Genomic DNA, 113,225 nt, shown 5'->3' with positions numbered 1-113,225 from the left:
TGTCCTGTCTGTACCTGATGATGATGGTTGGATAGAGCTCAATGTGTCCTGTCTGTACCTGATGATGGTTGGGCAGAATCACAGTGTCCTGTCTGTACCTGATGATGGTTGGATAGAGCTCAATGTGTCCTGTCTGTACCTGATGATGGTTGGATAGAGCTTAATGTGTCCTGTCTGTACCTGATGATGGTTGGATAGAGCTCACAGTGTACTTTCTGTACCTGATGATGGTTGGATAGAGCTCACAGTGTGTACTGTACCTGATGATGGTTGGGTAGAGCTCACAGTGTGTACTGTACCTGATGATGGTTGGGTAGAGCTCACAGTGTTTACTGTACCTGATGATGGTTGGGTAGAGCTCACAGTGTTTACTGTACCTGATGATTGTTGGGTAGAGCTCACAGTGTGTACTGTACCTGATGATTGTTGGGTGGAGCTCACAGTGTGTACTGTACCTGATGATTGTTGGGTGGAGCTCAGTGTGTACTGTACCTGATGATGGTTGGGTAGAGCTCACAGTGTCCTGTCTGTACCTGATGATGGTTGGATAGAGCTCAATGTGTCCTGTCTGTACCTGATGATGGTTGGATAGAGCTTAATGTGTCCTGTCTGTACTGATGATGGTTGGATAGAGCTCACAGTGTGTACTTTCTGTACCTGATGATGGTTGGATAGAGCTCACAGTGTGTACTGTACCTGATGATGGTTGGGTAGAGCTCACAGTGTTTACTGTACCTGATGATTGTTGGGTAGAGCTCACAGTGTGTACTGTACCTGATGATGGTTGGGTAGAGCTCACAGTGTGTACTGTACCTGATGATTGTTGGGTAGAGCTCATAGTGTGTACTGTACCTGATGATTGTTGGGTGGAGCTCAGTGTGTACTGTACCTGATGATGGTTGGGTAGAGCTCAGTGTGTACTGTACCTGATGATTGTTGGGTGGAGCTCACAGTGTTTACTGTACCTGATGATTGTTGGGTGGAGCTCATAGTGTGTACTGTACCTGATGATGGTTGGGTAGAGCCTACAGTGTGTACTGTACCTGTTGATGGTTGGGTAGAGCTCACAGTGTGTACTGTACCTGATGATTGTTGGGTGGAGCTCACAGTGTTTACTGTACCTGATGATTGTTGGGTGGAGCTCACAGTGTGTACTGTACCTGATGATGGTTTGGTAGAGCTCACAGTGTTTACTGTACCTGATGATGGTTGGGTAGGAGCCACAGTGTTTACTGTACCTGATGATGGTTAGGTAGAGCTCACAGTGTTTACTGTACCTGATGATGGTTTGGTAGAGCTCACAGTGTTTACTGTACCTGATGATGGTTTGGTAGAGCTCAGTGTTTACTGTACCTGATGATGGTTGGGTAGAGCTCACAGTGTTTACTGTACCTGATGATGGTTGGGGTAGGCTCACAGTGTGTACTGTACCTGATGATTGTTGGGTGGAGCTCACAGTGTACTGTACCTGATGATTGTTGGGTGGAGCTCACAGTGTACTGTACCTGATGATGGTTGGGTAGAGCTCAGTGTTTACTGTACCTGATGATGGTTGGGTGGAGCTCACAGTGTGTCCTGTCTGTACCTGATGATTGTTGGGTGGAGCTCACAGTGTGTACTGTACCTGATGATGGTTGGGTAGAGCTCAGTGTGTACTGTACCTGATGATGGTTGGGTAGATCTCACAGTGTGTACTGTACCTGATGATGGTTGGGTAGAGCTCAGTGTGTACTGTACCTGATGATGGTTGGGTAGAGCTCACAGTGTGTACTGTACCTGATGATGGCTGGGCAGATTTCACAGTGTGTCCCTGTCTGTACCTGATGATTGTTGGGTGGAGCTCACAGTGTGTACTGTACCTGATGCTGGTTGGGTAGAGCTCACAGTGTACTGTACCTGATGATGGTTGGGTAGAGCTCACAGTGTTTACTGTACCTGATGATGGTTGGGTAGGAGCTCACAGTGTGTACTGTACCTGATGATGGTTGGGTAGAGCTCACAGTGTACTGTACCTGATGATGGTTGGGTAGAGCTCACAGTGTTTACTGTACCTGATGATGGTTGGGCAGAGCTCACAGTGTTTACTGTACCTGATGATGGTTGGGTAGAGCTCACAGTGTTTACTGTACCTGATGATGGTTGGGTAGAGCTCACAGTGTTTACTGTACCTGATGATGGTTGGGTAGAGCTCACAGTGTTTACTGTACCTGATGATGGTTGGGTAGAGCTCACAGTGTTTACTGTACCTGATGATGGTTGGGTAGAGCTCACAGTGTTTACTGTACCTGATGATGGTTGGGTAGAGCTCACAGTGTGTACTGTACCTGATGATGATGGTTAGGTAGAGCTCACAGTGTTTACTGTACCTGATGATGGTTGGGTAGAGCTCACAGTGTTTACTGTACCTGATGATGGTTGGGTAGAGCTCACAGTGTTTACTGTACCTGATGATGGTTGGGTAGAGCTCACAGTGTGTACTGTACCTGATGATGGTTGGGTAGAGCTCACAGTGTTTACTGTACCTGATGATGGTTGGGTGGAGCTCACAGTGTGTACTGTACCTGATGATGGTTGAGTAGAGCGCACAGTGTGTACTGTACCTGATGGTTGGGTAGAGCTCAGTGTGTACTGTCTGTACCTGATGATGGTTAGGTAGAGCTCACAGTGTGTACTGTCTGTACCTGATGATGGTTGGGTAGAGCTCACAGTGTGTACTGTACCTGATGATGGTTGGGTAGAGCTCACAGTGTGTACTGTACCTGATGATTGTTGGGTGGAGCTCACAGTGTACTGTACCTGATGATGGTTGGGTAGAGCTCACAGTGTTTACTGTACCTGATGATGGTTGGGTAGAGCTCACAGTGTGTACTGTACCTGATGATTGTTGGGTGGAGCTCACAGTGTGTACTGCACCTGGTGATTGTTGGGTGGAGCTCACAGTGTGTACTGTACCTGATGATGGTTGGGTAGAGCTCACAGTGTTTACTGTACCTGATGATGGTTGGGTGGAGCTCACAGTGTGTCCTGTCTGTACCTGATGATTGTTGGGTGGAGCTCACAGTGTACTGTACCTGATGATGGTTGGGGTGTAGAGCTCAGTGTGTACTGTACCTGATGATGGTTGGGTAGATCTCACAGTGTACTGTACCTGATGATGGTTGGGTAGAGCTCAGTGTGTACTGTACCTGATGATGGTTGGGTAGAGCTCACAGTGTGTACTGTACCTGATGATGGTTAGGTAGAGCTCACAGTGTGTACTGTACCTGATGATGGTTAGGTAGAGCTCACAGTGTGTACTGTACCTGATGATGGTTGGGTAGAGCTCACAGTGTTTACTGTACCTGATGATGGTTGGGTAGAGCTCACAGTGTTTACTGTACCTGATGATGGTTAGGTAGAGCTCACAGTGTTTACTGTACCTGATGATGGTTGGGTGGAGCTCATAGTGTGTACTGTACCTGATGATGGTTGGGTAGGCTCACAGTGTGTACTGTACCTGTTGATGGTTGGGTAGAGCTCACAGTGTGTACTGTACCTGATGATTGTTGGGTGGAGCTCACAGTGTTTACTGTACCTGATGATTGTTGGGTGGAGCTCACAGTGTGTACTGTACCTGATGATGGTTTGGTAGAGCTCACAGTGTTTACTGTACCTGATGATGGTTGGGTAGAGCTCACAGTGTTTACTGTACCTGATGATGGTTAGGTAGAGCTCACAGTGTTTACTGTACCTGATGATGGTTTGGTAGAGCTCACAGTGTTTACTGTACCTGATGATGGTTTGGTAGAGCTCACAGTGTTTACTGTACCTGATGATGGTTGGGTAGAGCTCACAGTGTTTACTGTACCTGATGATGGTTGGGTAGAGCTCACAGTGTGTACTGTACCTGATGATTGTTGGGTGGAGCTCACAGTGTGTACTGTACCTGATGATTGTTGGGTGGAGCTCACAGTGTGTACTGTACCTGATGATGGTTGGGTAGAGCTCACAGTGTTTACTGTACCTGATGATGGTTGGGTGGAGCTCACAGTGTGTACTGTACCTGATGATTGTTGGGTGGAGCTCACAGTGTGTACTGTACCTGATGATGGTTGGGTGGAGCTCACAGTGTGTACTGTACCTGATGATGGTTGGGTAGATCTCACAGTGTGTACTGTACCTGATGATGGTTGGGTAGAGCTCAGTGTGTACTGTACCTGATGATGGTTGGAGTAGAGCTCACAGTGTGTACTGTACCTGATGATGGTTGGGTAGAGCTCACAGTGTGTCCTGTCTGTACCTGATGATTGTTGGGTGGAGCTCACAGTGTGTACTGTACCTGATGCTGGTTGGGTAGAGCTCACAGTGTGTACTGTACCTGATGATGGTTAGGTAGAGCTCACAGTGTTTACTGTACCTGATGATGGTTGGGTAGAGCTCACAGTGTGTACTGTACCTGATGATGGTTGGGTAGAGCTCACAGTGTGTACTGTACCTGATGATGGTTAGGTAGAGCTCACAGTGTTTACTGTACCTGATGATGGTTGGGTAGAGCTCACAGTGTTTACTGTACCTGATGATGGTTGGGTAGAGCTCACAGTGTTTACTGTACCTGATGATGGTTTGGGTAGAGCTCACAGTGTTTACTGTACCTGATGATGGTTGGGTAGAGCTCACAGTGTTTACTGTACCTGATGATGGTTGGGTAGAGCTCACAGTGTTTGTACCTGATGATGGTTGGGTAGAGCTCACAGTGTTTACTGTACCTGATGATGGTTGGGTAGAGCTCACAGTGTGTACTGTACCTGATGGTTAGGTAGAGCTCACAGTGTTTACTGTACCTGATGATGGTTGGGTAGAGCTCACAGTGTTTACTGTACCTGATGATGGTTGGGTAGAGCTCACGAGTGTTTACTGTACCTGATGATGGTTGGGTAGAGCTCACAGTGTGTACTGTACCTGATGATGGTTGGGTAGAGCTCAGTGTTTACTGTACCTGATGATGGTTGGGTAGAGCTCACAGTGTGTACTGTACCTGATGATGGTTGAGTAGAGCGCACAGTGTGTACTGTACCTGATGATGGTTGGGTAGAGCTCAGTGTGTACTGTCTGTACCTGATGATGGTTGGGTAGAGCTCACAGTGTGTACTGTCTGTACCTGATGATGGTTGGGTAGAGCTCACAGTGTGTACTGTACCTGATGATGGTTGGGTAGAGCTCACAGTGTGTACTGTACCTGATGATTGTTGGGTGGAGCTCACAGTGTGTACTGTACCTGATGATGGTTGGGTAGAGCTCACAGTGTTTACTGTACCTGATGATGGTTGGGTAGAGCTCACAGTGTACTGTACCTGATGATTGTTGGTGGAGCTCACAGTGTGTACTGCACCTGGTGATTGTTGGGTGGAGCTCACAGTGTGTACTGTACCTGATGATGGTTGGGTAGAGCTCACAGTGTTTACTGTACCTGATGATGGTTGGGTGGAGCTCACAGTGTGTCCTGTCTGTACCTGATGATTGTTGGGTGGAGCTCACTGTACCTGTGATGGTACTGTGTGTACCTGATGATGGTTGGGTAGATCTCACAGTGTGTACTCAGTGTGTACTGTACCTGATGATGGTTGGGTAGAGCTCACAGTGTGTACTGTACCTGATGATGGTTGGGTAGAGCTCAGTGTGTACTGTACCTGATGATGGTTGGGTAGAGCTCACAGTGTGTACTGTACCTGATGATGGTTGGGTAGAGCTCACAGTGTGTACTGTACCTGATGATGGTTGGGTAGAGCTCACAGTGTGTACTGTACCTGATGATGGTTGGGTAGAGCTCACAGTGTTTACTGTACCTGATGATGGTTGGGTAGAGCTCACAGTGTTTACTGTACCTGATGATGGTTGGGTAGAGCTCACAGTGTTTACTGTACCTGATGATGGTTGGGTAGAGCTCACAGTGTGTACTGTACCTGATGATTGTTGGGTAGAGCTCACAGTGTGTACTGTACCTGATGATGGTTGGGTAGAGCTCACAGTGTGTACTGTACCTGATGATGGTTGGTGGCTCACAGTGTTTACTGTACCTACTCACAGTGTGTACTGTACCTGATGGTTGGGTAGAGCTCACAGTGTTTACTGTACCTGATGATGATGGTTGGGTAGAGCTCACAGTGTTTACTGTACCTGATGATTGTTTGGCTGGAGCTCACAGTGTGTACTGTACCTGATGATGGTTGGGTGGAGCTCACAGTGTTTACTGTACCTGATGATGGTTGGGTAGAGCTCACAGTGTTTACTGTACCTGATGATGGTTGGGTGGAGCTCACAGTGTTTGTCTGTACCTGATGATTGTTGGGTGGAGCTCCTGTGTACTGTACCTGATGATTTGGGTAGTACTGTAGATGATGGTTGGGTAGATCTCACAGTGTGTACTGTACCTGATGATGGTTGGGTACTCAGTGTGTACTGTACCTGTGATGGTTGGGTACTCACGGTGTGTACTGATGATGGTTGGGTAGAGCTCACAGTGTGTTGGGTAGAGCTCTGTGTGTACCTGATGATTGTTGGGTAGTGGAGCTCACAGTGTGTACTGATGGATGATGGTTGGGTAGAGCTCACAGTGTGTACTGTACCTGATGATGGTTGGGTGGAGCTCACAGTGTGTACTGTACCTGATGATTGTTGGGTGGAGCTCACAGTGTGTACTGTACCTGATGATGGTTGGTAGAGCTCACAGTGTTTACTGTACCTGATGATGGTTGGGTGGAGCTCACAGTGTGTCCTGTCTGTACCTGATGATTGTTGGGTGGAGCTCACAGTGTGTACTGTACCTGATGATGGTTGGGTAGAGCTCAGTGTGTACTGTACCTGATGATGGTTGGGTAGATCTCACAGTGTGTACTGTACCTGATGATGGTTGGGTAGAGCTCAGTGTGTACTGTACCTGATGATGGTTGGGTAGAGCTCACAGTGTGTACTGTACCTGATGATGGTTGGGTAGAGCTCACAGTGTGTCCTGTCTGTACCTGATGATTGTTGGGTGGAGCTCACAGTGTGTACTGTACCTGATGCTGGTTGGGTAGAGCTCACAGTGTGTACTCTACCTGATGATGGTTGGGTAGAGCTCACAGTGTTTACTGTACCTGATGATGGTTGGGTAGAGCTCACAGTGTTTACTGTACCTGATGATGGTTGGGTAGAGCTCACAGTGTGTACTGTACCTGATGATGGTTGGGTAGAGCTCACAGTGTTTACTGTACCTGATGATGGTTGGGTAGAGCTCACAGTGTTTACTGTACCTGATGATGGTTGGGTAGAGCTCACAGTGTTTACTGTACCTGATGATGGTTGGGTAGAGCTCACAGTGTTTACTGTACCTGATGATGGTTGGGTAGAGCTCACAGTGTTTACTGTACCTGATGATGGTTGGGTAGAGCTCACAGTGTTTACTGTACCTGATGATGGTTGGGTAGAGCTCACAGTGTTTACTGTACCTGATGATGGTTGGGTAGAGCTCACAGTGTGTACTGTACCTGATGATGGTTGGGTAGAGCTCACAGTGTTTACTGTACCTGATGATGGTTGGGTAGAGCTCACAGTGTTTACTGTACCTGATGATGGTTGGGTAGAGCTCACAGTGTTTACTGTACCTGATGATGGTTGGGTAGAGCTCACAGTGTGTACTGTACCTGATGATGGTTGGGTAGAGCTCACAGTGTTTACTGTACCTGATGATGGTTGGGTAGAGCTCACAGTGTGTACTGTACCTGATGATGGTTGAGTAGAGCGCACAGTGTGTACTGTACCTGATGATGGTTGGGTAGAGCTCAGTGTGTACTGTCTGTACCTGATGATGGTTGGGTAGAGCTCACAGTGTGTACTGTCTGTACCTGATGATGGTTGGGTGGAGCTCACAGTGTGTACTGTACCTGATGATGGTTGGGTAGAGCTCACAGTGTGTACTGTACCTGATGATTGTTGGGTGGAGCTCACAGTGTGTACTGTACCTGATGATGGTTGGGTAGAGCTCACAGTGTTTACTGTACCTGATGATGGTTGGGTAGAGCTCACAGTGTGTACTGTACCTGATGATTGTTGGGTGGAGCTCACAGTGTGTACTGTACCTGATGATTGTTGGGTGGAGCTCACAGTGTGTACTGTACCTGATGATGGTTGGGTAGAGCTCACAGTGTTTACTGTACCTGATGATGGTTGGGTGGAGCTCACAGTGTGTCCTGTCTGTACCTGATGATTGTTGGGTGGAGCTCACAGTGTGTACTGTACCTGATGATGGTTGGGTAGAGCTCAGTGTGTACTGTACCTGATGATGGTTGGGTAGATCTCACAGTGTGTACTGTACCTGATGATGGTTGGATAGAGCTCACAGTGTGTACTGTACCTGATGATGGTTGGGTAGAGCTCACAGTGTGTACTGTACCTGATGATGGTTGGGTAGAGCTCACAGTGTGTACTGTACCTGATGATGGTTGGGTAGAGCTCACAGTGTGTACTGTACCTGATGATGGTTGGGTAGAGCTCACAGTGTTTACTGTACCTGATGATTGTTGGGTAGAGCTCACAGTGTTTACTGTACCTGATGATTGTTGGGTGGAGCTCACAGTGTTTACTGTACCTGATGATTGTTGGGTAGAGCTCACAGTGTGTACTGTACCTGATGATTGTTGGGTGGAGCTCACAGTGTGTACTGTACCTGATGATGGTTGGGTAGAGCTCACAGTGTTTACTGTACCTGATGATGGTTGGGTAGAGCTCACAGTGTGTACTGTACCTGATGATGGTTGGGTAGAGCTCACAGTGTGTACTGTACCTGATGATGGTTGGGTAGAGCTCACAGTGTTTACTGTACCTGATGATGGTTGGGTAGAGCTCACAGTGTGTACTGTACCTGATGATGGTTGGGTAGAGCTCACAGTGTTTACTCTACCTGATGATGGTTGGGTAGAGCTCACAGTGTTTACTGTACCTGATGATGGTTGGGTAGAGCTCACAGTGTGTACTGTACCTGATGATTGTTGGGTGGAGCTCACAGTGTGTACTGCACCTGGTGATTGTTGGGTGGAGCTCACAGTGTGTACTGTACCTGATGATGGTTGGGTAGAGCTCACAGTGTTTACTGTACCTGATGATGGTTGGGTGGAGCTCACAGTGTGTCCTGTCTGTACCTGATGATTGTTGGGTGGAGCTCACAGTGTGTACTGTACCTGATGATGGTTGGGTAGAGCTCAGTGTGTACTGTACCTGATGATGGTTGGGTAGATCTCACAGTGTGTACTGTACCTGATGATGGTTGGGTAGAGCTCAGTGTGTACTGTACCTGATGATGGTTGGGTAGAGCTCACAGTGTGTACTGTACCTGATGATGGTTGGGTAGAGCTCACAGTGTGTCCTGTCTGTACCTGATGATTGTTGGGTGGAGCTCACAGTGTGTACTGTACCTGATGATGGTTGGGTAGAGCTCACAGTGTGTACTGTACCTGATGATGGTTGGGTAGAGCTCACAGTGTGTACTGTACCTGATGATGGTTGGGTGGAGCTCACAGTGTGTACTGTACCTGATGATGGTTGGGTAGAGCTCACAGTGTTTACTGTACCTGATGATGGTTGGGTAGAGCTCACAGTGTTTACTGTACCTGATGATGGTTGGGTAGAGCTCACAGTGTTTACTGTACCTGATGATGGTTGGGTAGAGCTCACAGTGTTTACTGTACCTGATGATGGTTGGGTAGAGCTCACAGTGTTTACTGTACCTGATGATGGTTGGGTAGAGCTCACAGTGTTTACTGTACCTGATGATGGTTGGGTAGAGCTCACAGTGTTTACTGTACCTGATGATGGTTGGGTAGAGCTCACAGTGTTTACTGTACCTGATGATGGTTGGGTAGAGCTCACAGTGTGTACTGTACCTGATGATGGTTGGGTAGAGCTCACAGTGTTTACTGTACCTGATGATGGTTGGGTAGAGCTCACAGTGTTTACTGTACCTGATGATGGTTGGGTAGAGCTCACAGTGTTTACTGTACCTGATGATGGTTGGGTAGAGCTCACAGTGTGTACTGTACCTGAGGATGGTTGGGTAGAGCTCACAGTGTTTACTGTACCTGATGATGGTTGGGTAGAGCTCACAGTGTGTACTGTACCTGATGATGGTTGGGTAGAGCTCACAGTGTTTACTCTACCTGATGATGGTTGGGTAGAGCTCACAGTGTTTACTGTACCTGATGATGGTTGGGTAGAGCTCACAGTGTTTACTGTACCTGATGATGGTTGGGTAGAGCTCACAGTGTGTACTGTACCTGATGATGGTTGGGTAGAGCTCACAGTGTTTACTCTACCTGATGATGGTTGGGTAGAGCTCACAGTGTTTACTGTACCTGATGATGGTTGGGTAGAGCTCACAGTGTTTACTGTACCTGATGATGGTTGGGTAGAGCTCACAGTGTTTCCTGTACCTGATGATGGTTGGGTAGAGCTCACAGTGTTTACTGTACCTGATGATGGTTGGGTAGAGCTCACAGTGTTTACTGTACCTGATGATGGTTGGGTAGAGCTCACAGTGTGTACTGTACCTGATGATGGTTGGGTAGAGCTCACAGTGTTTACTCTACCTGATGATGGTTGGGTAGAGCTCACAGTGTTTACTGTACCTGATGATGGTTGGGTAGAGCTCACAGGTGTACAAGTAGATGAGGCCAAAGGCGATGGCAATAGCAAACTTCCCTGTCATACTGAGGAAGATGGCTAACACCTCGATGTCCTGAAGAACAAAAAGAAGGAGAACAAAGGAGATGGAGGGGAGACAGGAAGTACCAGAGAAAGAGAGGGGAAGAGGATAGACAGAGAGTGAGCAATAGAGAGCGAGAAGAGAGCAATCAATAAGACTGTAAACAATTCCAAACATCTGTTTCCTGATTACTCAGCCAATCACATCACAGACACTAACGCATTACCTTAGCCCTGAATCAGTTAACAACTAGTTAGAGCTGGAATACATCATTTCAACCCGAGGAAATAAGCTATGATCTTTAAACTGAGAAATAGTAGTGTGATCTTTAAAAAAAAAAAAGTTAGCTTTTCTCCCAGTGAAGGACGAAATTCAGTTTGTTCCCACCACCCCTCCCCTCTTTCTCCTCTCCTCTTCCTCAATCCTCTCGGTCTTTGGCTGGATGGATGCCAGTGCTCATGCACTGAAAGAGTATCATCGCAATATATCCACTATATATATATTTAAACTCAGTTTTTCCACAATTCCTGACATTTAATTATAGTAAAAATGACCTGTCTTAGTCAGTTAGGATCAGCACTGTATTTTAAGGATGTGAAATGTCAGAATAATATGTGCATTTCTTGTGTTACTTTCTGTTTGATTCAATTTCTTGAACTGCATTGTGGGTTAAGGGCTTGTAAGTAAGCATTTCACATTAAGGTCTACAACTGTTGTATTCGGAGCATGTGAAAATACATTCTTGATTTGATTTTAATGATAACACTTTTTTTGTTGCATTATCCCACTAAAGAGAACTGGGGAGACCATATCATGGGCTGGTGCCACCAACTGAAAGAGTGGTACAGGGGGAAATGTTAGAGCCCTGTCAAGGGGTGTGATTTTTAATCTGCTGCAGACTAATGTGTTCTTCTGGGAAGAGAATCATGCGATAGGATTTTATGCAGAAACATATGTTGGTAGGACAAGGCTATGTATGTTTGGGAACATGGAAGTCAGTGGTTCATTTGTTCTGTGGGTTAATGAGGCAATACAAATGTGATGTGTCTAAAATTATGACTAAAATTATGACTAAAAAGAAAGGGCATTAGTGACTAAAATGTTAGGTGACTAAAATGTTAGGTGACTAAAATGTTAGGTGACTAAAATAATTTTGACAATAACTAGACTAAATCATTATTCAAATTACAAAAATGTTACTAAGACTTTAATGGTTTTATAGTCAAAATGACTAAATAAAGAAATAGTACCAAGTGAACACTGGGCTGGAGTATGGCAGTATAACTCTCCTCCAGCTCAACCAATCTGACCTAGTGCACCTGCAGTACTATAACTCAGGCTGTTTCCATGACGCAGCAAATCCACAGTAGACTATACTATAACAGGCCTCTCTCTCTCTGGTGGCCTGCGGCTGCTGTGGACAGGGCGGTGTACTGGCGTTTGGAGGAGCAGGTTGATTTCTTGGCCCTTTGGCTAAAGATAGAGCCCATCTGTGTATGTGCCTGGCTATGGCCCATTAGTAACAGATATGGAGATCCCTCCCTGCTGAGGGCAGAAAACTATTGGCTGCTGCTGGAACAAACCTGTTGAATCCCACCACTTAAAAACACACACACGCACGTGCACATGCACACACATTGGCCAGTGTTGGTCAGGTTACTGTTAGAGATAGGTTTAAGGTGAAGGGTTTAGGTCCGGGCATGTAAACTCCTGTGCACAGGCCATTTGTACTAAAATGAATCCTGAATGGTTACACCCCATCCATCTGTTGCAGACGGCTCTCCAGGGTTAGGTTTGAAACGTTCTGCAGTGAGGATGTGTAGCATGTGTCAAAACACACAAGACTGACTTAAGACGGACGGGACAGATTGGATTAGCTCAATGGAGCAATTCATATCACTGTGCACTCTGGGTAAATAAGACCAGGTAGTCAGGGTAGGCTGACCCTGTGGTATAATCTTGGCTCCTTTCCTTGTTTTAATGATAGTGGCTTTAAGAGATTTGTCACACTTGCTCCTATCCTTTGATTTCTCTCTAGCTCACACACTCTCCCATACACCCACACACACATGGGATTACTTGTACATACGTTTGGCACCACAATGATGAGCATGCAGGCCATTCCTGCCAGCAGCAGAGCCGGGGCACATGTCCTCTTCCTGCCCACCCGGTCCATCGCATAACAGCCAATCAGGTAAGAGGGGAACTCCACCGCACCTGGAAACAGACCATCACAAAGGATGTCAGAGCAAGGCAGCGGACATGGCTGGCATTGTGACATTCTGTGAGGTGACATCTGGAACTGGGCCAGCAGTGCCCGTAATTTGACTGAAAAGTCCTGGTGACGAGACTGTTTAATCCTTGATACTTAAGAGCATAGAGAAAACAGCTAGATGGCACTTCCTCTGAGTTTCACAATTGATCTAAAGTGCAGCCAAAAAGAGGGCCACAGACAGCTAGGCTTTACTCTGAGCAGGAAGTGGGGTTTGTGGCTCTATCTTCCAAACACAATAAAGGCTTATTACATTAGTCTCATTGCCCTCATTACATCCCACAAATACCGAGCCTAGAAATCTACAGAAGTGAGATATTTTTGTGTCTAACAGAGTGAGTCATGGTTAAAGAAGACATAGTATCTTCCTGACCTGGGCAGGTCCCAAAAGCATTGTAATTCCACTGAAACTAAATGTACGAAAGATTATCTTAGTGCTTACGATGTTTTTGGGAAATGTCCCTGATCTGCCCTTAATGAAACCAGAACTGGAGAAAACTAGTTATGTTGCTCACAACACACACATTAGGTAATGACTTTAAAACTATGTGTATATCCAACGGCACATCCAGTTTGAAACAGTTGTCTGTTTACAGTAAAGGTGCCCAGACATTAACTTAAAGCCCAAAGCAGTATTCTGTCCAGTATCCTTCCTGTAAGATAGAAATAGTAAACACAGAATAGTCAACAGGCGGAGCCATGGGACAGACCAGGCACAGACCGTGTTTACAAGGCCAAAAGCAGCTGTGTCTGTATAAACACACCTTTGTCTGTCGCTGTAGGAGCCTGAATTAGCAACACCTACTAGCAGCAGCACCAGCTAACATCAGCACCACCAGCTAGCAGCAGCACCACCAGCTAGCAGCAGCAACACCAGCTAGCAGCAGCACCACACAACACTCCCTGTCTGTCTGTCTATAGCTACCTCAGCCAGCCTATACTGTCTCGGTATCAACATCAGCCACATATACAGTAGTAGAGTTCAGCAGCTGTAGTTCAGTGTATAGAATGCCCATCTGTCCATGACCATCTACATGTACTATATGTATACAGTTTTGCTTGATAGGGAAGTAAATATATACAGCTTGGTGGTCACTCCTATAATCACCCCTAACACAGTACATACACATCATATGCCCCACGCACACACACCCCCATCCCAGTCTCACCAGCCAGGAAGAGGTTGATGTACTGGTTGCCCCCCAGGTTAACAGAGCCCAGGGAGAAGACGTAGTAGCCCAGGCTGCTGATGAACCACACGGCCCCCACCGTCACTGTCCTCCACCCCATCCTCCATGTCCCAAACAGGTCCAGGATGCTTAGCTTCTTCTCGGGCTCTGCCGGCTGGGCTACCCCCCCTGCCACCTCCTTCTCCAGCAGAGCCTCCTCGGGTTCCAGGAGGTCCTCGGCCTTCAGGCGGCCAGGCTCCAGCCCGTTGAAGCGGGCAATGGAGTCCAGCAAGACCTGGGTCTCCTGGAGCCTCCCCTTAGCCATCAGGTAGAAGGGCGTCTCTGGGAACTTCCAGCAGAAGAAGAGGAAGGGGGAGGTGCAGGTGGAGAGGAGGATCTGATAGCTCCGCCAGGTCCGCACCAGGTAGCCCATGACTGCTACCATCATGACGCCCACGGCGAAGGCGGCGTGCACGTGCATGGAGGTCCACGTGCGCACCTTGTTGCCAGTGAACTCGGTCACGTACACAAACACCACCACAAGGTAGCCACTAGACACCTGCCGAGGGGGGACATTAGAACACAACACGGGGCCAGAGCCTCAAATCACATATAGGCTACACACAGAGAGACAGAGCGACACACACACACACACTTTAGTCTTGATGCATAAATCTAATGCCTGACGCAAGTCTCTGATGTGTGTTATCCTCTGATGTGTGTTTAGTAAAAAGATCATGAGAGCAGACTGTGGTTAGACCTTATCCTCAGGGAATGACCCAGATATTAGCCCACAGACATACAAGCATTGGCATAAACATGCACACACACGGTAACATATATACACAGGAAATAGTCTTGTTGGTTGTGCTTGTGGTTTCTAAAACGGCCTTTCAAATCTGTAACTCTTACAGGGTTTACAGACCACAATACAAACAACAGAATATGCCCAATGGTCAGAGAGAATGTACGGTTGAACAGACACCTGGCTGTAAGACTGAGAATGTGTGTATATGTGTTCTGTTATGAGCAGCACAGGGAGGGTTTGTGTCTGAGCACAACATTGGACCTACTATGTAAGCAACATTTTATAGCCTTGTGGCCTGCAAATATTAACGACCCTCTCCCTTTCCCTCCAGTACAGCCTGCCATTCCTTTTAGACACACAATCTAATACTGACATATACAAATACTGTATGAATACTAACTAATGTATTAAATAGAACTGCATTCCTGAACTTGACTTCTGCATATATCAAGAACTCACAGTATGTCTATGGGAGATTAGTTTGAAATGTCAAGTAAAGTTTCTCAATAAGATAATATTTTATTGAGTGTCTTCTTACTGCATGCCTTACACTACATTCCTCTCCACACACACACTCACCATGGCGAGCAGGAAGCGTATGAACATAAATAGGTAGTAGTTCCCCGTAAATGCCACGCTTATACCAAACACAAACTGGCACAGGCTGGTGATCATCAGGATCCTCCGCCTGCCAACCCTGAGAGACAAAGGAGAGAGAGAGACAGAGGAGAGAGAGGAGAGAGAGAGACAGAGGAGAGAGAGGAGAGAGAGAGACAGAGGAGAGAGAGGAGAGAGAGAGAGAGAGAGAGAATGTGAAAAGTTAGGATTACTTGTTAGGGTGTACAGTTAAATAGTTACACCAAGTCCTGTGTTGTGGCTGACTGTCATCCTGACTGAGCCATAAGTTCTAGAGCAGGGTTGTCAAACTAATTTTGCCATGGGGGCCACATTCTGTCAGAAAACAGTCCTTTTATCCATCATTTTAGGAATTTTCAATGCTCCCGGACTGTCATATCAGTTATTATTAGCGAGCTGGACACACTCAACACTGTGTGAATGTAGGTCAATTATCATTTCTACACAGTTTGGATTTAGTCATTTTGAGTACACTTTTACTCAAACCGCCCGCTTGGCCGTCTGTTTGACAGCCCTGTTGTAGAGGAAGAGACTTACTTCATGTATTTACAAAAAAGGCCCTCTGCTATCTACTGTATCTGACGACATCGGAAGAGTTGAGAGAAAACTATTCAACGTCACACAAGCTCATATGATGTGAGCGCAAAATAATAAGTATTGTATTGCTGACTGGGAATTGCACATCGCCACACAGTAGTTGTGATTGAGTCGGTTTGTTTGTTGTGATAGTACGTGACTTCATGTGACTCAAGGCATTGATCTAGAACAGAACAAATATTGGTTAAAATTTTGTTAGACAAAAAGTTGGAAGCAGCACAGGGTCAGCCACAGGGTCAGCCACAGGGTCAGCCACAGGGTCATCCACAGGGTCAGCCACAGAGTCATCCACAGGGTCAGCCACAGAGTCATCCACAGGGTCAGCCACAGAGTCATCCACAGGGTCAGCCACAGGGTCAGCCACAGGGTCAGCCACAGAGTCATCCACAGGGTCATCCACAGGGTCAGCCACAGAGTCATCCACAGGGTCAGCCACAGGGTCAGCCACAGGGTCAGCCACAGAGTCATCCACAGGGTCAGCCACAGAGTCATCCACAGGGTCAGCCACAGAGTCATCCACAGGGTCAGCCACAGAGTCATCCACAGGGTCAGCCACAGAGTCATCCACAGGGTCAGCCACAGTCATCCACAGGGTCAGCCACAGAGTCATCCACAGGGTCAGCCACAGGGTCAGCCACAGGGTCAGGGTCCACAGAGTCATCCACAGGGTCAGCCACAGAGTCATCCACAGGGTCAGCCACAGAGTCATCCACAGGGTCAGCCACAGAGTCATCCACAGGGTCAGCCACAGAGTCATCCACAGGGTCAGCCACAGGGTCAGCCACAGGGTCAGCCACAGAGTCATCCACAGGGTCAGCCACAGAGTCATCCACAGGGTCAGCCACAGAGTCATCCACAGGGTCAGCCACAGAGTCATCCACAGGGTCAGCCACAGAGTCATCCACAGGGTCAGCCACAGTCATCCACAGGGTCAGCCACAGAGTCATCCACAGGGTCAGCCACAGGGTCAGCCACAGAGTCATCCACAGGGTCAGCCACAGAGTCATCCACAGGGTCAGCCACAGGGTCAGCCACAGAGTCATCCACAGGGTCAGCCACAGAGTCATCCACAGGGTCAGCCACAGAGTCAGCCACAGGGTCAGCCACAGGGCCAGCCACAGGGTCAGCCACAGGGTCAGCCACAGGGTCAGCCACAGGGTCAGCCACAGGGTCAGCCACAGAGTCAGCCACAGAGTCAGCCACAGAGTCAGCCACAGAGTCAGCCACAGGGTCAGCCACAGAGTCAGCCACAGGGTCAGCCACATGGTCAGCCACAGGGTCAGCCACAGAGCAGCAGTTTGGGTTGAAATTCTACATCGCTATACAACAGTAGTGGCTGAGTTCATAGGTGTGTAGGTTGTGTGTTTGTTTGTGTGTGTACGTGCCTGCATGTGACTCAAGGCCGCCAGACTAGATGGAACAAAATCAATGAACAAGTTGGCTAATGACACATTCATACTGCCCCAGTGTATGAGCATGGAAGTAGTCTAGTAGTCTAACTACGAAACAATCTAACTCGTCATCTTCCCCTTCACTGAATAGGATGTGATCTCTTAATGCCATGCTGTCCTATACCCCACCATATTGACTGGTAGTGAACACACGATGGAACTTTGAACTGGTAATATATAGGTTCCAGTCCACAACACCACAGTTTCACAACACTACAGTTTCACAACACCACAGGCCACTCTTCTGCATGGGTCATCACTATCAGTCACAAATAAGAGGCTAAAATGCCTTTTTAGAATCTCAAAAACTATCCAACAGCCCATAACGATATAGCCCAGATAGGCACACCCTCACCCCTCAGTCCCAGCTCAGGGCTTGGGTTTGTGGGCATGAGGGTTCAACTGAGTGCCCCATTCTCTAAATAGTGGACACATAGACCATGACTCAGGCTAGGGACCTAGCTGTAGCTGGATCCAGGTGCCTCTTCTGGCTTTGGCAGTACTCTCCTGTCCTGTCTGGACAACTGGGCGTTATCCTGCCAGGGGTCTTGTATGTTCACACTGTACCAAGAGCCTTAAACTGTCTCTCTGGCTGTCGACTGGCAGTTACCCCGTAGTGTCAGGTTCACTCACGGAAAAGCCTCTCTGAACCCACACACACACTGTTACCCAAACACACACTTTCATACTGTTTTTCTGTTCTGGCCTGAGAAAGAAGTGACATGAAGACTGATGGGTTTGAGAGATGAGGAGGGTGGTTCTAAGGACCCTCTGAGAATAAACCCTCACACCAGGCCCATAAACCCTCACATCAGGCCCATAAACCCTCACATCAGGCCCATAAACCCTCACACCAGGCCCATAAACCCTCACACCAGGCCCATAAACCCTCACATCAGGCCCATAAACCCTCACACCAGGCCCATAAAACCTCACACCAGGCCCTTAAGCCCTCACACCAGGCCCATAAACCCTCACCCCTCACACCAGGCCCATAAACCCTCACACCAGGCCCATAAACCCTCACATCAGGCCCATAAACCCTCACCCCTAACACCAGGCCCATAAAACCTCACACCAGGCCCTTAAGCCCTCACACCAGGCCCATAAACCCTCACCCCTAACACCAGGCCCATAAACCCTCACCCCTAACATCAGGCCCATAAACCCTCACACCAGGCCCATAAACCCTCACCAGGCCCCACCAGGCCCATCACCCTCCTAACACCAGGCCCATAAACCCTCACCCCTCACACCTGGCCCATAAACCCTCACACCAGGCCCACAAACCCTCACACCAGGCCCATAAACCCTCACATCAGGCCCATAAACCCTCACATCAGGCCCATAAACCCTCACCCCTAACACCAGGCCCATAAACCCTCACACCCCAGGCCCACAAACCCTCACATCAGGCCCATAAACCCTCACCCCTAACACCAGGCCCATAAACCCTCACCCCTCACACCAGGCCCATAAACGCTCACACCATGCCCATAAACCCTCACACCATGCCCATAAACCCTCACACCAGGCCCATAAACCCTCACCCCTAACACCAGGCCCATAAACCCTCACACCCCAGGCCCACAAACCCTCACATCAGGCCCATAAACCCTCACCCATAACACCAGGCCCATTAACCCTCACCCCTAACACCAGTCCCATAAACCCTCACCCCTCACACCAGGCCCATAAACGCTCACACCATGCCCATAAACCCTCACACCATGCCCATAAACCCTCACACCAGGCCCATAAACCCTCACACCAGGCCCATAAACCCTCACATCAGGCCCATAAACCCTCACATCAGGCCCATAAACCCTCACCCCTAACACCAGGCCCATAAACCCTCACATCAGGCCCATAAACCCTCACCCATAACACCAGGCCCATAAACCCTCACACCTAACACCAGGCCCATAAACCATCATATCAGGCCCATAAACCCTCACATAAGGCCCATAAACCCTCACGCCTAACACCAGGCCCATAAACCCTCACCACTAACACCAGGCCCATAAACCCTCACCCCTCACACCAGGGCCATAAACCCTCACACCAGGCCCATAAACCCTCACCCCTAACACCAGGGAGGGACAGGGCCACAGCCAGGGAGGTACAGGGGCACAGCCAGGGAGGTACAGGGGCACAGCCAGGGAGGGACAGGGGCACAGACAGGGAGGGACAGGGCACAGGGGCACAGCCAGGGAGGGACAGGGTACAGGGGCACAGACAGGGAGGGACAGGGCACAGGGGCACAGCCAGGGAGGGACAGGGTACAGGGGCACAGACAGGGAGGGACAGGGCACAGGGGCACAGCTGGGGAGGGACAGGATACAAGGGCACAGCTGGGGAGGGACAGGATACAGGGGCACAGCGTGGGAGGGACAGGGTACAGGGGCACATCTGGGGAGTGGCACAGGGGCACAGCCAGGGAGGGACAGGGTACAGGGGCACAGCTGGGGAGGGACAGGGTACAGGGGCACAGCTGGGGAGGGACAGGATACAGGGGCACAGCTGGGGAGGGACAGGGTACAGGGGCACATCTGGGGAGTGGCACAGGGGCACCGCAGGGGCAGACACATTCCCCATATTTAGGAATAGGTTGGTGAGGAAAGCTCCTCTTACCTATCAGCGTGTCCCCGAACACCAGCGCTCCGACCAGCACACCCATCATAAAAGTGGGCTGACACAGCTTGGCCAGCCATTCCCTGTCACACACTAGGTCCCAGTCTGTCACGATGCTCTGATACACCTCGCTGTGGTCGTACACGTAATGGTAGTTGCTGTCACACTTCTCTGTCGTCCTGTTGACGAGCTGCTCGTAGGTAAAGTCTGTGGGGTTCATCCGCTGGGTTCGCTGGCAGGTGCTGAGCTCCCACTGTTTGCCCTCTGCCGTCCGCACCACCATGGGCCCGTTCGCCGGTTTAAAGAACGGTAGCACCTCCTCCAGGGAAGCACCTGTGTAGTTCCCATACAGGACGTCAGTTACGTTACCGGGCGGTGCACAGACAAAGCTTGGCCTCTCCACAAGGAACACAGAGGCCAGGTAGTGGATTCCACAGGCTATGGCCTGGAAGACAGCAGCAAAGTACAGACATGCCTGGAACCTAGGAGGAGGAGAAGAGATGAGGGGAGGGGAGATGGGGGGAGGAGAGATGAGGGGAGGGGAGATGAGGGGAGGAGAGATGAGATGAGGGGAGATTAGATGAGGGGAGATGAGATGAGGGGAGGGGAGATGAGGGGAGAGTTCTGTTCTGGAATCGAGGGGTTCAATAAAAGGACAACATGAGGAAGTTGCATCAAAGGAATGAAACCCTTTATTATCCAACACATATAAATAACTTCATTCTGAATGCACAATGAAGTAAAATGACACCCAATCATTTATGATGGCCTACTGTAATATAAAAACAATTAGTTATTTTTCTTTATAAAGTAGCTTAACAAAAACAGGATATTCTCCATGTACAAAAAAAGACAAACATTGAATATAGATCTACATCAAGTGTTTTGAACATGGTGAGAATGAAACAAAGAACTGTGGGATATTCTAATGGAGAATGTTTATCCGATTTTAATGCGCCAATGATGCAATGCACTACATATGTTTCTCTCCAAAATCAAGTTCAGACTAACTTGAAGAAAGCTGCTGTCTTTTGTTAACAGAGAGAAATAAAGAAACATTTACTATAATGGCTACAATACTTACTATGTAGGTTAACTAAACATCAATAGAACAATAATCACCGTATTTCTATAAAAATAACCATGTTGTCTACAAGAGGGGTAAGGTATGCCCAGGGAGGGTTGTCGAGTAAACATGAAAGAGTCTCTGGACAAATTAAGTTTCTGATATTAGTTATGTTAATTTAATGCAATTTAAGTGGAAATTACATTATTGTTCTGGGTACCTTTTGAAGTGTCCAAGCTCATCGAATAGACGATCCACGCTCATAATTCCTTGACAGGTATTTCGCGCGCCTCTCGCTCCAGTGTGTAGCGGATTCTGCATCGACTCGCCACTGACAATTTGTCAATGTTGGCTTTTACTGGACGCGGGTAGGAGGGGCACGCTTAGGGGAAATTTCCACTTAGTGCGACGAACAGGGGGGAAAAAATGTCAATTATGGTGAGAAGTGTGTCGGAGCCTGAATTTAACATCCCAACAATGTAATTGTAGGCTGGGCAACTACTGTAGAAGTTGATAAACGATTGTGCAAATTTGGATAAAGACTATTAGGCCTAGCCATCACTTTCCATTTGATCAGTCAAACAAGACCTATCGCCTCATCAATGCACTGCTTTCAGAGATCCAGTGATTGATTCATCCTTCTAGCTCTCCAAAACAATAGATGCTGTTTTCTCTGCTGAAAGACGTCACATCCACTAAATCTATTATCTTAACACAGGAAATCAATCAAAATGTGAAACGATTGTTGTCTCAGACATCACCATGTTAGGCATAACAATGCAATGTGAATATACTGTAATCCTACGATGGTGAGTCAGACAGACAGGGACAGTGATATCAGGTGTGGACAGACTCAGGTTCAGGTGGTGAGTCAGACAGACAGGGACAGTGATATCAGGTGTGGACAGACTCAGGTTCAGGTGGTGAGTCAGACAGACAGGGACAGTGATATCAGGTGTGGACAGACTCAGGTTCAGGTGGTGAGTCAGACAGACAAGGACAGTGATATCAGGTGTGGACAGACTCAGGTTCAGGTGGTGAGTCAGACAGACAGGGACAGTGATATCAGGTGTGGACAGACTCAGGTTCAGGTGGTGAGTCAGACAGACAGGGACAGTGATATCAGGTGTGGACAGACTCAGGTTCAGGTGGTGAGTCAGACAGACAAGGACAGTGATATCAGGTGTGGACAGACTCAGGTTCAGGTGGTGAGTCAGACAGACAAGGACAGTGATATCAGGTGTGGACAGACTCAGGTTCAGGTGGTGAGTCAGACAGACAGGGACAGTGATATCAGGTGTGGACAGACTCAGGTTCAGGTGGTGAGTCAGACAGACAAGGACAGTGATATCAGGTGTGGACAGACTCAGGTTCAGGTGGTGAGTCAGACAGACAAGGACAGTGATATCAGGTGTGGACAGACTCAGGTTCAGGTGGTGAGTCAGACAGACAAGGACAGTGATATCAGGTGTGGACAGACTCAGGTTCAGGTGGTGAGTCAGACAGACAGGGACAGTGATATCAGGTGTGGACAGACTCAGGTTCAGGTGGTGAGTCAGACAGACAGGGACAGTGATATCAGGTGTGGACAGACCCAGGTTCAGGTGGTGAGTCAGACAGACAGGGACAGTGATATCAGGTGTGGACAGACTCAGGTTCAGGTGGTGAGTCAGACAGACAAGGACAGTGATATCAGGTGTGGACAGACTCAGGTTCAGGTGGTGAGTCAGACAGACAAGGACAGTGATATCAGGTGTGGACAGACTCAGGTTCAGGTGGTGAGTCAGACAGACAAGGACAGTGATATCAGGTGTGGACAGACTCAGGTTCAGGTGGTGAGTCAGACAGACAGGGACAGTGATATCAGGTGTGGACAGACTCAGGTTCAGGTGGTGAGTCAGACAGACAGGGACAGTGATATCAGGTGTGGACAGACTCAGGTTCAGGTGGTGAGTCAGACAGACAAGGACAGTGATATCAGGTGTGGACAGACTCAGGTTCAGGTGGTGAGTCAGACAGACAAGGACAGTGATATCAGGTGTGGACAGACTCAGGTTCAGGTGGTGAGTCAGACAGACAAGGACAGTGATATCAGGTGTGGACAGACTCAGGTTCAGGTGGTGAGTCAGACAGACAAGGACAGTGATATCAGGTGTGGACAGACTCAGGTTCAGGTGGTGAGTCAGACAGACAAGGACAGTGATATCAGGTGTGGACAGACTCAGGTTCAGGTGGTGAGTCAGACAGACAGGGACAGTGATATCAGGTGTGGACAGACTCAGGTTCAGGTGGTGAGTCAGACAGACAAGGACAGTGATATCAGGTGTGGACAGACTCAGGTTCAGGTGGTGAGTCAGACAGACAGGGACAGTGATATCAGGTGTGGACAGACTCAGGTTCAGGTGGTGAGTCAGACAGACAAGGACAGTGATATCAGGTGTGGACAGACTCAGGTTCAGGTGGTGAGTCAGACAGACAAGGACAGTGATATCAGGTGTGGACAGACTCAGGTTCAGGTGGTGAGTCAGACAGACAAGGACAGTGATATCAGGTGTGGACAGACTCAGGTTCAGGTGGTGAGTCAGACAGACAGGGACAGTGATATCAGGTGTGGACAGACTCAGGTTCAGGTGGTGAGTCAGACAGACAGGGACAGTGATATCAGGTGTGGACAGACTCAGGTTCAGGTGGTGAGTCAGACAGACAAGGACAGTGATATCAGGTGTGGACAGACTCAGGTTCAGGTGGTGAGTCAGACAGACAAGGACAGTGATATCAGGTGTGGACAGACTCAGGTTCAGGTGGTGAGTCAGACAGACAAGGACAGTGATATCAGGTGTGGACAGACTCAGGTTCAGGTGGTGAGTCAGACAGACAGGGACAGTGATATCAGGTGTGGACAGACTCAGGTGGTGAGTCAGACAGACAGGGACAGTGATATCAGGTGTGGACAGACTCAGGTTCAGGTGGTGAGTCAGACAGACAAGGACAGTGATATCAGGTGTGGACAGACTCAGGTTCAGGTGGTGAGTCAGACAGACAAGGACAGTGATATCAGGTGTGGACAGACTCAGGTTCAGGTGGTGAGTCAGACAGACAGGGACAGTGATATCAGGTGTGGACAGACCCAGGTTCAGGTGGTGAGTCAGACAGACAGGGACAGTGATATCAGGTGTGGACAGACTCAGGTTCAGGTGGTGAGTCAGACAGACAGGGACAGTGATATCAGGTGTGGACAGACCCAGGTTCAGGTGGTGAGTCAGACAGACAGGGACAGTGATATCAGGTGTGGACAGACTCAGGTTCAGGTGGTGAGTCAGACAGACAAGGACAGTGATATCAGGTGTGGACAGACTCAGGTTCAGGTGGTGAGTCAGACAGACAAGGACAGTGATATCAGGTGTGGACAGACTCAGGTTCAGGTGGTGAGTCAGACAGACAAGGACAGTGATATCAGGTGTGGACAGACTCAGGTTCAGGTGGTGAGTCAGACAGACAGGGACAGTGATATCAGGTGTGGACAGACTCAGGTTCAGGTGGTGAGTCAGACAGACAGGGACAGTGATATCAGGTGTGGACAGACTCAGGTTCAGGTGGTGAGTCAGACAGACAAGGACAGTGATATCAGGTGTGGACAGACTCAGGTTCAGGTGGTGAGTCAGACAGACAAGGACAGTGATATCAGGTGTGGACAGACTCAGGTTCAGGTGGTGAGTCAGACAGACAGGGACAGTGATATCAGGTGTGGACAGACTCAGGTTCAGGTGGTGAGTCAGACAGACAAGGACAGTGATATCAGGTGTGGACAGACTCAGGTTCAGGTGGTGAGTCAGACAGACAAGGACAGTGATATCAGGTGTGGACAGACTCAGGTTCAGGTGGTGAGTCAGACAGACAAGGACAGTGATATCAGGTGTGGACAGACTCAGGTTCAGGTGGTGAGTCAGACAGACAAGGACAGTGATATCAGGTGTGGACAGACTCAGGTTCAGGTGGTGAGTCAGACAGACAAGGACAGTGATATCAGGTGTGGACAGACTCAGGTTCAGGTGGTGAGTCAGACAGACAGGGACAGTGATATCAGGTGTGGACAGACTCAGGTTCAGGTGGTGAGTCAGACAGACAAGGACAGTGATATCAGGTGTGGACAGACTCAGGTTCAGGTGGTGAGTCAGACAGACAGGGACAGTGATATCAGGTGTGGACAGACTCAGGTTCAGGTGGTGAGTCAGACAGACAAGGACAGTGATATCAGGTGTGGACAGACTCAGGTTCAGGTGGTGAGTCAGACAGACAAGGACAGTGATATCAGGTGTGGACAGACTCAGGTTCAGGTGGTGAGTCAGACAGACAAGGACAGTGATATCAGGTGTGGACAGACTCAGGTTCAGGTGGTGAGTCAGACAGACAGGGACAGTGATATCAGGTGTGGACAGACTCAGGTTCAGGTGGTGAGTCAGACAGACAGGGACAGTGATATCAGGTGTGGACAGACTCAGGTTCAGGTGGTGAGTCAGACAGACAAGGACAGTGATATCAGGTGTGGACAGACTCAGGTTCAGGTGGTGAGTCAGACAGACAAGGACAGTGATATCAGGTGTGGACAGACTCAGGTTCAGGTGGTGAGTCAGACAGACAAGGACAGTGATATCAGGTGTGGACAGACTCAGGTTCAGGTGGTGAGTCAGACAGACAGGGACAGTGATATCAGGTGTGGACAGACTCAGGTGGTGAGTCAGACAGACAGGGACAGTGATATCAGGTGTGGACAGACTCAGGTTCAGGTGGTGAGTCAGACAGACAAGGACAGTGATATCAGGTGTGGACAGACTCAGGTGGTGAGTCAGACAGACAGGGACAGTGATATCAGGTGTGGACAGACTCAGGTTCAGGTGGTGAGTCAGACAGACAAGGACAGTGATATCAGGTGTGGACAGACTCAGGTTCAGGTGGTGAGTCAGACAGACAGGGACAGTGATATCAGGTGTGGACAGACTCAGGTTCAGGTGGTGAGTCAGACAGACAGGGACAGTGATATCAGGTGTGGACAGACTCAGGTTCAGGTGGTGAGTCAGACAGACAGGGACAGTGATATCAGGTGTGGACAGACTCAGGTTCAGGTGGTGAGTCAGACAGACAGGGACAGTGATATCAGGTGTGGACCGTCTGACTCACCACTAGAACCTGAGTTCTGTCTATGACTTTAAAGCAACCCTGGAATATTCTCTCTCTCTCTCTCTCTCTCTCTCTCTCTCTCTCTCTCTCTCTCTCTCTCTCTCTCTCTCTCTCTCTCTCTCTCTCTCTCTCTCTCTCTCTCTCTCTCTCTCTCTCTCTCTCTCTCTCTCTCACACACACACACACACACACACAGTCACTCTTTCCAAGCTTGTGCTTTTTGTAACTGGCACAAACTTTCACTGGTTGTCCTATGTCTGTTTATTTATTTGTATATATTTAACCAGGTAAGCCAGTTGAGAACTAGTTCTTATTTACAACTCCTACCTGGCCAAGATAAAGCAAAGCAGTGTGACACAAGCAACAGCACAGAGTTACACATGGAGTAAACAAACATACAGTCAATAACACAATAGAAAAAATAAAGTCTATATACCGTGTGTGCAAATGGCGTGAGGAGGTAGGCAATAAATAGGCCAATAGTAGCGAAGTAATTACAGTTTAGCAGATTAACACTGGAGTGATAGATGAGCAGATGATGATGGGCAAGTAGAGATACTGGTGTGCAAAGAGCAGAAAAGTAAATAAAAACAATATGGGGATGAGGTAGGTAGATTGGATGGGCTATTTACAGATGGACTATGTACAGCTGCAGCGATTGGATAGCTGATGTTTAAAGTTAGTGAGGGAAATATAAGTCTCCAGCTTCAGCGATTTTTGCAATTCGTTCCAGTCATTGGCAGCAGAGAACTGGAAGGAAGGATGGCCAAAGGAGGTGTTGGCATTGGGGACGACCAGTGAGATATACCTGCTGGAGCGCATGCTACGAGTGGGTGTTGTTATCATGACCAGTGAGCTGAGATAAGGCGGAGCTTTACCTAGCAAAGACTTATGACCTGGAGCCAGATGACCTGGTGCCAGTGTGTGTGTGTGTGTGTGTGTGTGTGTGTGTGTGTGTGTGTGTGTGTGTGTGTGTGTGTGTAGATGACCTGTGTGGTGTGTGTGTGTGTGTGTGTGTGTGTGTGTGTGTGTGTGTGTGTGTGTGTGTGTGTGTGTGTGTGTGTGTGTGTGTGTGTGTGTGTGTGTGTGTGTGTGTGTGTGTGTGACCCCAGCAAGACACCTGTGGTGCATTTTTCAAGACTGTCAGACCTCCCCAGGAGACTCAGGAGGCATGTGTCACGGTACGCACACAGAGGGGATAGCTGAGGTGTTTGTACGTGCATGTGTGGGTGGGTGTACTGTATGCTTGTGTGTGTCTGCTACCTGTTTTTGGCCATTTCTCACTATAATATGTTATGAAAGTCGATAGCACCTATTAATGAATGATCGTCAGGTAGAGCATGGCTCTGTTGACTCTACCTGCCATAGTAAGGCAGCAGGGGGAAAGCAGAGGACAGAGGTATTGGTGGTTATGTTGACTTACTGTATCTCTCCAACCTGCCTTGACTGGCTACAACAGGTGCACCTGTTTGTGTTCCAAGTGAAATTCAACTGACTGACCACCTGCAGCTAAAGCATAGGACAAAAAAGGACCAAACAGATTCTAGAATCACACAAAATCTGTAAACTGTGTAGCCTTTCTGATAGGCACTTAACCTGATATACTGGACTACTGGTTTATGATGAAAATGTCTGAAAAGCATTCCCAACCAATTACTATAGACCTTTCTCTCCATATCCACAGCATGGATATTTCTTTAATTTATATCAACATGCCTCAATGTCACTTCCATAGGCTCTATGACTCCATGTGTTGCCTGGTTATTACCATCTATCTGCCTGACTGAAACAGTGTGCTTCTCATTACGAAGACCTTCAACAAGTAAATCATTCATCAATTCCACAGAAACAGACAGAAATCTGATGTGGAGATAGAAGGTTGGTAGTAACACAACAGTTCCCCAGCCAGCCAACCACACCCCCTCCAGTAGTCCCCTGAGCCAGCCAACCCCACCCCCTCCAGCAGTCCCCTGAGCCAGCCAACCACACCCCCTCCAGCAGTCCCCTGAGCCAGCCAACCACACCCCCTCCAGCAGTCCCCTGAACCAGCCAACCACACCCCCTCCAGCAGTCCCCTGAGCCAGCCAACCCCACCCCTCCAGCAGTCCCCTGAGCCAGCCAACCCCACCCCTCCAGCAGTCCCCTGAGCCAGCCAACCACACCCCCTCCAGCAGTCCCCTGAGCCAGCCAACCACACCCCCTCCAGCAGTCCCCTGAGCCAGCCAACCCCACCCCCTCCAGCAGTCCCCTGAGCCAGCCAACCACACCCCCTCCAGCAGTCCCCTGAGCCAGCCAACCACACCCCCTCCAGCAGTCCCCTGAACCAGCCAACCACACCCCCTCCAGCAGTCCCCTGAGCCAGCCAACCCCACCCCCTCCAGCAGTCCCCTGAGCCAGCCAACCCCACCCTCCAGCAGTCCCCTCCAACCACACCCCTCCAGCAGTCCCCTGAGCCAGCCAACCACACCCCTCCAGCAGTCCCCTGAGCCAGCCAACCACACCCCTCCAGCAGTCCCATGACCCAGCCAACCACACCCCCTCCAGCAGTCCCCTGAGCCAGCCAACCCCACCCCCTCCAGCAGTCCCCTGAGCCAGCCAACCCCACCCCCTCCAGCAGTCCCCTGAGCCAGCCAACCACACCCCTCCAGCAGTCCCCTGAGCCAGCCAACCCCACCCCTCCAGCAGTCCCCTGAGCCAGCCAACCCCACCCCTCCAGCAGTCCCCTGAGCCAGCCAACCCCACCCCTCCAGCAGTCCCCTGAGCCAGCCAACCACACCCCCTCCAGCAGTCCCCTGAGCCAGCCAACCCCACCCCTCCAGCAGTCCCCTGAGCCAGCCAGCCAACCCCCCCCGCCCCGTAGTCCCCGAGCCAGCCAACCACACCCCTCCAACAATCCCCCACCTGTTAGTGTCCTCCCAACTCTATGTCCAATCACAGCCAGAGAAATTCTGACCCTGCTGCGCATCTACATTCACGCACTCGCAAAGCCTCAAACACCAATCTAACCACACACACTGAGCTTGTACACATGTGCTCCTGTGCTATACACACATAAGCATACAAAAATGGCTGCATGCATGCACACACACACATCTACACACACACGCACACCCTGCTACTGGTTCCAGCCCAGACACTCATTATTGGGGCAAATCTCCCCTCTCTTCCTCTTTTCTCCCCTCTCATACTCACATGTGGAGTCAATTGACCATTTTCCTCTCCCTGTCAGTCCAGTTTTCTACCACACAAACACACTCACTCCATCTTCCTTTCCTTTTATTTTCTCACTGTGGCTTTCCCTGTTCTACTCCATGCACCCAACTTGATTTCTTCCACAAGATGACCAGGTTTTCATGGAGATGTGGACAGAACGATGGAGAGGGCTGAGATGTTCTTCTCACCTCTCCAGACCCTAGAACAGCTGAGAAAGTTCTGCCTTCTTCCACCGTGAGAACCCAAACATCTGTCACACAGTCACTCACTTCCCAGCTACCAAGGGCTTTCTCACCAAAAACAGGAGTAAAGCCTCTACCTTGTGAGAGTGCCAAATGAAGCATCATTATTGTGGTGAAGTTGTTCGACACTCAATCTCTCTGAAGCACTCTATGGTCATTATTGACTTCTGCTCTGCATGGCCAACTGGAGTGGATGTCACAGAACCCAGGGTGAAGCGTAGAGTCACTGTCTCCTTCATCAACTACATCTGATTCTTCCCTGTTACTTCATCAAGTCTCAAGCCGTCACACACAGTGCAGAGAGGGGAATGGAGACCTTCCTAGCTTTCCCTCTGCAAGCATGTCATTTTGCAATAGTATGGTGCCAATAATGTACAAGCAAAGCAAAATGTGGCATGTGAACTCCGTGGAGAAAGACTTCCACCCACAGTATGTTCCATCAGGTCCAGCTAGATCAGAAACATACTCCTTTTACAATTGGTCTGGTACTTGAATGAATGGGTGGTGGTAGCAGACAGTGACCGTAGGGTCACCAGTTTGAATCCTGGGGCTGACAGAGAAATCTCTCTCAGTCAGTCCAGCTAGACATGCTTCACAGTGTCCCTCATGGGGATTCCTTCTCCCCTTCCTTGTTCCCGTTCCCTCTCCTCACCCCAGTGAGCTGTATTCTGAATGTTGTACCACTGACTGACCATATGGTGGCGCCATAGAGTGCTACATCTGTTAGAGCTAATAGCTGGATGGTGTTGCTGTGAGGGTTTAATCCATCATGTCCCTGTATGGCTCTGTGCTTGTCTTCTACCATTACACACTTACATAACTGGGGTTTTCAGAGGTGGGCGGTGGGGGGGGACAACTGGAGGGATGAAGGAATGAAATATAGTTATCATTTCTCCACTTTCCTCTCCTTAGATGGTATACTATGAGATGTGTTCTAATGCAGTTGGGTGTATACTGTCTGGCTGGTTGTAGGCCTACACAAACAAACTTTATACAATACACAAGTACCTATAGACATGTACTCTGCGGTAAAGCAGGTATTACGCAGGCGTGTGCCATATGTCAACGTGAGGGTCACATTCATGGGGTGTAACGTGCAAACACACTGTGTACACACACATATGCACAAACAGATACACATAAAACTCTACCTTGACCGCCTCAGGATAGAAGCTAGCTGGCCCTGGAAACCACTTAGAATTGGAGTGAAACAGTCCAATAAAAACACAGCAGAAGAAGAATTCATCTCATTTGTAATTCATTGAAAGTAATTTCATCTTTAACTAACATCCTCCATATTGACTTGGGAAAATGACCCTGTGTAATTGCCTGTGTGTCTGTGTGCTACTTCTCTCTACATACAGGTGGCAGTAGAGCCCTGTGTCTCCAGACAATCACAGCCTGTTTTCATAAATAAAGAGTGCACTGTCTGATTGCCTCCATATTATTCTCTTCATAAAGCCTGTGTAAATCCTCAATCATTCCACCCACATCTTCACTGACATAAATTAATAACGTCCCCAAAAGTCGAATGGATAAAGTTTCCCCAGCAGGCTAAAAATCCACTGTTCTTACTCTGACATAATCTACAATTTCCTACATTTAGTTGCCCTCTGCAATGTCAATAACAGAGTTAATAGATGGGAGCTGCAGTAGGGGAATTGTAATTATTTTGTTTCTGAATAAAGGAGCGATTGGGATGCTTCAGGGGGGAATCAATGAAGGAGTAGGTTTTAGATAGAGGCAGGAGGTGGTATAGAGTGTTTCAAAGTGATTTCATAGGACTTCAGTACTAATGGTTTATAGATTAATCATGTTTATAGCCCGCGTTTTCAGATTGCAGCGAGCAGAAAGAGAGAGAGAGAGATGGAGTGAGAGAGAAAGAGAAAAAAAAAGAGAGAATGAGAAAGAGACAGAGAAAAGAGAGAGAGAGAATGAGAAGAGAGGGACAGAGAATGAGAGAGAGAGAGAGAGAGAGAGAGAGAGAGAGAGAGAGAGAGAGAGAGAGAGAGAGAGAGAGAGAAAGAGAGAGAGAGAGAGAGAGAGAGAGAGAAAGAAAGAAAGAAAGAGAAAGAAAGAAAGAGAGAGAGAAGAGAGAGCTAAGGTAGATGAAGAACACTCACTCAGCCCTTCATTTCAAACACTGAAACACTTTCTTCTGTATCCCTCTCTTCTCCATTCTTCATGTTTGTTTTCTTTTCCCTCTCTCCTCTCTTTCTGTGATAGACTGCACAAACACACAGGTCATACAGTTCTTCACTCTCCAAGACTGCACTTCCCTGTCTCCTTGTCCCTTTCTCTCTCTCTCTCACCTTCTCACCTTCCTTCTCTCTCTTTGTCTCTCTGTCTCTCTCCTTCCATCTCTCTATGATCTCCTGTGTGAAACCGTGTCTGTAGAGAGAGAATGGGAGGCCTTGGTGACAGCTAGCTGTGGATGTGTTGGCCCTGCCCGGTGTAGAGTTACACAGTAACCCAAGACACAGGGGAACGGAGCGAGGGAGAGAGGGAGGGGTCAGACGGAGTGAGAGGGGTGTGTGTGAGAAAGGGGTGTGAGGGCTAGGACAGGGAGGGGAGAAGTTCCAAAACTTTTCATAGAGAGCGGCACACTATTCCACCGAGTCAATGTGCAGAGGTTCACACACACTGACACATACAGAGAGAGAGAGAGAGACACACACACACACACACACATACTAAATCACACAGGCACACACACACACACTCACTCACACTGACGTAGTTGTTTTGTGATGAACAGGTGTCCTCCTGTCTCACAAACCTTCAGTAATGCTCTTACTTATCTTGATCCAACTGTGGACTTAGGAGGAAAGGAAGGAGAGAAGGAAGACAAGAGAGAGACACACCACTCAAAGGATCAGGAGAAAAAGAATGGGATAGAGAAAGAGAGCGAGATCAACAATCTCACTGTTCAGGAGGCGAGAAAGAGAGAAACAAGGGAAAAGTGAGATAGACAGTGTATCCAGGCATGTGGAGAGACAGACTGACTAGAGGACTGGCTCTGCGCCTGTGTCTTCTCCTCACTGCTCTCTGTGTCTGTCTACATGTTTACCTGGAACTGGGGGAAAGGAGGGGGGCACCTTCGCCCCTCACCTTGGGACGTCCCACACAGACCAGCCAGGTGCTACTGGACAGCGGGGAAAGGAAACTGGGGGCTGCAGACCCCACAGAGAGCCGGGTTGGGGACAGAGCTGTGAAGAGAAGGGTGTCCTACAGAAGCACGCCGAAGAAGGACTCTGTAGCAGGGAAGACAGTGGGCGGGGAGGACCCCTCCACATGCTGCCCACCTCTACGCCCGAACAGAAAGGTGAGTGAGAGCGATTATACCTGCCATAGGGTGATGTGACCACTAAGCACATATCTGATCAGACGTCAGTATCTGCCGTTGAATTGTTCATATTTGTGGAACTGTATAAGTATTATCGGATCCGAGAGCAGAGCTTAGTGGATGATACCCACCTGGAGCAGTGAGTCACTGAGGGAGAGTTGATAAGGGGACGTTCAGGAGCGCTCGTTCACTCACTGTTGGCACAAAGCTGCTTAATCCTTTGAGGCTGACAGATAGAAGAGGAGAAGGGTAGTGGGATCAATAGAGTGCGGTCTCTAAGAGCTGTAGGCTGAAGAGGGGAGAGAGATGAGCGGCAGAGGGACTGACGTTCCTTAGGTTACAGATAGGGAACGGACTCCTGTGTGGTCGAGCTGAGCTGTTTTACCGTACTAAAGGCAACAGACACACCAGTCAGGGGAAATACTTTATCTGATAGACTCTGAGACTGAGAAAGATACTCTCAAACTGAAAGAAACTTCTGACTGTGCAGAAAGACCTGAGAACACTGAAATGTGCATTGAGTGAAATAACCAGCATTACTTGGTTAAATAGTTGATATGCTATTAGATGTTAACGTGTGAAGGTGGGGGGCTATTAGATGTTAACAAAGATGACTCACATTAGTTGGTTAAATAGTTGATATGCTATTAGATGTTAACGACTCACATTAGTGAAGGTGGGTGGGGTGGGTGGGCTAAAGATGACTCACATTAGTTGGTTAAATAGTTGATATGCTATTAGATGTTAACGTGTGAAGGTGGGTGGGCTAAAGATGACTCACATTAGTTGGTTAAATAGTTGATATGCTATTAGATGTTAAATAGTTGATATGCTATTAGTGTGAAGGTGGGTGGGCCAAAGATGACTCACATTAGTTGGTTAAATAGTTGATATGCTATTAGATGTTAACGTGTGAAGGTGGGTGGGCTAAAGATGACTCACATTAGTTGGTTAAATAGTTGATATGCTATTAGATGTTAACGTGTGAAGGTGGGTGGGCTAAAGATGACTCACATTATTGGTTAAATAGTTGGTTAAATAAGTTGATATGCTAAAGATGACTCACATTAGTTAAATAGTTGATATGATGTTTAACGTGTGAAGGTGGGTGGGCTAAAGATGACTCACATTAGTTGGTTAAATAGTTGATATGCTATTAGATGTTAACGTGTGAAGGTGGGTGGGCTAAAGATGACTCACATTAGTTGGTTAAATAGTTGATATGCTATTAGATGTTAACGTGTGAAGGTGGGTGGGCCAAAGATGACTCACATTAGTTGGTTAAATAGTTGATATGCTATTAGATGTTAACGTGTGAAGGTGGGTGGGCCAAAGATGACTCACATTAGTTGGTTAAATAGTTGATATGCTATTAGATGTTAACGTGTGAAGGTGGGTGGGCTAAAGATGACTCACATTAGTTGGTTAAATAGTTGATATGCTATTAGATGTTAACGTGTGAAGGTGGGTGGGCCAAAGATGACTCACATTAGTTGGTTAAATAGTTGATATGCTATTAGATGTTAACGTGTTAAATAGAAGGTGGGGGGCCAAAGATGACTCACATTAGTTGGTTAAATAGTTGATATGCTATTAGATGTTAACGTGTGAAGGTGGGGGGCTAAAGATGACTCACATTAGTTGGTTAAATAGTTGATATGCTATTAGATGTTAACGTGTGAAGGTGGGGGGCTAAAGATGACTCACATTAGTTGGTTAAATAGTTGATATGCTATTAGATGTTAACGTGTGAAGGTGGGGGGCCAAAGATGACTCACATTAGTTGGTTAAATAGTTGATATGCTATTAGATGTTAACGTGTGAAGGTGGGGGGCCAAAGATGACTCACATTAGTTGGTTAAATAGTTGATATGCTATTAGATGTTAACGTGTGCAACAAAGTAACTTTAAGGCGGTAGTCCCAATGTCCAATGGAGAGACAAAGACTCACATATCTCCTTCCACTCCCCCATATTTCTCCTGTCTCAGTCTCTCTCCTGTCTCAGTCTTTCTCCTGTATCAGTCTCTCTCCTGTATCAGTCTCTCTCCTGTATCAGTCTCTCTCCTGTATCAGTCTCTCTCCTGTCTTCTTCTCTCTCCTGTCTCAGTCTCTCTCCTGTCTTCTTCTCTCTCCTGTCTGTCTCTATCCTGTCTCAGTCTCTGTCCTGTCTCAGTCTCTCTCCTTCTCTCTCCTGTATCAGTCTCTCTCCTGTCTTCTTCTTTCTCCTGTCTCAGTCTCTCTCCTGTCTCAGGTCTCAGTCTCTCTCCTGTCTTCTTCTCTCTCCTGTCTTCTTCTCTCTCCTGTCTTCTTCCCTCTCCTGTCTTCTTCCCTCTCCTGTCTTCTTCCCTCTCCTGTCTTCTTCTCTGTCCTTTCTCAGTCTCTCTCCTGTCTCAGCCTCTCTCCTGTCTTCTTCTCTGTCCTGTCTCAGTTTCTCTCCTGTCTTCTTCTCTCTCCTGTCTTCTTCTCTCTCCTGTCTTCTTCTCCTGTCTTAGTCTCTCTCCTGTCTTAGTCTCTCTCCTGTCTTCTTCTCTCTCCTGTCTTCTTCTCTCTACTGTCTCAGTCTCCCTCCTGTCTTCTCTCTCCTGTCTTCTTCTCTCTCCTGTCTTAGTCTCTCTCCTGTCTTCTCTCTGCTGTCTCAGTCTCTCTCCTGTCTTCTCTCTCCTGTCTTCTTCTCTCTCCTGTCTTCTTCTCTCTCCTGTCTTAGTCTCTCTCCTGTCTTCTTCCCTCTCCTGTCTTCTTCTCTGTCCTGTCTCAGCCTCTCTCCTGTCTTCTTCTCTCTCCTGTCTTCTTCTCTCTCCTGGCTTAGTCTCTCTCCTGTCTTAGTCTCTCTCCTGTCTTCTTCTCCTGTCTTAGTCCCTCTCCTGTCTTAGTATCTCTCCTCTATTCTTCTCTCTCCTGTCTCAGTCTCTCTCCTCTCTTCTTCTCTCTCCTGTCTTAGTCTCTCTCCTGTCTTAGTCTGTCTCCTGTCTCAGTCTCTCTCCTGTCTTCTCTCTCCTGTCTCAGTCTCTCTCCTGTCTCAGTCTCTCTCCTGTCTTAGTCTCTCTCCTGCCTTAGTCTCTCTCCTGTCTTCTTCTCTCTCCTGTCTTAGTCTCTCTCCTGTCTTCTTCTCTCTCCTGTCTTCTCCCTCCTGTCTTCTTCTCTCTCCTGTCTTAGTCTCATTCCTTTCTTAGTCTCTCTCCTGTCTTAGTCTCTCTCCTGTCTTCTTCTCTCTCCTGTCTCAGTCTCTCTCCTGTCTTCAGTCTCTCTCCTGTCTTAGTCTCTCTCCTGCCTTAGTCTCTCTCCTCAGGGAGCCATGCTGCTTCTCTCTCCTGTCTCAGTCTCTGTCTCATCTTTAAAGAGCGACAAAACTCCAATCACCCCAGCATGTCTCAACCTGTCTTCTTGAAAATCACTGCAGGCTTGTCTCATTCCTTTCTTAGCCTCACCAAGAGCTAGTTGGCTCCTGGTCTGACATCAATAATAGATGTCACCATATGTTGCCTGTCTTCTGGTTTCTCCTGTCATTTGTCACATCCTGTCCTAGTGTTTCCTATCTCAGTCCATGCTGCTCAATAGTCCCACCTATCTCAGTCCTCCATCTTTAAAGAGTGTTTCCCTAAAACTCCAATCACCCCAGCATGTTTCCTATCTCCAGTCCTCTGAAAATCACTGCAGGCTTGTTATGCCACATCAGTCCTCCAACAGTCCCAAGAGCTGTTTCCTGGTCCAGTCAATCCAACAGTCCCAACAGTGTTGCCTGGTGCTCTCTGGTCCTCCAACAGTCCCACATTTGTCACATAAGCTCCAGTCCTCCAGTAGTCCCAACAGTGTTTCCTATCTCCAGTCCTCCAACAGTCCCAACAGTGTTTCCTATCTCCAGTCCTCCAGCAGTCCCAACAGTGTTTCCTATCTCCAGTCCTCCAACAGTCCCAACAGTGTTTCCTATCTCCAGTCCTCCAACAGTCCCAACAGTGTTTCCTATCTCCAGTCCTCCAACAGTCCCAACAGTGTTTCCTATCTCAGTCCTCTGACACTCCCAACAGTGTTTCCTATCTCAGTCCTCCAACAGTGTTTCCTATCTCCAGTCCTCCAACAGTCCCAACAGTGTTTCCTATCTCCAGTCCTCCAGTAGTCCCAACAGTGTTTCCTATCTCCAGTCCTCCAACAGTCCCAACAGTGTTTCCTATCTCCAGTCCTCCAACAGTCCCAACAGTGTTTCCTATCTCCAGTCCTCCAACAGTCCCAACAGTGTTTCCTATCTCCAGTCCTCCAACAGTCCCAACAGTGTTTCCTATCTCCAGTCCTCCAGTAGTCCCAACAGTGTTTCCTATCTCCAGTCCTCCAACAGTCCCAACAGTGTTTCCTATCTCCAGTCCTCCAACAGTCCCAACAGTGTTTCCTATCTCCAGTCCTCCAACAGTCCCAACAGTGTTTCCTATCTCCAGTCCTCCAGTAGTCCCAACAGTGTTTCCTATCTCCAGTCCTCCAACAGTCCCAACAGTGTTTCCTATCTCCAGTCCTCCAGTAGTCCCAACAGTGTTTCCTATCTCCAGTCCTCCAACAGTCCCAACAGTGTTTCCTATCTCCAGTCCTCCAACAGTCCCAACAGTGTTTCCTATCTCCAGTCCTCCAACAGTCCCAACAGTGTTTCCTATCTCCAGTCCTCCAACAGTCCCAACAGTGTTTCCTATCTCCAGTCCTCCAACAGTCCCAACAGTGTTTCCTATCTCCAGTCCTCCAACAGTCCCAACAGTGTTTCCTATCTCCAGTCCTCCAGCAGTCCCAACAGTGTTTCCTATCTCCAGTCCTCCAACAGTCCCAACAGTGTTTCCTATCTCCAGTCCTCCAACAGTCCCAACAGTGTTTCCTATCTCCAGTCCTCCAGTCCCAACAGTGTTTCCTATCTCCAGTCCTCCAACAGTCCCAACAGTGTTTCCTATCTCCAGTCCTCCAACAGTCCCAACAGTGTTTCCTATCTCCAGTCCTCCAACAGTCCCAACAGTGTTTCCTATCTCCAGTCCTCCAACAGTCCCAACAGTGTTTCCTATCTCCAGTCCTCCAACAGTCCCAACAGTGTTTCCTATCTCTAGTCCTCCAACAGTCCCAACAGTGTTTCCTATCTCCAGTCCTCCAGTAGTCCCAACAGTGTTTCCTATCTCCAGTCCTCCAACAGTCCCAACAGTGTTTCCTATCTCCAGTCCTCCAACAGTCCCAACAGTGTTTCCTATCTCCAGTCCTCCAACAGTCCCAACAGTGTTTCCTATCTCCAGTCCTCCAACAGTCCCAACAGTGTTTCCTATCTCCAGTCCTCCAGTAGTCCCAACAGTGTTTCCTATCTCCAGTCCTCCAACAGTCCCAACAGTGTTTCCTATCTCCAGTCCTCCAGTAGTATCAACAGTGTTTCCTATCTCCAGTCCTCCAACAGTCCCAACAGTGCTTCCTATCTCCAGTCCTCCAGTAGTCCCAACAGTGTTTCCTATCTCCAGTCCTCCAACAGTCCCAACAGTGTTTCCTATCTCCAGTCCTCCAACAGTCCCAACAGTGTTTCCTATCTCAGTCCTCCAACAGTCCCAACAGTGTTTCCTATCTCAGTCCTCTCCAACAGTGTTTCCTATCTCCAGTCCTCCAACAGTCCCAACAGTGTTTCCTATCTCCAGTCCGCCAACAGTCCCAACAGTGTTTCCTATCTCCAGTCCTCCAACAGTCCCAACAGTGTTTCCTATCTCCAGTCCTCCAACAGTCCCAACAGTGTTTCCTATCTCCAGTCCTCCCAACATAACATATTTTTGTTGTAGCCCTGGACAAACTCCCCTGATTCAATTGAGGGCCTGTTGATTAGTTGACAAGTTGAATCAGGTGTGCTTGTACGGAACTACAACAAAAATGGGTACTGTTTGGGGTACTGAAGGACTGGAGTTGGGAAACACTGTTTGGGGGACTGGAGGACTGGAGTTGGGAAACATTGTTTGGAGGACTGGAGTTGGGAAACATTGTTTGTGGTACTGGAGGACTGGGGTTGCGAAACACTGTTTGAGGGACTGGAGTTGGGAAACATTGTTTGGGGTACTGGGGGACTAGAGTTGGGAAACACTGCTGGGGGTGCTGAAGGACTTGGGAAACACTGCTGGGGGTGCTGAAGGACTGGAGTGCTGGGAAACAATGCTGGGGGTGCTGAAAGGACTGGACTTGGGAAACACTGCACTGCTGAAGGACTGGACTTGGGAAACACTGCTGGGGGTGCTGAAGGACTGGACTTGGGAAACACTGCTGGAAGGACTGGAAACACTGCTGGGGTGCTGAAGGACTGGACTTGGGAAACACTGCTGGGGGTGCTGAAGGACTGGACTTGGGAAACACTGCTGGGGGTGCTGAAGACCTGGACTTGGGAAACACTGCTGGGGTGCTGAAGGACTGGACTTGGGAAACACTGCTGGGGTGCTGAAGGACTGGGTTGGGAAACACTGCTGGGGGTGCTGAAGGACTGGACTTGGGAAACACTGCTGGGGGTGCTGAAGGACTGGGGGGTGCTGAAGGACTGGACTTGGGAAACACTGCTGGGGGTGCTGAAGCTGAAGGACTGGAGTTGGGAAACACTGCTGGGGGTGCTGAAGGACTGGAGTTGGGAAACACTGCTGGGGGTGCTGAAGGACTGGACTTGGGAAACACTGCTGGGGGTGCTGAAGGACTGGACTTGGGAAACACTGCTGGGGGTGCTGAAGGACTGGACTTGGGAAACACTGCTGGGGGTGCTGAAGGACTGGACTTGGGAAACACTGCTGGGGGGTGCTGAAGGACTGGACTTGGGAAACACTGCTGGGGGTGCTGAAGGACTGGACTTGGGAAACACTGCTGGGGGTGCTGAAGGACTGGACTTGGGAAACACTGCTGGGGGTGCTGAAGGACTGGACTTGGGAAACACTGCTGGGGGTGCTGAAGGACTGGACTTGGGAAACACTGCTGGGGGTGCTGAAGGACTGGACTTGGGAAACACTGCTGGGGGTGCTGGGTTGGGAGGACTGGACTTGGGAAACACTGCTGGGGGTGCTGAAGGACTGGACTTGGGAAACACTGCTGGGGGTGCTGAAGGACTGGGTTGGGAAACACTGCTGGGGGTGCTGAAGGACTGGACTTGGGAAACACTGCTGGGGGTGCTGAAGGACTGGACTTGGGAAACACTGCTGGGGGTGCTGAAGGACTGGAGTTGGGAAACACTGCTGGGGGTGCTGAAGGACTGGACTTGGGAAACACTGCTGGGGTGCTGAAGGACTGGACTGACTGCTGGGAAACACTGCTGGGGGTGCTGAAGGACTGGACTTGGGAAACAATGCCTTAGAGGAGCAGAATACATTTTGTCGTGTGTTCTCTCTATACCTCCCTTACTTCCTCTTACATTGGCATGTGTTCATCTTTCTCTCAAAGTCTTTCCATCGCTTCCCCCTCTCTACCTCTCCCCCCTCTCTATCTCTCTCTCTCCCCTCTCTATCTCTCTCTCTCCCTCTCTATCTCTCTCTCTCCCCCTCTATCTCTCTCTCTCCCCTCTATCTCTCTCTCTCCCCTCTCCTCTCTCTCTCCCCCCTCTCTCTATCTCTCTCTCTCCCCCTCTCTCCCTTCTCTATCTCTCTCCCCCTCTCTCCTCTCTCTATCTCTCTCTCCCCTCTCTCTATCTCTCTCTCTCCCCTCTCTCTATCTCTCTCTCTCCCCGCTCTCTCATGGAGACTTGTTTTCACATAACAGATGAATGACATGGGTTTGGAAGGCAGACGAAGGCTCAGTGTTTCTGACAGAGATGTTGAGGATGAAGAGCCAAATGGGAAACAGATGACCTTCATGAGCAGTGAGAAGCACACAGGAACGCTCTGTGCTGTCGTGGCACACTTCACTCTTATCAGTATACACTTCTAAAAGGGATAAGGAGTTTGAAGCAGTGTGAAGTGGATTACCGAAAGCTGTATAGAGAAAAACACATAGCAGATCATAGCATGTGTGTCCAATGTAATGACAATCCATGAACCATGCCTGTTCTGTCTGTTTGACATGACGTACTGCTGAATGGATTGGAACATTGGCGCCTCCAATTTAATGAGCCCACAGGTTCTTATAGTGGTCTATAAATGTGTGTGTGTGTGTGTGTGTGTGTGTGTGTGTGTGTGTGTGTGTGTGTGTGTGTGTGTGTGTGTGTGTGTGTGTGTGTGTGTGTGTGTGTGTGTGTGTGTGTGTGTGTGTGTGTGTGTGTGTGTGTGTGTGTGTGTGTGTGTGTGTGTGTGTGTGTGTGTGTGTGTGTGTGTGTGTGTGTGTGTGTGTGTGTGTGTGTGTGTGTGTGTGTGTGTGTGTGTGTGTGTGGAGTAGACAGGACAGCCTGAGGGTTTGTTTGAGGTTTGTTTGGATAATTAACAAACCAAAGGAGATCTATCTCTCAGCTGTCAAGTCTCCTGCTTGTGCAAACACCCCATCTTTTATTTAATAATTTACCTTTTCAAGCCTTATTTTATTTCTTCTGCTTGACTTTTTCATTTCTAAGTAAAGGGATGGAAGTATGGAGGGGGTGGAGGAGGAGGCATTATCACAAATGATAGAGAAACAGAATGCATTAAACCACTTAGAAACATCAACTTAGACAAACAGCACCTAAGAGACAGAGATGGGGACTGGGACGGGGGGAGGCATGAGAACCAGTGATCTCTTGAGATAAGCAGGCCGTAGGCCCAACACTGGATTAGAATAGGCTAGGTTAAGACTAGAGTTATAACCCTACACACACAGGTACACACACACACACACACACACACACACACACACACACACACACACACACACACACACACACACACACACACACACACACACACACACACACACACACACACACACACACACACACACACACACTCACGCGCACACACACACGCGTAGACAAACACACATGTAGACAAACACACATGTACACACACACACATGTACACACACACACACACACACACACACAAACAATATCCTCCATTAATCTCTCCATCAAACTCCATAGTTCTCTCTCTATTTCCCTCTCCCTCAGTCTCTCTATCTCTTCTCTCAGAGGACATCAAGTGAGTTATCTATGAGCCACGGTGCTTATCTGAGGAATTCTGCACCACAGCCACAGATCCCTCATCACTGATGGACCAGCTGTCCCTAATCCGGCTCACAAACTCAGCAGAAAAAACACACTGGGGTGTATAACAAAACAACACTCACCCTTATCATGAGCAACTGAGTTGGTCATATACTGTTCATGTACACATAACAACTCATAATATACACGTGTCGACAAATAGCAGTGCACAGCACAGAACACAGCACAACATAGAGCTTTCACACAGAATGTCTGAGTTAGCTGATACGTTCACGATCCTGTCTTCTGGTGTGTACTTTTCCTTCAGCTTGCCTCGTTTTTAGTTTTTATTTAACCTTTATTTAACTAGGCAAGTCAGTTAAGAACAAATTCTTATTTACAATGACGGCCTAGCATGCATTGGTAATAAAAAAGAATCACAAATGTTGTCCCACATCAAAGCCTTTTCCTGCACTAAAATAACCCAGTGGCCTCATGGGTTGAATGTTATTAATTATTTTCTTAATTTCATAATAAATAATCATAATTTTTATGGAGTATATTTCAACTCTATATCTTCAACTGTTTTTGTAAGCCCATAACCATGTGTTTGAGGTGGATACTTAAGTTTTAAAGTAGATTTATTTAAGACCACTCCCCGATGTGACCCTGATTTAGCCCACTGCAGTCAATGGTTCATTCACTCTAGCAGTTTGCCTCGTCAGCCAGAATGGCCTGAATTTCAATTAGACAACCCTTTATTTAAATGAGTGGAAAGAGATAAATAAACACCTATTTCAATTAAGCTATTCTGTTCACCCAGAGAGCGATGACTTTAGTTGAAATTAGCATCAACATGACACTAAATGAACGCTGCCCTCACTCAATAACAATCCATTTGGTCTGGTTCATTTCTATTTGTGAGCTTAGTCACTGAGTTTAACAAAACTCAAACAGCAAGTGGGGTACAAATGGGTTTGGCAAAGAAACTAAAGTGACCCTGGTTCTCTAAGCAGTCTAGAAATGCGGGGAGAGGAGGACAGAGAGGGAGGACACAGAGAGAGAGAGAGAGGAGAGAAGAGAAGAAAGAAGAAGAAGAGAAGAAAGAAAGAATAGAAATATTCCAGAAAGAAAGAAAGAAAGAAAGAAAGAAAGAAGAGAAGGAGAAGTAGACTTTTTAATCCCATAGGTGTGACTGAGTTTCTCAGACAGCTTTAAACCCAGAGCTGAGGGAACCAGGGACAAGGGAGTCACAGCAGATAACTGAGTGAAAAGTGACATGTCACCTGGGGTCACACCATGTCTATTCTCCCCTCCCTGGAGTTGAGGCTGGAGCTACAGCTGGAATGCCCCATAGAGTCACAGACACACTACCATGACTGGCTTTACCAGTTGTTACTAAATTCATTTGACCTGTATGAAGTCAACATATTATTCTGAACAAAAATACAGTGGGGAGAACAAGTATTTGATACACTGCCGATTTTGCAGGTTTTCCTACTTCTAAAGCATGTAGAGGTCTGTCATTTTTTTTATCATAGGTACACTTAAACTGTGAGAGGCGGAATCTAAAACAAACATCCAGAAAATCACATTGCATGATTTTTAAGAAATTAATTTGCATTTTATTGCATGACATAAGTATTTGATACATCAGAAAAGCAGAACTTAATATTTGGTACAGAAACCTTTGTTTGGAATTACAGAGATCATACGTTTCCTGTAGTTCTTGACCAGGTTTGCACACACTGCAGCAGGGATTTTGGCCCACTCCTCCATACAGACCTTCTCCAGATCCTTCAGGTTTCTGGGCTGTCGCTGGGCAATACGAACTTTCAGCTCCCTCCAAAGATTTTCTATTGGGTTCAGGTCTGGAGACTGGCTAGACCACTCCAGGACCTTGAGATGCTTCTTACGGAGCCACTCCTCAGTTGCCCTGGCTGTGTGTTTCAGGTCGTTGTCATGCTGGAAGACCCAGCCACGACCCATCTTCAATGCTCTTACTGAGGGAAGGAGGTTGTTGGCCAAGATCTCACGATACATGGCCCCATCCATCCTCCCCTCAGTACGGTGCAGTCGTCCTGTCCCCTTTGCAGAAAAGCATCCCCAAAGAATGATGTTTCCACCTCCATGCTTCATGGTTGGGATGGTGTTCTTGGGGTTGTACTCATCCTTCTTCTTCCTCCAAATATGGAGAGTGGAGTTTAGACCAAAAATATCTATTTTTTGTCTCATCAGACCACATGACCTTCTCCATTCCTCCTCTGGATCATCCAGATGGTCATTGGCAAACTTCAGACGGGCCTTGACATGTGCTGGCTTGAGCAGGGGGACCTTGCGTGCGCTGCAGGATTTTAATCCATGACGGCGTAGTGTGTTACTAATGGTTTTCTTTGAGACTGTGGTCCCAGCTCTCTTCAGGTCATTGACCAGGTCCTGCCGTGTAGTTCTGGGCTGATCCCTCACCTTCCTCATGATCATTGACGCCCCACGAGGTGAGATCTTGCATGGAGCCCCAGACCGAGGGTGATTGACCGTCATCTTGAACTTCTTCCATTTTCTAATAATTGTGCCAACAGTTGTTGCCTTCTTACCAAGCTGCTTGCCTATTGTCCTGTAGCCCATCCCTGCCTTGTGCAGGTCTACAATGTTATCCCTGATGTCTTTACACAGCTCTCTAGTCTTGGCCATTGTGGAGAGGTTGGAGTCTGTTTGATTGAGTGTGTGGACAGGTGTCTTTTATACAGGTAACGAGTTCAAACAGGTGCAGTTAATACAGGTAATGAGTGGAGAACAGGAGGGCTTCTTATAGAAAAAACAAACAGGTCTGTGAGAGCTGGAATTCTTACTGGTTGGTAGGTGATCAAAAACTTATGTCATGCATTAAAATGCAAATGAATTACTTAAAAATCATACAATGTGATTTTCTGGATTTTTGTTATAGATTCCATCTCTCACAGTTGAAGTGTACCTATGATAAAAATTACAGACCTCTACATGCTTGGTAAGTAGGAAAACCAGCAAAATCGGCAGTGTATCAAATACTTGTTCTCCCCACTGTATATATGCAACATGTAAAGTGTTGGTCCCATGTTTCATGAGCTAAAATCCAAAATCCCAGAAATGTTCCATATGCACAAGAAGCTTATTTCTTTCAAATTTTGTGCACAAATTTGTTTAGAATCCCTGTTAGTAAGCATTTCTCCTTTGTCAAGATAATCCATCCACCTGACAGGTGTGGCATATCAAGAAGCTAATTAAATGGCATAATCATTACACAGGTGCACCTTGTGCAGGGGACAATAAAAGGCCACTCTAAAATGTGCAGTTTTGCCAATGCCACAGATGTCTCAAGTTTTGAGGGAGCAATTGGAATGCTGACTGCAGGAATGTCCACCAGAGCTGTTGCCAGAGAATGGAATGTTAATTTCTCTACCATAAGTTGCCTCCAACTTCGTTTTATAGAATTTGTCAGTACGCCCAACCGGCCTCACAACCGCAGACCACATGTAACCAGGCCACCTCAGAACCTCTACATCCGGCTTCTTCACCTGCGGGATTTTACTGTAACTCAGTAAAATATTTTAAATTGTTGCATGTTGCGTTTATATTTTTGTTCAGCATAGATAGAGAGTAAAATAAATGATAGGATGGAGGTTGATTTGGTAGCATATGGATTGCAGTAATGCAAAAGATAGTTAAGAATTTCCATAACATAACATCATGTGAGCAAATGGATTCCAGATGGACTTTTGAATAGAGGGCTATTCTATTAACGATGTCATCTCCAAAGTATTTTGCCCCAACCCATGTAATAGACTATGAAGAGGTTGATTATTGAACCAAATTCACTGTCTGTTGTACAGTGACTCTTATCAGACAAAGGCTCCCACTAAATGTCTAAAACTGCCACGTCCTGAGGGTTGGGGTTAGGGTTGGGGTTAAGGTTGGGGCTAGGGTTGAGGGCAGCTCTCACAATGGTCCCTCTCAGACATGCTCATTTTGTTTGGGACATTCCATTAGTTCTCAACCTCCTACAGAGAAAACTGAGGTGAATGGGCGCCATTGACCTACGAAAAAGCTAGCTGCCCCCCTGGCAACCAACCCCAACCCCCAGATACCTCCTCCACAGTGAACTGTGGGCTTTAAGTCCTCCACAGACACAGGAAGGCACACCAGGTCACCAAAGGTAATCTTTTACACCGGCAACATCACGCTACACTCTCAGAAAGAAAGGTGCTATCTAGGGTCTGAAATGGTTCTTCTGCTGTCCCCATAGGAGAACCCTTTGAATAACCATTTTTGATTCCAAGTAAAACCCTTTTTGGGTTCCATGTAGAATCCTTTCCACAGATGGTTCCACTTGGAACCCGAAAGGGTTCTACCTGGAACCAAAAAGAGTTCTCCTATGAGGACGGCCAAAGTGACTTAGTGACTGTAGAGTGTCGGGTCCTTTGTTGTAGAGGTGCCAGAATACAGCCACCACTTCTACGGTTGTGGTTAGGTTGTGGTTAGGTAGACACTATTAGAGACCTGAGTAGCACAGCAGACAAGGAGAGAGTTTTGTTGTTGGTATAAGCTCGCTGTGTTGAAACAGTCAGTCATTTTTACTTTGTTAGGAAGGCTTTCTTACTCTCTCTGTCTTCTGTGGGGTTTGTCTGCTTGAAGATTTGAAGAGGCAAGTGCTTGGCTGGTAGAGAAAAGAAAGGGATAGAGAGAAAATGAGAGGGAGAGAGAGCAGAGGTGTCATGCACAGAGAATCTAACAGGGCACTTGTCTTGTCTTGTAGTGTGAAGTAGAGGTGCGATGAAGAGAATTTAAAATGTCAAAGTGCATAGTAGAGTAGTGGTGAAGAAATTGAACAAGATGTTCATATATCTCAGATCTAACAAACCCTCTCTCTCTCTACACACAAACCCATCTATCCCTCTCTCACCATCTCTGTCTGTGTCATATGGCACTCAGCAGTACTGTCCATAAGAAATCCAACACAGATGTCATATCTGGGCTTAGGTCCAGGCAGACAGCCAGGGAGCTAGGCAGGGAGGGAGCCAGGCAGGTAGGAAGCCAGGGAGGCAGGAAGCCAGGGAGGCAGGGAGGTAGGAAGCCAGGGAGGCAGGGAGGGCGGCAGGCAGGCAGGTAAGAAGCAAAGGAGGCAGGGAGAGCGGCAGGCAGGCAGTCAGGGAGGCAGGCAGGGAGGAAGCCAGGGAGGCAGGCAGGCAGGTAGGAAGCCAGGGAGGTCGGCAGGCAGGCAGGGAGTCAGGTAGGGAGGCACGCAGGGAGGGAGGTAGGTAGGCAGCCAGGGAGGTGGCCAGGGATGCAAATAGTCAGGGAGCACGAGCACGAGCACACACTCACACACGCCCAGATGTTACTTAGGGAGAGTACAGTATGTTTTTTCTTTTAAATCCACTCTGCAGGGAACAGAAATGGAAACGGTGCCTCCCGCCATCCAACACTCCTACAGACCCTCCATTATCCCCCTTCTCCCTCACTCTCTCCTTCCCCCTGTCCCTGCCATACAGACTATCTCCTCTATCCCCCTTCTCCCTCTCTCCCTCTCTCCCTCTATCCCCTTCTCCCTCCCTCCCTCCCTCCCTCCCTCCCTCCTCCCTCCCTCCCTCACTCCCTCCCTCCTCCCTCCCTCCCTCCCTCTATCCCCTTCTCCCTCTCTCCCTCCCTCTATACCCTTCTCCCTCTCCCCTCCCTCTATACCCTTCTCCCTCTCTCCCTCCCCTCTATACCCTTCTCCCTCTCCCTCCCTCTATACCCTTCTCCCTCGCTCCCTTGCTCCCTCCCTCTATCCCCTTCTCCCTCCCTCTCTCCCTCCCTCTATCCCCTTCTCCCTCTCTCCCTCCCTCTATCCCCTTCTCCCTCTCTCCCTCCCTCTATCCCCTTCTCCCTCTCTCCCTCCCTCCCTCCCTCCCTCCCTCTATCCCCTTCTCCCTCTCTCCCTCCCTCTATCCCCTTCTCCCTCCCTCTATCCCCTTCTCCCTAACTCCCTCCCTCTATTCCCTGTCTCCCTCCCTCTATCCCCTTCTCCCTCGCTCCCTCCCTCTATCCCCTTCTCCCTCTCTCCCTCCCTCTATCCCCTTCTCCCTCGCTCCCTCCCTCTATCCCCTTCTCCCTCTCTCCCTCCATCCCCTTCTCCCTAACTCCCTCCCTCTATTCCCCGTCTCCCTCCCTCTATCCCCTTCTCCCTCTCTCCATCCCTCTATCCCCTTCTCCCTCTCTCCCTCCCTCTATCCCCTTGTCCGTCTCTCCCTCCCTCTATCCCCTTCTCCCTAACTCCCTCCCTCTATTACCTTCTCCCTCTCTCTATCCCCTTCTCCCTCTCCCTCCCTCCCTCCCTCCCTCCCTCCCTCCCTCCCCCCTCCCTCCCTCCCTCTATCCCCTTCTCCCTAACTCCCTCCCTCTATTACCTTCTCCCTCTCTCTATCCCCTTCTCCCCTCTCTCCCTCTCTCCCTCCTAACCCCTTCCCTCCCTCCCTCCCTCCCTCCCTCCCTCCCTCCCTCCCTCCCTCTATCCCCTTCTCCCTAACTCCCTCCCTCTATTACCTTCTCCCTCTCTCTATCCCCTTCTCCCTCTCTCCCTCTCTCCCTCCCTCTATCCCCTTCCCCTAACTCCCTCCCTCTATTACCTTCTCCCTCTCTCTATCCCCTTCTCCCTCTCTCCCTCTCTCCCTCTAACCCCTCCCTCCCTCTAACCCCCTCCCTCCCTCCCTCCCTCCCTCCCTCTCTCCCTCCCTCTATAACCCCTTCTCCCTCTCTCCCTCCCTCCCTCTATCCCCTTCTCCCTCCGTCACTTTTCCTTTAAACCTAGCTTAATCCCAGTCAGATTATGGTCTTTATTAAAAGGACTAGCGTAATCCTCCCACTTTAATTTGGTTATATTCTCCCTGTACACTGAGCTATACACCAGCTCTGAGCTGGGATTGTTGAGACGAAACCAGCCATACCTAAATTAAACCTCAAGGCTGTAATACATGGATTAAGTGTGGCTGGCATATTAATCATTCCTGCAGTTGGCCTATTACTGTATACATTTGCCTACCATTGTCTTACCATTATGAGCAGAACAATTCACCTCAATCCATTTTGATTTCTGAACCCATATTGGTTTTTTATGATATCTATGGAATTCCATTTTCTATGGGTGGGTCCTCAATAAGACCACCACTTTGGCTCTATTTTGCTCTAATCTTATAATAGCCTTAACCCCTTGACCTCCAAGGACCTAACATAAAGTCATGCTACCAGTAGTAGATTCCCATCGAGAGCAGAAGCCCCCTAGGGTTCCAAAATGTTTCTTCGGCTGTCCCCATAGGATAACTATTTTTGGTTCCAGGTAGAACCTTTTTGGTTCCAGGTAGAACCTTTTTGGTTACAGGTAGAACCTTTTTGGTTCCAGGTAGAACTCTTTTTGGTTCCATTTAGAGAGGATTCTACATGGAACCTAATAGGCTTCTACCTGGAACCAAAAGGGTTGTTTAAAGGGTTTGCCAATGGGGACAGCCGAAGAAACCTTTTAGGTTCTAGATAGCACCCTTTTTCCTAAGATTGTAGTCTTTTGGAGATTGGATTGGAGGGAGGGGGAAGGGAGGGAGGGGGAGGGAGGGAGGGAGGGGGGAAGGGAGGGAGGGAGGGGGAAGGGAAGGGAAGGGAAGGGAGGGGAAGGGAAGGGAGGGGGAAGGGAGGGGGGAGTGATCGAGATGGATGATCTCCTACTTGTAAAAAATAAAGAGGGATAAATCAACAGAAGATAATAACAGTGTGTGTGACATTGGCCCAGAACGCTAAGCAAGGCTAAATACTGTACTGAAAAACAACAGGCTGGGATGTGTTTGTAATAATATATTTCCTGAATTCAATTTCAACAGCAGCAGGCACCCCAAACTCATTTAAACCAAATGTTTTGTTGAAAAGAGACACCCGGTGAGTTGAAGTTTTAACAGGTGGATGGAGGCAGCTAATAGGCTGTGGGAGAGATGATGTCCCACACCGCATGTTTAGGATTGGCTATAATGCCCACCCAAAACCTCCCTCCGTACTAAACCAATTTGCACAACCCAAAGAGGAGGGGGGACTTGTTATCCCACCTGTTCTGTTGAAGATGCCAGGCAGTGTAACAGCAGGTACCAGACCTGGACCAGACCTGGACCATGTCCAGCAGACAGACAGAGCAGACTTGGCATCTCAGTGCCTGTATGTATCATGGTGTCTTCAGCTATGCAGACAGTTCACCTTTAGCTTTCACTTATACTGTACAGCAGACACAGACCTTCTGATTTCTGTTCAGTTCTACCCCTCTGGGCACAGACATCAGTTCAGAGTCTAGTTTGATTTACTTTTCAAGAACAAAATGTAACCATCTCATTGGATTTAGGGTCAAATGTGAGTGACACAAATGACCAAAAAAACACACACAAATGACCTAAACTCCTTTAAGTGTATGACTTTTTGCAAATCCAATCAGTTTTCCACATTGATTCAACATCATCACATAGATTTGTTTTTGTTCATATGATGTGGAAACAGTTCATTCAACCAGTTTGTGCCCAGTGGGACTTCACATTTCCAGAACTTGTAGATAAGGCCATATCAGATATGTAGAAACTTCTCCTTCTCTCTCTCTCAAATAAAATCAAACTTTATTTGTCACATGCGCCGAATACAACAAGTGTAGACCTTACCGTGAAATGCTTACTTACAAGCTTCCTTATTTACTAAATAAACTGAAGTACAAAATGATAAAAAGTAACACAATAAAATAACAACAACGAGTCTATATGCAGGGAGTACTGGTACTGAGTCAATGTGCGGGTGTACAGGTTAGAGGTCATTTGTACATGTAGGTAGGGGTGAAGTGACAATAAACAGTGAGTAGCAGCAGTGTAAAAACAAAGGGGGGGGGTGTTAATGTAAATATTTCAGCTGGTCATTTTATTCATTGTTCAGCAGTCTTATGGCTCGGGGGTGGAAGCTGTTAAGGAGCCTTTTGGTCCTAGACTTGGTGCTCCACTACCACTTGCCATGCGGTAAGCAGAGAGAACAGTCTATGACTTGGGTGACTGGAGACTCTGACAATATTTTGGGCTTTCCTCTGACACGCCTGGTATAGAGGTCCTGGATGGCAGGAAGCTTGGCCCCAGTGATGTACTGGGCCGTACACACTACCCTCTTTAGCGCCTTACGGTCAGATGCTGAGCAGTTGCCATACCAGGTGGTGATGCAACCGGTCAGGATGCTCTCGATGGTACAGCTGTTGAACTTTTTGAGGTTCTGGGAACCCATACCAAATCTTTTCAGTCTCCTGAGGGGGAAAAGGTGTTGTCTTGCCCTCTTCACAACTGTATTGATGTGTTTAGAGCATGATAATTCATTGGTGATGTGGACACCAAAGAACTTGAAACTCTCGACCCGCTCCACTACAGCCTTTTCCTGTAGTCCATGATCAGCTCATTTGTCTTGATCACATTGAGGGAGAGGTTGTTCTCCTGGCACCACACTGCCAGGTCTCTGACCTCCTCCCTATAGGCTGTCTCATCGTTGTCGGTGATCAGGCCTACCACTGTTGTGTTGTCAGCAAACTTAATGATGGTGTTGGAGTCGTGTTTGGCCACACAGTTGTGGGTGAACAGAGAGTACAGGAGGGGACTAAGCACACTCCCCTGAGGGGCCCCAGTGTTGAGGATCAGCGTGGCAGACATGTTGTTACCTACCTTTACCGCCTGGGGGTGACCCGTCAGGAAGTCCAGGATCCAGTTGCAGAGGGAGGGGTTTAGTCCCAGGGTCCTTATCTTAGTGATGAGCTTCGTGGGCACTATGGTGTTGAACACTGAGCTGTAGTCGATGAACAGCATTCTCACGTGTTCCTTTTGTCCAGGTGGGAAAGGGCATTGTGGAATAAGAGTAGATTACAATTATTGTTCCTCCACTCTCCACCTCCTCACTCTCTACCTCACCACCCTTCTACCCCTTCACTCCTCTACCCACCACCCCTCTACCCCTTCACCCCTCTACCTCACCACCCTTCTACCCCTTCACTCCTCTACCCCTTCACCCCTCTACCCACCCTACGTTCACCCCTCTATCAGTTCTAGGGATTATTTATGGTTAGCCCATCTGTCTCGCTGCTCAGTGCTCACACCTCTGAAGGGCAGGGCACTGAAAAAGGCATAACCTTTTCTCCCACTCTCCATGACTCACCAATTGTAAACCTGCCAAGACAACCTTGAGCTAACATGACTGTTGAAGTCTTTCACCACGTTACCTAACACACTGGCATAGAACTACCTCCCTGAGGAGGAACTGAGTGCCCAAACATTTCTTCAGTTACAGAGTGAATAGAAATCTGTGAGTAGTATAGTTTGACTGTCTTCATTTTCTTCCTGCAAACTACGCCTGCTAGCCTACCAGCACACATTTATACCACAGTAGTGGGTCTGGGAAAGATCTGATAGATAGAGATTAAGGACTGAGAGCAGAGAGAGAGAGAGCAGATGATACTCTGCCTCAGTCTGATTAACTGAGGTGTCCTGGAGGTGTTGATGGCTTGTTGCTGCTCCACTGATCAGCGGATCTAACAGTAATCCCATCACCACACAGCAGTCTCACACACACACACACACACACACACACACACACACACACACACACACACACACACACACACACACACACACACACACACACACACACACACACACACACACACACACACACACACACACACACACACACACACACACACACACACACACACACACACACACACACACGAGCCTGCAGGCAGAAACAAGTTGAGAACGTCAAGCCTGGGTAACATCACATTGAAGCCAGGATCTGATGCTGTGACCAGGTTTTTTACATTTTTTTATTATATCTTCTATTGTTACAGGAGCCCCTTCTGAAGAGACTGTAGGGACACATCTCAACGGAATCACTCTGTCTCTCTGTGTCTGTCTCTCTGTGTCTGTCTCTCTGTGTCTGTCTCTCTGTGTCTGTCTCTCTGTGTCTGTCTCTCTGTGTCTGTCAGGGGTATGTTCTGTCTGATTTAGAGCATCCAGGTGTGTGTGATGAGAAAACTCCCTGCCCAAGCAATTACATTTCCTCATCAAATAAGAACAAGGGAAAGAAGGAAATCAGAACACGACATTACTGGGGGGCTGGAATACATTACAGTGTTGGGTCCTCTAAGGTAATTCTTCTCAGAAGGGTAATTAAAACCGAAGGCAGATTCTCATTCTCTGAAAGCAGTCACACACCTCCACCCCTGGCCAAATGGCTCATAATCCACCCATCCCTGATCCCCAGTTAAATACCCAACCCAAATATTTCCCTGTTAATCTGTGGGTGTCAGGGCCTGATGTTCACTGATGTTCAGTCCACGACAGGTGGCTTTCACAGGGGCTTCAGGCTGAGGGAGGGGCTATAAACTGAGGGAGGGGCTATACACTGAGGGAGGGGCTATATCAATCAATCAAATGTATTTATAAAGCCCTTCTTACATCAGCTAATGTCACAAAGTGCTGTACAGAAACCCCGCCTAAAACCCAAAACAGCAAGCAATGCAGGTGTAGAAGCACAGTGGCTAGGAAAAACTCCTAGAAAGGCTGGAACCGAGGAAGAAACCTAGAGAGGAACCAGGCTCTGAGGGGTGTTGATGTATAGTGTAGTCTGGTCCCAGATCTCTGTGTTGATGTATAGTGTAGTCTGGTCCCAGATCACTGTGTTGATGTATAGTGTAGTCTGGTCCCAGATCTGTGTTGATGTATAGTGTAGTCTGGTCTCAGATTTCTGTGCTGTTTTTCTCCATGGTAATTGTCGTGCTTTCGAATGGTAGGCCTAGTAGTAGGAATGGCTTACTGCAGACAGAGCTAAAAGGCTTGCATGCTGAAAGCTTCATAGCACCAGCCCAGCATCACAAGTGAGGGATTTTCAGTAGAAAAGCTCAGGGGGTGAAGGCAATATGATTTGACAGAGATGAGAGGGTCTGCAATCTCCTGAGCCACTGTAACCCCCATCCTCCTCTTCTTCTCTCTCTTCTTCTTTCTGTCTCTCCCTCTTTCTCAATCTTCTTCTCCCCCCTCTCTCTCTCTCTCTCTGCCTCCCCCTCTACCTCCCTCCCTCCCTCTTCTACTCCTGTTCTGACTAATTGCCCAATTATGTTTTTGTGTCTTTTCTCCCCTCCGAGCTCTGCTTAATGAAACACTATCACACAGGGACAGAGGAAATCACAAGCAGAAAAACAAGAGAAACAGATATGAAAAACAAACAAAGAAAAACCTAGAAAAGGAATGGCGGCCACACCAATAATATCTGCTGGCCTGCATACATTATTTATGATCACACATCATTACTGAAATCATTTCAACCTGAGACGGGGGGCGGACAGACTGACATTCTGATGGTTTGACAGAGGAAATCGATGATTCGTTGAATTACTAACAGAGAAGAACAGCAGGGGTTAATAACCTCTATACTCAACATGAGCCTGTCCGCACAATTTGACTTGGTTAAACTAGCAGCAGGAATATCTAAGATGGCCTGTCATAGAGAAAGCTGTTGCTGAGCTGAGACAAATGAAATTGTCACAGAGGTGAGTTATAAACAACCTCTTGGTCTAGGTTGACAGGAGAAATGGCAGAAAACATTTCATTCTCATTCCCCGTTACAAATGTACAGCACTAGAGTGAAGGATTGGATTCCAGCGGGGTTGTTCTGTCTTTCTCTCTTTGTAGAAGGGACAAGGTTGAGGATTGTAAACAAATGTGTCTGGAACATGTTCTGTTGAAACCCTTTGAGAAGGGAAAAGGGTCAGGAAGGAAGAGAAAGATAGGAAGAAGGGGGAACAAGAGCGGAAAATATAAGGAGCGATGGGGAAAGTAGACACACATGGTTCTAGGCTAGGGCCATATGAGGGGTAGAGCAAAGGAAACAGAAAGAGAGACAGACAGGGAGAGAGAAAGTAAGAAGCAAACAGAAACGATTAGAAAGAGACAGAGCAAGAGCAAATGTATATGGATTGAAGAGAGAGGAGAAAAACACTGAACTGCATACTTTGATCTAAACACTCCCCTGACGTCATTGAGAGGTTCTGCACTGACAGTCTGACAGATGTGGCCTAAGCAGTGAGTCTAACCCAAATGGCACCCTATTCCCTTTATAGTGCACTACTTTTGTCCAAGGTCCATAACGTTCTGGTCAAAAGTAGTGCACTATGTAGGGTATAGGGTGCCATTTGGGACTAGCCCATAGTCCTGTGGTCCAGCTGCGCCTGAGAGGGGAGAACATCAACATCACCATGTATTAGTGTGCAGTTACCACACATGACAACACATGCACACTCTAATACTGTCCACATGAAAACACAGGAAGGGAACACAGACAATTGACAATGACATGATCCAGTTATCATCAGCCTATCATTATAGTTAAATAACCCAGCACCAGCAGTCATTAACAGTGGTCACAGTGTTTGACCCATGCAATTACAGTGCAAACACAACCACACTATAGGATGTACTTCTCTAGTTGTCCAATGTGGGGATTGATTGCTGGAACACAGCGATTCTCTCTCTCTCTCTCTCTCTCTCTCTCTCTGTGTCCCTGTTCCTTCTCTCAGTCTGCCAGGTGGCACATAGAACTGGAGCCGTGGGCCAGTGACAACCACTCCCTGGAGGAGGAAGCACGGAGGTTCCTCAGCTACATCACTACACCACAGGTGGGTCACACTCAGTCAATGCCTGTGTCTCAAATGGCACCCTACTTCCTATATAGTTCTCTACCTTGGACCAGGGCTCTAGTCAAAAGGACTACACTTTATAGGGAATGGGGTACCATTTGGGGCTCACACAATGTTATTACATGTCATATCTGTACAATATTCAGATATACACAGATACATGCAGTGTACATGTTAACATAATACAAGTGCAGTGAATGAATATTGTAGATACTGTATCTGATCTAGATTATAAAGCCAGATGGAGTGTCCTGTTTCTAGAACGTTGCACTGTTTAGAATCGGGGAGGGAGACCAAAGTGGCTGCAGGACCATGTGACTGTTCTCAAATTGCACCATAGTCACTGTAGTGCACTACTTAGTGGTGCACTGTGTTGGGAATAGGGTGCCATTTGGGACACTGAATGGTTATTCAAATTAGCTGCTGCTGTGGAGGCTGACTTGAACTAAAGCTTCTATAGATGATTCAGTACAGTACTTTGTCATGCCAGTCAGAGTTGCATAAAGGTCTAACTGGTAAATAAACAGAGAATAACCAACTCTAACTGCAAACAAAGCACCCTTTTCATATTATGCTCATTGAAAAAGATGTTGTCTTGCTTGACAGCTCACACATGGGTCATTACTCTAATGATTACCATAGAGATGGCATTCTGATTTGTCTGATTCGTCTGATTCGTCTGGTTCCTACTACATCAATGAGAGGATCTTGCCTTGTTAGATTGTCTGTGCCATAGGAAATAACAACCAATCGATTGAAACGTTGTTGTGTTGTGTGAGGATGAAGATTGAGAGAAAAAGACAAACTTGGCTTTTATGTCCTTGTGTCTTACAGTCAGCAAAATATGCTCTGTGTGATGGAGGCTTCAGCATCGGTGAAGGTGTTTAAATGGTACATCGGATCCTTGCTAACAGTCCAAGTATTTTCTGATAATGAAGGCATTCAAATTAAGTTAAGAAACATTGGCAACTTATTATCTTGTCTTTCATATACTGTGGGCCTACAGCCCTTCTAATAATAAAACATCTACTCTATATCTAGCATGGCAGGCATGCTGCTCATAATGAATAAGCCTATGGGGGAGTGTGTGTGTGTGTGTGTGTGTGCGCGGAGGGGGGTGTGTGTGGATGGAGGGGTGGTTGTTTGTGTGGGTGGAGGGAAGGGTGCGTGAAGGCGGGTAGTTGGGGGTGAGTCATCCATCATCTACACTGACAGGCGGAGAGGGAGTTGCCATGGAGATTACAGTGTACCTCAGCAGTAATTCTGACTGACGTCGTGGTTGGCAGAACTCAGCCTCTGAGAGAGACACACTGCACTGGGATTGTGCAATGAATAGAATTACACACACATACATACTGCATAAACACACACACATATACACTGAGTGTACAAAACATTAGGAACACCTTCTCTTTCCATGACATGACCAAGTTAATCCAGGTGAAAGCTAAGATCTCTTATTGATGTCACCTGTTAAATCCACTTCAATCAGTGTCGATGAAGAGGAGGAGACGGGTTAAAGAAGGATTTTTAAGCCTTGAGACAATTGAGACATGGATTGTGTATGTGCAAATCAGAGGGTGAATGGGCAAGACAAAATATCCCCTAGAACAGGGGATGGTAGTAGGTACCAGGCACACCGGTTTGAGTGTGTCAAGAACTGGAACGCTGCTGGGTTTTCACACTCAACAGTTTCCTATGTGTATCAAGAATGGTCCACCCACCCAAAGGACATCCAGACAACTTGACATAACTGTGAGAAGCATTGGAGTCAACAATTTTGGCACCTTGTAGAGTCCATGTCCTGACGAATGGAGGCTGTTCTGAGGGCAAAGTGGTGGGGTGCAACTTAATATTAGGAAGGTGTTCCTCATGTTTTGTTCACTCAGTATATATACACACACACACACACACACACACACACACACACACACACACACACACACACACACACACACACACACACACACACACACACACACACACACACACACACACACACACACACACACACACACACACACACACACACACACACACACACACACACACACACGCACACGAGCAAACAAACACACACACACACGATTGATAAATATAATATATTGCAGTGTTGCAGTGTATTCAAAATGACAACAAAGTGTCACAACCTCTCTGTACAGAGTAGATTCATCATAGCTCACGATATAGAAAGAATACTGATGCAGTAAAACACTTGTTCAGATGAACAACAATGATGGGCCAATACTGTTCAATACCCAAATCAAATCAAAGTTTATTTGTCAAGTGCGCTGGATACAACAGGTGTAGACCTTACAGTTAAATGCTTACTTCCAGGCTCTAACCAATAGTGCAAAAAAGGTATTAGGTGAACAATGGGTAGGTAAAGAAATAAAACAACAGTAAAAAGACAGGCTATATACAGTAGCGAGGCTATAAAAGTAGCGAGGCTACATACAGACACTGGTTAGTCAGGCTGATTGAGGTAGTATGTACATGTAGATATGGTTAAAGTGACTATGCACATATGATGAACAGAGAGTAGCAGTCATGTAAAAGAGGGGTTGGCGGGTGGTGGGACACAATGCAGATAGCCCGGTTAGTCAATGTGCGGGAGCACTGGTTGCTCGGCCCAATTGAGGGAGTATGTACATGAATGTATAGTTAAAGTGACTATGCATATATGATAAACAGAGAGTAGCAGCAGTGTAAAAGAGGGGTTGGGGGGCACACAATGCAAATAGTCCGGGTAGCCATTTGATTACCTGTTCAAGAGTCTTATGGCTTGGGGGTAAAACTGTTGAGAAGCCTTTTTGTCCTAGACTTAGCACTCCTGTACCGCTTGCCATGCGGTAGTAGAGAGAACAGTCTATGACTGGGGTGGCTGAGGTCTTTGACCATTTTTAGGGCCTTCCTCCGACACTGCCTGGTGTAGAGGTCCTGGATGGCAGGCAGCTTAGCACCAGTGATGTACTGGGCCGTACGCACTACCCTCTGTAGTTTCTTGCGGCCAGAGGCTGAGCAATTAATTTACCAGGCAGTGATGCAACCAGTCAGGATGTTCTCTATGTTACAGTTGTAGAACCTTTTGAGGATATTTTTAGTTTCCTGAGGGGGAATAGGCTTTGTTGTGCCCTCTCCATGACTGTCTTGGTGTGTTTGGACCATTCTAGTTCGTTGGTGATGTGGACACCAAGGAACTTGAAGCTCTCAAACTGCTCCACTACAGCCCCGTCGATGAGAATGGGGGTGTGCTCGGTCCTCCTTTTCCTGTAGTCCACAATCATGTCCTTAGTCTTGGTTACGTTGAGGGAAAGGTTGTTATTCAGGCACCACACGGCCAGGTCTCTAACTTCCTCCCTAAAGGCTGTCTCCTCGTTGTTGGTGATCAGGCCTACCACTGTTGTGTCGTCTGCAAACTTAATGATGGTGTTGGAGTCACTCTTGGCCATGCAGTTGTGGATGAACAGGGAGTACAGGAGGGGACTGAGCATGCACCCCTGGTGTTGAGGATCAGCGTGGCAGATGTGTTGCTACCTATACCACACACTTTTGCTGGTTATGCAATTATGAACCGCTACAGCACATAACCAACCACATTATGAACTTCAACAGCAAAGCAAAAATCTTCCAATACAACAGAATCATCACTACCACAGCCATACATGGATGGATAAAGGGCTGTTTAAAATTCTATTCCATTCGGTATTTTATGTTTTTGGTATGGCTCTTTTTTACAATGTCTTTGTTACGTCCTGCCTTCCTTTTATGTCATAAGCTCTGTTAGGAGAGGCCAAATGGCATATTCATCTCTATGGATAAATGTTTCTCTTCTAAAGATTGAAGCAGTCGGAAACAAGACATTCCAAAGCCTTATGACATCACAAAGAGAAAGAACGCCCCTAAAGATTCTAGACTCCTTACAGATAGGAAACATTTGTCCATTATTTTTTGTGGCATGGGAAAGAATGCAGAAATGTCAACAGACTTTGTAAAGGGCAGATGGAGTGGTTAATGAATGCTGTAAGAGACAAATAACAGACATGGATATGGGTCTAGCACAGGATCACTATGATACAATGCAGGAGAGATCAGAACACAGATCAAATCATGGTTTTAGTCAGACTGTTATTAACATGATGGTTCAATGAGGTTGAGAAAGAGAAGGATTAGTCACCGGTCTCTGCAGAGCAGTGGACTGGACAGTATCCCACACAGGGAGCCACACAGCCTAAGCTGCAGTCTGTAAGGGAAAGACATTGTGATTACAGCACATGATCAGTCTCAGTCTCTGTCAATGTCCGCTGGCCCAGTCAAGTTCAGACAGTCTCTGGAGACAGTAGAGATAAAGCAATCAGACAGCAAACAGTCATAAATCCTGTCTGTTTCAAAACCTCCCACCCACACACACTCAGACATTCAGGATACACACACACACACACACACACACACACACACACACACACACACACACACACACACACACACACACACACACACACACACACACACACACACACACACACACAATTGAATTGTTGACTGGCACTAGCTGAACCTGTCATTCACCTTGGGAAGCGTTTTCTTTCTCCTTTGTCAATGGAATCCTTGAACATTAAGACAAGATGAAGGTGCCCTGTCACTTGTTGTGGGATGGAGAATCATGTTAAGGATGGAGGATGCATTTCTTAACACTAAATCCAATCTTTTCTCCTTTACTGAAACCAAAAGGAAAAGAAGGCGAGGGGTAGAGGAGGAGAAATTGAGAGAGTGCTGCAAGATGAGAAAGAAAAACATGTTGAAATAGGAATAAGGCACCTGGTGAATGAATCTCAGAATGTGTGTACAGTATGTGGGTGTGTGTGGTGAACATGTGATGGGACAGGGGCAAGCATAACTATGGTATATGACGTGGATGATTATAACGATGGTGATACCAATTACGATAATGTTAACGATGGTGATGTTGATACCAATTACGATAATGTTAACGATGGTGATGTTGATACCAATTACGATAATGTTAACGATGGTGATGTTGATACCAATTACGATAATGTTAACGATGGTGATGTTGATACCAATTACGATAATGTTAACGATGGTGATGATGATACCAATTACGATAATGTTAAGGATGGTGATGATGATACCAATTACGATAATGTTAACAATGGTGATGTTGATACCAATTACGATAATGTTAACGACGGTGATGATGATACCAATTACGATAATGTTAAGGATGGTGATGATGATACCAATTACGATAATGTTAACGATGGTGATGTTGATACCAATTACGATAATGTTAACGATGGCGATGATGATACCAATTACGATAATGTTAAGGATGGTGATGATGATACCAATTACGATAATGTTAACGATGGTGATGTTGATACCAATTACGATAATGTTAAGGATGGTGATGATGATACCAATTACGATAATGTTAAGGATGGTGATGATGATACCAATTACGATAATGTTAACGATGGTGATGTTGATACCAATTACGATAATGTTAACGACGGTGATGATGATACCAATTACGATAATGTTAACGATGGTGATGTTGATACCAATTACGATAATGTTAAGGATGGTGATGATGATACCAATTACGATAATGTTAAGGATGGTGATGATGATACCAATTACGATAATGTTAACGATGGTGATGTTGATACCAATTACGATAATGTTAACGATGGTGATGTTGATACCAATTACGATAATGGAAATGATGGTGATGTTGATACCAATTACGATAATGTTAACGATGGTGATGTTGATACCAATTACGATAATGTTAACGATGGTGATGTTGATACCAATTACGATAATGGAAATGATGGTGATGTTGATACCAATTACGATAATGTTAACGATGGTGATGTTGATACCAATTACGATAATGTTAACGATGGTGATGTTGATACCAATTACGATAATGGAAATGATGGTGATGTTGATACCAATTACGATAATGGTAACGATGGTGATGTTGATACCAATTACGATAATGTTAAGGATGGTGATGATGATACCAATTACGATAATGTTAACGATGGTGATGTTGATACCAATTACGATAATGTTAAGGATGGTGATGATGATACCAATTACGATAATGTTAACGACGGTGATGTTGATACCAATTACGATAATGTTAAGGATGGTGATGATGATACCAATTACGATAATGTTAACGACGGTGATGTTGATACCAATTACGATAATGTTAAGGATGGTGATGATGATACCAATTACGATAATGTTAACGATGGTGATGTTGATACCAATTACGATAATGTTAAGGATGGTGATGATGATACCAATTACGATAATGTTAACGATGGTGATGATGATACCAATTACGATAATGTTAACGACGGTGATGTTGATACCAATTACGATAATGTTAAGGATGGTGATGATGATACCAATTACGATAATGTTAACGATGGTGATGTTGATACCAATTACGATAATGTTAACGATGGTGATGTTGATACCAATTACGATAATGTTAACGATGGTGATGTTGATACCAATTACGATAATGGAAATGATGGTGATGTTGATACCAATTACGATAATGTTAACGATGGTGATGTTGATACCAATTACGATAATGGAAATGATGGTGATGTTGATACCAATTACGATAATGTTAACGATGGTGATGTTGATACCAATTACGATAATGTTAACGATGGTGATGTTGATACCAATTACGATAATGTTAACGATGGCGATGTTGATACCAATTACGATAATGTTAACGATGGTGATGTTGATACCAATTACGATAATGTTAACGATGGTGATGTTGATACCAATTACGATAATGTTAACGATGGTGATGTTGATACCAATTACGATAATGTTAACGATGGTGATGATGATACCAATTACGATAATGTTAACGATGGTGATGATGATACCAATTACGATAATGGAAATGATGGTGATGATGATACCAATTACGATAATGGTAACGATGGCGATGATTATAACGATTACGCTAATGACAACGATGGTGATCACAATTACGATAATGATAACGATGGCAATGATAATAATGATGACAATTATATTTTTGGGGACAGGTGTATTAATGACCCCTGTCTACCTACAGGAGTTTTGTGCCCCCCCTTCCCCAGAGAGCCCCGTGGTACAGGGAGGTCAGGAGGGGCCAGAGGGGCGCTGGGCAGTGTGTTTGGACAGCAGGTTCAGCCTGGCACAACGGATACACATCCAACACTGCCGGGTCTACTCTCTAGGGTGAGTACACACACACACAGGCACGCACACACACACACAAACATGCACACGAACGCATACACACCTCCGCATGCACACACACACAGCACGGGCATACACACGCACGCACGCACACACATAGGAACAGCCTGGCCCAAACCAATCACATCATATCTCTGGAGTAAGTGTCAGGTAATCTGGTGGCTATATTGCAGGTTATAAAGGTATTTGACCTTCCAGGAGAGGCTGTGTCCCTGCTGTATTTCCAGGGCGGAGCTGGACTGGCTGGGCTTGGGAGTGGCAACATGGTAGAGTGGAGGGTTAAATAGATTAAACCCCTGGAGGGCCTATTAATGTGGGTGTTGAGAGACCGCACAGGTGTGCTGACAGCTGCAGGGTTGGCAGTAAAGCAGGCTCTGGACACTAAGAGGGAAAGTAAAGGACAGTATAGGAGGGAAGAGGATGGTAGAGGACGGTAGAGGACGGTAGAGGACGGTAGAGGACGGTAGAGGACGGTAGTGGACGGTAGTGGACGGTAGAGGACGGTAGAGGACGGTAGAGGACGGTAGAGGACGGTAGAGGACGGTAGAGGACGGTAGAGGACGGCAGAGGACGGCAGAGGACGGCAGAGGAGGGTAGAGGACGGCGGAGGACGGTAGTGGACGGCGGAGGACGGCGGAGGACGGCGGAGGACGGTGGAGGGACGGTAGAGGACGGTAGAGGACGGCAGAGGAGGGCAGAGGACGGTGGAGGATGGTAGAAGGCGGGTTGAAGGAGTGTAGAAGGTGGGTAGAAGGCGGAAGATGACTTTAGAGGACTATAGAGGAGGGTAGAGGACGTAGAGGAGGGTAGAGGAGTGTAGAGGACGGTAGAGGATGGCAGAGGAGTGTAGAGGACGGTAGAGGATGGCAGAGGAGGGTAGAGGACAGTGGAGGATGATAAAAGGCGGGTTGAAGGCGTGTAGAAGGCGGAAGATGACTTTAGAGGACTTTAGAGGAGGGTAGAGGACGTAGAGGAGGGTAGAGGACGGTACAGGAGCATAGACGAGGGTAGAGGAGCGTAGAGGACAGTGAGGTAGAGTACGTAGAGGAGGGTAGAGGAGGGTAGTGGACAGTAGAGGAGGGTAGAGCACGGTAGAGGATGGTAGAGGACGGTAGAGGACGGTAGAGGACGGTAGAGGACGGTAGTGGACGGTAGTGGACGGTAGAGGACCGTAGAGGACGGTAGAGGACGGTAGAGGACGGTAGAGGACCGTAGAGGACGGTAGAGGACGGTAGAGGACGGTGAAGGACGGTGAAGGACGGTGAAGGATGGTAGAGGACGGTAGATGACGGTAGATGACGGTAGAGGACGGTAGAGGATGGTAGAGGATGGTAGAGGATGGTAGAGGACGGTAGAGGACAGTAGAGGAGGGTAGAGGATGGCAGAGGAGGGTAGAGGATGGCGGAGGAGGGTAGAGGACGGTGGAGGACGGTAGTGGACGGTAGTGGACGGCAGAGGATGGTAGAGGATGGTAGAGGACGGTAGAGGACGGTAGAGGACGGTAGAGGACGGTAGTGGACGGTAGAGGACGGTAGAGGACGGTAGTGGACGGTAGAGGACGGTAGAGGACGGTAGAGGACGGTAGAGGAGGGTAGAGGACGGTGGAGGACGGTGGAGGACGGTGGAGGACGGTAGAGGACGGTAGAGGACGGTAGAGGATGGCAGAGGAGGGTAGAGGACGGTGGAGGATGGTAGAAGGCGGGTTGAAGGCATGTAGAAGGTGGGTAGAAGGCGGAACATGACTTTAGAGGACTTTAGAGGAGGGTAGAGGACGTAGAGGAGGGTAGAGGACGGTACAGGAGCATAGACGAGGGTAGAGGAGCGTAGAGGACGGTAGAGGATGGTAGAGGACGGTAGAGGACGGTAGAGGACGGTAGAGGACGGTAGAGGACGGTAGTGGACGGTAGAGGACGGTAGAGGACGGTAGAGGACGGTAGAGGACGGTAGAGGACGGTAGAGGACGGTAGAGGACCGTAGAGGATGGTAGAGGATGGTAGAGGACGGTAGAGGACGGTAGAGGACGGTAGAGGACGGTAGAGGACGGTAGAGGACGGTAGAGGACGGTAGTGGACGGTAGAGGACGGTAGAGGACGGTAGAGGATGGCGGAGGACGGTGGAGGACGGTAGAGGACGGTAGAGGAGGGTAGAGGATGGTAGAGGATGGTAGAGGATGGTAGTGGACGGTAGAGGACGGTAGAGGACGGTAGAGGACGGTAGTGGACGGTAGAGGACGGTAGTGGACGGTAGAGGACGGTAGTGGACGGTAGAGGACGGTAGAGGATGGTAGAGGATGGTTGAGGACGGTAGAGGACGGTAGAGGAGGGTAGAGGACGTTAGAGGACGGTAGAGGACGGCAGAGCAGGGTAGTGGACGGTAGAGGACGGCAGAGGAGGGTAGTGGACGGTAGAGGACGGTAGAGGACGGTAGAGGAGGGTAATGGATGGTAGAGGACGGTATAGGACGGTATAGGACGGTATAGGACGGTAGAGGACGGTAGAGGACGGTAGTGGATGGTAGATGACGGTAGAGGACGGTAGAGGATGGTAGTGGACGGTAGTGGACGGTAGAGGACGGTAGAGGACGGTAGAGGACGGTAGAGGACGGTAGGGGACTGTAGTGGACGGTAGAGGATGGTAGAGGATGGTAGAGGACGGTAGTGGACGGTAGTGGACGGTAGAGGACGGCAGAGGAGGGTAGAGGACGGCGGAGGACGGCAGAGGAGGGCAGAGGACGGTAGAGGACGGTAGAGGACGGTAGAGGACGGTAGAGGACGGTAGAGGACGGTAGAGGACGGCAGAGGACGGCAGAGGACGGCAGAGGACGGCAGAGGAGGGCAGAGGAGGGCAGAGGAGGGCAGAGGAGGGCAGAGGACGTTAGAGGACGGTAGAGGATGGTAGAGGACGGTAGAGGACAGTAGAGGATGGTAGAGGATGGCAGAGGAGGGTAGAGGACGGTGGAGGATGGTAGAAGGCGGGTTGAAGGCGTGTAGAAGGTGGGTAGAAGGCGGAAGATGACTTTAGAGGACTATAGAGGAGGGTAGAGGACGTAGAGGAGGGTAGAGGAGTGTAGAGGACGGTAGAGGATGGCAGAGGAGGGTAGAAGACAGTGGAGGATGATAAAAAGCGGGTTGAAGGCGTGTAGAAGGCGGGTAGAAGGCGGGTAGAAGGCGGAAGATGATTTTAGAGGACTATAGAGGAGGGTAGAGGACGTAGAGGAGGGTAGAGGAGTGTAGAGGACGGTAGTGGACGGTAGAGGACGGTAGAGGACGGTAGAGGACGGTAGTGGACGGTAGAGGACAGTAGAGGATGGTAGAGGATGGCAGAGGAGGGTAGAGGACGGTGGAGGATGGTAGAAGGCGGGTTGAAGGCGTGTAGAAGGTGGGTAGAAGGCGGAAGATGACTTTAGAGGACTATAGAGGAGGGTAGAGGACGTAGAGGAGGGTAGAGGAGTGTAGAGGACGATAGAGGATGGCAGAGGAGGGTAGAGGACAGTGGAGGATGATAAAAGGCGGGTTGAAGGGGTGTAGAAGGCGGGTAGAAGGCGGAAGATGACTTTAGAGGACTATAGAGGAGGGTAGAGGACGTAGAGGAGGGTAGAGGAGTGTAGAGGACGGTAGTGGACGGTAGAGGACGGTAGAGGACGGTAGAGGACGGTAGTGGACGGTAGAGGACAGTAGAGGATGGTAGAGGATGGCAGAGGAGGGTAGAGGACGGTGGAGGATGGTAGAAGGCGGGTTGAAGGCGTGTAGAAGGTGGGTAGAAGGCGGAAGATGACTTTAGAGGACTATAGAGGAGGGTAGAGGACGTAGAGGAGGGTAGAGGAGTGTAGAGGACGATAGAGGATGGCAGAGGAGGGTAGAGGACAGTGGAGGATGATAAAGGCGGGTTGAAGGGGTGTAGAAGGCGGGTAGAAGGCGGGTAGAAGGCGGAAGATGACTTTAGAGGACTATAGAGGAGGGTAGAGGACGTAGAGGAGGGTAGAGGAGTGTAGAGGACGGTAGTGGACGGTAGTGGACGGTAGTGGACGGTAGAGGACGGTAGAGGACAGTAGAGGATGGTAGAGGATGGCAGAGGAGGGTAGAGGACGGTGGAGGATGGTAGAAGGCGGGTTGAAGGCGTGTAGAAGGTGGGTAGAAGGCGGAAGATGACTTTAGAGGACTATAGAGGAGGGTAGAGGACGTAGAGGAGGGTAGAGGAGTGTAGAGGACGATAGAGGATGGCAGAGGAGGGTAGAGGACAGTGGAGGATGATAAAAGGCGGGTTGAAGGGGTGTAGAAGGTGGGTAGAAGGCGGAAGATGACTTTAGAGGACTTTAGAGGAGGTTAGAGGACGTAGAGGAGGGTAGAGGAGGGTAGAGGACGTAGAGGAGGGTAGAGGAGTGTAGAGGACGGTACAGGAGCATAGACGAGGGTAGAGGAGCGTAGAGGAGCGTAGAGGACAGTAGAGGACGGTAGAGGACGGTAGAGGACGGTAGAGGACGGTAGAGGACAGTAGAGGACGGTAGTGGACGGTAGAGGACGGTAGAGGACGGTAGTGGACGGCAGAGGAGGGTAGAGGACGGTAGAGGACGGTAGAGGACGGTAGAGGATGGTAGAGGATGGTAGTGGACGGTAGAGGATGGCAGAGGACGGTGGAGGATGGTAGAAGGCGGGTTGAAGGCGTGTAGAAGGCGGGTAGAAGGCGGAAGATGACTTTAGAGGACTGTAGAAGAGGGTAGAAGACGTAGAGGAGGGTAGAGGAGTGTAGAGGACAGTAGAGGATGGCAGAGGAGGGTAGAGGACGGTGGAGGATGGTAGAAGGCGGGTTGAAGGCGTGTAGAAGGCGGGTAGAAGGCGGAAGATGACTTTAGAGGACTTTAGAGGAGGGTAGAGGACGTAGAGGAGGGTAGAGGAGGGTAGAGGACGTAGAGGAGGGTAGAGGAGGGTAGAGGACAGGTACAGGAGCATAGACGAGGGTAGAAGAGCGTAGAGGACAGTAGAGGGTAGAGTACGTAGAGGAGGGTAGGAGGCTAGTGTTCAGTAGAGGAGGGTAGAGGAGAGAAAAGGATGGTAGAGGATGGTAGAGGACGGAAGACGACGGCAGAGGAGGGTAGTGGACGGTAGAGGACGGCAGAGGACGGCAGAGGAGGGTAGTGGACGGTAGAGGACGGTAGAGGACGGCAGAGGAGGGTAGTGGACGGTAGAGGACGGTAGAGGACGGCAGAGGAGGGTAGTGGACGGTAGAGGACGGTAGAGGACGGCAGAGGAGGGTAGTGGACGGTAGAGGACGGTAGAGGACGGCAGAGGAGGGTAGTGGACGGTAGAGGACGGTAGAGGACGGCAGAGGAGGGTAGTGGACGGTAGAGGACGTAGAGGATGGTAGAGGATGGTAGAGGATGGTAGTGGACGGTAGAGGACAGTAGTGGACGGTAGTGGACGGTAGTGGACGGTAGTGGACGGTAGAGGACGATAGAGGACGGTAGAGGACGGTAGAGGACGGCAGAGGAGGGTAGTGGACGGTAGAGGACGGCAGAGGACGGCAGAGGAGGGTAGTGGACGGTAGTGGACGGTAGAGGACGGTAGAGAACGGTAGTGGACGGTAGAGGACGGTAGTGGACGGTAGAGGACGGTAGAGGAGGGTAGAGGACGGCAGAGGAGGGCAGTGGACGGTAGAGGACGGTAGAGGACGGCAGAGGAGGGTAGTGGACGGTAGAGGACGGTAGAGGACGGTAGAGGAGGGTAATGGACGGTAGAGGACGGTATAGGATGGTAGTGGACGGTAGAGGACGGTAGAGGACGGTAGAGGACTGTAGTGGACGGTAGAGAACGGTAGAGGACGGTATTGGACGGTAGAGGACGGTAGAGGACGGTAGAGGACGTCAGAGGAGGGTAGTGGACGGTAGAGGACGGTAGAGGACGGTAGAGGACGGTAGTGGACGGTAGAGGACGGCAGAGGAGGGCAGTGGACGGTAGAGGACGGTAGAGGACGGTAGAGGACGGTAGAGGGACGGTAGAGGACTGTAGAGGACGGTAGAGGACGGTAGAGGACGGTAGAGGACGATAGAGGACGGTAGAGGACGGCAGAGGACGGCAGAGGACGGTAGAGGACGGTAGAGGACGGCAGGAGGGTAGTGGACGGTAGAGGACGGTAGAGGACGGTAGAGGAGGGTAGTGGACGGTAGAGGACGGTAGAGGACGGTAGAGGACGGTAGAGGACGGTAGAGGACGGTAGTGGACGGTAGAGGACGGTAGAGGACGATAGAGGACGGTAGAGGACGATAGAGGACGGTAGAGGACGGTAGAGGATGATAGAGGACGGTAGTGGACGGTAGAGGACGGTAGAGGACGGTAGTGGACGGTAGAGGACGGCAGAGGAGGGTAGTGGACGGTAGAGGGACGGTAGAGGACGGTAGAGGACGTTAGAGGACGGCAGAGGAGGGTAGAGGACGGTAGAGGACGGTAGAGGACGGTAGAGGACGGCAGAAGACGGCAGAGGACGGCAGAGGATGGCAGAGGAGGGTAGAGGACGGTGGAGGATGGTAGAAGGCGGGTTGAAGGTGTGTAGAAGGCGGGTAGAAGGCGGAAGATGACTTTAGAGAACTTTAGAGGAGGGTAGAGGAGGGTAGAGGAGCGTAGAGGAGGGTAGAGGATCTAGAGGAGGGTAGAGGAGGGTAGAGGACGGTACAGGAGCATAGACGAGGGTAGAGGAGCGTAGAGGACAGTAGAGGGTAGAGTACGTAGAGGAGGGTAGAGGAGCGTAGTGGACAGTAGAGGAGGGTAGAGGAGGGTAGTGGACGGTAGAGGACGGTAGAGGACGGCAGAGGAGGGTAGTGGACGGTAGAGGACGGTAGAGGACGGTAGAGGACGGTAGAGGACGGTAGAGGACGGCAGAGGACGGCAGAGGACGGCAGAGGAGGGCAGTGGACGGTAGAGGACGGTAGAGGAGGGTAGTGGACAGTGGAGGATGATAAAAGGCGGGTTAAAGGCGGAAGATGACTTTAGAGGACTTTAGAGGAGGGTAGAGGACGTAGAGGAGGGTAGAGGAGGGTAGAGGACGGTACAGGAGCATAGACGAGGGTAGAGGAGCGTAGAGGACAGTAGAGGGTAGAGTACGTAGAGGAGGGTAGAGGAGCGTAGTGGACAGTAGAGGAGGGTAGAGGAGGAAGAGGACGATAGAGGACGGTAGAGGACGTTAGAGGACGGTAGAGGACTGTAGTGGACGGTGGAGGACGGTAGAGAAGGGTAGTGGACGGTAGAGGACGGTAGAGGACGGCAGAGGAGGGTAGTGGACGGTAGAGGACGGTAGAGGATGGTAGAGGACGGTAGAGGACGGCAGAGGAGGGCAGTGGACGGTAGAGGACGGTAGAGGACGGTAGAGGAGGGTAGTGGACAGTGGAGGATGATAAAAGGCGGGTTGAAGGCGGAAGATGACTTTAGAGGACTTTAGAGGAGGGTAGAGGACGTAGAGGAGGGTAGATGAGGGTAGAGGACGGTACAGGAGCATAGACGAGGGTAGAGGAGCGTAGAGGACAGTAGAGGGTAGAGTACGAGAGGAGGGTAGTGGACCGTAGAAGACAGTAGAGGAGGTTAGAGGGACGGTGGAGGAGAGTAGAGGACGGTAGAGGAGAGTAGAGGATGGTAGAGGAGGGTTGAGGACGGTAGAGGAGAGTAGAGGACGGTAGAGGAGGGTTGAGGACGGTAGAGGAGGGTAGAGGAGGGTTGAGGACGGTAGAGGAGTGTTGAGGTCGGTAGAGGAGGGCAGAGGACGGTAGAGGAGAGTAGAGGAGAGTAGAGGACGGTAGAGGAGAGTTGAGGACGGTAGAGGAGGGTAGAGGAGGGTTGAGGACGGTAGAGGAGGGTTGAGGACGATAGAGGAGAGTAGAGGACGGTAGAGGACGTTAGAGGAGGGTAGAGGACAGTCGAGGAGGGTAGAGGAGTGTTGAGGTCGGTAGAGGACGGTAGCGGGGCGGGAGCAGGAATAAAGGGGTGGGAATGCGGCAGTAAACCTTTAGGGATTACCCCTCACTGTTGGCTGTCTGCCTGTTTATAGCAGGGTCAAAGGTCACATTAATTGGTTGGAGGGAAACGTATCGGATTTGTTATTGGTGACTGATGAACACACAGATACAAGTGAAATGCACACACATATACACACACATATACATACACACACATATACACACACACGCACAAACACACACATGACAAAGCTCCAAAGTAATACCGGTCCGTACCATATCTACTAAAGTAATGTATAATTTTGTCAAAAACTGACACTTTTCATAATGTTACTTTTAGTAATGCCCACTCATGTCAAAGTACGCTATAAAAGTACATCATATACTGTGTATATATATACCTGTCTGTATTGATCTAATGATCTGTGGGTTGGTTTTGTCTGCCACATTAGTTTGATGGACTCTTGTAATAGCCGATCAACAGGAGTATATCACCTCCCTTATCACTCACATCACAACTGTAGGGAGAGAGAGAGAGAGAGAGAGAGAGAGAGAGAGAGAGAGAGAGAGAGAGAGAGAGAGAGAGAGAGAGAGAGAGAGAGAGGGAGAGAGAGAGAGAGAGAGAGAGAGAGAGAGAGAGAGAGAGAGAGAGAGAGAGAGAGAGAGAGAGAGAGAGAGAGAGAGAGAGAGAGAGAGAGAGAGAGAGAGAGAGAGGAGAGAGAGAGAGAGAGAGATTAGAAACAGATTAGGGAAACAATATAAATAGGTTAATTTCACTAAGGGGGCATTTTGAAGATGCACCCAGGTGCATCTTCAACAGTTCTGAATATGTGACCTCACACAACATGCATCCTTCATAAAATAAGTCATAAATCATGACAATCCTTTTGAGCATGACCAAAATAATTCACCTGGTCATTCTGCGTCATGGAAATATCAGATGTTCCTCATGTTTTGTACACTCAAGTATGTGGACACCTGCTCATTGAACATCTCATTCCAAAATCATGGGTATTAATATGGAGTTGGTCCTCCACTTTACTGCTATAACAGCCTCCATTCTTCTGGGAAGGCTTTCCACTAGATGTTGGAACATTGCTGTGGGGACTTCCATTCAGCCACAAGAGCATTAGTGAAGTCGGGCACTGATGTTGGGCGATTAGGCCTGGCTCGCAGTCGGCGTTCCAATTCATCCCAAAGATGTTCATTGGGGTTGAGGTCAGGGCTCTTTGCAGGCCAGTCAAGTTCTTCCACACTGATCTCAAAAATCTATTTCTGTATGGACCTCCCTTTATGCACGGGGCATTGTCATGCTGAAACAAGAATGGGTCTTCCCCAAAGTGTTGGCACAAAGTTGGAAGAACAGAATTGTCTAGAATGTCATTGTATGCTGTAACGTTAAGATTTCCCTTCACTGGAACTAAACGGCCCGAACCATGAAAAACAACCCCAGACAATTATTCCTCCTCCACCAATCTTTATACCACTCCAGCCGACGCTTTGCACTTGGTGATTTTAGGCTTGGGTGCCGCTGCTCGGCCATGGAAACCCATTTCATGAAGCTCCCGACAAACAGTTATTGTGTTGACGCTGCTTCCAGAGGCAATTTGGAACATAGTAGTGAGTGTTGCAACCAAGGACAGGCGATTTTTACACGCTACAGCACCTGGCGATCCTGTTCTGTGAGCCTGTGTGGCCTACCACTTCGCGGTTGAGCCGTTGTTGCCTGGGGCAGTTGACCGGGACAGTTCTAGCAAGGCAGAAATTTGATGAACTGACTTGTTGGAAAGGTGGTATCCTATGACGGTGCCACATTGAAAGTCACTGAGCTCTATGGGCCATTATACTGCCAATGTTTGTCTATGGTGATTGCACGGCTGTGTGCTTGATTTTATACACCAGTCAGGTTATGGCTGAAATTGCCGAATCCACTAATTTGAATGGGTGTCCACATACCTTTGTTTATATACTGTATATTATCATCTGAAGACGAGCCAGGATCATATCTAAGCTCCTCCAACCAAGTTCTGACGAATACAATAATAACAAACAGCCCCCATCAGCAGAGGAAACTGCAGGTAATAAATACCTGCAACAGTAAATCAATCAGGGTCGTGTTCTGAAAAGAAATATTTCAGGAGAGGTCATTAAAATGACATTAGAAGTTATACCCCTGAGTATCTCTCCCTCTTTCCTGTCCCCTGTCCGTGGCCTAGATTTCTCTCTTTCCTGTCCCCTGTCCGTGGCCTAGATTTCTCTCTTTCCTGTCCCCTGTCCGTGGCCTAGATTTCTCTCTTTCCTGTCCCCTGTCCGTGGCCTCGATTTCTCTCTTTCCTGTCCCCTGTCCGTGGCCTAGATTTCTCTCTTTCCTGTCCCCTGTCCGTGGCCTAGATTTCTCTCTTTCCTGTCCCCTATCCGTGGCCTAGATTTCTATCTTTCCTTCTCTGTCTGTGTCTGTGTCTGTGTCTCTATCTATCTATCTATCTATCTATCACACACACACACACACACACACACACACACACACACACACACACACACACACACACACACACACACACACACACACACACACACACACACACACACACACACACACACACACACACACACACACACACACACACACACACACACGTCTGTAGATAGTTGGTTGTCATGCTGTAGCCAGGAATGTCTGGTATTTTATCTCCAGGAAAATTGTGTCCTTCTTTACCTAATAAAACCCCCACCCCACCCAACACTACACTCCACTGCTCAAATTAAGATCTGTAAAACACAAATGTAAAATATAATATTGTGTCTGTGCGTGCGCTACGTGCATGCTGTTAAATGAGGCGTGAGTGGCGGTGCCCAGGCAGGATGAGCAGATGTTCTTTCATTGGCCTGGCGCATCGCATGGGGACCATGGTGTGATTTCACACATGAAATACCAAGGACCCATACTTTACCCCCATCTCTACTTCCTTTTTCTCATTCTATCCATCCCTTTCCTCCCTCCCACCACTCTAGTTTTCTGTCTGTCTTTCACTCTCTTTCTGTTTCTCCCTCTCCTTTTCTCTCCCTCTATTCCTGCCCTGGAGGTGTCGCACACAGAGCAGAACTGCTGTGTGTTAATGGAGTCACTCATAAATTCCCCTAATGCAGTCCCCAGTCCCATAGCCCTCATCCCCAGTCCCATAGTCCTCATCCCCAGTCCCATAGCCTTCATCCCCAGTCCCATAGTCCTCATCCCCAGTCCCATAGCCTTCATCCCCAGTCCCATAGTCCTCATCCCCAGTCCCATAGTCCTCATCCCCAATTCCATAGCCCTCATCCCCAGTCCCATGGTCCTCATCCCCAGTCCCATAGCCTTCATCCCCAGTCCCATAGCCTTCATCCCCAGTTCCATAGCCCTCATCCCCAGTCCCATAGCCTTCATCCCCAGTCCCATAGCCTTCATCCCCAGTTCCATAGCCCTCATCTTCAGTCTCATAGTCTCCATATCTTAAGTAGTGCAGAAAGGAAGAAGTGTTCTTCTTTGACTTTCAGAGACCTCACTCACCATCACATTTGTGCTCCTTGTAACTGGATAGTGGATATGGTTTAACAGGTTGGAGGAGATATGTATGGTAGATGGAGAGAGAGAGGGGCAGAGAGAGAAGGGGGATAAGAGAGTGAGAGATGGATAGAGGATCACTTATTACCCAGAATATGTGATCATACATGGGATCAGGGATCATTAGAAGCAGTGATGGTGTTGATAAAGCTAAAATGACCATAGTCCACCCTTGTGTCAACCCCGACACACACACACAATAATAATAATAATAATATATATGCCATTTAGCTGACGCTTTTATCCAAAGCGACTTACAGTCATGTGTGCATACATTCTACGTATGGGTGGTCCCGGGAATCGAACCCACTACCCTGGCGTTACAAGCGCCATGCTCTACCAACTGAGCACACACACACACACACACACACACACACACACACACACACACACACACACACACACACACACACACACACACACACACACACACACACACACACACACACACACACACACACACACACACACACACACACACACACACACACACACACACACACACACACACACACACACACCTTTGTTGTTGTCATGACACCACGGTCAACAGGGAATCCGCTATAATCCCCATGTTTGAAGAACTGTTCGCTCTGACAGCAGCGGTTCTGTCTTTCCCCGCTTTCACCACACAGTCTTGTGGGACAGAGGATAACTACCTGCAGACACTGTGTGATTACCACCCTCTTCTATCAGACATGTACTCCAGGAAAGCAGACAGACAGACATGGGTTGCATCACAAATGGCACCCTATTCTCTGTATGGTGCACTACTTTTGACCATTGCCCTGAGGGACCTTAACCTGTCGTTGTGCCCCTGAACAAGGCAGTTAACCCACTGTTCCTAGGCCATCATTGAAAATAAGAATTTGTTCTTAACTGACTTGCTGAGTTAAATAAAGTTTTAAAAAATATAGATGATTATATATAAAAAGGGAATAGGGAGCCATTTGGGACGCACACAGTCACCATGAAGGTACTTGGTCTTTCCCCATCCTCTCATCAAAACAGCAAGCCCTGTCATCTGAAGTATCTTTTGACTAAAACGATAGCGAAGAACAAGCCATTCTTCTGGTAGGGCCAGCTATGATACCATTAGTGGTTGTGTTAACTGAATCATTTAGCAGAGAGAGTAACAGAGATGTCTGAAGGCAGCATTTCCCTCCCTGCCTTTACCTCTCTCATCTCATCCCTGCATCCCCCTCCTAAACGCATGATTGTCTACGGGGGACCAGAGTAGCTCATCCATGAGAAATTAGCTTTGAGAGATACTCCCTGAGCCACAATTACTGTACAGAGATACAGCGAGCCACATCATGAACAACACGCTCAGATACACAGACAGGGAGATGGAGATAGAGGCAGGGGGGAGAGAAAGAGAACCCTCTATGTAGGGTTCTTCAAAGAACCCCCTGTATATTGTTCTACCTGGAACCCTCTATGAAGGGTTCTGCCTAGAACACTCTGAAGGGTTCTACCAAGAACCATTTTATAATCTAACGGTTCTTCCTAGAACCCTCTATGAACGTTCCACCAGCCTTATTAGCCTTTAAAATTGTATTATTTATGACAATATATTACATATATCATAATGCCTTTATTTGATGGCCTAGTTATCTCCTGGTTACAAGCCACATCAGGCCTGCAAGTCCCATTATGCTGGTTTGCAAAGTGATGGGCAATTCCTATTGGAATCCACCCTGAGTTCCAGCCAGGATATCCAAAAGAGGAATTGTTAATCACCCGCAACTTCCATTCAGAATGACTGCCAGGGTAGTGGAAATTGAATACTGAGACGACCTCAATCATCTAAACTGGAACAACCATCTCAGTAACGGTTGCAATAAATCCAACAGATTGGATTAGTTTAGAAAAGTGTGTTATTTGTCTTTGTATAGCATTACAGTTATTAACCAATCAATGTAAATGCAAAAACACAGATATTAAAGTAAAACAAACAATTCTGAAAATCTCCCTGCAATAAAACATGCTGGGAAATATTATATATGGTTCTGTGAAGAACCCTTATTTCCTTCCAAAGAATCAACAAGGAACCCTTTCTTCCAAAAACGGTTCTTAGGATGTTAAAGGTTCTAGATAAAACCATTTGCCTTACAAAGAACCCTTGTCTTCCAAAAAGGGTTCTTCTGAGCAAAAGGGTTCTTGGTAGAACCCTATCCCTCCACAAATAACTATTTTGGCATAATTTTTCCTTAGAGTGAACCAGACAAGGTAAATGCTTTCTATGCTCACTTTGAGGCAAGCAACATTGAACCATGCATGAGAGCACCAGCTATCCCGGACGACTGTGTGATCACGCTCTCCGTAGCCAATGTAAGACCTTAAACAGGTTAACATTCACAAGGCCGCTGGGCCAGATGGATTATCAGAACGCATACTCCGGTATGCGCTGACCAACTGGCAAGTGTCTTCACTGACATTTTCAACCTCTCCCTGACTCAGTCTGTAGTACCTACATGTTTCAAGCAGACCACCATAGTCCCTGTACCCAAGAACACCAAGCACGCACTTCTGTAGCCATGAAATGCTTTGAAAGGCTGGTCATGGCTCACATCAACACCATCATCCCAGACACCCTGGACCCACTCCAATTCGCATACCACTCCAACAGATCCATAGATGATGCAATCTCCATTGCACTCCACACTTCTCTTTCCCACCTGGACAAAGGAACACCTATGTGAGAATGCTGTTCATTGACTACAGCTCCACGTTCAACATTATAGTGCCCTCCAAGCTCATCACTAAGCTCAGGACCTTGGGACTGAACACCAGCCTCTGCAACTGGATCCTGAACTTCCTGATGGGATGTGCATGTGTGTACTCCCTGTTCACCCATGACTGCGTGGCCACGCATGACTCCAACACCATCATTAAGTTTGCTGACGGTGATAGGCCTGATCACTGATGACAATGAGACAGCATAAAGGGAGGGGGTCAGAGACCTGGCAGTGTGGTGCTAGGACAACAACCTCTTCTTCAACGTCTGCAAGATAAAGGAGCTGATCGTGGACAACTGGAAACAGAGGACCAAGCACACCCCCATGCACGTCGACAGGTCTGTAGTGGAGCTAATCAAGAGCTTCAAGTTCCTTGGTGTCCACATCACTAAGGATCTGTCATGCTCCACACACACCAACACAATCGTGAAGAGGCCACGACAACACCTCTTCCCCCTCAGGAGGCTGAAAAGATTTGGCATGGGGCCTCAAATACTCAAATAATTCTACAGCTGCACCATTGAGAGCATATTGACTGTCTGCATCACCGCTTGGTATGGGGACTGCTTGGCATCCGACTGCAAGGCGCTACAGAGGGTAGTGTGTACTGCCCAGTGCATCGCCCGGGCCGAGCTCCCTGCCATCCAGGACCTCTATACCAGGCGGTGTCAGAGGAAGGCCCTAAACCTTTTCAAAGACTCCAGCCACCCAAGTCATAGCCAAGTTAACGTTACTTATTGTGTGTTTATTATTGCTTGTATTATTACGTGTCATTAGTTTTATATTGTTTCTCTATTTTCTTTCTCTCTGCATTGTTGGGAAGGGCCAGTAAGTAAGTATTTCATTGTTAGTCTACACCAATTTATTTTTCAAAGCACAAAGCACCTGACAAATAAAATTTGATTTGACACACACCAGTTGAATCAACGTTGTTTCCAAGGCATTTCAATGAAATTACATTGAACCAATGTGGAATGGACATTGAATTGATGTTTGTGCCCAGTTGGAAGAGAGGGAGGGGCAAAACAAGCCTTTGTCAGTCTTGAAAACAATCAAGAAGAAATCAAATATGTTTCTGCTCATATCCTCCCATACTTTCAGCCTTCCTCTGAATTATTAATTGAGCTGCTGAAGTGAGCAATACTTTTCAGCTCCATCAGATGTACAAACAGAAGTCCTTATACGATATGCCATATATAATTCTATCTGTAGCCATCCACTCAACCATACATCAAATATGCTGTATATAACCTTTTATCTCGGTCTCTCTCTCTTCCTCACTCCCCTCACTCTCTACCATAGGTTGGGTATGGAGGATAAGACTGTGGAGCGCTCTCTGGCCAGGGCGGGCTGTGAGGTGCACTGTTTTGACCCCAGCCTTAGGCAGGCCCACCTACAGGAGTCAGACATGTGGCTCCATCGTCTCTCCGTAGACTGGAGGGACCCCAACCCAGCCATCCCCGCCCAACGACAGCACAGCAACACCAAGAAACTGGCCACCATTCTCAATGACTTTGGACACAGACAGGTCAGAATGCACAGAGAGAGGAGAAGGGGTTTATGGGTAAAGGGAGATTACAAATGGGCCAATGTGGCCTGAGTCAGACATAAGGAATAACTCATGTATGGGATTATACCCAGAGAGTACACAGTGCCCTCCGTATTTATTGGGACAGTGAAGCATTTAAAAAAAAAATTGTCTCTATACTTCAAAAGTTTGGATTCAAACGATAGCCATAGGGTTAAAGTGTTGACTGTCTGCTTTCATTTGAGTGTATTTTCATATATTTTGAGTGAACCATTGAGATATTACAGCACTTTTTGTTCATTGTCTTTTTGTACATTATTCACGATTCATTCAGGATTATCCGTAATCATGGTAGCATCCACATTCATGTAGAAGTGTTCAGAAACATATTCTATTCTCATTTACAATAAAAGTGACTCCAAAATGGCACAATACATTATTTACCATTAATTTCTATTGGGCATAAATTAATCTGAAACACAAAATAAACAGAAAATAAATCCAACAAATTTGTAGAGTCATTTCGTGCTATCAATATCGGACTAAATACTTAACCTTTGTCTACTTTAATAGACATACAGTATATGTGAATTTGCTCAATACTTTTGCTCCCCTAAAATGTGGGGACTATGTACAAAAAGTGCTGTAAATTCTAAACCGTTCACCCATTATAGATTAAAAATAGCCTCAAGTTAAAGCTGCCAGTCTAATCTTTTGGAGTATAGAGTAATTATCCCAATAATGACAGACTGCACTCTATGTACATAATACAGTAACAACATACTCCACTACCAGCACCCAGCACACAATGTACAGGACCTGTCTATTACAGTAAATCCTATACTTGACCACAATACACACAACCCATGCAATAGTCACTACAAAAGTCACCATAAAAACAAACCAAAATTACTTATTTTTCTCACCTCAACCAGAAAAGGCTACAAGAAAATGGATCTGTTCTCTCCTTATGAGCTGAGAGGTTGAACTTTAGTATGGCTTGTTGACTCCTGAAACTCTACTGCTCATCATTCATTCCTCCAATGTCTCATCTTGCGCTGGAGGGCAGAAAACTCACTTATAGTTATGGCTTTCCTCCTTTAAACATTAGAATTCAGAATATTAAGTCCCCCAGGGCTCTGTGTTCTGCCTCATCAGATATGGATCTGCATACAAGATCAACGACACACACACACACACACACACACACACACACACACACACACACACACACACACACACACACACACACACACACACACACACACACACACACACACACACACACAAGCCAGCGGTGCGTGTGTAGAACGGGGGACCTTCCCTAAATACAGCAAAAGTATGCATAGCATTCGGGTGAGAATAGAAGCATTCAGACGAGGCCTACCGAGTGGCACGGTGGTCAAAAGCTGTGCCACTAGAGATACTGATTAGAGTCCAGGCTCTGTCGCAGCTGGCCGCAACCTGGAGACCCATGGGGAGGCACACAATTGGCCCAGCGTCGACCCGTTTAGGGAGGTTTGGCTGGCAGGGATGTTCTTGTCCGCTCTAGAGACTCCTGTGGCGGGCAGGGACCAATGAACGTTGACACGGTCGCCAGGTGTACGGTGTTTTCTCCAACAAATTGGTGCCGCTGGCTTCCGGGTTAAGTGGGCATTGTGTCAAGAAGCAGTGTGGCTCAGCTGGGTTGTGTTTCGGAGGTCACACTGCTCTCGACCTTCTCCTCTCCCGAGTCTGTATGGGAGTTTCAGTGATGGGACAAGACTAACTACCAATTGGATACCACAAAATTGGGGAGAAAAGGGGTAAAAAAATGTTTTATTATTTAATAAAAAATATTCGGGCGAGATCCCAGCTATACATCCTGTGGAAGGAGTTAGTCTTTGATGAGGACTTGAAGACGGTGATAATAGAAGTTTGTGGAAGTTGTATAGTGGAAAGGAGTTTACAGTTGATGTGAGATCAGTGCTGTAAAAAGGAGGTTTGGGTTGATACTCCCACACAGATAATCAATCTACCTCAACAGAATTCATCTGACTTCATTTATTTGTGCTGCTCTCGTTTTGTGAATTCTAACCTCTCACTGCATGTTCCAGAAGGCAGGGTACCTCAGTCTAATTCATCACTCTGTTTTTTCTCTCCTTTTTAGCATGAGCAACAGTTTAATCAGTGCAAATTTAAATCAGGCTCTTGAGCAGAATGCCAACAAGCCACGCACCGGCGCCTACCATTAGCAAGTCCATGCTTAGAGGCGTCAGCCATCAATTCCTCTTTTGGAACCAGAAACAAAGCTCACTATACCATACAAATTAGTGTGTGAGAAATAATTAAGACGTGTGGGTGCGTGTTCGTATGTGTCTGTGTGTGTGACAGATAAAGGACAGACCCCATCCCTGTACCTGCTTTAGATGCAAAGCAACACACACATCTCCATACTGTGTTTTTTTAATGTGAGTACACAGCTACAGAAACAACGGATTGTCTTTCTTCTCTCTGGCTTTGTGACAGAACAATAGCACGGAGAACTGATGAGTCGCTTCTAAAGGTCAAAATATGCATTAGTTTGTGTTCCTTATCGGTGATTACACAGCTCATAAATGAGTCATACCCGCTCTGGTCACCATCAGAGGCTGTCTCCATGGGGATGAACACACCAATTCAACAGTCCTTCAGATCTCATGCAAATTGATTTGCTTTCTCCTAATGCACAATAGAACAACAGTCAGAGACACTCTTTCTGACAATCAGGTCACTCACTTCTTAATGTCTCACATCCACACTGTCACAAGAGGGACACACAGCTTCCAACATGGCTTCCACTCCTCCACAATACAAGCCTTTCCTCACCATGGTTAGGGTTAGTGTTATCATGCAGGTGTCTCACATCAGTTTGGAAACAGAACAGACCCTGGACCAGTTGTTAGGGGAGGCTGTGAGAGTCTAAACAGAACCTCTCTCTCTCTCCTGATCTCATTGAAGTGTAATGAAATGTCTGCTCATTACGATGGTCTCTGGAGAGGCCTGTTTCAGATATGTTTCCCCTGCCTCTCATCCACTAATTAAAGAACACAAAATACTTCATCTCTGCTTGATACAATCATAGAGTCACACAGGCAGAAAAAACATCCCTGTAGCCCAGCTTACCTGTGTACTGTGTTGTATCAAAATTGTCATAAACACATGTAAGCATTGTGACATATTTGGGCTCAAACTTGTTATCTTGTGTTAATCAGCCAAACAGCTTTAAACCGTTATGCCAAGAGGTTCGAGCCTGTTGATGAACTTGCTGGTATTTTGGGCTATGAAGGACGCCACTAAGTTCTGCAAAAACTGCAATTAGCCGCTGAAAGAAATAATTATGGGCCTATTAGTTAGACTCAAGTGTCAGTTTCCATTTATAAAGGTTCATCAGAGGTCAGCTAACTTGTTTGTTCACACCAAACGATCAGCTTTCCTCAAAAGCGTTTAGAAATGAATTCATAAAAACAAATCGTTTTATCCCTAATCTGCTTCTGTTTGATGGCTGAATGGATTTCATTCCAGCAGAAGGCCGACTCAACTCATTGAATATTGTCTGCAGTGTCTCTCTGACTGGGATGTAAAGTTTCTCTCTTATCACAAAGAGATAACAGGGTATCTGGGTTCTCAGTGATTCTGTTGAGGACATTACCTTGGCGGTGGTTAAAAATAGTGTGTAGGTGGCTGTGCATTTATCGGCTTAAACCATTAGGGGTTAGGTAAACACACACACGTTGAGCCAGCAGGCTGTGAACAGTGAACATGCTCTCTGTTTTCCCTCATTAGAAAGATGGAGTGATTCTGACCTCCTCCCTGTTGAGCCCAAGGGACCACAATTACTTTACTGCCTGACAGATACTTCACAACTAAAAGTCTGGGCTGAGAGACACTTTACAACTAAAGGTCTGGGCTGAGAGAGACTTCACAACTAAAGGTCTGGAATGAGAGACACATCACAACTAAAGGTCTGGGCTGAGAGAAACTTCACAACTAAAGGTCTGGGCTGAGAGAAACTTCACAACTAAAGGTCTGGGCTGAGAGAAACTTCACAACTAAAGGTCTGGGCTGAGAGAAACTTCACAACTAAAGGTCTGGGCTGAGAGAGACTTCACAACTAAAGGTCTGGGCTGACAGAGACTTCACAACTGAAGGTCTTGGCTGAGAGACACTTCACAACTGAAGGTCTTGGCTGAGAGAAATTTCACAACTAAAGGTCTGGGCTGAGAGAAACCTCACAACTAAAGGTCTGGGCTGAGAGAAACTTCACAACTAAAGGTCTGGGCTGAGAGAGACTTCACAACTAAAGGTCTGGGCTGACAGAGACTTCACAACTAAAGGTCTGCGCTGAGAGAGACTTCACAATTAAAGGTCTGGCTGAGTGTGATTTCACAACTAAAGGTCTGCGCTGACGGAGACTTCACAATTAAAGGTTTGGCGGAGTGTGACTTCACAATTAAAGGTCTGGGCTGAGAGAAACTTCACAACTAAAGGTCTTGGCTGAGAGAAATTTCACAACTAAAGGTCTGGGCTGAGAGAGACTTCACAACTGAAGGTCTTGGCTGAGAGACACTTCACAACTGAAGGTCTTGGCTGAGAGAAATTTCACAACTAAAGGTCTGGGCTGAGAGAAACCTCACAACTAAAGGTCTGGGCTGAGAGAAACTTCACAACTAAAGGTCTGGGCTGAGAGAGACTTCACAACTAAAGGTCTGGGCTGACAGAGACTTCACAACTAAAGGTCTGCGCTGAGAGAGACTTCACAATTAAAGGTCTGGCTGAGTGTGATTTCACAACTAAAGGTCTGCGCTGACGGAGACTTCACAATTAAAGGTTTGGCGGAGTGTGACTTCACAATTAAAGGTCTGGCTGAGTGTGACTTCACAACTAGAAGTCTGGGCTGAGTGTGTGGCCCAAAAGTAAAAGGCGATGGTAGACATATTTTCTAGTTGCTTTATAGCAATGCTTTAAGACTACAGTGTTTAAGACACAACACTAGGAACAAGACAAGGCTACTGCTGACCTTGGGAGAAGGGGAGACTGAGGCATAGCCTCACTAAACAACTAAATAAAAGCTCCAACACCCATCGGCCTCACTGAACCTCCTCAGTAGACCACAATTCAGGCCAAATCACCATGCACCCACCTACCCTCCCTCCCCAAATCCATCAGTTATTGCCCTACTTCCAATCCTCCCTGTCAAAGTAGTTTCTGTCTGCATATCTCTATTCCTCTCTCTCACACACACACCACACACACACACTGCGGTGATCGGAAATCTCTTCAGAGATGTGTGGGGCCATATGGAGATGCTCACGCAAGACTGCAGCTTTTCGAGGGCTCACAATTTCTCATACTAGGGAAGCGAAGGGCAGATGAGCTTCAGGCGGTGTGGGCTTAGGGGACATCGAGAGGGATATGTTGTGAAGTCCTTGGGATTTGCCTTGCATGCCAGCTGATGACACATCAGGGAGAAGAAAACTGTCAAATAGAATGAAGTTATTGAAAGTAGCCCATTCAATACACACCCTGAGAAAAGTATATATTGAACAGAACCATTCTGGGATTTGTAAGACCTTCATAGCCTGGGGGTCATGGGTCATAACATTACTGTTGGTTAGGACAGTTCCCATTTTATGACATGTCTGTCCAATCAGAAACATTATATTGCCAAGGGGAGGGATCGTATCCATTGGGAGACCCAGAGACAGAAAGCACTTAATTTTGACTAGTTCTATATCTGGGGGAGCGCTGCTTTTAGGAAGGCTTGGAATGTGGGGAGAAAAGGGATTTCTGCAGTCACTAAAGACATATAAAGGTTGTGTAAAGTCTTGCTAGCCCTTTGTTTAGAGGAATGGAGTGGCTATGGGATATTGGATATGGGCTGTCAGAGAGCCAGCCAGCTAAAGTTGTTATTTTACTCTAGCCATTGAAGAAGTGTTTTTCTGTTCGACAGGTTAGATACTCAACACTTGAATTAACTTTAACACTAATGTGCTGGAAGATAAATATGATTGGTTTGTGGAAAGTTTGGGTCAACTATTGACAAATATTATTGGCAGCATTGGAATTTGCCAATGGTGAGGCCATGAGGCAATCTGCCAATGAGAGGGTAGTAAGTTACAGAGGAGAGAATAAATTGGTGAAATAAAATGTCAAAAGCAAAGAAAAGCTCTTTCATTAATAAGGCTGTGAAACAGTATGGGTTCAAGGAGTTGACATGAAACATTAAAGCACATTTAAAGGCCCAGTACAGTCCAAAACATGATTTCCTGTGTTTTATATATACAGTATTTCCACACTATGAGGTTGGAATAATACTGTGAAATTAAGACAATGCCATTTTAGTGTAATTGCTAATGAATGACCTGAAATGTCAGCTTCTTTTGGTGGGAGTTTTGGCCTTCCATGGTGACATCACCATACAGACCAATAAGAAAGAAAGTTCCAAACCTCTCTGCCAATAACATATCATTTTCACTTTTTCGCTCCCCACTCAAAACCACTTCCTGACAGTCCTATAAAAATATTGCTTGAGAAAATGCTCTGCTAAGAAGCTATTTTGGTTTATTTTTGAACATTTTAATTGAGAAATAAAAATCACACAGAAGTTATTTAATATTAAGATAAAAACAGCTGCATTAGACCTTTAAATGGCAGCCCAAGGCCTAATATACAGTATGTGCATTGAAAGTAGCCCATGCATATGATGACTCAGTAAGATCATATCCTGAGGCCATTATTAACATTAATGTTAATGGACTTCTCTTTCTCCTCTTCACAGACCTTATACCACATTCAACCTCTCCCCCGGCATATCCTCCCTCCTCCTCTACTCAGACACATCCTTTCTTCTACTTGTCCTTCAACCGACCTTCTCTCTCCCTCTTTGCACTGACTCTCCCTCACCTCCATCAAAAGGCCTTTTCCCCTCTCTCCATCTTATGTCTCTCCCTACTGCGAGATATTATCATTGTTGAGTCTCTCTCCCTCTCTGTTCCAGGTGGATGTTCTGAAGGCAGACATGGAGAGTGCGGAGTGGAAGATTCTAGAGAACCTGGTTCTAGAAGGGGTTCTGAGCTCTGTGGGTCAGCTACTACTAGAAATCCACCTCCACTGGGCGGGCTTCGAGGTGGGCGGGGACGACCCATCTGTGGTGCGCTATTGGTTCAGCCTACTGAAGGAGCTGGAGCGTGCTCACTTCCGCCTGTTCCATTACCATAGCGATCCAGCAAAGCCCCGCCTCTTCCTGCACCGGAACATTCTGAACGCCTCCAGTGCCTATACACTGGGCTGGGTCAATACCCAGTGGAGGCCCTGAGAGCTGACTGACTGATGGACAGGGCTCTGGCCAATGAGAAGGGGAGATCTGGGAAATATAGTTCAGCTACGATGGGAAAGTCAATCCCATGGGATGTTTCACTTTGGTTAGCGTGATGAATCTGGTATTGGTCAGAAATAAATATCCAAAGTACTGTACTCCAGAAAAGGATTGTCTCAATCTATGGAGGTTAATGTAATATTTTGTGAGCTATACTGTACTCCTAACAAGCTCCTATCATTTCAGCATTTTGAATCACTACTCCCCTACCCTTCCCTGATATGACCTTAGACATGGTGAGGTAATTGCCTCGAGGGCCCAAAGTCCATCTGTCGGCCAGAGCTGCTTTAAAGTGGCTGTGTTGGCTGGAGGTCAGCCGGCAAGCATTGCGGCAGCCATCTCTGTCATCATGGCCTCATCTGGGCTTGGCACTGAGCCAGCCACCCTAACAGATGCATCCACCCCTTCCTGGAGAATTATCCTCAGAGGCATGGATAATGAATAGTGAGGTAAGACCACAGCCCAAACTAATAGCCACAATTTGTCCTCAGGATCTTCTGCATTAAAAAGAGTACATAGGGCTGGGAAAGTAGCTGTCAGACTGAGGCTGAGCACACCTCATTTAGCCCAGGGATGAGTTTCTGTGGGAGGCTACTTACGAGGTGGGGGGGGCTGGAGGTAGTTAAGGTAAAGGCTCAAACGCTTGCCTGGGAGGACAGTCAATATGTCTTCTGAAGAGAGACAAAGACATGACCGTCTACCCAGAGAATGACCATACCTGGGTTTCAACAGACACCTACTCATTCAAGGGTTTATTTTTATTTTTACTATTTTATACATTGTAGAATAATAATGAAGACATCAAAACTATGAAATAACACATATGGAATCATGTAGTAACAAAAAAATGTGTTTTATATTCTTCAAAGTAGCCGCCTGTTTGCTTTGATGACAGCTTTGCACACTTGGCATTCTCTCAAACAGCTTCAGTACTCACCTGAAAAGCTTTTCCAACTGTCTTGAAGGAGCTCCCGCATATGCTGAGCACTTGTTGGCTGCTTTTCCTTCAATCCGTGGTCCAACTCATCCCAAACCATCTCAATTGGTTTGTGGTTGTGGAGGCTAGGTCATCTGATACAGCACTCCATCACTCTCCTTCTTGGTCAAATAGCCCTTACACAGCCTGGAGGTGTGTTGGGTCATTGTCGTTTTGAAAAACAAATGATAGTCCCACTAGGTACAAACCAGATCGCTGCAGAATGCTTTGGTAGCCTTGCTGGTTAAATGTGCCTTGAATTCTAAATAAATCAGTGTCACCAGCAAAGCATCCACACACCATCACACCTCCTCCTCCATGATTCATGGTGGGAACCACACATGCAGAGATCATCCGTTCACCTACTCTGCGTCTCACAAAGACAGTGATTGGAACCAATAATCTCACATTTCGACTCATCAGACTGCCTGAAATTTTCTGGATTGATTGACCTTCACGTATTAAAGTAACGATGGACTTGTTTCTCTTTGCTTATTTGAGCTGTTCTTGCCATAATATGCACTTGGTCTTTTATCAAATAGGACTATATTCTGTATACCAACCCTACCTTGTCACAACACAACTGCTTGGCTCAAAACTCCTCAAATGACATTTAAAAAGGCACACCTTAATTTTAATGCATTCCAGGTGACCATCTCATAAAGCTGGTTGAAACAATGCAAAGAGTATGCAAAGCTGTGAAGGCAAAAGGTGGCTACTTTGAAGAATCTCAAATATTTTGATCTAACACTTTTTTGGGTTACTACATGATTCCATGTGTTATTTCATAGTTTAGATTTTTTCACTATTTTACAATGCAGAATTATTTTTTGAATGTGTAGGTGTGTCCAAACTTTTTGCTAGTACTGTAGGGAAAACAACTATCAAGGATGTGAAGAATCGCCTCAATTGCCTCACTCACTCGTCTTAGGTCAATGCACATTTAACATGTATGACATTTCACATTAAACTGGGACTTTGAAAATACTTAAGGAAACAATGTACGCCAAGTTGTAAGGAGGCCGAGTTTGCCTGAGCAAATGTTGAATCAGGACGATTCGGATAGCGAATACCAAAGATGGTGAAATATGTTAGTGTGTAGCTATAATGAGCAGATTCCGAGGGAATAGTAGGGTCTCTCCCTCTTCACAATTTGAATAATAATAGAAAATGTCAATCTAGCCGTTATAACTTCTGCTGTTTGTTTTCCCACTCTCTCAAACCCTTTCCCGCTTATTCTCTTTAGTAACGGTTCTCTTCTCACTATTAAATCCACATAAACCCCTCTGAAAAGAGTAGTGTTGCCAAGTCGCTAGTGCCTTCATAGCAGCATCAAAAGCTCAGGGGTATTCATTTCTAATTGAAAGTTTTCAGAATGTATTAATCCTTAAAATGTAAGTCTGAACCCAGTTTAGAATTGTGTAATACATTTGGTGACAAAGTAGTTGGGAGAGCTGCAGAGAGAAAGAACGATTGAGTCAGAAAGGTTGAGATTAACTCAATCTCGGTCTCCCTTTACCTCTCTCGCCGTCTCCCTTTACCTCTCTCGCCGTCTCCCTTTACCTCTCTCGCCGTCTCCCTTTACCTCTCTCGCCGTCTCCCTTTACCTCTCTCGCCGTCTCCCTTTACCTCTCTCGCCGTCTCCCTTTACCTCTCTCGCCGTCTCCCTTTACCTCTCTCGCCGTCTCCCTTTACCTCTCTCGCCGTCTCCCTTTACCTCTCTCGCCGTCTCCCTTTACCTCTCTCGCCGTCTCCCTTTACCTCTCACTGCAGATCTAAAACTACTTTGTCACCAAATTTGTTACACAATTCTAGACTCGGTTCTGGCTTACATTTTAAGGATTGAAATAAAAAATGTATACCCCTGATTTTTTTATGTCTATAAAGACACTAAGGGAAATAGCAACTTGGCTACACTTCTTTCTTCAGAGGGGTTTGTGTGGATTTAATGGTGAGAAGGGAACCGTTACTAAAAATAAGAAATCCTAATAAACTTGACGAAATATCTGACCAACGGCAAAAGATGGAAGTACAAGACGACTTGACCAAAGGAAAGCAATTTGACAGGCAAAGTTTATAAAAAATTTAATTTCACAAAGGGACATACATTGGAAAACATAATATTTTCCAATATAAAAAATATTGTGTGAATGATACGGACATCACTGATTAAAACAGAAGCCAGAAAACATGAAATTAAGAGAGCGCATGTGAGGGATGAGAACCCTATAAACACAACACACGGAGAAAATGTTTATCTTTCTATGTATACATCGCTGTCCTCTCTTCAGATGGGATAGAAATATACACTGTTACAAAAGGACTAGATACCAGCCCTATGGCTTTTAGCCTGCCGCTAAATTAGGGAAAGTACATAACAGAAAGACCACCTCTCCCCCTAAAAAGAGGGAGTCCCTTTGCAGCCCCCACCCCATGTCTCTAGTCCCAGAGTTTGATCAGTCCGTCCCAGCCACAGGTGATGACCTTGGAGGTCTCGTGGGGGTGCCACAAGGCACTGATGCACACCTTATCGTGGGCCTTGATCCGGTGGTACAGCTTGGTTGTCTTCCAGTCCCAGATATTCAGCTTCCCATCCGCATCGCCAGACACCACATAGCTACAGGAGAGAGAGAGGGATGGAGAGATGGGAGGAGAGAGAGAGGGAGGTTAGGCTCCCTGCTAAAAATGACTCATGTTCCATTTCACATGAGATGGTGTGAATTTGGGTCTCTGCTCAAAGGAGGGGTTACTTGCTGTTGCCATGGTTACTAAGAGAGGAGAGAAGTGAAGGCACCTGCTGATAGGGGTGAGTGGGTTCTTAATTGGGGTATGTGCTAAAATTAGTGCCTGTAAATGGCCTGGTTAGCGCTTTACGTACAGGACGTCTTCAGAAACACTAACTGACTGAAGGACTTGTTTCAGAAGGAAGTAGAGATGAGTCAGTTTGTAGATAAACACAATATTACCTGCTAGGGGGATGCTACTTCTCGCTCCCCTTCTCTCTCCCGCTGAAGTTTCTAAAAGGTCTTCCTCAAAACCCTTTGCTAACATAAACCCCTGGGTTGAATCCAGTAAATAAATTAAATTAAAACATTTAAATTGGAAAACTAAAGAAAGGGTACATCTTCTGTTTGAAAGGCTTGTACAATTACTGTAGCATACATCCTATTCAGACAGGTGAACCCCTAGGGGGTCATATCCCTGAAGCCCTAGGTCGTATTCACTAGAAACCAAATGGAAGAAAACGGGGAGGGACGACCTGCATTTGTCCAATAAGAACATCTTGTTTGCGTTTCTATTCAAAACTTTGGAAGCCTTCAACTTTCCAGCGGAAATAATACACCATAAAAATACTATATAAATATCCTAAAGCAAAAATACACACAAATAATATATCCGATGAAATTGCATTAGAAATGGGCACAAGACAGGGATGTCTTCTCTCCCCCCTCCACTTTGCTCTGGCAATTGAACCTACTGCAGAAAGAATTAGACAGGACCCAAACTTATCATTGGGTATTGGTAAACACACACAAAAAAAAAAAACGTATTTGCCGACGATCTCCTGATCGTGCCTTCAGAAAGTATTCACACCCCAGAACATTTTCCACATTTTGTTGTGTTACAAGGTGGGATAAAAATTGATTTGCCTTTTTTTCATCAACAATCTACATAAAATACTGTGAAATGGAAAAGTGGAAGAAGAATTTGAATATTTGTATAAAATATATATATATATGGAATATATATGCAATATATGGAATAGACAACAGGTGGAAATTATAGGCAATTGGCAAGACACCCCAATAAAGGAGTGGTTCTGCAGGTGGTGACCACAGACCACTTCTCAGTTCCTATGCTTCCTGGCTGATGTTTTGGTCACTTTTGAATGCTGGCGGTGCTTTCACTAGTGGTAGCATGAGACGGAGTCTACAACCCACAAAATTGGCTCAGGTAGTGCAGCTCATCCAGGATGGCACATCAATGCGAGCTGTGGCAAGAAGGTTTGCTGTGTCTGTCAGCGTAGTGTCCAGAGCATGGAGGCGCTACCAGGAGACAGGCCAGTACATCAGGAGACGTGGAGGAGGCTATAGGAGGGCAACAATCCAGCAGCAGGACCGCTACCTCCGCCTTTGTGCAAGGAGGAGCACTGCCAGAGCCCTGCAAAATGACCTCCAGCAGGCCACAAATGTGCATGTGTCTGCTCAAACGGTCAGAAACAGACTCCATGAGGGTGGTATGAGGGCCCGACGTCCACAGGTGGGGGTTGTGCTTGCAGGACGTTTGGCATTTGCCAGAGAACACCAAGATTGGCAAATTCGCCACTGGCGCCCTGTGCTCTTCACAGATGAAAGCAGGTTCACACTGAGTACGTGACAGACGTGACAGTCTGGAGACGCCGTGGAGAACGTTCTGCTGCCTGCAACATCCTCCAGCATGACCGGTTTGGCGGTGGGTCAGTCATGGTGTGGGGTGGCATTTCTTTTCATGTGCTCGCCAGAAGTAGCCTGACTTCCATTAGGTACCGAGGTACCGAGATGAGATCCTCAGACTCCTTGTGAGACCATATGCTTGTGTGGTTGGCCCTGGGTTCCTCCTAATGCAAGACAATGCTAGACCTCATGTGGCTGGAGTGTGTCAGCAGTTCCTGCAAGAGGAAGGAATTGATGCTATGGACTGGCACGCCCGTTCCCCAGACCTGAATCCAATTGAGCACATCATGTCTCGCTCCATCCACCAACGCCACGTTGCACCACAGACTGTCCAGGAGTTGGATGCTTTAGTCCAGGTCTGGGAGGAGATCCCTCAGACCATCCGCCACCTCATCAGGAGCATGCCCAGGCATTGTAGGGAGGTCATACAGGCACATGGAGGCCACACACTACCTAGCCTAATTTTGACTTGTTTTAAGGACATCACATCAAAGTTGGATCAGCCTGTAGTGTGGTTTTCCACTTTAAATTTGAGTGTAACTCCAAATCCAGACCTCCATGGGTTGATAAATTTGATTTCCATTGATAATTTTTGTGTGATTTTGTTGTCAGCGCATTAAACTATGCAAAGAAAAACTATTTAATAAGAATATTTCATTCATTCTGATCTAGGATGTGTTATTTTAGTGTCCCCTTTATTTTTTTGAGCAGTGTATATACACACACACACTAGGTGGGATAGATATATATATATTTATGAAAACTAAACACTAAAATATCTTGATTACATAAGTAGACAGGCATTTTCTTGCCATAGATTTTCAAGCCCATTTAAGTCAAAATTGTAACTGGGACACTCAAGAACATTGTCATTTTGGTAAGCAACTCCAGTGTATATTGGAGTTTTAGGTTATTGTCCTGCTGAAAGGTGAATTTGTCTCTGTGTCTGTTGGAAAGCAGACAACCAGGTTTTCCTCTGGGATTTTGCCTGTGCTTAGCTTTATGCAATTTCTTCTTATTCCAAAAACTCCCTAGTCCTTGCAGATGACACGCATACCCATAACTTGGCGTAACCACCATGCTTGAAAATATGACGAGTGGTACACAGTGATGTGTTGGATTTGCCCCAAACATAATGCTTTGTACTCGGGACAAAGTTAATTTCTTTGCCACATGTTTTGCAATTTTACTTTAGTTCCTTATTGCAAAACAGGATGCATATTTTGGAATATTTGTATTATTTTCACTCTGTCATTTAGGTTAGTATTGTGGAGTAATTACAATGTTGTTGATCCACCCTCAGTTTTCTCTCCTATCACGGCCATTAAACTCTAACTATTTTAAAAGTCACCATTCGCCTCATGGTGAAGTCCCTGGGATTTTTCCTCTGTGGCAACTGAGTTAGGAAGGACGCTTGGTATCTTTGTCTTGGGTGTTAGGAAAATTATGATTAAATGACTGAACAAATGATTTTAAATGGAACTGTAACTAAGTAAACTTATACTCTGTTTTATCGTATCTGATTAAGAATATGAGTTCATAAGAGGGGATTGTGTGACACGGACAAGGAGTAATTCAAGTTAATGAACACCATTCCAACAAGGAAGAAAGAAATGGGTTGTGGATTAAGTAAACAGATAATGTAGTTAACCTATGGTTGAACTGACTAAACTTAGCTCTGGGGTGTTTTAGATAAGACAGTGAGTGCATTCCTAGGTTCTGTTAATTAGAACTGTCAGCTAAGTGGTGATCGATAATGTTGAGGGGTCAAAAGTTAATTCAGTTGTGTTGTGTGTCCTGTGTATGTGCTAGGGGGCAATGAAATGACATGTTACTGTATATAAACTGTTGCTCGTGGTAACGCTCTCTGAGAATAAATTCTGTTACCTATTATTGAAAAGACTCGTCTCCGTCTATTTTATGCAAACAAGAATCTTACAAATTATCATAAAATAGATTAAGGGAATTCAATTAATGAAAACATATTGGTATAATTGAATTACAGTAACAGGTGTATTGATACACAATTCAAAGTGTAATAACTGCACCAAAGGGATATGCAATGTCTTTTTTTTTTTTTTTTTACCCATCTACGAATTAGGTGCCCTTCTTTATGAGGCATCCCCCTGGTCTTTGTGGTTGAAATTCACTGCTTGACTGAGGGACCTAACAGATAAGTTGTACGTGTAGGGTACAGAGATGAGGGAGTTTGACCGTTGGTTTGAAAGAACTTCTACTTAACTGGAAATCAAATGATCCTCCATCGTTAAGACAGTGGATGAATCAAAGGCATTATTATTTAAATATTGAACAAATTTGGGCTAGAGAGAGAAATATAATAGCACAATGAGGCCATATGACAGTGTTACATGCACTGGAAATGCCCAAGTATGAAGAATGGGAGGAATGTTGGAGTGAGAAACGTAACAGGTATGAAGAATGAGAGGGAATGTTGGAGTGAGAAACGTAACAGGTATGAAGAATGAGAGGGAATGTTGGAGTGAGAAACGTAACAGGTATGAAGAATGAGAGGGAATGTTGGAGTGAGAAACGTAACAGGTATGAAGAATGAGAGGGAATGTTGGAGTGAGAAACGTAACAGGTATGAAGAATGAGAGGGAATGTTGGAGTGAGAAACGTAACAGGTATGAAGAATGAGAGGGAGTGAGAAACGTAACAGGTATGAAGAATGAGAGGGAATGTTGGAGTGAGAAACGTAACAGGTATGAAGAATGAGAGGGAGTGAGAAACGTAACAGGTATGAAGAATGAGAGGGAGTGAGAAACGTAACAGGTATGAAGAATGAGAGGGAATGTTGGAGTGAGAAACGTAACAGGTATGAAGAATGAGAGGGAGTGAGAAACGTAACAGGTATGAAGAATGAGAGGGAGTGAGAAACGTAACAGGTATGAAGAATGAGAGGGAGGAATGTTGGGTGAGAAACGTAACAGGTATGAAGAATGAGAGGGAATGTTGGAGTGAGAAATGTAACAGGTATGAAGAATGAGAGGGAATGTTGGAGTGAGAAACGTAACAGGTATGAAGAATGAGAGGAGTGAGAGAAATGTAACAGGTATGAAGAATGAGAGGGAGTGAGAAACGTAACAGGTATGAAGAATGAGAGGGAGTGAGAAACGTAACAGGTATGAAGAATGAGAGGGAGTGAGAAATGTAACAGGTATGAAGAATGAGAGGGAGTGAGAAAAACAGGTATGAAGAATGAGAGGGAGTGAGAAACGTAACAGGTATGAAGAATGAGAGGGAGTGAGAAACGTAACAGGTATGGATGTGGTGGAAACGTGCGTTTGAGCAGGTGTGATGTCATTGATGTTTGTTGGAATTTGTGTGCATCTATCTATTGCATTCTGTCTATGTATGGTTTCTGTGGTCATTTTTTAAAATGAATAACAAAAACACCTCGTTTCGTTTCAAACCATTTTGCTAGCGTTTGTACTGCATAGGATGGATTTGTCTTACCTCATGTCTGGGGAGAAGTCCACCTGGCAGGCGTAGCCAGCCACCATGTGGCCCTTGAAGATCTTCTTCTTGTTCAGACGGAAACGGTTCTGGGCTCCAAATATCAGGATCTGATTGTCCATGGACTGGCAGGCCAGCCACTTACCTAAAGTGGGAGAAAATACAATAACATTTGAGTTCTGCGTTTTAGTTAGAGCATGCTGATGTTAGGGGTTGACCCTGCAGGTACAGGACTTCTCCAGTGAGCAGTGGGCCTTGACCAAGTTACTTCAAACAACACCTTTCTGATCAACCTTTTTCACAGTGTGAAAAGCAGCCAATGCATCAAGGGGCTCGGGATAAAACTATAAAAATGTCTCGTAAAACAGATTGAGCGTGTGATACAAGACAGGTTGGTTGAGCTGAACGGGAAAGCTAGGTATTATGGTCTGTGTTATTCAGGCCCGTGGGAGTGGACCACCCCAGTAGACACTAGCAGCTCTTCTCTGTAACCGCCTGAGAGAGAAAGATGAAGACAATCACTTTGGAAAGAATGAAAATACTTTTGATGACCGTGTGCTGACTTGGGCTAGGTCCCAAGTGGCACCCTTTTCTCTGTATATAGTGCACTACTTTGGGCCCTGTTCAATAGGGTGCAATTTGGGACAACTTTGATGTCAGCTTCACAGACATTGTTAGCTAGCAACCCTCCTGTCTCTCTACACAGACACTAGGAATCAGTAACAGTGTGTGCTCCACTGCGTGTACACCCGCTCCACTGTTTGTGTGCATGTGTGTCCTCCCTTTCCAAGTGCCTCCCAAACAAACCCACATAAAGGGATGCCATTATCTCAAAATGCCAACCGCTGTAGGTGGATGAGAAACGGATAAATACAACTGGGCTCTCTTTTGTAAAACTGGAGCGAAAATAAGGAGTCGAGCAGAAGAAAAGCTCCATACGCAGCAGTCCCAGCTAGGGCTGCTGTGGGGGGACAGAGTGGAGTAGGCTGCTCTCCCAGTGAGAGTTCATCTGTTATTTAGACTAATGACAAACAATTCATGTCAGGACAAATATATGAACACAGCTCAGAGGGAGATATGGGGAAGAGAGAATGGGGGAGATGGAGGGGAAGGGTATGAAGGAGGGGAATGGGTAAAATAAAAAGCTGTGTGTGTGTGTGTTTTTTTTTTTAACCTTTATTTAACTAGGCAAGTCAGTTAACCTGTTGATCCTACCCCCTACCTTTTCGAACATTCTGTTAAAAATCGCGCAACATTTCAGCACCCTGCTACTCATGCCAGGAATATAGTATATGCATATGATTAGTATGTGTGGATAGAAAACACTCAGATGTTTCTAAAACTGGTTAAATCACAGCTGTGACTATAACAGAACGTGCGTTTCATCGAAAAGCGCAGGAAAATCTGATCACTGAAAACTGGAAAATATATCAATGCGCCACTTGAATGTATTGTTGAATAGAAACCACATTACCTGGAGCCGAGGTTGCAATACCTACAGCTTCCACACGATGTCAACAGTCTTGTCATTTGCCTAGGATTTGTTTCTTGGTCAAACGAACAAGAGACAGCCCATTTCTTCCGGTCTCCGACCGGATATTTTGGTTGAGATTTATCCGGACATTATTTCAAGACGTAGAGCTATAGAATATACATCGCCTCGTGATCAATTTGATCGATTATTAACGTTTACTAATACCTAAAGTTGCATTACAAAAGTATTTGAAGTGTTTTGTGAAAGTTTATCGTCAACTTTTTTAATTTAAAAAAATTACGTTGCGTTATAAATCGCTGTTTTTTTCCTTGATCACACAGTCTTCATAGATCGATATCTAGGCTATATATGGACCGATTTAATTTTAAAAAAAAGACCCAATAGTGATGTTTATGGGACATCTAGGAGTGCCAACAAAGAAGATGGTCAAAGGTAATGAATGTTTTATATTTTATTTCTGCATTTTGTGTAGCGCCGACTATGCTAATTGTTTTGTTTACGTCCCCTGCGGGTCTTTAGGGGTGTTACATGCTATCAGATAATAGCTTCTCATGCTTTCGCCGAAAAGCATTTTAAAAATCTGACTTGTTGGCTGGATTCACGAGTGTAGCTTTAATTCAGTACCCTGCATGTGTGTTTTAATGAACGTTTGAGTTTTAACGAGTGCTATTAGCATTTAGCGTAGCGCATTGCATTTCAGATGTCTAGATGGGACGCCTGCGTGTCGGGTCGACCTAAGAGGTTAAGAACAAATTCTTATTTTCAATGACGGCCTAGGAACAGTTCAACTGCCTGTTCAGGGGCAGAACGACAGATTTGTACCTTGTCAGCTCGGGGTTTGAACTTGCAACCTTCCGGTTACTAGTCCAACGCTCTAACCACTAGGCTACCCTGCCGCCCATGCATGCATGTATGCATGTATGTATGTATGTATGTATGTACAGTGCCTTGCGAAAGTATTCTGCGACCTTTTGCCACATTTCAGGCTTCAAACATAAAGATATAAAACTGTATTTTTTGTGAAGAATCAACAACAAGTGGGACACAATCATGAAGTGGAACGAAAAGGTCACAAAGTTCAAGGGGGCCGAATAGTTTCGCAAGGCAATGTATGTGTGTATGTATGTATGTGTGTATGTATGTATGTATGTATGTATGTATGTATGTATGTATGTATGTATGTATGTATGTATGTATGTATGTATGTATGTATGTATGTATGTATGTATGTATGTATGTATGTATGTATGTATGTATGTGTATGTGTCCACTCACCATTGGGTGAAAGCGTTACAGCAGGCATAGAGTGCATACTGGGCTCTGCGATGTATTTGAAGTCCACGGGAATGTCCCTGTAAAACACAAACGCAGCACGGTCACAAAACGGTTAGAGTACGGTCAGGGTACGGTCGAAATAGTCCAGAGGTCAGCCATGACACTACTGGCATCAGTATTGACAACTAGCATTAATGCTCTCACGTTGGAAACATTGAAAGTCACGCAATGCAGCTGGCGCCTGGAAAGACGTGATTCTAGCTGAGGATCAAAGCTATACTGTTGACGAAACAGTTCAGATCCAGACACTGTTGGCATTACAGATACAGTGCCTTCAGAAAGTATTCACACCCCCAGACTTTTTCCACATTGTGTTACAGCCTGAATTTCAAATGGGTTAAATGTAGACATTTTTGTCACTGATCTACACACAATATCCCATAATGTCAAAGTGGAATAATGTTTACAAATGAATTACAAATGAAATGTGAAATGTCTTGTAAGTATTAAAGCCCTTTGTTAGACATCCATTTTCTAAATAAGTCCAGGAGTAAAATGTGCTTGACACGTCACATAAATAATTTACACACTGTGTGCAATAAGTGTTAAACATGGTTTTTGAATGACTACCTCATCTCTGTACCCCACACATACAAACAATTTTAAGACCCCGCAGGCAAACACTGAATTTCAAACACAGATTCAACCACAAAGACCAGGGAGGTTTTTCAATGCCTCGCAAAAAAGGGCACCTATTTGTAGAGGGGTAAAACAAAAGGAGACATTGAATATCCCTTTGAGCATGGTGAAGTTATGAATTACACTTTGAATGGTGTATCAATAGACCCAGTTACTACAAAGATACAGGCGTCCTTCCTAACTCAGTATCCGGAGAGGAAGGAAACCGCTCAGGGATTTCACCATGAAGCCAATGGTGACTTTAAAACAGTTAGAGTTTAATGGCTGTAATAGGGGAAAACTGAGGATGGATCAACATTGTAGTTACTCCACAATACTAACCTAAATGACAGAGTGAAAAGAAGGAAGCCTGTACAGAATAAAAATATTCCAAAACATGGAATATTTTAGTTTGCAATAAGGCACTATTGTAAGAAGTAAGAATTTAACAGTTTTTGGGATGAAAAGAAACAGAACAGAGATAAGTACATGCAAAAACCTAGAGGTAAACCTGGTTCAGTTAACTTTCCACCAGACACTGGGAGATTAATTCACCTTTCAGCAGGACAACAACCTAAAAGGCCAAACATATTCTTGAGTTGCTTACCAAGACAACGTTGAATGTTCCTGAGTGGCTTAGTTACAGTTGACTAGATTTTAAAGTCAAGGGCTCTGAATACTTTCTGAAAGCACAGTATATGTAAATGGTATGGTATGAATTTCCATACCATGTTTGCTTAAACACTGTGCCAAGAGCATCCAATTAAATCCACCCTCTCCCTTTCTGCATTCTTTTTCCCCTCTCCTACTTTCTCAACCCTGCCATCTCTGAGTTTGATAGTGAAATGGAGGTCAATCATGGATTTTGTTCTAGGGTCTTCATGGCGTCATCCAACTCTATGGTCTTCTCACACACTGTCGTGAACAGAGCAGCTGGCAGATCTAACTGGATGAGTGTCCGTGACAGAGACACCAGCGACAGGCTGAAGATTGTGTATGACTGTGAATAATGTTGTTGTGTTGAGGGTGTGTTGACCACGTAAGAGTTGATCCTCCTCGCTCTCAGTGGGAGGCTATCTATCTGGACTGAGGCCATCTCTCCCTCCTCTCTTCCTTTCTCAGATAGCACACAGCTGGACTGGTTTAGAGCCACGGCGCTAACAGCTCTACCCCATAAACACCAGCTAGACTTATACCTAACCAGGGCCAGAAGGAAAGGGACACACTCCATCCCTAAACCAGAGTGAACTACAGGAAACAACTAACTTACAATGCATGAAGCATGAGTCAACTACTGTACCTGAAGACAGTTTTAGGATTAAAACACACACACGCACGCACACCAAAGGGGCCCCCCGAGCCAGCCCTGCCTGATGTCCACAGCAGAGCAGAGTCAGGCCAAACCAACTCTCTAAACACAAACAGAATGCATCAAATCTCCCCTCAGAACTCTAAAAAATAACTCAATGTGTCTGCGTGGCTGGGAAAGAGAGAACCAAGCAGATAGTTTGGAGTGGACTGCTGTTCTTTCCTCCCAGTATGTTAATGAAGCCGCAGTTGTTTCTGAATACCTTTACCTGTCCCAGTCAGTCCTAATTCACCAGGCCTGGGTCGTATTAATTTACGCATCAAACATAAGAAAACGGGTTGAAATAGGAAGGGACTATGTGGATTTGTCCAATGAGAACTGGTCATTTGCCATTGCAAAATGTTTTGCTACAGTGTGGACTAATGAAATTGTGCCTGGTTTTTATCTTACCCCTCACCAGTGTCTTGTCTAATGGATCCATAAGGGGTGCAGAGACTGTAGCCACCAGGGGAAGGTTAGCACTAACTCTCTCGTGTGTGTGTGTGTGTTACATTGTATTGATTCTAAACCGTGCCCAGCACAGCCCATACACTCAGTCTCCACATCCCCAACTAATATACCTCAGCTGCTGACAGCCAACCACCTAGAGAGCTCTTCACTCTGTGTATGTGTGTGCGCACAAAAAGGGCCACAATGGAGTGTATGTGCTGTGTTTGTGTGTGACTAACAAGGAGTCTGTCTGTAGTTCCAAATCCCTCAGCTTACCCTCCCTCTCCATCTTTGTGTCAGTGATGTGACTCCATGTTTATTTCTACCTAATTCAGCTGAGATTGGTGGTTGAGCTCTCCCTAATCCTACCATCTGAGCTGTCACAGGGGAGAGGGGCAGTAAAGCCTCTCGTTGGCCCAGCGTCTTCTCTCCACCATAACAAACCCTCCAGCTCCCACATTACACTCCTAAAGCCCCTGGGAGGACTCCTAATGAGTGTGCAATTCACTCAAATACTCAACATTCTCAAAAGTGTCTCACATGATAGAGAGGATCTACGCCGCCTATCAGTGCAGCCACTTCATAGCCCCAAGAGCAAAATGCCTTCACTGCGTCACTTCCACTGGAAATCCATTGAGCACGTTGGGAAGATTAAACAAGGAGCGTGAACAGGGAAAGCTGAACTTTTGTCGCATACACCGTGGCATCGAGTTGCTATTGACCAATCGAAGCTCACTATAGTTTCCAGCCCGAACTGGATTGGCTGTTGATACCTAGCACTATATAGACTGCTTGCTAACACCAACATAAGGGCGAAGCAAGTGCGGATATCAAAATGTACACGTTAAAAGGATCTCGGCCATCACTCATTCATTGCTAGAGCTGTCTGGGCAGCATTGTTAGCTCTCCACTCACGCAAACAATCATGCTTCATAGAGCGACGCATGTCGAATACGGAACGAGCGAGAGCTACTCGTTTCATTTGGGTCCCGCAACACAGTTAGCCTAAGTTGCTGGGACAGTGCCAACCCCTAAAAGTCTGAAGAGCTGCTGCTTGGCAAAGCAGCCTGCCTAACTGCTAGCTATCATGCTAGCCAGAATTCCTTGACAGTTTGAACACAGCCCACGATGCATTTAGCCCTTGTGGCTGGGACTGCAGATAGCCTCTGGCTTGTGGCTGTTTAAATCCCTGCTGTTTGTTGCAGTTTTCATTGGCATGATGTGCTGTGCTTGCTGGAATCAACAAAAAGATGCCTACAAGCTATTGTTACAATGGCTTAAAGAGCTTTGTCAAAATACTGGTGGACTCAACTAACAAAAGAATGGACCTCTGATCAGATCGTCCAAGACCTAAAGAACAGTTTGCAGTTCTCCCGGGGAGAGGTGGTTGTCCTAAAAGAGACGTGCTGCAAGATGACAACAAACTAGTGCAATACACAAATTTAAAGCTTAACTTCTTGTTAATCTACCCATCGTTTCCAATTTCCAAAAGGCTTTACAGCGAAAGCACACCATATGATTATGTTAGGTCAGAGCCTAGTCACAAAACACACACAGCCAAAAACACACAGCCAAGAACATGGTAAACTACTTCATTGTGAGGCTAAATATAAGGGCTGGAAATACAGATAAATTATAGTCAGATAAATGAAAAGCCGATTTTTGCTGAGGGCTTGGGACTGATAGGGTTAACACATTTGAATAATGGCATGTAGAAATATTGAAACGGTTCCTTACTGTTTGCAAAAGGCTAACTTTCCTTGCCAGCTTACAGCTGAAGCAAACATCAATTCACTACCCTGGTACTTTGTTTGTGATCATATGCAAACTATAACATAAAAAAATGCTGATTTCAAAGCTGATTGTCACCGAAAACTTTATTAATTCACTTTGTCTCCCTCGCCCCCAAAAACAAATTAACTTCTTCGTCTCCCTCGCCTCCAGTCTGGTTTCCACTAGATTACATAGCCAAAGGCAAATTACACTGCCATGTTCTGCCTCAGTGAATGACGTCATTACTTTCTTAGAGACAGTGCACACCTTTATAAAATAAGAGATTGCTTCTTTTATGCAAATGTTGTTAATCAGTACAATAAAATAATCCTAGCAGTTGCCAGTAAAATAAGTCCAAAATGGGAGGGATTGTTTGTCATCTGTGGCTCCATGAAACCCACTAAAACAAGCTCAATAACTCAATGCATGCACACACCCCTATTGAATAATATGTATTCACCTGTATTGTGAATAGACCTACATCTTGTTTATCATAAAGATTCACCATTCAAATAAATTATTACCATTGTTGTTTTGTCGTTAGATTGTTTTTACCAAAGTCAAATTGCTTGTATGATAGTATAATTGATTAATTATTGCATACATGGCAGTCTATAAAAACCATGAGAATACACATTTTCAAATGTAATGACATTGAACTCAAAAGATGGCCAACGATTGAACAGAGCAGTAGCTGAGTTTATATGTCTGGATCCAGTGAACACAGCAGTAGCTGAGTTTATATGTCTGGATCCAGTGAACACAGCTGTAGCTGAGTTTATATGTCTGGATCCAGTGAACACAGCAGTAGCTGAGTTTATATGTCTGGATCCAGTGAACACAGCTGTAGCTGAGTTTATATGTCTGGATCCAGTGAACACAGCAGTAGCTGAGTTTATGTCTGGATCCAGTGAACACAGCAGTAGCTGAGTTTATGTCTGGATCCAGCTGAGTTTATATGTCTGGAACTGGGACTTTGGCTAATAGGCCTTTGTTTTTGATGTGGGATCGTTTTGGTATCGAGTCTCGTGATACTAAACCTGGCATCGAAGTAAAAAATCTGGTATTGTGACAACACTAACGAGCACATTCTATCGTAAAAGCTAACAAGTACAGTGTCTCTAATAAACTGTAAAAACTGCAACAGAGACCTAACAGATGGCGGTGCATTCAACCCCTTCACTCACATATAGCCATATTAGGCATACTAGCAAGAATGCATAATGCTCCCTTCACACCGACCAAGCCCACTCCCTCTCCAGACTACACTACTAAAGCCACAGCTGGCATCCCTGGCACCCACTCCTTACCAGTCTATCCTACTGCTTAAAACGCACACCAACCGGATATTACAGAAAGGAACACAAATGATGGGAAACGGAGGGCATTTCATTTAATATGTGTTCTTCTAATAAAACATTCCCTCGAAGAAACCCGGTGAAACTTCTGTCCTTAGTCACCGGGTCTTAAATATTTATCAAGTTAGCGAGGTAAACAACAGCATTTGTTAATCGCCTTGGGAACCAAGCTAATTTGCAAGTCATTCTCGCCGGGCTTGGTGATTGAAAATACTTATTTTTCCTGGCAAAATAATCTAGCGAAACAAGTCATAAGCGAATAAATAAATATGACAGAGGAATAAGAGCTGGTAGGTAAGACCCTGAAATGACAAGCTAGAAGACGAGAGGACTTTACATCAAAATGAACGGTACTTAAACTTCCCATGACCTGCCCACCCATAGCACCCCAACCCAGTCAACCAAATACATTCCTCCACCACTCTCATTTGCACTTCATCACTTGTTAAACAGTCTTTGGCAATGAGTTCAGTTTGCAGAGGTATCTAGAAGACTGTCAGGACAAGCTGTTGGCTCTAATGTACATGCCGGAGATACAGTATAATATGGAAATGAAGCATAATACCAGGAGTGATGCTTGATGCTCCTCACCAACAATGTTGTTGAATCCTCCTCATTTCATAACTGTGCTGATTCAGGCCAACACAGTGGTAGGGTGCCGGTAAAAAGCTCAGCAGTCACTCACCACTCCCACACGCGGAGGGACTTGTCATCTGACGTGCTGACGAAACGGCGGTTCTCATCCACGAACGTGATGGTGTTGACCGCGCCCAGGTGACGGTCATACTCCTGAACCACCTCCCCTGTCCTTGCGTCCCACTGAGAGAGGGGGGGGGTGAGATAGAAAGAGAGAGAAAATAAGTAAATGTATACAAATTGAAACAGGTTACACACACACAGGTATATTAGCTATGGGAAAAATAATTACACAACACACACTCCTGTCACAGACAAACACTAGAACACACACAACAAAATGTACAGTGTAATGTATGCAGCGTAATTAGGGGGCAGACGATTGCCCATTTACAGACTCATTCATTTATCCCAGGAACAGTTTTTAATTGCTTTTCCAGAGAAGGGAATGGTCTCAGTGAGTTGTTGTCTTTTACAGATCTCTCTTTCTGTCTCTCTCTGCTCTGTCCTCGCTCTCTACATTTCCCAAGATGAATAACTTGCTCTAGTCCTGTTGCTCCGGTCTCTCACGCGCTCCACTGGAGCCCACGGAGCATGAAATACACTCCTGTCTCATATTGATCAGCCTCTAGGTAGTGTGTGTGTGTGTGTGTAATGACAGTACCTGAACGATCTTCTTATCAGACATGCCGGCCACGAAAAGGTTCTGCTTGTCCTCATCTGGGTTGAACTTGACGCAGTACGGCACCTTCCGGTTTGTGAAGCGGGAAATGCACTGGCCTGTGGAGTGAGAGTTGACATGTTTCAGAACAACCCACACTGACCGTATGCAACACACAATGTCTTCAATATAGTACAGAAACCATAGAATGACATATTCATGAATAGAATCTCTGTGGGAGGACCACCACCTGCAGCCAGCCATAACTTGCCGGTGTGCCATTCTGTCAATCAAATCAGATTTGTCGAATCCAACTCTGTCAATGCAATTGACAATATCAAGAATCCTCATTACAATAGGCCAATACAAGTTGACTACATGTAAATGGAATGGGCCCTAACCCTACAGCTCAGTGACTAGTAAACAAGGTGCTATGACAAGTCAGTGGTCCTGCAGAGCAACAAGTAGAGGATTTGTTTCTGTACTGCCCCTGCTGGGGGAAGAGACCCTCCCTGCTCCTTGTGGTAGAACCAACATATACAAGTGGAGGCTGCTGAGGGAGGACGGCTCATAATGTCTGGAATGGAGTCAATCAAATGGTATCAAACACATCACGTGTGCTATCCACTGACTTCATCCCAGCCATTTTTATGAGCCGTCCTCCCCTTTTGAGCAGCCTCCGCTGACATACACAACACATTTCCATCTCCTGGGGGAGCAGAGACCCTCCATGGTCCTTATGGTAGAACCAACATCTACACAACACATTTCCATCTCCTGGGGGGGAAGAGACCCTCCATGGTCCTTATGGTAGAACCAACATCTACACAACACATTTCCATCTCCTGGGGGAGCAGAGACCCTCCATGGTCCTTATGGTAGAACCAACATCTACACAGCACATTTCCATCTCCTGGGGGGGAAGAGACCCTCCATGGTCCTTATGGTAGAACCAACATCTACACAACACATTTCCATCTCCTGGGGGAGCAGAGACCCTCCATGGTCCTTATGGTAGAACCAACATCTACACAACACATTTCCATCTCCTGGGGGAGCAGAGACCCTCCATGGTCCTTATGGTAGAACCAACATCTACACAACACATTTCCATCTCCTGGGGAGCAGAGACCCTCCATGGTCCTTATGGTAGAACCAACATCTACACAACACATGTCCATCTCCTGGGGAGCAGAGACCCTCCATGGTCCTTATGGTAGAACCAACATCTACACAACACATTTCCATCTCCTGGGGGAGCAGAGACCCTCCATGGTCCTTATGGTAGAACCAACATCTACACAACACATTTCCATCTCCTGGGGAGCAGAGACCCTCCATGGTCCTTATGGTAGAACCAACATCTACACAACACATTTCCATCTCCTGGGGGAGCAGAGACCCTCCATGGTCCTTATGGTAGAACCAACATCTACACAACACATTTCCATCTCCTGGGGGAGCAGAGACCCTCCATGGTCCTTATGGTAGAACCAACATCTACACAACACATTTCAATCTGAATGTCCCACAACGCTGGCCACCTTCAGTAAGGCACAACAACTGACATGATTCTCTGAGCAAGTAATCATGACGGCTCTATTTCTGGCATTTATATCATGACCACGAGTGTGCTGTTCAGTGAGTCCCCAGGCCTGAACTACGTTCAGAAGGGCGCAACGTTGTGGAACGTTCGTGGCATTTCTATCTTTGTCACCACAACCGCGGCTGGACCGACCTGTCTCTGTGTCCCAGAGTTTGAGGTAGCGGTCGTAGGCTGCACTCATGTACTGAGTCCCAGTGTTGTTGAAGCAGATATCCCGCACTGCTTTACTGTGGCCTGAAGGGAGAGAGACAAGAGAGAAACACTTACACCTTACATATGCACATATTCTTCCTGTTCTGTTATTCTGTCTTGGCCCCCTGATCCCACTGCATGTCATATCACATTCATTGTTGGAATATCAAAATCACAGAGGGAAAAAATAAAAGGGTAAGAAAGAGAGAGAAAGCAAAGTGGCGAAGAGGGGGAGGATCAAGGAAGAATATACAGACCACTGTATCCTCTCCATCCCTCTCTCTACAATTCCTCTCTTCCCTGTGGTCTCCACCTATTTCTACCTCTCCTCTCCATCCCTCTCTCTACAATTCCTCTCTTCCCTGTGGTCTCCACCTATTTCTACCTCTCCTCTCCATCACTCTCTACAATTCCTCTCTTCCCTGTGGTCTCCACCTATTTCTACCTCTCCATCACTCTCTACAATTCCTCTCTTCCCTGTGGTCTCCACCTATTTCTCTACCTCTCCATCACTCTCTACAATTCCTCTCTTCCCTGTGGTCTCCACCTATTTCTACCTCTCCTCTCCATCACTCTCTACAACTCCTCTTCCCCGTGGTCTCCACCTATTTCTACCTCTATCCCTCTCTCTGATTCCCTCCCCTTCGTGTGTTCAAGATGACCCTTTAAGACCGCCTTTTATCAGCGCTACACTGTTACCGTGGCGATAACATGGTCCGTCGAGGCTAGTCTGCCTGTCCACCAGCCAGCTCTATCCAGGCCTTTCCATGGCTCGAGCTGCCTGGCTCAAGCACACACACCTCCCTCCCTCCTCGCTCTCAAGAGTTTTAGTGACTGTGGCACATATCCCAACGATGTTAAGGCTATGTTTTCATTATGCTGCTTTACTGAGATCACAATGAGTAAGACAAGACAAGGGCAGGCACAGTGAATTGGGTTTCGATTTGCAATAAAGGGCAACATTAAAAATGTCCCCCTTGAAATCAATGAGAGAAAAGAGGGAAAGAGAGAAGTGATGGAATGAGAGAGAGAAAAGAGCGTAGTCCCTTGTATTAAATAAGTAAAGAGTATATTGGGCAGCATGTTGATAATGGGTCTGATTCAGTACCGTGACAGCAGACTCCTAGTCTAAACCCCACAGGCACTGTACAGACCTGGCACTCACACAGGCTCCATTCCTAAAACACACGCACTCTCCATACCTCTATTTCAACTCTTTCTCACCCTCCATTCCTTCCCTCTACATCCCAAAGCTGTTGAATTATACATGGGGTTTGAGGGAACTGACAGGCAGAACCCCGACTGAGGGAAAACAATCTCCTCTGACAGCTCATACTGGAGGGAGGGAGGCTCCCAACACCCACCCAGCCTAGAGGGAGAGAGGGAGGCTCCCAACACCCAGCCTGGAGGGAGGGAGGGTCCCAACACCCAGCCTGGAGGGAGGGAGGCTCCCAATACCCAGCCTGGAGGGGGGAAAGGGGGAGAGAGGCTCCCAATACCCAGCCTGGAGGGAGGGAGGCTCCCAATACCCAGCCTGGAGGGAGAGAGGGAGGCTCCCAATACCCAGCCTGGAGGGAGAGGCTCCCAGGGGGAGGCTCCCAATACCCAGCCTGGAGGGAGAGAGGAGGCTCCCAATACCCAGCCTGGAGGGAAGGAGAGAGGGAGGCTCCCAATACCCAGCCTGGAGGGAAGGAGAGAGGGAGGCTCCCAATACCCAGCCTGGAGGGAAGGGGGAGGGAGGCTCCCAATACCCAGCCTGGAGGGAAGGGGGGAGTGAGGCTCCCAAAACCCAGCCTGGAGGGAAGGGGGAGTGAGGCTCCCAAAACCCAGCCTGGAGGGAATGGGGGAGTGAGGCTCCCAAAACCCAGCCTGGAGGGAATGGGGGAGTGAGGCTCCCAAAACCCAGCCTGGAGGGAATGGGGGAGTGAGGCTCCCAAAACCCAGCCTGGAGGGAATGGGGGAGTGAGGCTCCCAAAACCCAGCCTGGAGGGAAGGGGGAGTGAGGCTCCCAAAACCCAGCCTGGAGGGAAGGGGGGAGTGAGGCTCCCAAAACCCAGCCTGGAGGGAAGGGGGGAGGGAGGCTCCCAAAACCCAGCCTGGGGGGAAGGGGGGGGGGAGGCTCCCAATACCCAGCCTGGAGGGAAGGGGGAGGAGGCTCCCAAAACCCAGCCTGGAGGGAAGGGGGAGTGAGGCTCCCAAAACCCAGCCTGGAGGGGGATGGGCTCCCAAAACCCAGCCTGGAGGGAAGGGGGGGGAGGCTCCCAAAACCCAGCCTGGAGGGAAGGGGGGGCTCCCAAAACCCAGCCTGGAGGAAGGGGGAGGCTCCCAAAACCCAGCCTGGAGGGAAGGGGGGGAGGGAGGCTCCCAATACCCAGCCTGGAGGGAAGGGTGGAGGGAGGCTCCCAATAGCCAGCCTGGAGAGAGGGGGGAGGGAGGCTCCCAAAACCCAGCCTGGAGGGAAGGGGGGGAGTGAGGCTCCCAATACCCAGCCTGAAGGGAGGGTCCCAATACCCAGCCTGGAGGGAGAGAGGGTCCCAAAACCCAGCCTGGAGGGAAGGGGGGGAGGGAGGCTCCCAATACCCAGCCTGGAGGGAAGGGTGGAGGGAGGCTCCCAATAGCCAGCCTGGAGAGAGGGTCCCAATACCCAGCCTGGAGGGAGAGAGGGTCCCAATACCCAGCCTGGAGGGAGAGAGGGTCCCAATACCCAGCCTGGAGGGAGAGAGGGTCCCAATACCCAGCCTGGAGGGAGAGAGGGTCCCAATACCCAGCCTGGAGGGAGAGAGGGTCCCAATACCCAGCCTGGGGGGAGAGAGGGTCCCAATACCCAGCCTGGAGGGAGAGAGGGTCCCAATACCCAGCCTGGAGGGAGAGAGGGTCCCAATACCCAGCCTGGAGGGAGAGAGGGTCCCAATACCCAGCCTGGAGGGAGAGAGGGTCCCAATACCCAGCCTGGAGGGAGAGAGGGTCCCAATACCCAAGCTACATGCCACTGTCTAGTGTAATCCTATACTCAACACTCAGCGGAACCTTCAGATTCCATTAACAAGGCAGTAAATTAAAAGGGATACTTCAGGATTTTTAAGCCCTTTATCTACATGCTATTAGATACCCATAGACTTACAGTCATTGCGCTAATGCTAGTTAGCATTAGCTCGTGAAACTACCTCCAGCTTCTTCACACTGGACACAGAGACATACAAATGGCATCTGGGTTCATCTGGCTCTGGGAAGTAGATAAAAAGGCTTCATTGCCAAAATCCTGAAGTATCCCTTTAACGTTCCATTTCCATTCAGAACATTTCCCAGAAGTCTGATGCCATTTTAAATCTACTCCATGTCTTAAACCCCATCCTACCCAAACAGTGTCAGCTCACATTCCATTAATGTTCTATTAATGCTGAATTAACGTTCTGACTCAACATCAAGAGTTGAGGAATAGTTGGAAACAGGGTAATGGGATGTCCAGCAAAACTCTTACACCATCTGCAGCTACCCTATGTTCCGCCTCGCAATGTTCCGTCCTCGCAATGTTCCGCCTCGCAATGTTCCGCCTCGCAATGTTCCGCCTTCGCAATATTCCGCCTCGCAATGTTCCGCCTGCAATGTTCCGCCTCGCAATGTTCCGCCTCGCAATGTTCCGCCTCGCAATGTTCCGCCTCGCAATGTTCCGCCTCGCAATGTTCCGCCTCGCAATGTTTCCGCAATGTTCCGCCTCGCAATGTTCTCACTCAGCGTTGAATTAGTGTTCAATCTTCATTTAGAGAATGCAGCTATAGGCAGAAACAGAGTAATCAGATGTGCCAAGGGAGAGGAGTATGACAGATTTCAATCTAACTAAGTTGTACTGGTGGATAGATTGAATATTGAAGTCATGTGCTTGATTGATTAAGAAACACAATTGGTTTTGTATACCCTTAAGAGATGACAGCACTTAGACTTGTTAGTGGTTTCAGCTAAGGTCTTATCCTCTTAATCCAATCGGCATTGGAATCCTTGTAGCACAACACATGAATAACAGAAAAAGAGTGCGAAACAGGAAACAGACTTAGTCCACTTGCCGATAAACGTCCCCGTACACACCTCCTCTCATTATACACCTCCCACAACTGGGAGAGAGGGAATGAGAGAAGATTAAAACAGATTCTGCCAAAAACAGTGACCCTTTGATTTGCTTTGACCAGTATGGGTCAGTGTATCAAGCACCAGTCCCATCAGAAACCAGCACAGGGCTCATCTCAGATGGTTAAGTCCTAATTAAAAACCAATAGGCCCCTGGTTCTACCAGGAACACACAGAGAGGAAGAGAGACCAAAGACATGTTTGTTTCTAAGTCACAGGATAGAATCACTAGGACCGTGCCCCAGGACTACCTGACATGATGACTCCTTGCTGTCCCCGGTCACCTGACTGTGCTGCTGCTCCAGTTTCAGCTGTTCTGCCTTATTATTCGACCATGCTGGTCATTTATGAACATTTGAACATCTTGGCCATGTTCAGTTATAATCTCCACCCGGCACAGCCAGAAGAGGACTGGCCACCCCACATAGCCTGGTTCCTCTCTGAAGTTTCTTCCCTAGGTTTGGCCTTTCTAGGGAGTTTTCCTAGCCACCGTCGCTTCTACACCTGCATTGCTTGCTGTTTGGGGTTTTAGGCTGGGTTTCTGTACAGCACTTTGAGATATCAGCTGATGTACGAAGGGCTATATAAATAAATGATTTGATTTGAATCACTCTCAGCTAAGCCAAGGAGAGAGAAATGGAAAGATAAAGAGAGAAGGAACAGGGAAGAGAGATCTCCTTCTTCAAAACAAGTTAGTTTGTCTCAGTCAAGGCGGGAGAAAGGAGGGATAGAGGCAGAGGGAGATTGACACAACCCAATATGAAAAAAAAAAATTCATGCTGAGGAAAGGGAAATGAAAGGAACTACAGAAGAACACAAATAACCCGGGACTATATCCCCGCCTCAGTGAGAACTTAGTGGTGTGTCAGGAGAATTGGCAGGTGTGTCAGGAGAGTGGCAGGTGTGTCAGGAGAGAGTGGCAGGTGTGGGGAGAGTGGCAGGTGTGTCAGGAGAGGGAGTGGCAGGTGTCCAGGAGAGTGGCAGGTGTGTCGGGAGGCGCAGGTGTGTCAGGAGAGTGGCAGGTGTGTCAGGAGAGTGGCAGGTGTGTCAGGAGAGTGGCAGGTGTGTCCAGGAGAGTGGCAGGTGTGTCAGGAGAGTGGCAGGGTGTGTCAGGAGAGTGGCAGGTGTGTCAGGAGAGTGGCAGGTGTGTCAGGAGAGTGGCAGGTGTGTCAGGAGAGTGGCAGGTGTGTCAGGAGAGTGGCAGGTGTATCAGGAGAGTGGCAGGTGTGTCAGGAGAGTGGCAGGTGTGTCAGGAGAGTGGCAGGTGTGTCAGGAGCGTCAGCGTGTCAGGAGAGTGGCAGGTGTGTCAGGAGAGTGGCAGGTGTGTCAGGAGAGTGGCAGGTGTGTCAGGAGCGTCAGCGTGTCAGGAGCGTGGCAGGTGTGTCAGGAGCGTGTCAGGATGTGTCGGGTGTGTCAGGAGCGTGTCAGGTGTGGCAGGAGCGTGTCAGCGTGGCAGGAGCGTGGCAGGAGCGTGTCAGCGTGGCAGGAGCGTGGCAGGAGCGTGTCAGCGTGGCAGGAGCGTGTCAGGATGTGTCGGGTGTGGCAGGAGCGTGTCAGCGTGGCAGGAGCGTGTCAGCGTGGCAGGAGCGTGTCAGCGTGGCAGGAGCGTGTCAGCGTGGCAGGAGCGTGTCAGGTGTGGCAGGAGCGTGTCAGGATGTGTCGGGTGTGTCAGGAGCGTGGCAGGAGCGTGTCAGCGTGGCAGGAGCGTGTCAGCGTGGCAGGAGCGTGTCAGCGTGGCAGGAGCGTGTCAGCGTGGTAGGAGCGTGTCACAGACCTGCCAACCCTATCCAACTTTATCGCAATTATAGAATTGTACCAAATCAAATCCATTGAATGGACAGTGTAGAATGGAGATAATTATCTATAACGTTTTTCTTTGCAAATGCTCCCAAGTTTAGTCTCTATAGTAGAGGAACGCTTGTCACCTCTCAAACAGGGCCAATCACCAGGGCCGCTCACAAGTAGTGGCTTTTTAAACACAGTTCCTAATCAACAATAAAAGCAAAATTATTTTGAAAACATAAAAACAAAAACAAATAATCGCATCGACACAGACCGCAAACTGGTTACACAAACCTTAAGTAGGCTACCGCAAAGGGAATCA

General features: G+C 47.2%; 2 protein-coding genes, 1 long non-coding RNA gene and 1 pseudogene across 8 annotated transcripts; 2 read left to right on the top strand and 2 right to left on the bottom strand.

Annotated features, from left to right (window-relative positions):
* Positions 1 to 10,565: 10,565 nt before the first annotated feature.
* LOC118371916 (solute carrier family 22 member 16-like) lies at positions 10,566 to 21,722 on the bottom strand (annotated as a pseudogene).
* A 10,875-nt stretch (positions 21,723 to 32,597) lies between these two features.
* LOC118371915 (probable methyltransferase-like protein 24) lies at positions 32,598 to 86,742 on the top strand. 2 transcript variants are annotated; one of them, XM_035757573.2, is made up of 5 exons: positions 32,599 to 33,299; positions 56,013 to 56,111; positions 63,280 to 63,425; positions 79,023 to 79,248; positions 86,267 to 86,742. In XM_035757573.2, the coding sequence occupies exons 1-5, from the start codon at positions 32,961 to 32,963 to the stop codon at positions 86,582 to 86,584; spliced, it is 1,128 nt and encodes a 375-aa protein (XP_035613466.1). In that variant the 5' UTR covers positions 32,599 to 32,960; the 3' UTR covers positions 86,585 to 86,742. The 2 variants fall into 2 exon arrangements, with proteins under 2 accessions (XP_035613467.1, XP_035613466.1); XM_035757574.2 differs by lacking the exon at positions 56,013 to 56,111 and having other exon boundaries at positions 32,598 to 33,299.
* A 2,947-nt stretch (positions 86,743 to 89,689) lies between these two features.
* LOC127922118 (pre-mRNA-processing factor 17-like) lies at positions 89,690 to 107,162 on the bottom strand. The gene is made up of 6 exons (XM_052505786.1): positions 106,943 to 107,162; positions 105,208 to 105,323; positions 104,593 to 104,726; positions 98,301 to 98,377; positions 95,531 to 95,675; positions 89,690 to 90,237 (listed from the first exon to the last, which is right to left on the bottom strand). The coding sequence occupies exons 1-6, from the start codon at positions 107,145 to 107,147 to the stop codon at positions 90,060 to 90,062; spliced, it is 855 nt and encodes a 284-aa protein (XP_052361746.1). The 5' UTR covers positions 107,148 to 107,162; the 3' UTR covers positions 89,690 to 90,059.
* Positions 94,463 to 95,461, top strand: LOC127922119 (uncharacterized). 5 transcript variants are annotated; one of them, XR_008110422.1, is made up of 4 exons: positions 94,463 to 94,698; positions 94,734 to 94,959; positions 95,127 to 95,196; positions 95,264 to 95,461. It is a non-coding gene; the product is annotated as an uncharacterized LOC127922119 (long non-coding RNA). The 5 variants fall into 5 exon arrangements; XR_008110423.1 differs by adding an exon at positions 95,048 to 95,090 and having other exon boundaries at positions 94,463 to 94,959; XR_008110424.1 differs by having other exon boundaries at positions 94,463 to 94,959; positions 95,162 to 95,196.
* Positions 107,163 to 113,225: the final 6,063 nt, after the last annotated feature.

Source organism: Oncorhynchus keta, unplaced genomic scaffold, assembly GCF_023373465.1.
Source record: "Oncorhynchus keta strain PuntledgeMale-10-30-2019 unplaced genomic scaffold, Oket_V2 Un_contig_24620_pilon_pilon, whole genome shotgun sequence".
NCBI classification, from domain to species: domain Eukaryota; kingdom Metazoa; phylum Chordata; class Actinopteri; order Salmoniformes; family Salmonidae; genus Oncorhynchus; species Oncorhynchus keta.
This window is presented reverse-complemented; position numbering and strand designations above follow the sequence as displayed.

Bases quoted from the DNA above. Each gene is read 5' to 3' on its own strand.
- LOC118371915 (XM_035757573.2), top strand. From the start codon at position 32,961: ATGTGGAGAGACAGACTGACTAGAGGACTGGCTCTGCGCCTGTGTCTT. The intron at 33,300-56,012 runs GTGAGTGAGAGC...TCCTTCTCTCAG, and splicing joins CTCTACGCCCGAACAGAAAG to TCTGCCAGGTGGCACATAGA. The intron at 56,112-63,279 runs GTGGGTCACACT...GTCTACCTACAG, and splicing joins GCTACATCACTACACCACAG to GAGTTTTGTGCCCCCCCTTC.
- LOC127922118 (XM_052505786.1), bottom strand. From the start codon at position 107,147: ATGACATGCAGTGGGATCAGGGGGCCAAGACAGAATAACAGAACAGGA. The intron at 98,378-104,592 runs GTGAGTGACTGC...TGTGTTTTACAG, and splicing joins TCCCTCCGCGTGTGGGAGTG to GGACATTCCCGTGGACTTCA. The intron at 95,676-98,300 runs GTGAGTGGACAC...CTCCCACTTTAG, and splicing joins TGTAACGCTTTCACCCAATG to GTAAGTGGCTGGCCTGCCAG.